The 113792-nt window shown below is 37.6% G+C and overlaps 2 long non-coding RNA genes across 3 annotated transcripts, besides 5 other annotated features; one reads left to right on the plus strand and one right to left on the minus strand.

Moving 5' to 3' along the window:
• Nucleotides 12112-13311: an enhancer, noted in NCBI's record as "CDK7 strongly-dependent group 2 enhancer chr18:28786090-28787289 (GRCh37/hg19 assembly coordinates)". NCBI's record gives its function as "activates an origin of replication core promoter dependent on BRD2, BRD4, P300/CBP, MED14 and CDK7 cofactors, with strong dependence on CDK7, by STARR-seq in HCT116 cells {active_cell/tissue: HCT116}" and the evidence as "EXISTENCE:reporter gene assay evidence [ECO:0000049][PMID:35650434]".
• Nucleotides 12785-12834: a silencer, noted in NCBI's record as "silent region_9382". NCBI's record gives its function as "represses an Ori minimal core promoter by ATAC-STARR-seq in GM12878 lymphoblastoid cells {active_cell/tissue: GM12878}" and the evidence as "EXISTENCE:reporter gene assay evidence [ECO:0000049][PMID:35858748]".
• Nucleotides 31459-32030: an enhancer, noted in NCBI's record as "OCT4-NANOG hESC enhancer chr18:28805437-28806008 (GRCh37/hg19 assembly coordinates)". NCBI's record gives its function as "activates a minimal SCP1, AML or CMV promoter by ChIP-STARR-seq in primed H9 embryonic stem cells {active_cell/tissue: H9 hESC(primed)}" and the evidence as "EXISTENCE:reporter gene assay evidence [ECO:0000049][PMID:30033119]".
• On the plus strand, nucleotides 34097-68282 carry LOC105372049 (uncharacterized). 2 transcript variants are annotated; one of them, XR_001753388.2, is made up of 4 exons: nucleotides 34097-34195; nucleotides 56309-56429; nucleotides 56984-57154; nucleotides 65412-68282. It is a non-coding gene; the product is annotated as an uncharacterized LOC105372049 (long non-coding RNA). The 2 variants fall into 2 exon arrangements; XR_935334.3 differs by lacking the exon at nucleotides 65412-68282 and having other exon boundaries at nucleotides 56984-60926.
• Nucleotides 74186-74305: an enhancer, noted in NCBI's record as "active region_13196". NCBI's record gives its function as "activates an Ori minimal core promoter by ATAC-STARR-seq in GM12878 lymphoblastoid cells {active_cell/tissue: GM12878}" and the evidence as "EXISTENCE:reporter gene assay evidence [ECO:0000049][PMID:35858748]".
• Nucleotides 84284-86647, minus strand: LOC124904346 (uncharacterized). Its single transcript, XR_007066446.1, has 2 exons — nucleotides 86560-86647; nucleotides 84284-86162 (listed from the first exon to the last, which is right to left on the minus strand). It is a non-coding gene; the product is annotated as an uncharacterized LOC124904346 (long non-coding RNA).
• Nucleotides 107329-107830: an enhancer, noted in NCBI's record as "NANOG hESC enhancer chr18:28881307-28881808 (GRCh37/hg19 assembly coordinates)". NCBI's record gives its function as "activates a minimal SCP1, AML or CMV promoter by ChIP-STARR-seq in primed H9 embryonic stem cells {active_cell/tissue: H9 hESC(primed)}" and the evidence as "EXISTENCE:reporter gene assay evidence [ECO:0000049][PMID:30033119]".

The following is a 113792-nucleotide window of genomic DNA, read 5'->3' on the forward strand; positions in this document are numbered from 1 at the left end:
CTAGAAATGCAGACATGTTCCTATAGATTTTCCCATGCCTATCATTAATACAAACTTGGCACTATAGTCAGCATCACCTGTGGCCATACAATGTATATTATTCATGTCGTCACATGATGCCAAAAACATGACATTCAGCAAACACTAAAATACATAGGTTCTCAGATTGTGACTCAAACTTTTGACTACAGAGACTAAAATTACAAAAGTCTACGTCAACTTGACTGGTATTAATAAAAACATAATATACTTAAAAATTACAGTAAATAGTGCAAATGAAGCCTGATCAACCACTAAAACATACAGATACATTAAAAACAACCATAATTGTTGTTCAGAACATAAGACATCCTGCGGTATTCTTGGTGTCTGAATGTTTGAAAATGTTTAACATGGTTAGATCAAATATAAACCAAAATTAAGACTATAGATAACATGGAATGAAAGTGACAGAATCTGGCAAGAAGATTGTTCATTTTAAATCAGCTGGAAGTACTTGTTAAAATACTGTAATTAACCATTATGATAAAAATCTTTTTAACTTGAAGAAAAACTTATCTAACATACTATTAGAACTTAGAAATATATGAATAGATTATTTAGGAAGCTTTTTCCAGAATTATTGGTATTTTGAACTTAAAATACAGTATTTAGTCTATAAGAAATTGAAGTATGCAAGTATCTATATTTGTACAAAACCACAAATGCAAAATATAGTAATAACTATTGAGATTTACTCTCTTCCCTGTTGCCCTTCTCTTGGCTTAATCCTACATTTTCTAAAAGGTATTTGTTGTTGTTGTCTTCACTTCTTATTTATCCAGAGAACAGCCCGATAAAATTGCTTCTGCCACCCTCCTCTTCTAACAAGTCCACTATGTAAGAAAGGCAAATAATGTGGATTTTCCATAAACAGTATGTGAAACCACAGCATCTTGAATCTTTGTTGATTTAAAACTTTTGGTTCCAAGTTACAGAAACTCAGTCTAAACTAACTGCAACCAAAAAGAAAAACTTACTGATTTACAGAAACAAAGAATTGCAGAGAGGGGACAGGAGGCTCAATGGACGCTGTGGTAAGGGACACCAACACTGCCAGGGACTTATCTGGCCCTCTTTCTGCCCCTCTATTCACCTCCACTATCTTCTACAGCAGATTAAGTTGTGCCTTCATCAGCAGAGAAGTGAAGCTTTTTTCTTTTTAACGGCCATCTTAATTAATCTCAAGAAAACTTTGTGCAGCCATTCTTGAGTCATGTGTTTACCCCTGTGGCTCGATGAGATTATTATGATTAAGATCTCCCTCTAAAAATATGAGGTTAAAAGGAAAGGAGGATGGATTCTTAGAGGAAGGTCTGTGCTGCCTCCAGGAGAACAGAAGAGCATTAAGGAGAGAACACTCTAGTTGTCCACTATGACTAATAAATGTCCTTGGGGACCAAGCTTTTGGGCTCTGGCCTAATAGGGATATAAAAAAGTAACATGATCAGAAATATCTTTTCTTGGTCTTTTAATTATGTTGCACAATGAAGTGGTGAGCAGGGACACAACTAGGAGGAGAAAGGAAAGAGTCTTGGGATACTGGTGTTCATAAAATCCTACGTGAAATGTACCCCCTATACATCAAACTTAGCCTGTGATTTTGTGTTATACCCATGAGGCAACAGTTGCCATTTGATCAATAACATGGCCCAGGAAAAGACGCTGTGGTCTCTGTCTTATTATGTTATTCATGGACACCAAGCAACTACAGAGATCTTCATCCTATTACTTTTAAAAAATGTAGCTTCCATTAATTCTTATTGGGCATGTATTCAGGCTTTAATCAAAACACGAAGTTCTTATTTTCAAATATTTCAACAGTTATTTTGGTCAAAGAGTCAGCTGTAAATTCCTACATGAAAAGTAAATGAGTGGCTGGGCGTGGTGGCTCACACCTAAACTTTCAGCATTTGGGAGGCTAAAGTGGGTGGATTGCTTGAGCTCAGGAGTTCAGGACCGGCCTGAGCAACATGGCGAAACCTCATCTCTACAAAAAAATAACAAAAATTAGCCACGTATGGTGGCACACTCCTGTGGTCCCAGCTACTCGGGAGGCTGAGGTGGGAAGATCACTTGAGCTGGAGAGGTGGAGGTTGCAGTGAGCCAAGATAGCGCCACTGCACTCCAGTCTGGGTGACAGAGTGAAACCCTGTCTCAAAAAGGAAGAAAAGGCTGGGCGCGGTGGCTCACGCCTGTAATCCCAGCACTTTAGGAGGCCGAGGTGGGCGGATCACGAGGTCAGGAGATCGAGACCACGGTGAAACCCCGTCTCTACTAAAAATACAAAAAATTAGCCAGGCGGGGTGGCGGGCACCTGTAGTCCCAGCTACTCGGGAGGCTGAGGCAGGAGAATGGCGTGAACCCAGGAGGCGGAGCTTGCAGTGAGCTGAGATTGCGCCACTGCACTCCAGCCTGGGCGACAGAGCGAGACTCCGTCTCAAAAAAAAAAAAAAAAAAAAAAGCAAATGAGCAGGCCTTTTCATATCAGAAATTCAGAGGCTCTCTTATATATGCCATAAATAAAATAGTGACAACAGAGAGCCTGTAGAGACACAGCTTGAATGGAAAATTATTGAAGTTTCTCCAAGCTAAAATTTATATTTGCATGCTTTGTGTAGCTACATACTTTAGCTAGACACTTTAGCCTACTTTCTATCCAGCCATCGTGGAAAGTAAACATGTGCCTGTTTAACACCCAGTGTTTCTCAAACATTGATCCATACTTACTATGTCAGAAATACCTGAAGAGTTATTTTGTTTTGTTTTGTTTTGTTTTGTTTTTGTTTTTTTTTTTTGAGATGGAGTTTTGCTCTCGTTGCCCAGGCTGGAGTGCAATGGTGCAATCTCAGCTCACTGCAACCCCCGCCTCCCGGGTTCAAGCAATTCTCCTGCCTTAGCCTCCCGAGTAGCTGGGATTACAAACGCCCACCACCACACCCAGCTGATTTTTGTATTTTTAGTAGAGACGGTGTTTCACCATGTTGGCCAGGCTGCCCTCGAACTCCTGATCTGAGATGATCCACCCAACTCGGCCCTCAAAATGTTGGGATTAGAGGCGTAAGCCACAGCGCCCAGCTGAGTTTTTTAAGTATATTAATTATTGGGTCCAACCTTAACAGATTCTGAGTCAGGTAAGTCTGTGTTGGATCCTTTAACTGTTGTATTTTGTTAATTTTTTTTTTTAATTTCCTAGGTGATTGAGATACACAGCCATGTTAGGAAACCGTGACTTTAAACCCAAATGTTTAATCTTTTTTGCAGATTTCATTAGCAATAATTCACAAAGCATATTCATCTTCTACAGCTCATGAAATAACTCTGTTCTTGAAAATCAGAGTACATGTAGAGGAGAAGGGGTTTTTGTTCTGACAATATAATACTGTCCAATGCTACGTGATTGGTAGATAAGGCCTCCAAATCCCTCATAAATTGTGGGATTTAGATGAGATAATTTTAAAGTTCACTGAAGCCATAAAGTTATTTAACCTATGTAATCTACAGAATTAGATGTGAAATAGAAATGTTGATTATGATTTTCATCAAAAGCATATGGGCTATATAAATTGCTAGGAAAACGTGAAACAAATTAAAAAGCCATAAATAAAAGAGCTTAATCCTTGAATTAAAACAAACAAACAAAAAAGCAACCACATTCATAGCTGAATCTACCTGAAAGGCCAGGATTAGTCATATAATGATTTAACCCCTGCTTTGGTCAGCATTTTTCTATAATTTCCTTGCCAACCCAGAATGAGAATGGTGACAGGTCTGGAAAGTAGTTTTCAGTGTGCTGAGCTTGAACAAAGAACAGTTTCCAGGGTGGGTGGGGTGAACCTTATTTTTCAGTGAGATGTCACTCCTGTCTGATTAGGACGCTGTGAATCACTGTATATTTGGCACACTGCCAACTGAAACGTACCTTTGCTTTTCTCCCTTTGGTCTCTCCCTCACTTATTATCATGGGAAAAGATAAAATTCACAAGCTCTAGATCAAGAGTTTACTTCTCAAAAGAAATATCTCATTTTAGAAGCACATTCTAACATCCCAGAATCACACGTCGATTAGATTGTCTTCAATCTAAACTATTATTTGTGATAAAAGCTCTAAATTACTGTATTCCTTTCTAATTTTATTATCCTTAAACTGTACCTTAACTATGTTCACTTTTTGTACAATTGGAAAATGGTTGTATATTAAGTATTCATCAGTCATTACTGAATTTCAGGGGGCAAAATTACAAATCATTTGTTAAACTTTCAAAATTATCTTTGTCTATAATCTCTCTTGTACCCTGAAAGACCACAGTAATACCATACTTTCTTTCCTCTCCTACTTAATGTTATTATACAGCTATTGAAACCACAATGGAGAATAAAAGAAGAGAAATAGCCATGTGTTTCATTTAAGATGAATAATTTCATCTAAGTAATTTCTACAAGACATTGCTTTGTTGTCTTTAAATTTCATTTACTTGAATGGGAATCAAAGGCATCTCCTTGTGAGTTATTCAGCACAAATCAGATTCCTTATTGGAAATTAAGCTTTGGACCTTGGCAATAGAACTACCTTCAATAAGACAGTAACATTGAAAATGTTTTTTCCCACCCACTGATTCTGCTTTACAGATCTAACATTTCCTCTCCCGATGTCGGAATAGCTCTGATATCACCCCCTCCTCCTTTCCTGTCTTGAGTCTTTGTTCTTCAAGTCCAGTGTCAATGATCATTTTATCAATGATCAGCTTCATTTCAAAGCTTGCAATGAGGTGACAATGCCAGGGCTTCCACGTCAGAGAAATAGGCCACCTTTGTCACCTGGCAAAAAACATTCTATTGGCACCTTCAAACCCATCTTTAGATATCAAGCTAGTAGTTTGGTGAAAATAAAAGTGCACCTTTACTAAATGTACCTCGAATGGCAAGGCCCTTCCAAAACCAAAACATTTAGACCAGGGGAGAGCTAAAATGTCTGACAGTTGTGTAAAGTGCAAGATTTAGGTGTGTGATGAATAATGATGTGAAAGGATGCATGTTGCATTTCTAGCCTGCAAACAATGACCATTTTTTGAAGAGTCAAGCAGCAAGCAGGGTGTCACCACAGCCTCCAGGTCTCTCCCAAGTGTCCTGCTGGTGATGGTTTCTGTGCGCCTGTCTGTAAAATTCTCCACCCTCGTACCCAAGCCCATAGCTCCTCCTTGTTGAGACTTGTCCCATTAGTCTTCTGAGGCTAGAACAAACCCAGGCGAAAGTCTTGATTGCTGGCTGAGATAATCAGGAATAAGTTGATTCTATTTAGCAACTTCTCAGCTGTGCGGTGGAGGTGGTTTCAACATTATAATCGAGGAAGTCCATAATGCCTTCCTAGAGATTGGTATCCAAATCAAAAACCTTCATGTTTACCTTGGTGCTACTAGCTTTGTCTTGAAAGTTTAAACCCTGCCAACTTAAGGAAATCTCTTATCATGTAAGTTTGACAGCTCTGTTTACTTTAGCCCTGACCTATAGTTTAATAGTGAAAAGTTTGGAGGAAACAAACCTCATAGGAGAATGCTTGACATTATTAAAATGCAAAGTACACAAAAGAGAAGCTACTGTGAAAGCTGTCTCCATTTGTGACTCACTCCTTGAAGAAATTTCTGGCCTTTATGCCATGTGTGCTCTGTGTGTTAGAAGTAAGCATCCTGTTAAAGGAGTACACAATAGATCCCTTCTTTTTTTTTAAGCTGAAGATGAAAATTTAAAAGAAAATGAAGTCTTTGTATCACTTCAACTTCAGTGAGTTTTGTTGTTGTTTTTTATTTTAAATTTGCAGAGTCGCTCTAGCTTATAAATATCATGGTAATTAATTTTACTTTACCTGAGCTGTCTTCATTCAGGTAGTTACTATAACATATTTTGAAAACTTAAATGAAGAAAGATTTGCAGCCCTGGGACAGGGGAAACAGAAAGCAATGGCTCAGCTTCTCCCGGGTGGAAAGGCAAAGTCAATGGAACCGGGAGTCAATACACATTCTCTTGTTTTTTTTTTTTTTCTTTTTGAAGACAATTGAGGAAATTTACTTATTTATTTTTAATTGATGAATAAAAATCGTATAGTGTACAACATGAGGTTTTGATATAGAAATACATAGTGGAATGACTAAATCAAGCTATTTAACTTCACATACTTATTTTTGTGATGACAGCAATTAAAATCTATTCTCTTAGCAATTTTCTTTTCTTTTTTTCTTTTTCTTTTTTCTTTTTTTTTTTTTTTTTTTTTTTGAGATGAATTCTCATTCTGTCACCCAGGCTGGAGTGCAGTGGTGCAATCTCAGCTCACCACAACCCCCGCCTCCCAGGTTTAAGCGATTCTCCTGCCTCAGCCTCCCAAGTAACTGAAATTACAGGCATCCGCCACCATGCTGGGCTAATTTTTGTATTTTTAGTAGAGATGGGGTTTCACCATGTTAACCAGGCTGGCCTTGAACTCCTGACCTCAGGCAATCCGCCCGCCTCAGCCTCTCAAAGTGCTGGGATTACAGGTGTGAGCCACTGCACTCGGCCGCAATTTTCAAGTATATACAATATATTGTTATTAACTGTAATCGCCATGATGCATAACAGGTCTCTTGAACTTGTTCCTTCTAACTGAAATTTTGTATCCTTGACTAAAATCTGTCCAATCTCTGCAGCTCCTGTAACCACCATTCTATTCTCTACTTCAATGAGTTCAACTTTTTTACACTCCACATATTAGTGAGATCAGTATTTGTCTTTCTATGCATGGCTTATTTCACTTAACTTAATGCCTGCCAGGTTCATCCACATTGTCATAAAAAACAAGACTTTTTTCTTTTTTAAGGCTGAATAGTATTTCATTGTGTATATATAGCACATTTTCTTTATTCATCCATCCACTCATGGATATTAGGCTAATTCCATATCTCGGCTATTGAACATGGGAGTACAGATGCTCTTCAACATATGGATTTCATTTCCTTTGGATATATACCCAATAGTAAGATTGCTTGATCAAATGGTAGTTCTATTTTTAATGGTTTGAAGAAACTTCATACTGTTTTCCATAATGGCTGTACTAATTTATCATTCCATCAACAGTCTGCAAGGTTTTTCTTTTCTCTACATCTTCACCAACACTTACCTTTTGTCTTTTTTATAATATCTATTCTAACATGTATGAGGTGATATCTCATTGTAGTTTTAATTTGCATTTCCCTAATGATTGGTGATGTTGAACATTTTCTTCACATACCTGTTGGCCATTTGTACATCTTCTTTTGAGGAATGTCTATTTTGCTCACTTTTAATTGGATTATTTATTTTTTTAACATTGGATTTTTTGAGTTTGGCTATTAATCCCTTATCAGATGTGTAGTTTTCAAATACATTCTCCAATTCCCAGGCTTTCTCTTCATTTTGTTGATTGTTTCCCAGGCTGTGTAGAAGCTTTTTAGTTTGATGTAATCCTATTTGTTTATTTTTGCTTTTGTTGCCTATGCTTTTAGGGTCATATCCAATAAAATATTTTTCTAAATCAATGTCGTGGAGCTCTTCCCCTACATTTTTTCCTAGTAGTTCTGCAGTTTCTGGTTTTACATTTAAGTCTTTAATTCATTTTAAGTTGATATTTGTATATGGTGCGAGATGAGGGTCTAATTTCATTCTTCTGCATACGAATATTCAGTTTCCCCGGCACAGTTAACTGAAGAGGCTGTTCTTTCTCATTGTGTGTTCTTGGCATATTTGTTGGAAGTCAATTGAGAGTAAATGCATGGATTTCTTTCTGGTATTTCTGTCTTGTTCCATTGGTCTAAGTGTCACTCATTCTTTTACTAGCATAAGATGCAAACCATTTTGGAATCTGAAAATGTGGTTTAGAAAGGCGTGGCATAATTTAGTTTGAAAATGAATAGCAAACTTGCCCAGTCTTTTCACCTTATTCACGGCAACACTAAACATTGAACTACAAAATATTACCTTCCTTAAAAATGGAATTAGACTACACTTATTTATAATTTTCAACTTTGCACATTCCAGAATAAACTGAGTTTTGTTGATGCCACAGGACAGAGGGGAAGTGTCGTCTTTGTGCTTGTGTGCCTTAATTATGTGTTCAAACATAAAACAAAATTTCTTTCAATAGATCTAACTAAACTCAAATGAGATTATATATAAAGTTCAGTTGAGAGGGATGGAAAGATAGGCGTACTGTTACCTTTAAATTCCCTAAAGAGCATCAAAACATAGCAAAAGATTCTTGATAGCCATGTAATCTTGAATTAATAGCTATACATCTTAGTCATAGAATTAAGATTGTCAGAGCATGAACAATTAAAAGAAAGGCCAGATAGTTTAAGTAAGGTTAGATAAAATTTATTTTTGCTTGATTTTAGTTTTTCAAAAAGTAATCAAAAGTGAAAGAAAACAAAAAGATAATACAAAATACTACAGTTGTACACATTGTATTAACCTTTCTACTCCAAGTGAAAATGTGCATAGAAACTATAAAGATAGCAAACATATTTACATATATTTTACAGATTCTAAAGTGCTGATAACCAGCTAATGATTCTGAATCATGGGCTCAGATGTTTTAGAGTTACATGTTATATAGTTTAGTTTATTGCACATGTAAATGTACATTATTTCTTTATTTCTTCAATAAAATATTGTTTTAATGCAATTATATTAAATCATTAATAATGGATAGATAAAATATTGATCAAGCTTTATATTAAAAATGTCTGATTTGGGGGGTGCATTTACTATGTGCTCAATACTCAGTTAAGAAATTTACATACATTATGATATTTCATCCTCAGAAGAATCCAATGAGTTAGTTAATACCTATTTAATATAATGAGGAACATGAAATAAAAAGGTTGGTGAAGAAACTGGCTCATGAGATCACGCCATTGCACTCCAGCCTGGGCAACAAGAGCAAAACAACTCTATCTCAAAAAAAAAAAAAAAAAAAAAAAGCTGGCTCAATTTACACAGTTAGTAGAACATGGAGCTAGAATTCAAACTCATATATTTTGCTCCCAGAAATACTCTGTTCTGATTAATGTTGCTTATATTGCTAAAAGTTATTTGAATGGGGCAGACATAGTCTGTTGTGTGGAATCGTCAGCTGAGGCTCAAGAGCCTGGGCTCAGTTGATACGAAGGCAATTTCTGTACCATATCCTCAGTGTGTTACAAAGAGCATGAGTGCTTAGGCCATTGGTGAAACGGTCTAGGGTCAATGAAGCAGTCTTATTGTCTGAGGTGTTATCTGAGCTCTTGGTCTCACAACCAAGGAAATTAAAAAGCAAGGACACCAAGGATGAGGTTGGAGCAAAAGTTTAATAAGCAACAGAAGAAAGCTCTCCACAGCAGAGAGGGGTCCCAAGAGGGTTTCCATTTTTACAGTTGAATGCAAAAGTTTGTATAAGAAACTTTCTTTATCTGTATAGCTGTGTAACTTCCCCTGTCTATATAGCTGCTTGTGTAACTGCCCTTTTCTGTGCAGCTGCGGGCGTGTCTTACGCAAGCACAGGGAGTAACACTTCTGTTGTCTGAGCAACTGTAGGCATGTTTTAGGCAAGCCCCCCGCCCCATGTAAGTTCCCAGGGAGCCCACCATGTACAGGTCCATGAAAGGAAAAGAAACTTTTTCCTAGGCGCCCGCTGATTACACAAAGAATAAAGGTGTTTCTATGTTGAGCTTTGCTCCCTTATCTGTGCAGCTGCAGCTTGATTTTCCAGGCTGTTTCTCTGTTTAAATCCTCTGCTGAGGACTTGCCTTAACTGTTTTTTTTTTTTCTTCCTTTCTCTTCTTTCATAAGGATGGCCTCAAACTCACTCGGTGGTCTTGAGCAAGCTGCTTACCTGCTCTGCATTTTGATGTTTTTTTCTATAACGCGGAAAATAAGCAGAGCACCCTGTGCGGGGTTGCTGAAAGGATAAAATGAGTATGCAAACACCTTGGACAGAATCACTCTATCGAACATGCTTATATTCCTCCTTTCTGATGCACTGAACACCTCTGGTTGCTGAGTTGTAAGACAGAAATGAGACTAAATACCTGCTTAACTTAACTAAATACCTGCTTAACTTAACTAAATACCTGCTTAACTTAACTAAATACCTGCTTAACTAAATACCTGCTTAACAAACCTCAGATATTGCAAGAACTTAATATTTCAGAAACATTCACTTAGAAATATGCTTTTATGAAGTAAAATTATTTACAAATAACTAAAATTATGAGTACCTTGGGGAAAAGTGTATTTCATAACCAGAAAAATCACTTCCCCTAAGTTTATCTGCCTCATATTTTACCAGTTTCATGATGTCGTAAAAATTATTTCTACATGTAAGCATACATAGATTAAATATGATATTCTATTTATTATATTTAGAAAATGATCGTATTCTCTTTCTCTTTGTTAAAGGCCAACTCATTCCCTTCACTTCCCACATTTTTTTTAAACAGAAGTTTCCAATCAAGCCATTTATTTCTAGAATGTTACCGGCATCACCTATAAACAGGAGCCATCTACTGTCATGTTTAATATTGCTTGTGTTTCATAAATTGCTTGTATTTCATTACTGCTTGTATTTCATAAATTGGTGCAAATACTCAGAACTTGCAAAAATAATTACCATTCAAAACCAAGAAATAAAGAAATAATGATATGCTTGTTTGTAGTATTATGACTAAATACAAATTTACTGGAAAGCTCTGCTCATAAACTCCATTTTCTTTCTGAGAAGCTGGCTTCACAAATTGGAAAATAATACTTTTATGCATATATTTTCTCATTCAACAAATATTTGTAGAAAGCCTGCCCTGCTGTGTGCCAGGCACTGTGTTAGGCCTGATACAATGATAAACAGGAGAGGGGATACAATAACGAATAGGAGAGTTGTGACCTCTGCCCTCAGGAACAGGGCACTTGTGGTGCAGACAGATAAGTAAACACACTGCCATGTGTGAGGAGCGCCAGGGCAGGGAAAGGGGAATGTGCCCTGGGAGCACACACCAGGAACCCCAGACCCACACTTCATGGTTGCAGGTAGGGAAGGTTCGCTGGTGGGAATGACCTTTAAGCTATTCTCTGAAGGATAAGGATTACCAAGTAAAGGGGGAGATTGGAGTGGCGGAAAGGATAGAGAGTGTTTCCAAAAGAGGAAACAGCATCCATGAAGGTATACAGGAGAGAGACAATGGTATATTTAAGAAACTGAGAGAAGGTTCATTTGGCATGAAGCCAGCATGGAGTTCAAGGTGGAGAGTACCAGGAGATAAGAATAAAGAACTAAAGAAGATCCAGCTTGTACAGAGTTATGCTAGTAGTACTTAAAAATTGGGCTTTTATCTAAGGACAATGAGTTCCAACAAGAATAGTAACATAACAGGTTAGGGAGGTTCATTTAGAAACCACTGACATCCACTAGAATATGCAGAGGCTTCCTAACACTGTCTGGCATTCTTCTCTGCTGGAACTCTTTGTTAGAATACATGGACATGGTCACTGCAGCCATGTAACAGGTTAAAATGAAAAGCACCTTTGTCGACGTCTCTTTTTCCAAACAAATATTGACTTCAGCAAAAGAGGTTTCATCACCTTCTGCCCACCTGTGTCTTCTCCCACTATTGCACATCTTTGGCCACATCTATTATCTACCTGTCTCCGGAGACACTCTCCTCTCTGCAAGGGAAACAGGGGAATTGTCCTGGAAGGTCAGTGCTATAGGGTTAAGAGGAACTATAAAACATGTCTCACCAGGTACAATGGCACGTGCCTGTAATCACAGCTGCTCAGAAGTCTGAGGCTGGAGAATGGCTCGAGCCCAGGAGTTCAAGACCAGCCTAGACAACATAGTGACACCCTATCTAAAAACAAACAAATAAATAAATATTAAAATACATTTAAAAAAATTACTCTAATATTCAAAAAAAGTTTCTCAAGCCAAAAGGAAAGCCTTCAATCCAGCCTCCATCACACCATTTCATAAAGGTAGAATACGTGGTGCTTTTTACACATTGCTTTATAAAACAAAGCAGTAGACTGAAGAAATGCTGAATGGTGGCCTTGATTACTACCTCATTGTGCCTTTGCACAAGTGGAAAGGCTGGGCTTGGAAGTCAAAAGACTTTAATGTTAGTTCTGCTAGCTATAAACTGTATGATCCCAGCAAATAACATAACCACTGTTGCCTCATTTCCTCTGTCTGTGAAACTGGAATTATACTTCCGCCTCTATGACTTTGAAAAGATATGGGAGGTAACTGCACAAGAGAAAGCACCTCACGTAAAACCTAAAAAGCAATAACAGCTCTCCTGTAGGAAGTATCTACTGTGTGCTGGCTATGTTACGTATTTCGTTTAATCCTTATAACACCCCCTTTGATAGGTATTACTTTTCACTTCCTACAGGTGAGGAAAATAAGGCCTAAATAGGTTAAGTAACTTCCCTGAAGCCCCACAGCTTTGCCACTTAGCCAAGATTTGAACCCAGTTCTAGCTCAGACCAACGCCATGCAAGCTTTTTGCTCTAATGCCTTTTCCCCCTTCCTTTCTCTTTTTGGCACACCAACTACAGACTGCAATAGGTTTTAATTTAAAATGCCTAATAAAAACATACTTTTATCAGAAAAAGCTACATACTTATATATGTATCATGCACATGATTACATGAGCAACACATATTCGCAATATAATTAATTCAAGTAATAATTCTGTCCCACCCTGATATTATGTATGTCCCATTTCCGATACCATCTTCTGTGTTCCAGAGATGAGCAACCTTGCTTGTGCTTGCTCAAGCGAAACACAGTCAACTGCTCCGGTGTCACTCGCTCCTCAAGTGGCCTGAAGCCGTCCAGCGGTCTCGGTGAGTAATGCAGTGACTAAAGCCCACACAAAAAGGAAGCAGTGCCCTTTTAATAGAGCCACAATATAAAGAAAACACTCAAGCCAGTTCCAGCTACTGTGAATGATTTATTGGGTGAGCCCTGCCCGACTAGGCCCAGCAATTTCCCATTTGTTGCGTCCCAATCCTGCCCCTCCCACATCTCCACCCTCCTGCTGCGGGCCCTTCCCAGGCACCTCCCTCTTTTTATGGTGACTGCAACTCTGCAGCTAACAGCTCACACACCACACCCTGACTCCTGCACTGGCTCAGGCTCCCTGGGATCTCTCTGCCCAACCCTCAATCCCCTCCTTCTACCTGCATGAAGCCTCTCATTAACGTGCCTTCCTTGACTCCTCTACAGACACCTCCCACTTAGATTCCTCAGCCTGTCTTCTTTCATCTCCTTTTTCATTTTATAAATTCTTTCCTAATTACCTCAAATCACAAGCATGTCAGATTAATTGAGTAAACCTCTTGAAAGTCTGTCCTCATAGACAGAGCACTCTGATGACAATCTTCCTCGAAGGGACAGCTAGACACTCGGTTAGGTCAGCTCCTTAGGTCTTGCGGCAATGCCTCATGTAAATGCTGCACGATATCCATTCGAGTGCAGACAATTGCCAATTACTGGTTAATAATTAGCATGGCACTCATTTCTTTATGGTAGTCATAATAATCGCAATAATAATAATAACTTCCATTTATTGGTCTAGAAATCACTGTGTGGCAGGTGCTTTTCATGCAGTAGCTTACTCAATCCCATAAGAACCCTTTGAAGGTAGGCATTTTTAGAGTAAACAGATGTACAGATTAAGGCAAAAAGAAATTCAGACGCTTTTTTGTTACATGGAATTAAGTACCAGAGACAGATTTCAAACTCAGTCTCTCTAAACACAAAGCCTGTCCATGCTTCCTGACAGCTCCAACCACATCCACTCTTCCCTCCATTGTTACTGACACTTCCATTCATGGTTTCTCCTTATTCATCACTCTCCTTAAAGAATTCTTTGCTAGAATTCTATAGATTCTGTTTATATAACACTTTTTCTGTCTATTTTCTTCCCTTCCCACTGCAACCACCCTGGTTAAGGTCTTCATTACCTTCCTCCTAAACCATCCAGCAACCATCTGACCAGTCATACTGTCTTGTTTCTCCCTCTAAATCCAGTCTTCACAGGGCTTCATATTTTCTCCTACTTAAAAAAAAAAAAAGTAATACGTTTCCACTGCCAATTAACTCAGGGAAACTTCTCATTCTAGCATTAAAATTTTTTAAAAAATTCTTTGTAAAATGAGATCAGTTTTTCTGTTGCCATATTTACTTTACTTTTAATGGCCATAGAATATTGCAGGAGAGACTGGGAAACAGAGATCAGTCACAGAAACAGATTTAGGCTCAGGCCTAAAAGATTTAGAAGAACTCTGACATCAGAAGAGGAGACACTGGGCAGGAAACTAAGGTGGGGCTTCATACAAAGAGTGAGTCCTTAGTCTTGAGAATACAAGCTTTGGTGCTGAGATGACCTGATACACTATGAAGACGAATTTAGCAAATATAAATTTTACCTTAATCATCTAAAAATTGTCTCATTTTTTAAAAATGCATGTTGATTCTAAAGATTAAATCCCAGATTCTGTATTAAAAAGAAAACTGTATTATGCTTCAAACAGTAAGAAATTCATTGGTATATTTAGAATCCCTTTTTGTAGTTTACTTCTATGATTTCCTTTGACTTTAAATAGTAGCTAGAGAGACCCTCTCAAGTTTACTGTTAATATTAATATATTATACATTGGGGGAATAAAAGGGATGACCTCACCTCCAGTTCTTGCTGTTTACCTTCTACACACCTTAAATTGAAATTATACGTTAATATCTCTACATTGGTGAACTTAAGTTAGTGACTAAGAGTATTTTAAGGTTATTAATCAATGACAGCAGGGTAATTCTATTTATAAGTAATGAATCCTAAAATGAATACTTGTTAAAAAAAAAAAAGTAGCTTCAACAGTGCTTACAATTCCCATAGTTTATTCATTCTTTTTGTGTATGTACATTATTTAAATAATTGAGGAAGTATATCAAAGCTTTAGAAATGCAAATAAAGCTGATTGTAATTGTAAATTGCCATCATTATTCTTTTGGATACCACAGCAATGTAAATTGAATAGCTAAGGCATGTAATTATGAAATTATTTAGTGGAAGGGGGTAGTCACTTCGAATCTACTTAGGTAAGGACCGCATGCCTCCAGCACACCTCGCCGTTCTTTAGCACACTCACCAGCATTCTTTAGTGGATGAACAATCTGATGCCTGATAAGATCATGGGGAGAGAGTGACAAAGGGTATTTGGGAGGAAGAAGAAAAGGATTAAGTTAACCAAAATGTTAAGTAGTTAAGAAACAAACAATTAACTCTTCAATTAGTAAATATTATAGTGCATGTTATTTTGAATCAGGCTGGGACACAGAACAGCAGAGGAGCTCATTCAAGTTCTAATTTAGTGTTCTCTGTAAGAGAGGACCATCTGAGAAAGTACAGTGTGCGATTTCACCCTGGAATCATTCAGACATTTGAAGGAGTAAAAACAAATTTGAACTGAATTGAATTTAAAATAGGTTTGCTAAATGTGCCCAGCTCTAAAAACTCTCCATTTCCAAACTCTGTGTACAACAACACATCTTTACTTAAATGTATTTTTAAACATATGCACGGTAAAATTTACTTTTTGTGGTGTTGAGTTCTAAGCATTGTGACAAACACATCAAGTCATATATCCATCATCAAAATTGTCATTGAGAACAGTTCCATCATCCCTCAAAATTTGCTTATGCTCCTCCTTTCTAGTAATCTTCTCCTTCCATTCCTAACCCCTGTCACCCACCCATGAGTTCTACAGCTCTATAGTTTTGCTTTTTTAGAATGTCATATAAATGAAATTCTATAATATGTAATTTGGGGATTTAGCTTCTTTCACTTAGCAAATCCTTTTGAGATTTAACAATGTCGCTTATACATATCAAGTCTGTTCCTTTTTATGGCTGAATAGTATTTCATTGTCTAGATGTACCATAGTTTATTTATTTACTATTCAAGTTTTTTTTTCCAGTTTTTAACAATTATGCACAAAGCTGTTAGAGATATTTACCTACAGGTTTTTTTGTGAGCATACATTTTTATTTCTCTTGAGTAATTACTCAGAGTGGCATCTGGATCATATAGTAAGTATATACTTAATCCTATAAAAAAGAACCAAACTGTTTCCCAAAATGATTGTAGCATTTTGCCTTCTCATTAACAATAAATAAGACACATAGTTCGGATATCTTTGTGCTGCAGTTGGGGTAATGTCTATTGACCTATGTTCAAGTTGACTAACCCTTTCTTCAGTTTGTGAAGTCTTCTAATGAGCCTTTGAATGTTCTTCTTCATCTCTGTTACTGTGCTTTTTATTTCTAACATTTTCATGCTATTCCATGTTATAGCGTTCCTCTCTCTGCTGAAATTGCCTTAGCTGTCTGTTTTTTGTATGTTGTCAGTTTTTTCTTTAGAAACATCAACATATTAGTTATAGTTGTTTTAAATTATCTTTCTGATAGTTCTGTCTTCTCTGTCATATCTGAATTTGGCTCTATTGATTGCTTTTCTCTTGGTAGTTTGTTGCTTTTTCTTGCTTCTTTGTATGCCTTATAATTTTTTGTTGAAAGTTGTATACCTATGTAGGAATAGAAACTGAGGCAAACAGTTTCTGCATTTGCACATGGGCATACCTGTCCTTACATTAGATCTTTATTTTGGGGAGGTGAACCAATCTAGGAAAGTGTTGAGTTGGGTTCGGTTCTTGTTGCTGTGCTGGCAATCAGTGTATACCATAGCATTCAGATTCTTCCAGAGATAACTTGTGTTTAGGGTGGAGACAGATTTGCAGTTTCTCTCACTATGTGCTTAATCTTTAGCTTGAGGTCTTCCCTTCCTGTTGTGCCTCAGAGAGGGTCTCTCTTTCTTTGTCTCTGAACTCTTGCAACTCTCCCAACATTATTGCACTGTTAGAAGTTACTCAGTGCTTGTAAGCCTGGTGAGAGGGAGGCAGCCTCTGTTATTCTGGTGAAGCCTTGGTCTTGTGTAGGTTCTATATCCCTGGATCTTTAGGAGTGGCCTTCTTAGTGCTCCTGACCCACCCACCAGCTATGGTTATGAGCTCCACACATGTTCCTGCCCTTCCTCGAAGGCTAGAGACTTTTCTTCTGTTCCCCACAGACAGGTAGAATGGTTTTTCCCAGTGTGATAAGTGCAGCAGTGCTTGTTGTCCCTCTGCCTGCATTTAAGACTTTTGTTACACAGGGGAGATAAGCCCATGCAGGCCTTCATGCCTTGCCTGCAGGGCTTACTATTCCTTTCCCTTAGGCCTGCCCTATTAAGTATGCTTTCTTGGATTCTCACTAATCATGTTTGTGTGTGTGTGTGTGTGTGTGTGTGTGTGTGTGTGTGTGTGTCTGTAAGCCTGTAATGTCCCTGGAAAAGAACCTGAAAGAGAATGTTACTCCCTTTATATCTATGACCCTAGAGACTCCACACTCTCATCAGCTCACACTTGGCTTCTGCCAACTCCTTAACTGAATTCCTTATCTAAATTCTTATTGGTACTTGATTGCATTTCCCCCAGGTAAACAAATGCTCACATCCCTCTCTCTCTGCAGGTATTTTTTTCTTCTTACATTTCAGATTGGTTAGTTGCCATGTGACCTCACCTTTCTGATGGGTTCAAAAAGTCATTAATTTGTAGTTTGTCTGGCTCTGTGTCACTGCTGTAAGGGTGAGAGTGATGTTCTTTCTGGCTCTTAGCAACCCAAAAGAAAACTGAAAGGCTTCCTACCTTTTTGGAGCCAATACAGGCTTTGTTTTTCAATATATTAGCTTTAAACAACAGATCGGCCTTAAACACTTGTTGTCTTTATTAAAATGTAGATAAAACTTCACTTGTATGTCCAAAAATTCCTCCCTACTACATCCAGTTTATCCCCGTGGAATCTCAAATACCCTTGTACATATCTAGGTTTCCTGGTTAAAACAGCCATACACTAAATTGGAAATCAGGAGAGTTGGTTTATCTAATCTCTTACTAACAGTATGACTTTGCAATTTGTTATACTGTCTTTTGATTTCAGCTTTCTCATCTTTAAATTAAGAAGTCAGTGTAAATTGCCTATATAATTCTTTCTGGTGTAATAATTTTTAGATAGTCTTATTTTTACTTTTTTGTTGTTGTTAAGAATGCAATTGTGTCACATGATTTTTAGTTATTACTTTGGAGTTTCCCCAGAGTATTGAGTCTATAGTACAATGGTTGAGCCAGCAAGCTTAGGAGGGAAACTGCCTAAGTTCAAATTCTTAGTTCAGCACTTTGGCGCTCTGTGTATCTTGGGCAAATTACTTTTCTAGGTCTCAGCCCCTATATTTAAACTTCAAATGATAAAATAATATATAATAGTTTTTTAAATAAAAATGTAAATTATCTAGTATAGTCTATAAAAGCTCAATAGACATAAAATTGTTTGAAAACATTGGCTGATAATCAAACCAAGGACAAGCACACGACTGCTCTCTAATTGAAGATAGCAGTAGAAGGTTGACTGGCATTTGTACAATGCCCAGTTTAACATCTGGGAGCTTAATATCTGGGAAGTTTTAAGAATTCACCTAATGTTAAAAAAAAAAAACAAACAAAAAAAACAAGACAACACCATGATACTAGAGTTTTGGAAAGGGACTGTCCTTACCAAGAAAAAGTGTATTGAACCTGGTATTCTTGGATCAGTAATTTAAAGTTGCTGGCTAAAGAAAATGGCCACAAGTCCTAAAAGACAGTTCATATTTTCCTCCTTTTTATATCTCAGTTTTTGTAACCTTTTCTGAATAGAACATTTATTTCTGCTTGATGAAGTGTGCTTTAGTCTGATTGTAAAGAGAATAATAGAAAGAATTGAGAAAAGGAAAAAGGAGTGACATTGATAAATTTTAGCCAACTTAAAAACTAGAAAGTATATGGTCACAGAGCAAAATAATACTGATGAATTTATAACTTTTAATAACATTGGAATAGCTACTCTCATTTTTGTGATAGCATTGTCTCTTTAGAGGAATCCATTAAAAATATAGATTTCAGGTTCCTATCATACCAGACATTCTTATTTATTTGATCAGCTATGCCCCAAAATTATGAATTTAACATACTCCCTAGGTTACTCTCGTGTGTTTTCAGGTTTAAAAACTACTGCTAGATTATGCGTGCAGGTCATAACCATATTTTAACTAATTGAAATGTAGTTTTGAAAATGCCCATAGTTAACCATTACAAAGTTGAGCCTCATAGGAATACAAAGTTCACAGAAGCCAGCAAATGCCCTCCCAAAGATCAGGATGATGAAGTGTGGATAAAACTATAGAATGAATCTTAATGTAGTCGCAGATCCCCTGTGTTAGATGAGGAATTATTTCTAGGCTCTTTTATCCTCCCTCACAGTTAAGAACTCATAAGACTCCTAACTCCTAGGCTTCTTCCAGTTCCCCAGGCAACTTTTAACCTAACACTGCAGGATTAATAACACTTCCTTCAGTAGCAATTCTGATTTTGATCCTAAACTGAGGTTCCGATAATAGCTCTTGCCCAGCCTCTCTAGAATTGATGACATGGTTTCATTCATGCCAGTTTCTACCCTTGCCTACTAAAACCTCAAAAATTCATACTAAATCCAGCCCAGTGATGGGCTCTAGCTTCCTAGATGCAGATTGCATTGACATTGGCAGTCAATTTGCCTGTATGCTCTCCATATTATCAACTGCTCCTGGATCCCATGACTGAGCTTTCCAGTCCAACAACTTGATTCAATTCCCAGTCTCCACATTTGCAAACTCATGATTCTGGCCAAGTTGTTTTTAACTCTATGAGCTCCAGGTTCCTCAACTGAAAAATATTAATAGCAATAATTTTATCACAAGCAATAAAAATTAAATAATGATTATATATTAACTGAAATGATAAGTCTGGTAGCAGGTGCTTAATGGCTACTTATTCATTCTCTAATAGAAAACATATATGGAAACACTGTGCTTCCTTAATACACTCCTCTATCTTCCTTTGGCTCTATTCTTCTCTGCTCAAAATTACTTTATTAAAATATGATTATTATAATCTTTTGCATCTGTGTTTCCTACTCTTTTTCATATCATGGCATATATCTAAAGTGATTGTATTTCAACAGAAAAATAGGACAAGTGAATGAAATTAAAATTGCTGAGTAAAAGATATAATCATCGCAGAATCTCCAGCCTTCTCAAGCCTATCCTGGAGGCCCTGAGTGCTACATTAATCATTTATCAACCTATCTGTAATTTATCACTTATCCCAGTTAAGCAACTTTGCTTCGATTGGCATGTTCTGCCAATAGACAAATGTATTAATCCATTTTCACGCTGCTGATAAAGACATACCCAAGACCATGAAGAAAAAGAGGTTTAATTGGACTTACATTTCCAATGGCTGGGGGGGCCTCAGAATCATGGTGGGAGGCAAAAGGTACTTTTTACATGGTGGCAGCAAGAGAAAAATGAAGAAGATGCAAAAGGAGAAACTCCTGATAAAACCATCAGATCTCATGAGACTTACTCACTACCATGAGAACAGTATGGAGGAAACCACCCCCATGAATCAAATTATCTCCCACTGGATCCCTCCCACAACACATGGGAATTATGGGAGCACAATTCAAGATGAGATTTGGGTGAGGACACAACCAAACCATATCATTTCATCCCTGGCCCCTCCAAATCTCATGTCCCCACATTTCAAAGCCAACCATGCCTTCCCAACAGTCCCCCAAAGTCTTAACTCATTTCAGCATTAACCCAAAAGTCCACAATTCAAAGTCTCATCTGAGACAAGGCAAGTCCCTTCCACCTATGAGCCTGTAAAATCAAAAGCAAGCTAGTTACTTTCTAGACACAATGGGGATACACATTTGGGTAAATACAGCCATTCCACATAGCACTGGAAGTCCTAGCCAAAGGAATTAGGCAAGAAAAAGAAAAAGCATCTAAATTAGTAAAGAAGGAGTAAAATTATCTGTTTACAAATGTTATGATCTTATATATAAAAAAACTCTCAGGACTCAAGAAATAGCTGTTAAAACTATATTGGCATATAAAAATTAGTGGTATTTCTATATACTAACAATGAACCATCCAAAAAATTTAAGAACACAACTCCATTTATGATAGCATCAAAGAGAATAAAATGCTTAGGAATAAACGTAACCAACAAGGCAAAAATCTTGTACACTGAAAACTATAAAACATTGGTGACAAGAATTAAAGAAGACACAAATGGAAAGATATTACATGTCCCTTAGTTGGAAGACTTAATATGTTAAAAATGTTCATACTACTGAAAGTGATCTACAGAGTCAATGCAAACTCTATCGAAACTTCAGTGGCATTTGTTATATAAATATTAAGAAATCTAAAATTTATATAGAACCACAAAGGATTCAAATAGCAAAAACAAACTTTTTTTTTTTTTTTTTTTTTTTTTTTTGAGACGGAGTCTCACTCTGTCACCCAGGCTGGAGTGCAGTGGCATGATCTCTGCTCACTGCAACCTCCACCTCCCGGGTTCAAGCAAATCTTCTGCCTCAGCCTCCCAAGTAGCTGGGACTACAGGTGCGTGCCACCAAGCCTGGCTAATTTTTATATTTTTAGTAGAAACAGGGTTTCACCATGCTGGCCAGGATGGCCTCAATCTCCTGACCTTGTGATCTGCCCACCTCAGCCTCCCAAAGTGCTGGGATTACAGGTGTGAGCCACTGCACCTGGCCAGCAAAAAGAATCTTGAGAAAGAAGAGCAGAGCTGGAGGCACCACTCTTCCTGAGTTCAAAATATATTACAAACTTATATAAACGAAAAGAGTATTGTGCTGGCATAAATACACAGACAATATAGATCAATGGAACAAAATAGTGAGGCTAGCAATAAACCCACTCAAGTATGGTTAAATAATCTCTGACAAGAGTGCAAAGAGTCACAATGGGGAAAGGATAGTCACCTCAACAAATGGCATTGAGAAAACTGAGTCACCACATGCAAAAGAATAAAAATGGACATTCATACCATACACAAAAATCAACTCAAAGTGTATGAAAGACTTAAACATAAGACTGGAAACTCAAAAACTCCTACAAAAAAACAGAGGGACTCTTCATTACGTAGATATTGGCAATGATTTCTTATATATGACCCCAAAAGCACAGGCAACAAAAGTAAATATAGATGAATAGAATGACATCAAACTACAAATCTTCTTCACAGCAAAGGAAACAATCAACAAAATAAAAAGGCAACCTACAGACTGAAAGAAAATATTTGCAAACCATATATCTGATAAGTCGTCAATATCCAGAACATATAAGGAACTCCACAACTCAAAAGCAAAAAAAAAAATCTGATTTTAAAATGGGCAAAGGACTTGAAAAGACAAATAATACATGTAAGTAGCCAATATGTACATTAAAAAGTGATTAACGTCATTAATCATCAGGGAAATGCAAGTCAAAAGTACAATGACAGGATGAAGAGAGAAAATGGTGGATAGGAGACAGGACTAATGTGCAGCTTCCACTTGGACATGCAGAACAACGTGTGAAAACTCACACCATGAACTTCTCCAGGAACCACAGCACAAACGTGCCAGGAAGACTGAAAGGGTTCACTGATCCTTTGGAAAAAGCAGCTCACTATGCAAACTCTGTGAGACAGCAGAAAAACTCTGAGTTTTCAAAGTGTGAGAGGGGGAATCTTGCCTTTGAACACACATCCCCACTGGGGAACCTATAGAAGAAGCAGTGGGAAGAGTCCTGTAGGCACTCCCAGTCCCCAGTTTGAGCCCAGGGAGGCCATCCCTTACTTTATCTCACAGAGAGGGTCCTTGGGCAAAACAGCCAGCCAAACTAGGCAGGGGGTCGCAGGGTGAAAGAAGCTTCCAACTGAACTTTGTAATTTCAACCAAGCATGAATTTTTGTGAGCAGCATATACGGGTGAACAGGAATTGCTGCAGGTACCAGCACAGGAGACATGGCTGATAGTGTGGGCAGGTGGGAAGGGGCAAGGCCTGAAAGCCGTGCTTACTTTCTCAGTGGAGAGGCTTTTAGCCTGGGGCGAGGTCTGAGTCCTGCATGCAGGATGCTGGATATAAACACTGTTGGTGAGGCACAGCAGGAAGAAGACTAGCCTCACTGGCTGTGTGGAAGCTGGGTGAGGCCTGTCACTGCCAGCTTTCCGCCACTTCCCTGATGACCTATATGATGCAGCAGAGGCAGCCGTAATCCCCCTGGGAACATAACTCCATTGGCCTGAGAACCACCTCCCCATCCCCCATCGTGGCTGCAGCAAGCCCCATCCAAGGAGATTCTGAGCTCAGACCCACCTAACCCTGCCCTCACCTGATGGTTTTTCTCTACCCACCCTGGTAGCCAAACACAAAAGACATAAACTCTTGGGAGCTTTATGGCCCCTCCCACTGCCTGAGAAACCCAAATACTTATTCTGGCCAACTTAAAGCAAGCTTATATCCCCCCTCTAATAATGCAGCTGGTGCTCTCTTGAAAGAACCGCCTCCTGGCTGGAAGCCAAACAAATCAAGCCATTGCAGCAACTTGTGACAAAATAACCCTGATCAAGGAAGTAGAAAACAGCAGCGAATTCCTCCGCCTGCAACATTCTGGCTAAGCAGAGGTCCTGAGTCTGTCCACGCGACAACTTCACTTCTAGCATAATCAGCATTCAAGAAAACCAGCACACTAAACGAAACTACAGCCAAGGACTTTCACAGTCTACTTCACTCTCCTGCCACCTCCACCAGAGCAGATGCTGGTATCCATGGCTGGGAGACCTGAAGACAGACCACATCACAGGACTCTTTGCAGACATTCTGCAGTACCAGCCCAGAGCCTGGTACCCCACTGGGTGGCTAGACCCAGAAGAGCAATAGCAATCACAGCAGTCCAGCTCTCCAGAAGCCCCCATTCCTAGGGGAAGGAGGAGAGCACCACATCAAGGGATCACCCTGTGAGACAAAAGGATCTGAACAGAAGTCCTTGAATTCCAGATCTTTCTACTGAAATAGTCTACCCAAACAAGAAGAAACAAAAAAAAAGTAATTCTAGTAATATGACAAAACAAGGTCCTATAACACCCCGAAAAGATCTCACTAGCTGCTCCCTAGCAATGGATCCAAACCAAGGAGAAATCTCTGAATTGCCAAATAAATAATTCAAAAGGTTGATTATTAAGCTACTCCAGGAGGTACCAGAGAAAAGTTAAACCCAACTTGAAGAAATTTAAAAAAAAAATGCAGGGTATGGATGAAAAACTTTCCAGAGAAATTGATATCATAAAGAAAAAAACAATCACAACTTTTAGAAATGGAAGACACACTTAGAGAAATACAAAATAGACGGCAAAGTTTCAACAATAGAACAAGTGGAAGAAAAAACTTCAGAGCATGAAGACAGGGCTTTCAAATTAACCCAATCTGACAAAGACAAAGAAAAAAGAATAAAAAAATAAACAAAGCCTCCAAGAAATTTGGGATTATGTTAAATGACCAAACCTAGAATAATTGGTGTTCATGAGGAAGAAGATAAATCTAAAAGTTTGGAAAACGTATTTGAAGGAATAATTGAGGAAAATTTCTCCAGCCCTGCTAGAGTTCTAGCATCCAAACACAAGAAACTTAGGCTACTCTGCCTATGGAGTAGCCATTCTGTATTCTTTTACTCTCTTAATAAACTTGCTTTCACTTAAAAAAGAAATGAAGAAGAGGAGGAGGAGGAAGAGGAGGAAAGAGGAGGAGGAGGAGGAAGAGGAAGAGGAGGAGGAAGAAGAGGAGGAGGAGGAGGGGAGGAGGAAGAGGAAGCTCAAAGAACACCTGGAAAATTCATCGCAAAAAGATTATCAACTAGGCTCATAGTCATCAGGTTATCTAAATTCAAGATGAAGGAAACAATCTTAAGAGCTGTGAGGCAAATGTATCAGGTAACCTATAATGAAAAACCTATCAGATTAATGACAGATTTCTCAGCAGAAACCTTACAAGCCTGAAGGGATTGGAGTCCTGTTTTTAGCCTCCTCAAACAAAATAACTATCAGCCAAAAATTCTGTATTCAGCAAAACTAAGCTTCATAAAGGAAGGATAATACAGTCTTTTTTTCAGACAAACAGATGCTGAGAGAATTTGCCACTACTAAGCCAGCACTACGAGAATAGCTAAAAGGAGCTATTCTAAATCTTAAAACAAAAACTTGAAATACATCAAAATAGAACCTATTTAAAGTGTAAGTCTCACGGACCCTATTAAAAAATAACACAATGAAAAAAAATAAGATATTTAGGCAATAACTAGAGGGATGAATAGAATAGTACGTCACATCTCAATATTAATAGTGAATGTAAATGACCTAAATGCCCACTTAAAAGATACAGAATGGCAGAATGGATAAAAAATCCGCCAACCAAGTACCTTCTGTCTTCAAGAGACTCACTTAGCACATAAGGACTCACAAGAACTTAAAGTGAAGGGGTAAAAAAAGACATTCTGTGAAAATGGAAACCAAAAGTCAGCAGGAGTAGCTATTCTTATATCAGACAAAACAGACTTTAAAGCAACAACAGTTTAAAAAAGACAAAGAGGAACATTACATAATGATAAAAGGATTAGGCCAACAGGAAAACATTACAATCCTAAATATAGGTGCACCTAACACAGGAGCTCCCAAATTTATGAAACAATTACTACTAGGCCTGAAAAATGAGATAGATGTCAACATAGTAATAGTGAGGGACTTCAATACCCCACTGACAGCACTAAACAGGTCATCAAGACAGAAGGTCAACAAAGAAACAATGGACTGAAACTATATCCTACAACAAATGGACTTAACAGATATTTATAGAACATTCTACCCAACAACTGCAGAATATACATTCTTTTCATCAGCACATGGAACATTCTTCAAGACAGACCATGTGATAGACCACAAAACAAGTCTCAATAAATTTAAGAAAATTGAAATAATATCAAGTATCCTCTCAGACCACAGTGAAATAAAATCAGAAATTAACTCCAAAAGGAACCCTCAAAACTATATGAATACATGGAAATTAAATAATCTGCTCCTGAATTATCTTTGGGTCAACAATAAAATCAAGATGAAAATGTAAAAATTCTTTGAACTGAAAGATAATAGTGACACGACCTATCAAAACCTCTGGGATATGGCAAAAGTGGTGCTAAGAGGAAAGTACGTAGCATTAAATGCCTACATCAAAAAGTTTGAAAGAGGCTGGACTCAGTGGCTCATGCCTGTAAACGCAGCACATTAGAAGGCTGAGGTGGGTAGATCACTTGAGGCCAGGAGTTTGAGACTAGCCTGGCCAACATGGTGAAACCCCATCTCTACTAAAAATACAAAAATTATCCAGGCATGGTGGTGCATGCCTGAAATCCCAGCTACTTAAGAGGCTGAGGCATGAGAATTGCTCGAACCCGGGAGGCAAAGGTTGCAATGAACCAAGATCATGCCACTACACTCCAGCTTGGTGACAAAGTGAGACTCTGTATCAAAACAAACAAACAAAAATCTGCAAGAGCACAATTAGACTATCTATGTTCACAATTAGACCTCAAGGAACTAGAGAAACAAGAACAAACCAAACCCAACTCCAGAAGAAGAAAAATAATAATAATAACAAAGATCAGTGCAGAACTAAATGAAACTGAAGCAAAAAAAATACAAAAGATAAATGAAACAAAAACTGTTTGTTTGAAAAGATTTTAAAAAATTGATAGACCATTAGCAAGATTAACCAAAAAAAGAAGAGAAGATCCAAATAAACTCAATTAGAAACAAAATGGGAGATATTACAACTGATACAAAAGAAATACAAAAGATCATTCAAGGCTATTATAAACACCTTTATGCACACAAACTAGAAAACCTACAGGAGATGGATAAATTCCTGGAAATATACGACCCTCCTAGATTAAACCAGGAAGAAATAGAAACTCTGAACTGACCAATAACAAGTGACAAGATTGAAACAGTAATTAAAAAATTGCCAACATAAAAATGTCCAGAACCGGATAGATTCACAGCTGAATTCTATCAGACATTCAAAGAATTGGTACCAATCCTACAGAAACTATTCCAAAAGATAGAGAAAGAGGGAATCTTCCCTAAATAATTCTCTGAAGCCAGTATCTTCTTGTTACCAAAACCAGGAAAGGACATACCACCAACAAAAAAAACTACAGACCAATATCTCTGATGAACCAAGATGCAATAATCTTCAACAAAATACTAGCTAGCCAAATCCAACAGCATATCAAAAAGATAATACATCATGATCAAGTGGGTTTCATACCAGGGATGCAGGGATACTTTAACACACACGAAGTCAATAAATGTGAGACATCACATAAACTGAATTAAATACAAAATTCTTATGATTATCCCAAGAGACACAGTAAAAGCATTTGAGAAAATCCAGCATCCCTTTATGATTAAAACACTCAACAAAATCAGCATAGAAGGCACATACCTCAGGGTAATAAAAGCCATCTATGACAAACCTACAGCCAACATTAAACTGAATGGAGAAAAATTGAAAACATTCCCCCTGAGAAATGGAACAAGACAAGGATACCCAGTTTCACCACTTCTATTCAACACAGTACTGGAAGTCCTAGCCAGAGCAATCAGACAAGAGAAAGAAATAAAGTGCATCCAAATGAGTAAATATGACGTCAAACTGTCACTGTTCACCAACAATATGATGGTATACTTAGAAAGTCCCAAAGACGGCCAGGCATGGTGGCTCACACCTGTAATCCCAGCACTTTAGGAGGCCAAGGTGGGTGGATCACCTGAGGTCAGGAGCTTGAGACCAGTCTGGCTGACATGGTGAAACCTCGTTTCTACCAAAAATACAAAATTAACTAGGCATGGCGGCACATGCCTGTAATCCCAGCTGCTAGGGAGGCTGAGGCAGGAGAATCACTCGAACCCAGAAGACAGAGGTTGCAGTGAGCCAAAATAGTGCCATTGCACTCCAGCTTGGGCAATAAGAGAGAAACTCCATCTCCAAAAAAAAAAAAAAAAAAAAAAAAAAAAAAAACTAAAAAACAAAAAACAAACAAAAAAACCCCAAAGACTCATCCAAGAAGCTCCTAGATCTGATAAATATGCAGTAAAGTTTCAAGATACAAATCAATGTACACAAATCCGTAGCACTGCTATACACCAATATTGACCAAGCTGGGAGTCAAATCAAGAACTCAACCCCTTTTACAATAGCTGCGAAGAATAAAAAATACTTAGGAATATGCCTTACCAAGGAAGGGAAAGATCTCCACAAGGAAAACTAAAAAACACTGCTGAAAGAAATCAGATGACACAAACAAATGGAAACATATCCCATGCTCATGGATGGCTAGAATCAATATTGTGAAAATGACCATACTGCCAAATGCAATCTATAAATTCAATGCTATTTCCATCAAAATACTATCACCATTCTTCACAGGGATAGAAAAAACAATCCTACAATTCATATGGAGCCAAACAAGAACCCACATAGCCAAAGCAAGAACAAATCTGGAGGCATCACATTCCCCAAATTCAAATATAGTACAAGGCTATAGTTACCCAAACAGCATGGTACTGGTATAAAAATAGGCATGTAGACCAATGGAAGATAATAGAGAACCCAGAAATAAAGCCAAATACTTAAAGCCAACTGATCTTTGACAAAGCAAATGAAAACATAAAGTGGGAAAAGGACACCCTATTCAACAAATGGTGCGGGAATAACTAGCAAGCCACATGTAGAAGAATGAAACTGGATCCTCATCTCTCACCTTACACAAAAATCAACTCAAGATGGATTAAATACTTAAATCTAAGACCTGAAACCATAAAAATTCTAGAAGATAACATCAGAAAAACTCTTCTAGACATTGGCTTAGGCAAAGAGTTCATGGTCAAGAACCCAAAAGCAAATGCAAAAAAAGCAAAAATAAATAGATGAGACTTAATTAAACTAAAAATCTTCTACACAGCAAAAGAAATAATCAGCAGAGTAAACAGACAATCCATAGAGTGGGAGAAAATATTTGCAAACTATGCATCTAACAAAGGACTAATATCCAGAATCTACAAGGAACTCAAACAAATCAGCAAGAAAAAAAGGAACAATTCTATCAAAGAGTGGACTAAGGACATGAATAGAGGGTTCTCAAAAGAAGATATACAAATGGCCAACGAACATATGAAAAATGTTCAGCATCACTAATTACCAGAGAAATGCAAATTAAAACCACAATGCTATACCACCTTACTCCTGCAAGAATGGCCATCATTTAAAAATAAAAAAAAATAGATTTTAGCATGGATGTGGTGAAAAGGAAACACTTTTACACTGCTGGTAGAAGCAGCAGTGTACAATTGTATACAAGTCCCAGTGCCTAGGCCACAGACCGGTACTGGTCTGTGGCCTGTTAAGAACTCGACCACACAGCAGGAGATAAGCAGCGGGCAAACAAGTGAAGCTTCATTTGTATTTACAGCCTTTCCCGTCACTCACATTACCACCTGAACTTGGCCTCCTGTCAGATCAGCAGCAACACTGGATTCTCATAGCAGCTCGAACCCTACTGTGAACTGTACATGTGAGGAATCTAGGTTGTGCGCTCCTTATGAGACTCTACTGCCTGATGATCTTTCACTGTCTCCCATCACCCCCAGATGGGACCGTCTAGTTGCAGGAAAACAAGCTCGGGGCTCCTACTGATTCTACATTATGGTAAGTTGTATAATTCTTTCATTATATATTAATATTACAATGTAACAATTAAAGAAATAAAGTGCACAATAAATGTAATGCACTTGAACCATCGCCAAACCATCCCCACCACCCACCACCCCATCCATGGAAAAACCATCTTCCACAAAACTGCTCCCTGGTGCCAAAAAGTTTGCGGACCCCTGATTTAAATCATAAATCATCCAGGTTGTTTCTTACCACAGCATAATGTCACCCATTCTGATGTGTACACATTCTCTAAAAGATATTACAAACACATTATTTAAACCTGTTTGCCAGCCGGCCTGGTGGCTCACGCCTGTAATCTCAGCACTTTGGGCGGCCGAGGTAGGTGGATCACTTGAGATCAGGAGTTCGAGACCAGCCTGGCCAATATGGTGAAACCCTGTCTCTATCAAAATACAAAAGTTAGTTGGGCGTGGTGGTGGGTGCCTGTAATCGCAGCTACTTGGGAGGCTGAGGCATGAGAAGTGCTTGAACCTGGAAGGCAAAGGTTGCGGTGAGCCAAGACAGTGCCACTGCACTCCAGCCTGGGTGATAGAGAGAGACTCAGTCTCAAAAAACAAAAACAAAAACAAAAAGCTTCTTTGCCTGTATTTGCTTATTCCTATAGAGTATTTATGTATACAAGTTTATTCCTTTTTAATGCTCAGTAGTATTCACTTATATATGATTGAATACAATTGAATACTACTGAGCATCAAAAAGGAATAAACTTGTATATAATTGAATATGTGTGTATGTGTGTGTATACAGCATATTTTGCTTAGTCACTTACTAGTTGATGGATAATTAAATTGCTTCCAGTTTTTTGAATATTTCAAAAAATGCATTTAGAGACATTTTCATATTTTTCTTTTTTTTTTTTTTTTCTTTTTGAGACAAGGTATTGCTCTGTTGCTCAGGTTGGAGTGCAGTGGTTTGATCTCAGCTCAATGCAACCTCGGTCTCCAGGCTCAAGCAATTCCCCCATCTCAGCATCCCTAGTAGCTGAGTAGCTGGGACTACAGGTGCATGCCACCACACTGGGCCAATTTTAGTATGTTTTGTAGAGACAGAGTTTGTCATGTTGCCCAGGGCTGGTCTCGAACTCCTGGACCCAAGCAATCCGCCTGCCTTAGCCTCCCACAGTGCTGGGATAACAGGTGTGAGCCACCGCACCCAGCCAATATTTACATATTTTTCAACTCTAGAATTTCCACTTTGTTTTTTCTAGTAGATTCTTTTTCTTTATTAATAGTTCCCACTTTTTAGCAATTGCCACCACATTTCCTTTAGTTCTTTGAACATGTGTATACTGACCTCTTAAGTTCTTCAAAGATATTTATCATATCTAATTAGAAATTTTTGTCTGCTAAATGCAACATTTAGACCCACTCAGAGACAGTTTTCACTGGCTGTTTTTATGCTAAGTATAATTTACATTTTCCTATTTGTGTTCTTGCATGCTTTATAAACTTTTGTAGAAAACTAGACAATTCGGATAATATATTGTAGCAACTCTGGATTATCACTTTCTTTTTCTCTGAGGGTTTTTTGTTGGGCGTGTGTGTGTGTGGATTTTGTTGTTGTTTGCCTACCTGTTGTTTTTAAGTAACATATCTGAATTAAATCTGAGGAGTTTAGAAGCCCCATGATGTGCAGCTGTTGATGCCTCTGCTTAACTTTTTTATTGTTTTTATTTTTTAAGCTGGTGTCTTAGAAGTGACCCCTGGTTTTGCATAATTAAATGGTCCGTCAATGATTGAACAAAAGTTGTGTTCAAAAACGGTGGGCTATAAGGCTTTCACCCTCTGCTTGTGGATCTGTGTTTAGTTTGGGCAGTTTTCAAGTCTGCGTGGCCTTTTGTTGTTATTGTTGGCCCTCACGTCTCCACCATTCATGCACACAGGCTCCCAGGCAGCCAGGCATGTGTGGAATGTTTATCAAGTGCCTCAATTGCTATCTCCCTGCTAAATATCTTGCTGGTCTTACATTCTGTTACTTGCCCCAACCAGGACCATAACCTCATGCTGCAGGCTTTTCGTGTTCACTGCTGGGTGAGATTTTTCCATCCTCCACTCCAAACAAAATCAGCGGCCTCCAGCAGTGAAGGTGCTAGTTTTCATGGCCATTTGGCCCTGGTAGAACTACTGCATCATCTGAGCTGAGGCAGGGGCAGTGGACAACTTCAGGCAAGAATGCCACAGACTTCCACTGTTTTCCCTAAAATTCAGTAGATTTTTGTGAATATATGTCTCTTACGTTGTTGTTTGCCTTTTGTAGATTTCCAGAGCTTGCTTTTTTTTTTTTAACTATTTTTGTCAGTTTCATAGTTGTTTTTTGGAGAGATGGTTTGTGAATCTCTTCAGTCTTATATAGCTGGCAGTCCTGCCTATTTTCCCTTTTTTATATCAATGAATTCCACCTTTCACAACACTTAGATGCATATATATATTCAAACCCTTCAGGGTACTCAGCAGAGTAAAGGGTGAATAGAGGGCACTTTATTTAACAGGACCCAACTTTTATAAAAGGTAGTTGGGGACTGGGAACCATGGCTCACACCTGTAATCCCAGTACTTTGGGAGGCTAAGGCGGGTGAATCTCTTGAGCTCAGAAGTTTGAGACCAGCCTGGCAACATAGCAAAACCCTGTTTCTAATATGTGTGTGTGTGTGTGTGTGTGTGTGTGTGTGTGTGAGAGAGAGAGAGAGAGAGAGAGAGAGAGAGAGAGAGAGAGACAGAGAGACAGAGAGAGAGAGAGAGCCCGGAAGGTCGAGGCTACAGTGAAAGCTATGTTCACACCACTGCACTCCAGCCTGGGTGACAGAGCAAAATCCTGTCTCAAAAAAAAAAAAATGGCAATTAAAATTTAAAAATAGTATCATTTTTTTCTTTTCTAATAACAATTGCCCTATAAGCATTTCTGGTATAGAAAAGCCAAGTAGACTTGGCTATATGAGACATATTTTTTCCTTTTTATTTATAAATAATGAAAGAACCACAACACATACAACAGCTCAGATGCAGAGCAGCATTTCTTCAAGTCCTTCATTACCTCCGTCCAGAAACACTTTCTTTACTTAACTTCCTCTTCTGTGACTTCACTATTCTTTCTCTCCTCCTGGCCTCTGAATTTTGTGCACACTGCCAGTAAGTACTGGACTCTCTTCTATTTATTTTCTACACACGGACATATTTGGTGGTCACGCCTCATCTCTCAGGTTTAAACACCATCTTTAAACTGAGGCCCAGTTATGCAACCACTTCCTTGACACCTCTACTTGGATCTCCAATAGACAAAATTTAAAATATCTAAAACAAAACTCGTGGTTTAAGACCACACCACAGATTTGCTCCTCTCTCAATCTTCCCATTCATCCAATTTTTCTGGCCAAAAACCTAGAATTCACCTGAGTTGACTCTGCTCCCTTTCACTCTACAGTCAATTCATGAGCATGTCCTAAGGGGCTCATAATTCAAAATGTATCCAGAATGTGAGCTGATCATGTCCCTCACTGCCACCATTCTAGACTAAGCCACCTTCATCACTCACCTGGGCTCTTGCAATTGCCTCTGAAGTCTTCTTTCTGCTCCAACATAGTCAAGTCTCTTTTTGAAAATATAAATGAAATCTTATCGTTACTTGGCTCAATTGTTTCTTGCAGAGTAAGATTCAAGCTTTGCACTATGTACTGGTCTGGCCTGTGCTCTCTGGCTTATTTCACTCCAGTCATCCTGTTTCTTTTGCATCCCAACCTCAGGCCCTTTGGCTTTTACTTATCTTTAAAACAAGTGAGGCAGAAATGGTAACCAGCCATTTGACTCACATTGCATTGGCAAGAATGCCATCACATCACATTATCATCTGCAAAGGACTCAGAGAAATGTAATCTCTGCCAAGGAAGTCATATGATCAACTTAAATTCTATTACTACAACACAGGAGATAATGGAATTTGGTGGACAGTTAGCAGTTTCTGACACAATATTTGGCTCTAGCCACCCCACTGTTTAGATGTAAATTTCCTTCCACAAATGGAACATACTTGTTCCCTTTCCAAAGTAGGTAAGCTGAAGTCTAATTCAGTTATTTCATCCAGCTCAAAGTTCAGGATCACTAGTTGAAACACAGTCCTCTCCACCAGATCAATATGTTACCTCCCTCCAATTCCCACCCCACAAATAAACAGTAGCAGAGCAGGAATAGGATAAATGCAATATAAGCCACAATTTGGAAAAGGAAAGCATGAGAAGCACACTACAGAGACTGATCTAGAGAAGTTATCACTGTGCTGGGTGGGAGTCATTCATCTGTCTGCTCTGGGAGGTGAGTGGGTTCTTGGTTGACCCGTCTGGCTGTCCCTGGTTCTACTCTCTGAGAGGAACTCCTTTGCCTGTGGTCGTTGTGGCCTCTGACCTTGCCTTCTGGGCACTTATTTTGTGTCTTTTACATGAATATCAGAAGACTACTTCATGCCTCACAATTTTGCTTTTCCAAATTATGCTGATGGCTAATTTGGTAACGCAATCCATTGAAAACATAGTAACTGCAGGGTTTTTTTCCTTATAATTGATTGCATGTTTCAATAACCATACCTCATTTTTTTAAAATTTAGTTTTAAGTGTATCTGCTTTCTGACTTTTATACTGTAACTATCTGTGTTAGGCTGTTCTTGTGTTGCTATAAAGAAATGCCTGGCCAGGCGCAGTGGCTCACACCTGTAATCCCAACACTTTGGGAGGCCAAGGTGGGTGGATCACTTAGGTCAGAAATTCAAGACCAGCCTGGCCAACATTGTGAAACTCTGTCTCTACAAGAATACAATAATTAGCCAGGTGTGGTGGTGCATGTCTGCAGTGCCAGCTACTTGGAAGCTGAGGCAGGAGAATCACTTGAACCCGGGAGGTGGAGGTTGCGTGAGCCAAGATCATGCCACTGCACTCCAGCCTGGGTGACAGAATGAGACTCTGTCAAAAAAAAAAAAAAAAAAAAAAAAAGAAGGAGGAAGGAAGGAAGGAGAAAAAGAAATACCTGAAACTGAGTAATTTATAAAGAAAAGAGATTTAATTTGCTTATGGTTCTGCAGGCTATATAGGAAGTGTGGTGCTGGGCATCTGAGGCTTCAGGGATCTTTTACTCATGGTGAAAAGCAAATTGGAAGCAGCGGTGAGAGTTGGTGGGGGGGCAGTGCCACACAATTTTAAACAACTAGACCTCACGAGAACTCATTCACTATCATGAAGACAGTACCAAGCCATGGCCATGAGGGATCCACCTCCATAACCCAAACACCCCCTACCAGACCCCACCTTCAACATTGGGGATTACATTTCAACCTGAGACTTAGAGGGAACAACATCCAAACTGTATCGCCATCTTCTCACACTATCTTTCTGGAAATTTCTAACCACTTCACCTAGAGGAACAAGCTCAGTGGGAAATGTGCTTGTCTTGCAAATCATCACATGTCATATTCTTACCAAATGTTTTCAACACATGACTGAAGGTAACCGTAGTTCCCATCTACTATATTTTGTCCTTTCTGTGTGTTACTTGATTTTCAAGCCAAAATCACATCTTTTCTGTTTTTGTGATGTCTATCTGCATCCCACTTTCAATACCAGTCTCTTCAACATTATGTCAAAAAGCTAAGCTACAGTAATAAAGAGATCCCAAAATATAGTCACTTCTCAAAATAAACATTGATTTGTTTCATATATAACCTAATAGTCCCCAAATGAGCAGTTCAGGGTTCCAAGGTGACTCTGCTCTACATAGCCATCCAGGAATCCAGATCTCTTCCTTTTTTTTTTCTTTTCAGCATCTCAGACTTTCTTTTTAACTTTATGGTCAAAGTTGGCTAGTGAGCATATTTGTGTTCAGCTTGAAGAATAGGAAAATCAAGGCCAGCAATTTTCCTTTAAATTGTGGCAGAAATTTTACGTATCACTGCTGCTCATACTCTACTGGTGAGAACTTCATCACATGGCCATAACCAGGCAGTCTCTAACTTCGTGTGTGCAAAACATTATTCCTAGCATGTAAGTGGACTGGGATAACATTTTATTTGTGATAAGTGATTACAACAATACCACAAGGTAGATTATGTTGCATTTGAGGTATACTAATAAAGGTATCACGTGTCAATTATCTATTACAGGTCAAGAGTGAGTGGCTAGTTTCCTTTTGACTTAGTTGTGTCTTACAGGTTTTTTTGTTTTCTTTACAATAGAGTCTAACTATTTGCCTGTTTGGACAGTAACATATGAGAACTTTTATGCTCATAAAGAATCCTCCTTTTAAGAATTTCCTGGAATAAGATAAAAAATATTATGGTATCTCTATAGGCCAAAGAGAAAATGAAACTTGGAAATGTATAAAAAATGATAATAACAAAGAGGCGTGGAAAAGAATTCTAACTCAAGTTCCTTAACTGAAATCCACAGTTTGACTGTGAGATAAAGCTACCTCCAAGTGTGAATTCACTTCCCCAACATTACAAGACACCATACTGCTTTTAAGCTTGTGAGAATTAAGACACTCTTACAGTGGAGTCCACAATAAATAACAATTCATTGTATGAAATATGAAATATTATGTACCTTTTTGATCATTGTGAAGTTGTTATCAATTTTGCTTTATTTTTAATTTCTTTTAGATTTTTGGTTATACAATGACCCCATGCTGTAATTCTCAAGTATGACTCAGTCATGAGTCCGTAGTAAAAAAGAAAAAATAGCAGGATAATCATCCAGGTAGCCTCCTGTTTCAACCAAGTAGAATTAACAATGCTTTGTTTAAACAAGTCTCATTTTCAGTAGTGAAAGACGGTCTTTTCTGTTCAGTGAGTCATACCCAACCAAAGACATGCCAGAATGATGCAGTGACTACATAGAAATAATACAGGCTCTGTCTTACCTCTCTGAGAAGGAAAAACGCAACCTATGTTGGTTAAATAAGTTTTTGATTAAGTGAGACATTCAATTGCCAAATGAATATAAATTTCTTCAAAATATGTTTAATAGTTTATTTTCTGATTACATGTGTGGCCTTAATTCTGTTGAGTTCAACTTGATAGAATGTCAAATTCAGAGAGATTCATAAGTTTATAGTTCTTATGAAATGTCAGATTACGAGTAGGGTTGTTTTAAAACTCAAGGGAAGTAACACATTTTTAAAAAGAATTGAGCCTACTGATCTCTTAAGAGATTCGATTTTTTAGAACTTTCGTATATCAGAATCTCAGCCAGGCATGGTGGCTCATGCATATAATCCCAGCACTTGGGGAGGCAGAGGCGGGCGAATCACCTGAGGTCAGGAGTTCGAGACCAGCCTGGCCAACATGGCGAAACCCGATCTCTACTAAAAACACAAAAAAATTAACCGGACATGGTAGTATGTGCCTGTAGTCCCAGCTACTCGGGAGGCTGAGGCACCACTTGAACCTGGGAGGTGGAGGTTGCAGTGAACTGAAATCATGCCACTGCACTCCAGCCTGGGTGACAGAGCAAGACTCTGTCTCAAAACAAAACAAAACAAAGCAAACAAAAAAACTTCACTTAACAAGAGTTGGCAAAAAGATCAATAATGAAGTAAAAGGTATCTGACCTGTTAAGTCACTGTCATGAGATCAATGAAGTTAAAGCTCATGCAATTCATGCTTCGAATTTTATATCTTCCTTCAGAAACTGTTTACTTTCAGTTTTCACACTTTTAAGTGTTTTATTAAATCACTTTCAAATCCAGTGATGATTAGAAACAGCCAAATAGGAAAGAGAGTTAAGCACACTGCATATAAATAAAACAATGACTATTCATAATGTTGATCCTGAATTATTAACAAAAGGAGAAATTATATTAAGAGAATGCAATATACCTTTTCAAGATTTTCATCTAATATTTTTTATTTTAATTTTTGATTTCTATCTGAAAATTGAGCCTGACTGAAACCTGTTCTTTTCATATACCGTATCCCTGTATGTTAAAATTCTCTCTTGCAAATAATCAAATTGTCAAAAAATGTAACTAAAAAAAAATTCTTTTCCATTATATTCATGCAATAAATTTAAAAACTGCAACCTAGAATATTAGCCTGTGAACCTAAGCTTGTATATTAAACTATTACCATATGGAATAAAAACGTATAATTGGGTGTTTAACAATGGGTGTTAAGGCCGTATTATTAGCACCAATCATAGTCTTTCTATTTCACTGTTATTTCCACAATATTCTGTTAGCCAATTTAATCTTTATTCCTACTAGAACAAAAGAAAACACATTGGAGATTAAAAGAGAGAACAAAGGTCGTCTGCAAACTGCCTGCTCTCTAGCCCCTATCTTTTATGCCAGGTTATGAGGGCAAGGAAGCGGGTAGTGGGAACAATCCACATAGATTAGGTCTCTGTCTTTGGCTTGCATCAAAATCATCTGGAGAATTTATTAAAATACACCACTGAGCCACAACTCGAGAGTTTCTGGGTCCCAGACCTGAGAAATCTGTATCCTAAGCAGAGATGCTCCCCACACACCATGGCACTGGATGGTTGGGTAGCAGAGGTCTCCTGAGCCTGTGTACAGTGCACGAGGATCACATATGCCCCAGATGATGTGTAGCCAGGATGCACGAGCCAGCCAACCCAGTCTTCTCCAGCTGATGGCCATCTTATTGCTCAGTGCCTGTGTCAAATGGGTTGCTAAATATTTTTTATATCACCCCTGTGCTTACTCTGAATGCTTCAGTAAGAAAACTCTTAAAATTTGCAACATCCAGGGAAACAAATAAAAATTAGCTACTAGATGGAGGATAGCAGCCTTATAGGTTTTTTTTTTCATAGAGAGGGGTAGAATTTATAGCAGATAGGTTAATAAAAATTCAACATGAATAAAACATCTGCTTATCATGTAAAGTAGTTTCAAGCCACCTCAAAATATATATGCTTTTAAGTGGAAGTAATATCCTTGCTGTAATCCACATCCCCTAGGTCTGTTTCCCTATCAGATTGCTATTCTAGCCCTTCCTGTGTAGATGCTCTGTCACTGTCCTTGTAGAGAGCAGTCAGGCCTGGGTCTCTGACAGGAAGAGTTGTCTTAATGGAAGTCAGTGTGTACAGACCCTGCACCCAGTGGCTCACGCCTATAATCCCAGCACTTTGGGAAGCTGAGACAGGTGGATCATTTGAGCCCAGGAGTTCCAAACCAGCCTGGGCAACATGGCAAAACCTCATGTCTACAAAAAGTACCAAAAAAAAAAATTAGCCAGGTGTGGTGGTGCATGCCTGTAGTCCCCGCTGAATGCGAAGATCATCTGAGCCTGAGAGTTCAAGGTTGCAGTGAGCTGTGATTACGCCACTGCACTCCATCATGGGTAACATAGTAAGACTCTGTCACACACACACACACACACACACACGCACACACACACACACACCAAGTAAATGAATGAGTTATGGATTACACCAATAAAAGCAGTTTAATTTGTGGAAGCAACGAACAAGTAAACAGCAAACTAGAATTACAAATGCTGCATGTTTTATTTTCATTTTGTTATTGGCCATGATTTAGTTCATCTAGAAACAATTTTAAAATCAAGCAGAGATTTCAGCACTTATTCATATTCTTCATGTATTGCTATGAGAACATCTTTTTTCTCCTTAATAATCTTCCCCTTAATAATATTCTATCTACTTTCAGAGAGAATATAAACTTGAGACTGCAATTACCAGAAAACACTGCTATATTTTTCAGGGCTACTTTGTGCCCCATGTAGGTTATACTTACTGCTTATTCTGAATATGGCAAAAAAAATGACATAATGAGCAGATTTTTTTCAGGGCAAGTCCAACAACATTTTCCAGCATGGGCCAGATTGGACAAGGACTGTGGTAATAAGTAACCTGTGAAATAACAGAGGGAAGTCATGGAGATTGGAGGTTGGAATTTGGCATGGGAATAAAGAGGAAAAGCTTCACATAAGGGGAGCACTTGGCAAGGCTTGGAAACACAGCAGAGAAGAAAGAAGAGATCAAGATGATTTCAAGTTTCATGCATGCACAGCTGGAAGAGCTGTGAAGTCACTGAGATGGCTGTCTGCGGCCAGCCCACCTGAACGTGCTAGGTGCTGTCTGTGACCAGAGGAGTTAGGAGGTGCGAGTGCAGTTTTCTCTTCTGAGTGTGGTTGACCTTGTATTGGGACAGAGTGTGCTGGGGTGACAATATCACCACCAACAGAAAGGTGCAAACACAAGAATAGTAGCAAGATAAGAGGGCATGATAGAAAATGTTTTTGTGAATCTTTGGCACAGAAGTGAAAGTTGACACCACAAGCTTGAATGACAGTCCCAGAAGTGAAGGAAAAGGTGAACAAGAGAGCAGGGACTGAGCCAGTGGGACTGACTATCAACATGACAAATCTCATTTGGCTTTGTTTTAAATTGCTCTCCAGTTCCATATGGATTTTTTAAAGGAAGGATGAGTTGCTTTTGACCAAAGTCATACAGTACAATTTGTAAATATGGGCTTATTATAGATAGAAAGGTAAATTGGGTTAGAACTAACACTTTTTTGGTTTTCAGTATTTTCATCTTATTACCAAATATTCAACAGTCATTAAAACAATTTAAAAGAAAGCTTTGGACAAAAGTTTAGGCATTAAATTCCCTAAGTATGAGTATCTTCTAGTTCACATAAATATTTGCAAAAGAATTTTTGTCATTTTCTTGGTCCTTACTAAGCACCTCTTGTTTTAAAATATCCAGAATGAACACTTCTATCTCAATATACTTTAAAGAAGGTAATTTGTTAAAAAAAATTAGGAATGATTATTAGGGAGAAAATAAATATTCTCAATAGCAATACAAGAAGAATATGAATGAAAGCTAAAATCTCTGCTTGATTTTAAAATTGTTTCTAGATGAACTAAATTGTGGTCAATAACACAATGAAAATATAATATGCAGCATTCGTAATTCTAGTTTGCTCTTTATTTGTTCATTGCTTCCACAAGCATAACTGTTTTTACTTGTGCAATTGGTAACTCATCCATTTACTAGCACATTCAACATTATTAAGGGCCTAAAATGTGTACCAGACACTTTAATCCCTGCTTCAGGGAGCCTACATTGTTAGGAACATAAGTGTGAGCAAACTCATTAGGTAAATCCAGATGATTTAAGTAGATTGGTCAAACTATGAAAATATCTACATGACAGAACAAAGTACAAGTATCTGTTCCTTTTTAAAAATATTTTCTTATACTAATTAACATACCTTAGAATTTACATTGGGCACTTCTATCTGTCCTTTATTAATTTCAGCATCATGTGTTATTGATAGTGAATACATTTGAGAACTGCACTCAAACACTTGTGTCTATCAAACTTCTGAAACTACTGCAAAAATATGTGCTTCATCTCGCTGTCATCAAAATAAAAAAAGGAATAGCCCTTCTCTGAAAGAAGTTTAATGACCTAATAATTTGTTCCACCTCCAGTGTTTCCCACTGTGCTTACCTCAGAAAACCTCATTTTGATCACATCTTTTTCAGTGTCTATGAAGTTCATTATTTGTTGGTTTGTGTGTTCCTCAGGATTTTAAAAAATCATTTTGAATGATCAGTCTTTTTGTTCCTCCATATTATTCTATATCCTGAAGTCGTTTTGTAGTTATAGCACTTCAACCATCTTTAGCAAGAGAACTCTTGGGGAGGGAGTTAATGAATAGCTAAAATTATGTATGTTTTTTCCTGAAAAGAGTATTCAATAGTTGATGAATGATAAAAAACTACTTTGCCATCTAATATACCTTTGTTTGTAAGAAAAATAGAATGTGATAATATTTGATAATGATTTAACTCAGAATAGTCACATTATTTTTAAGGAGCATGAAATATCTATTCAGACACACATACATTACACATACACACTCTACCCTACTCCCTTGAAAATACCAGTCAACATTTTTTCATTTTTGTTTACCAATCTGTGGTGAGAGAACATAAACTAATATAGTGCTGGCGTAAATAAACTTGATTTAGGATGTAAAATCTGCCATAATGTTGTGCACCGATGTCATCTAGTAATGACTTTTGTGTTCACCACCTTCTTACTTCCAGTGGTGGAAATAGTGATGTGTTGGCGTACATGGCAGGAAAATCATCATTACTTGGGTGCCTAAGCAATGAAACAGCATGAATAGCATACTTGACAATTAGAGAGACAGCAAAAATAAATGAAGCATTAAATTAAACTAGCAGCGGCACTTGAAACAATATACCTGGCATGGTAAGACAAAATTATTCTACTGAAACATTTTAACTGTTGTTCAAGACCTATAAATATCACATTTAAATGGGATAGGTAGGTAGAGCATCCGGCCCATTTAGTGTTTCCAAGGATTGGGAAGCATGCCTAACAGATTTGAATGAAGATTACAAAATCTTCAGCTGAGCGCCAGGATGTTCCCATGGCTCCCTCTTCTTTTTGAGTCTTTTCACTCCAGGCCAGGGACCTGTCTGGCATACTTAGATGAAGAAATATGTGAGAGATATTTTTGTATTTTCCATGTGTTCAAAAATTCATATTTGTTTTACTATTGGGAGCCTATATTAAGGTCAACTGCAATTATCTCTGGGCACTAATTCCCTGGAGTGTAATTTACCTTTCATTAGAATTTCCCAATTAGACTGGGCGCAGTAGCTCACACCTGTAATCCCAGCTCTTTGAGAGGCCGAGGCAGCAGATCACCTGAAGTCAGGAGTTTGAGACCAGCCTGGCCAACATGGTGAAACCCTGGCTCTAATAAAAATACAAAAATTAGCCAGGCATGGTTGGTGGGCACCTGTAATCCCAGTTACTAGGGAGGCTGAAGTAAGAGAATCGCTTGAACTGGAAGGCAGAGGTTGCAGTGAGCCCAGATCATGCCACTGCACTCCAGCCTCAGTGGCTGGAGTGGAAAAAAAAAAAAAAAGAAAAAAGAAAAACAAGAACTTACCAATCAGCATCCACTTGGGATGGGTATATTTAAGCTTAACTGTTTAGACAAAGTTTGTTCTATTTTCTCTCTGTTTCTGAAGAACCGTAGAGCAACCAAGTAAACTACCAGTTACTATGTGTGGAAGAAGCCTTCCACAGAAGAAGGTTGAAAAGTGATTCCAATTTCATCAACTTCCTAATTACTTCCAAAATTAACTCTTCATGTTTGCCACCATATTTGTGTTAGGAGTTTGTATATGTTTCACGTCAAACTCTGGATTTTAGGAGAAGTAGGAATATAGAAAGACTAACCTAGAAGAATTAAACAGACTGTGAAATAAAGATTAGTTGGAACCTCAAAATTCATTTCTTGGGAAAAAAAATTTAACTGAGCACTTGCTACATGCTGGGCACTACACTAAGCATACTATATAGATCATCTTATTTTATTTTATTTTATTTTATTTTATTTTATATTTTATTTTATTTTATTTTATTTTATTTTATTTTATTTTATTTTATTTTATTTTATTTTATTTTGAGACAGGGGTCTCACTCTGTTGCTCAGACTGGAGTGCAGTAGCCCCATCACCAGTTGCTGCAGCCTCAACCTCTTGGGTTCAAGTGATCTTCCCGCTTCAGCCTCCCAAGAAGCTGGGACTATAGGTGCAAGCCATCACACTCGGCTCATTTTAAAAAAGAATTTTTGGGGGCTGGGTGCAGTGGCTTACGCCTGTAATTCCAGCACTTTGGGAGCCCGAGGCGGGTGGATCATGAGCTCAGGAGTTCGAGACCAGCGTAGCCAACATGGTGAAACCCCGTCCCTACTAAAAATACAAAAATTAGCTGGGTGTGGAGGTGCACACCTGTAATCCCAGCTACTCGGGAGGCTGAGACAGGAGAATAGCTTGAACCCGGGAGGTGGAAGTTGCAGTGAGCCAAGATCGTGCCACTGCACTCCAGCCTGGGCGACAGGGTGAGACTCCATCTCAAAAAAAAAAAAATTTTTTTAGAGATGAGGTCTCGCTATGTTGTCCAGGCTGGTCACAAACTCCTGGGCTCAAGTGATCCTCCTGCCTCAGCCTTACAAAGTGCTGGGATTATAGGTGTGAGCCATCGTGCCCAGCCAGGCTCAAGGAGGACCAAAGAGGACTTTGGTCTTCACAACAATCTTATGAGTTAGATAAAATTATTACTTCACATTTCAGATGAGGTACTTGAGACTTGGCTACACTGAGTAGCTTTCTTGAAGTCATACAACCAGTAAGTGGTAGAGGCTTATTTGAACCCAGGCAGGCTCTCTTTCCAGAGTTGGTGTTCTTAACCATTGATAGGCTGCCTTCAAGGACGTCCATTATTGAGACCTATGCAACACTTTGGAATCCTTAGCGAAAGACAGACTAATAGTCATAGGAAAGGAGTGGAATTTGTTAACATTAGGCATCTATATTTAGTTACTATATTATGAATTGTTCTTCAGAAGCAAAGCACTTACTGGGTAATGGTAGGCATTTACAACTGCTTTTTCATAAAGAGATGAGCATGAAAGGAACCAAAGCATTATGTTATACCCCATGAGCCTGCTGAAAGAGTAGGTGAGCCTGCCTTTCTCATTCCCAGAACCCAAGTTACTGGTGTTGAAGAAGTGGGGCTGTATTTGTCTTTGTAGAGAAAATTCTAGTCCTCTGTCCCAAGCTTGACATTTTTTCCATTCATACTCTTCTTAATCATCATTTATATTCTCATGGAAACATGAAAAATCAGATAAAATGAATTTTAAATAAGCAAAGATATAGTTGCTTAAGTTAACCAATATAAACTAGAAATAATTTCCCAAATAAGGATGCATTCAGTATCACTTCATAACTTAAAGGTGTACTGCTCCATTTTACATTATTTTTATTTTTATTTTACTTTAAGTTCTGGGATACATGTGCAGAACATGCAGGTTTGTTACATAGGTACACATGTGCCATGGTGGTTTGCTGCACCTATTAACCCGTCATCTAGGTTTTAAGTCCCGCATGCATTAAGTATTTGTCTTAATGCTCTCCCGCCCCTCAACCCCCAATCCAACAGGCCCCCCAGTAGGCCCCAGTGTGCGATGTTCCCCTCCCTATGTCCATGTGTTCTCATTGTTCAGCTCCCACTTACGAGTGACAACATGTGGTGTTTGGTTTTCTGTTCCTGTGTTAGTTTGCTGAGAATGATGGTTTCCAGCTTCATCCATGTCCCTGCAAAGGACATGAACTCATTCTTTTTTATGGCTACATAGCATTCCATGGTGTATATGTGCCACAGTTTCTTTATCCAGTCTGTCATTGATGGGCATTTGGGCTGGTTCCGAGTCTTTGCTATTGTAAATAGTGCCGCAGTAAACACACGTGTACATGTGTCTTTATAGTAGAATGATTCACAATCCTTTGGGTACATACCCAGTAATGGGATTGCTGGGTCAAATGGTATTTCTAGTTCTAGATGCTTGATGAATCGCCACACTGTCTTCCACAATGGTTAAACTAATTTACACTCCCACCAACAGTGTAGAAGCATTCCTATTTCTCCACAGCCTTGCCAGCATCTGTTTTTTTCCTGACTTTTTAATAATCGCCATTCTGACTGGCATGAGATGGTATCTCATCGTGGTTTTGATTTGCATTTCTCTAATGACCAGTGATTACTAAAACCAAATATATCCAAATTCTAAGAAAAAGCCTTTACCATCCTTTTTTCCCTCGTGTTTTCTTTCTTTCTCACAAGATGCCCCGCTTAACTTCAACATAACATAAATGCATTCAGCACCTTGAAACCTCATGCTGTGTTTGCAAAGCATCATTATGGTGGCCCAGATTTCTACTCTTACCTTCTTCTTTAAAATTGTCCACTCTTTTTTCTTTTCTTCAAAACTCCCTTTTCTCAGGGAGATTGATACATCATACAGTCTCTGACTTAGAATGTTTTGACTTAGGTTTTTTCAGTGTTAAGATGACAGAAAGCAATATGCATTCTGTAGAAACTGTACTTCAAGTATCCATACAAAAATTTTGTTTTTCACTTTCAGTACAATATTCATTAATCACATAAGATTTTCAACACTCTATTATAAAATAGGCTTTGTGTTAGGTGATTTTTGCCCAACTGTAGGCCAATTAAGTGTTCTGAGCATGTTTAAGGTAGATGAGGTTAAGATATGATGTTCAGCAGGCCAGTTATAGTCAATGCATTTTCAACTTAGGATGGGTTTATTGGAACATAACCCCACTGCAAACTGAGGAGCATCTGTATCCAGCAGAAAATAGGTCTCAATAAAATAATTCATACTAAGGTGTGAATGAAATAATTCACACTAAGATATGAATAACTAAAAATGCTACTAGCTATATGTAAAGTGCACTGCCTTTAAAGTCAGACAGACTCAAATTTGAATCCCGTCTTTTCTCCCATTTACTAACTAGGAGGTTTCTCTAAGTCTCAGTTTCTTCATCTCTGTAGAATGGTAGGAATGACACCTCGGAGGTTTGTTGCAACAATTAAATATGACCATATTTATGCAAAGTATAGTGCCTGGACACTCTGGATTACAAATACATGCCATTTATCTTTTAACTTGAGTCTACGACAATATTTAAACATACTAAAGAAGGAATTTGCTTGCACACCTCAATCTCAAATTGGTAGTGCTTAGGGGTTTTGTGTTTGTTTTTTTGGTTGTGGTTGTTGTTTTGAGACAGGATCTCACTCCATCGCCCCAGCTGTAATGCAGTGGTGCCATCATGGCTCACTGCAGCCTAGACCTCCTGGGCTCAAGTCATCCTCCTGCCTCAGCCTCCTGAGTAGCTAGGACAATAGGTGTGCCCCACCATGCTTGGCTAATTTTTTTATTTTTTGTAGGGACAGGGTCTCACCATTGCCCAGGCTGGTCTTAAACTGAACTCAAGCGATCCGCTCACCTCAGCCTCCCAAAGTGCTGGAATTACAGACAAGAGCCATGACACTTGGCTCAAATGGTAGTGTTTTAGTGTCAAGTGTTGACGTCATTATTAGATCACCCAGATTATTCTACTTCACTCTACCATAGGCTTTACAGCTATTATTTGGTAGTATGGATATTCATAAAACACATGCTATAAAGAAAATAGCTTTAGAGGTAGTTAGCAATCCATGCAACAAACCATTGGCTGGATCACTTCCTGCTTCAGGCACCATGCTGTGGCCCTTGTTACAGATAAAGGCACCACAAGCTGTGGAAACAAGTAAAGTAAGCATCCAATCCAATCCTGTTGGAGAGGGGCTAAGCCAAGAGCCTTTAAAAATCATGTCAAAATTTTAATTTACTTGTTTTCTGTTTTCTTTACTTATTTTTATTTGTAAAAGACATGGTCTTACTATGTTGCTCAGGCTGGAGTGCAGTGGCATGATCCTAGCTCACTGCAGCCTCAAATCCTCGAGCTCAAGTGATCTTCCCACCTCAGCCTCCCGAATAGCTGGGTGTATTTTTTCAATTACACCTCTCCTTTTAAGATTTAGGTAAAAGATACATGAAGGCACAGAATTCCTGCCAAATGAAAGTTCCCAGAAAACCATGTGAAATGATGGTTGTAAAAGGATTTACTTCTTAGCTCTTTTTTTGTCTAAGCAAATTATATTCAAGTAAGAATAATACTTAAGAAATCAAGCATGCATATGCTTTGGTTTTTACAGTATAAGGAAGGTTGTTGATGGTGTGCATGTGCCCACACCTGTGTGTACAGTCTCCAAACAGGGCTTTATTGAGTAATATTTTGTCATGATTTTCCCACAGTAACAAATGGCATATTTCCAACTTATCTGCATTTATTCAGAGTTTAATAGCACCACATACAGAGAAACTTTAAATCTACCTTTTGAATGGGATGTTTGAGGAAAAGTTATATCATGTTCTTCAGTTCATTTTTAAATATAGTTTTTAAGGATGAAAATTAAAAGAAATCCCATTTACTTTATCAGAATATAAATTGTCTTTTCGCCGTCCTCTGTATGTATAATTTTTATGTAAAGTAAAATTCTGTCTTCAAATGTGGCAATATCTCTTTAAAAGTCTTCACCAAACAGCCAGCAAACCAGCTTAGCAACTTTCCTGGGTGGATTCTTAGGTGAATCATTAGCCTTGAGCAATGAAACTGTCCAGCAACACCTCCTTTTGAAAGCTTTGATCTGTCTGAGACTGCAGGAGTCACAAAAGAGGTGTTTGTTTCATGCAGCTTCAGAATATTGACAGGGAAAAAGAATCTCCTTTGTTTCAATGCACCAGCCTTAGGCACCCTGGCGGTGGTCTCTGCAATTGCACTGGATGGAGGTGGAGATGCGGGATTCTCCATTCCCAGGGGGCTGTTGCTGTCTCACTATCTGCCAGTCAGGAAATCTTTTCTAGTTTCTCAGACCCCACCTTCAAAAGCTGAAATTACATGACTCATATTTATTTTGATACCATCAAAGTTTTGCTGACAACATGAAATTTTTGCCTGCCCTGTATTAACAAGTATATTCCTGAAGTCATTAGAAAGATTCAGGCCTTGGGTAAGCACTTAGAAATAAAAACTTAATTTATTGTTTGCACTAGTTCCCCTCTTTTCCCCTCCTCAAGGTGGCTATTTGGGGATTAGCAAATTCTGTGACAAAAGATGGTCAAGTGTAGATACCTAGAAGAAGTCACATCCAGCAATTCCATCAAAAGAGCTCTCTAACCATGTTCCCATAGTGACATGTACCAATATCTTGGGTAAAGGGCACACAGGTGAATTAATTTGGTAGTGGATTTTTATAGACTGTACAATACACTTGACTCTTTGCCAAAATATGAGTGCCTAATTGCTGTGTCTTTGGTGAACATGCCAAAGATTCAGTGATTTTATTCACGTAGGAGGAGGAATGATTTGGGGGAGTAGTTTCAGTGGACAGGTTTTATTGTACTTACTAGATAATAAATTCTTTGAGGCAAGAAGAGTGTTATTGTACTTTTTGTATTTATCACAACACCTAATGAGGTGCCTGACTTATTGGCAATCAATTAATACTATCTAGACAAATGGACTTGAGCAGGTGACCACCTGAAACTAACTAGCACACAATAACAAACACTTGAGCTGCACAGAGACCCAGGTTCTTATCCTGATTCATTCATTTATTGTGGTTTTGGAAAATTTGTAAATCACTTAAATGTACAGGGATTTATGTCTTTTAAGGTATGAAAGCTATGCTGGATAGAGGTGCTTTCTGAAGTCTTTTTTTTTTTTTCATTCAACAAACTTTAGCGCAAAGTAAAAGAGACAATGTTTCTGCTTTCATGGAGTGTATACAATGGGTGAGGGGGTGGGAAGGAACAAGTAAAAAGCAAGGTGATTTCAGAAAGTATTAACTGCTGTGCAGACCATACAACAGGGGAAAGAGATAAAGAGTTAAATCCCCTAAGACGGTCCTGGCTGTTTGTTGGCTTTATTTTTAATTTCTCCTTTTTCTCTAAATAGAAATCAACAGACTTTCTTGAAAAGAGGACTTGATTATCAGAATCAACTGTGGAGTGTTTTACAAATAACAGGTTTTCAATGCTCTACAGATTTTACAGGGATGTAAACCAGAACCCTGAAAGCTCTAGTGTCTTCACAACAGTTCCCTTGAAAACACTGGTACTGCTAGGGGAATGAACAATTTACATATAAATAATTTATATTTTAGTTGTCTCTAAGTGTGAGACTGTAAGAAATTCATTTTGAAAACCACTCAAAGGTTTCCTGATTTTCATACTGTCCTTAGCCGATAAGCTCTTAGACTGATTTGACTTCTAAAATACCTTCTAACTTGAATTCATTTGAAAAGCCCGAAGTGTTAAAACTCATGGATTGAGATAAATAACCTTCCAATGGAGTCTAGCAAATTGGAAACTGGACTTGGTCTTTGATCTCAGGGAGGTACGCGTACTACAGACGGGTCATTGTGCTTGCCCAGACAGGACACGAGGTAAGACTTCCTTACTTAAACTTGACACATACAGCATGGTCAGAAACAGCAGATGGGGTCATTTGTTATCTTTAACACTGTACGCCGGCCCAAGTAGGGCAGGACAGTGGGAATCCCATAAAACAGAGCCAGCTTTCATGCTAGGAGCAGTACTGTAGTCACCCAATCATACGGCAGAAATAGTAAAGGTCATGCTTCCTCCACAGTGGTGAGGTGCAGCAGCTTCCTTGGCAAATGACTTCTGCGTACTCTCCCCACATGGAGGAGATTGGTCATGCAAAGTAGGTGTTTTCAGGGTACAGGAAAGCTTTCCAAGATTGCTTCTAGAAGCTATGGCAAATGTATTTTCAATTTAAATGTATCTTCCTATTATCAGCACTTTAAATTTGCCATTTATCAGAAAGGGCCTTTTTCCTCTTTTCCTTCCTGCATTTGTTTTCTGTGTAGGTTTGCTTTTTGTCTGTTTGTTTTGGCCTTTGAGGAATGTGACTTCCTAAGGTCACCCTGGAAAACAAAGAAGCAAAACAAAACAAAAAAAGAACTCCGTTTTCACTAAAATGGAGTCCGAAGATGTGGGTTCAGTGCTTTATCTGGCTGTCTCTGTAACCTGGGGATCACATTCGTCTCACAGGGAAAGTTTTGTGAAGATCAAATAAGAAATAATTTGGATATTGAAATGCTCCCCAAGGTTCAAAGACCTGCACATTTAGAATGCTTGGCAGCCCCTGGTCTTTTTGTGTGTGCTGCACTTGGGACATTTATCAGAATCTGAACACATCAGAAACTGACCCAATGATAGAAAAGAACTGGAACTAGGGGTGATCAGAATAACCTCCTGAGAAGGCCGTCCCAATGGAGAAAGGAGTTAGTGTCCTGAGCTTTGTGGTCCTGCACCAGCTCTTGGCTAGTCTGCTGCTGAAGTATTCTGTCAGACCTGAAGAAAAATAGAGGGCAATAAGAATCGGTACTGACAAACAGGCCCAGGCACCACACTCCCGAAGACCAACACCATAAACAATCTGCCTGGCAGGGTTAGAGTCTGTAGAGGCTGGGGAGGCAGTAGTACCCAGAGAAAAACAACTCGAAAGTGGAACCTTTTGAATAACAGCCCATCTCACAGTAGAGTCCTTTACACCAACAAAAACGAGTCTTGGTCAGTGTCTCTAACATACGTTTAATTTCCTAGACAAATCTTGCATCTCTTCATGATTTAGCTTCTTGTTTACAATGCAGCTTTCTTAAATGGAAAGGAAACTGCTGAATCTCAAATTGCTGTGTAGTTTGTCAGACAATGACATCCTTCACTGCCAGCGTTGAGCACACTCCCTTTTTAATCCATTTTGCCTGATGAAGCATAGCATTTTCTGCAGCCTTCTGAGCTGTTAAGAGAATATTTCAACTGCAAACACAAAGAAGAAATGTTTGAAGTGAAATGAACTATGGGCTAATCGGGAAGGGCTTGAATGAATGTCAAAATAAGAGCTCACCTACTGCACATTTTTAAAAAGAAGTCTATGTTAATGGAGTCAAAACACTGGCTTCAGTGTTTTATCTTTATTGATGAAATTACCACATTTGAAAAGTAAACACTATTTTATTTTATGTCTGATAGAAAATATATATACGCTATGGAAGAAATTTTGAAAATACAGAAAAGCAAAAACAAAATGATGAAATAAAATAATCTTTAACTTCCCACATTCAGATGTGAAGCACTGCTTATATTTTGTTTTTATGATACAAAAAGAAGTCTGTAATGCAAGCTGTCCTTCCCTTAGCAGTCTGACAAATGTATTGCATTGGTGTAAAAGTAATTGCGGTCTTTGTCTTTACTTTTAATGGCAAAAAACACAATTACTTTTTCATCAACCTAATATATTTGGCTCGAGTTAAAAATATTTTTTAAATGATTAAAAGTAAACACTAATCTAGCATATAGGACTTACAGCTTAAAAATATTAAATACACAAATTTTCTGTCCTCAGTAAGCTAACATCTCAGGTTTTATATGACTTATATGAATGAAATGACAATGTGTTATTTTTGAAAGCTTATTCAAATAGTAGGAGAGGACATACGAAAACAAAATATGAGGTTTGGGGGCTTGACTCCTCCCTGAGAAAACGCAAGAAGCTCTTTCTCAGAGGAGTCATACCTAAATAGCCTGTGTGGGTGTGGTTAGTGTTTTTATTTAAGTGGGCGGGGAATGGAAGCTTCTTTTGGTCTTGCTGAACATTTAGCTTGGATTTGTTTTATTTATATGGCTACCTAGTTTTTGCTCTGATGGTATAAACCCTGGCTTTTATTTCAAAGTGTTTTTATTTCCATTTTTTAATTTAAAATAATCCCATAACTTCTTTAGTCTCAAGAGCCTATCCATGTCAACCTTATTAGTTCCTACTTGTTAATACTTTTAGAAGTTTGAATTTAGTTGGTACTTTGGATTAATGTCCTAACATAAAATATTCTATTTTATACCATGCTTGGAATCCGAAACTCTTATTCCAAAATGAAATCTGACATCTCACCAGCAAACCTTGTGCCTTGTATTTATATTGTAGAATATCTTAGAAACCAGTCCACTGGTACTGCTCAGTAATTATCTCAGGACAAGTAGGTGCTATTGATTTGTTAGCCACCGTTGTCTTAAATTAAACTTGGATAGTGATATATGGGTACCAGGTTAAATGTTCAGAGGAATGATGCTTAGAAGACAGAATGAACAGAATGGAAGTTGGAGGATCTATTAGAAATGGGTCTAGATAGGACACAGAAAACAGGAAGTGGAGACCAGATGCCCTCCCACCCTCCCCGACAACCCCAGAAAAAGATGGCTCAGATAGAGTGAGTCTGGCTGATAGCTTTGGTCATTCAGCTGCCACAGTTTGGTGTATGTTTCCAGAAAACAGGAAGTAAAGCAGTCCTGACAACAGCCATAGACAAAAGCTCTCAAGAATTAGAAGAAAAGAGGTGCTTATTAGCCTAGGAGCTTAGCTGAGCAGATTTTCCTCTAAGACTCACATATGCAGAAAAGCTGGAAGACTGCTTGCAGGAATGAGCCTTGCCTGAAAGCCCTGGAAAGAAAGAAGGAGCCAGAATTCTTGTGTGAAAGAAATAGGCTTTTTTGGCCAGGCGTGGTGGCTCACGCCTTAATCCCAGCACTTTGGGAGGCCGAGGTGGGAGGATCATTTGAGCTCAGGAGTTTGAGACCAGCCTGGACAACATGGTGAAACCTCAACTCTACAATAAATACAAAAATTAGCCGGGTATGGTGGCATGCACCTGTAGTCCCAGATACTCGGGAGGCTGAGGTGGGAGGATCACTTTAGCCCAGGAGGCAGAGGTTGCAGTGAGCTGTGGTCGTGCCACTGCACTCCAGCCTTGGCAACAGAGTGAGACCCTGTCTTAAAAAAGAAAAAAAGAAAGAAAAAAAGAAACAAGCTTTTTCAATTAAATTCCACAGAAATGATAAATCTTTGCAGTTGTAACAATATATAAAATGTGCAGTTCATTAAGATTTTAAATATTTGTATGCCTTAAGCAGTGGTGAAAAACGAGAATTAAGCCATTTAGAAATACTCCACAAGACTAATTCCATAAAAAAATTTATGGACTACAGAATAGAGAAAATGCTTTAATAATGGACAATATAGTTTATTGTCCCTCTCTTGGGAGAGAGGTAGCTTTATTCTCTAATAATTAATTTAGCTACCTTTAAGACAAGTCAACTGAAGAACACGTCTTAGTTTTTCTTTCTTGCTCATGATAGAAAAAGTTTCTAAGAAATAAGCCTCTGTACTAAATACTAGTCAAATTCTGAAAGGCCCAGTCACTGGTAAAACTAGCACCACAAGTCAGAGCTGCTAACTACCGCTTAGGTACTAGAACCACCTCCCTTGTGAAGTGTTAATGGCCTCAGCCCAGCTCCTAGCAGACATCTGTCTACATCACACACAAAATAAATTTAAATTGGCAGTGTCTGCAGAGAAAATGACATTTCATGGATGTGGAAATAAACCAACCCTTCAGATAAGAAATGACCTCACATTCTAGAGATAGTCTCTTCAGGGTGAGCTCTGAGAAGCCAAACTTTTTCAATTCCTTTCTCACTATTTCCTGACCCATAAAGAACAGACAAAACAAACGATGCCCTCAGACCTTTTGCAATAAGAAACACATCAAACTCTATGAGCAATTAGAGCTATTGTGTAATAGTGGTGATGCACGTTTCTAAACGTATTTCCACTTCTGTTTTACCTCAGTTAAACACTCATATATTCTCCTAATGGTATGGGATAAGGGGAACCGTGCAGGTGTCAACTATAATTATTGTTTTCCCTGTTTTTAGTCAGAGATATTTGTCCCTCACCTCTGTTGAAGAAAACATACATAACCAGAATGGCAAATAAACTGGTTAGCACTTTGACATACTCTAAATATTCTCTATCAACATGACCAATGCATTACAAATGAGCAGCTACATTTTAAAAATATTGATGGAAACCTCCAACAGTATCTTTGCTTCCATTTCGATTCATGCCACCTAAGATATAAGCACTATAGGTAATATTGATGAGAATAAACAATACCAAAGCATCTTTTGCACATTATCCCATTTCAGCTTTCTCTTGGATGTTATCGAGTAGTAGTGTAGATTATTCACATTACCAATATGGGTGATAACTCACCAAAGTTTTTTGTTTGTTTGTTTGTTTGTTTTTGTTTTTGTTTCTGTTTTTTGAGTCAGAGTCTTGCTGTGTTGCCCAGGGTGGAGTGCAGTGACACGATCTTGGCTCACTGGAACCTCTGTCTCCCAGGTTCAAGAGATTCTCCTGCCTCAGCCTCCTGAGTAGCTGGGATTACAGGCACCTGCCACCACGCCTGGTTAATTTTATTTATTTTTATTTTTTATTTTTTGTATTTTTAATAGAGACAGGGTTTCACCGTATTGGCTAGACTGGTCTTGAACTCCAGACCTCAGGTGATTCGTCTGCCTCGGCCTCCCAAAATGCTGGTATTACAGGCGTGAGCCACTGCACTTGGCCTCATAAAAGTTTTTTAAGCAAAACTAATGGACCACAGAGTTATTCATTCTTGACTCTAAGCATCAAACTTATACACATACTTGAGGTTTGTATATGAACATGCATGAGCCTGCAGGGGAAGGCTATGGTGTTAGAAATAAAAGTCATTCTTGTTTGCCAGAAATGTATATCTGAAACTAAGTCACTTAAATTAGTCAAGAAGTCTCCAGAGAAACAAAACCAAAAAGAGATTTAATATAAGGAATTAGCCCCCCTCCATAATTGTGGGCAAGTCCCAAGCTCTCTGCAGGGTGAGTTGATGAGCTGGAGACCCAAAGAGCAGATGATATAATTCCAGTCTCAGCGCCAGCAGACTTGAGACCAAGGAAGAGCCAATGTTTCTGTTTGAGTCCAAGGCAGAAAAAAACCTGATGACCAAATTCAAAGGCAGTCAGACAAAAGGAGTTCCCTCTTACTCATAGACAGTCTGCCTTTTTCAGGCCTTTGACTGCTTGAATAAGGCCCACTCACATTAGGGTGAGCAATCTGCTTTACTCAGTCAACCAATTCAAATGTCAATCCCATTTGAAAACACCCTCACAGAAACACCGAGAATGATGTTTCACCACATATCTGGGTGTTCCATAGCCCAGTGAGGTGGACACAAAATTAATCATTATACCAACACTAGTATCAATACTGTTAGGATGATTCCTTTTCATCAGTAATGAGCCCAGAAATATGTTAAGATACGGATCAAATAGAAGATCATCATTCATCATATTGAATAATCTATTGATGGAGTAAAAATTGTTTCCTCTTCCACTGATTGTATTATAGGTGGTGTTTGGTGAGCTATACCTGTCATTTAATGCAAAAAAGAATTCAGATGATGCTGGGAAATTTTAATCACGAGTGTTCTTTACATAATAGGTATCATGATGGCAGTGAGGTTTGGAGTGAAATGTGTGGAGTGGGACTGAGGGAATGGTTCCAGGAAGAAAGAAAGCAAAAATAATGATAATAATAAAATAATCAGGTTGTTTTCTCATGGGAGCAAAGCAGGCATCCGTTTTTTTCTGCCTGAGCACAAGACAAACACCAAATAAACAGCAAAAGTTACTTAAAAGCCATTTCTTCAATTTCTCCCAAATAAGGCCAGAATTAGTTATAATTGAAACAGAAAAAATGTACAGACAGAGTTCCAGATATAAGATCAGGATATTTAAAAACAATGGAATCCAGTCAATGTGTGAAAAATTTTTCAAAAGCTTAGGTGTCAACTGGTCAAAATTAGAATTCTGCATTGATAGGAAATTCTTCAGTTTATAAATCTTAACAAAAAATGGTTCCCTTGTTTTTACCAGCTAGAAGGAAATCTAAGAAGTTTGACTTTAATTCCTTCAAAAATACAGAAAAATCATAATCTTCTCTATTCCTGTTTGTTACATAAGTTACAGATTCACATGAAGTCCCAGGATAGCTTCTGTCGGCTTTGGTGGCCTGTTGCAGCAGCCAGCAGCAGGAAACTTGAGGAGCTATCATCTCAGGAATGAACGGGGCCACATCAATAAGGTAAAACTAAGGTCACTCAAGTCCTAGACCCTCATTTTGCCTTATTTTTCTCCCAAGGGATTTTTAAAATACCATAAAAATTGAACCATCAAAAAATCACGAAATAAACATGTTTGTAGTAATCATTAATACCATTCCCTAGACACTAAATAAAATCCCACATACATTAATCAAAGAAAATACTTTTTTCATTAGAATTCTAAGACGACACTTTCATCAACTTTCCTAAAATCTAAAATTTAATCATCCTTATTATTGACTTTTCACTAACTTGTTTCCTACACTGATTTATAATTATTTATTCCATATTCTATTATGCTCACTAGATGCAGACATTCACTGCATCCTATTAATTCCGACATTGAATCTATCTTTAAAGGTATTGTTACTCTTATTATTGGAATGGTCGAAAAAAAGCAAAAAAAAAAACAAGAAATATTTACAGTTACATTATTTTGGTTTTTCTTCCTGTTGCGATATATAGTATTTTACTGTTTATTTTAGAAAAAAACAGTTTCTAGAATATAAATCAAAGAAACTATACTACATTTCAGGAGACCTGTAATGATGTGGCTCTAAATGTCAGCTTTAAAAGCCTGGGAATTGATAGAGGAAGAGAGAAGAAAGGGTGTCCCAGTTTTCCACATGCCGAATGATTCAGCAAAATAATGTGAGCAAGTCAAGACTCTGGAAAATATTTTTAGATGCCAAACAAAAACCTGGAGGTAAATCTCTGCTACACTGTCAGTTAGGTTCTTAGCATCCAGTTTGATTTGTTGTACTTTAAAATGAATGGAAGAAATTATAAGGAGCACAGATAACTACAAATAATTCAAGGTTTGGGAAAATGAAATTGAATATAAAACTATGAAATGTTATAGTAGCTATAAAATCCTAGTTTTTCAGTGTAGAAGAGTAAAGGTTAAAGAATGACAGAAACTGTCTTGAAATAGACAAAAGGATATAAATATCACAATTATATCACTAGAGTAAACTTTAGATTTCTTTTCCCAACCCATATCCTGACTGTCTACCACCAACCACCATTTGACAGCAGAAGACACTGAGGCCAGGCAGGTGAAGCTGTTTGTTCAAGAACCAGAGTTGTTTCATGGGAGATCTAGAGATTAGAGCCCAAGCATCCTGACTTGTAGTTCTCTTTCCATTTCTTAAGATACAACCATTAGGTAATTTTATGGATTTTTTTCCCACAAATATACCAGGATCTACGATTGATATGAGCATTCGCATCATTGTAACTGCTTCAGAAAGCTGGAATAATAGAACATTTTAAAGTACTTCTTTTGGAACTATTTGTAGACCCAATTTAAAAGCCAGAAAAAGAACCTCACTGCTCTATAATTTTTATTCTGAAATATTTGCTTATGATCTATAATGCATTACCCAGCTTAAATAATAGATGAATCCAGCAACTTGTTTCTGAGTGACTTTTTGTCGTTGTTAAAAGTCAAATCCATCTTAGAGGACAGAGATTTTTCCCCAGAAACTCTGATGAAGGAAGGCTTTGAAAGTAATTCCAGGAAAGTCTTGAAATATTTTGAGATATGGCAACAATGTTGCCATAATGTGAATATTTTTCTTTTGAATATTTCTTTTAGTAATGCTATGGTATTAACAGTTTTTAAAATAAATCCTTTTCTTTTACAGCCCATTCCATTTGACTTGAGATATTAAAATCTTATGACAATCTATAAGCCAGACCAGTAGAAATGTGACAACCTCTTTATAGTCTTTAACTCTGCAACAGCTTTACAATTATAGAGATTAGAGAACCATTAGAATTGTGATACAAGTAATATAAGTATAGGTTTTAACACTGTCATCTGTCACTGCCATGTTCCTAACATATATAGATAAAGTATAGTTTTAAAAAAGGAATATAAAATACATTATTAATATGCTTTTTAAAGTAAATAAATACAGTTGTGGCCAGAAATGGGAACATTGTTTATGGATAGCTAAGGTATAGTAAAGTCATTGCTTTATTTTGGAGAAAGACAGAAAAATACAAGATAACTCTAGACTTCCTTACAAAAAAAGATATATATACACACACACATTAAAATTCAAAGATAAACACTAAAATAATAGATAAGTAACTCTTGCTTCTAGAAGTGTCCCCCATGTGGTAGAGTACTACAGCCTAGCTAATTGCTTAAAGCTGCAATTAGGGACGCTGAAGTGGAAACACCCACCACCTTTGAAATGAGGTTTAAAAAGCTTAAAATAATTCTTGCTTATGGTGAAGGCTTATGCAAAGTCACTAGGGAAGCTAGAGAGAGCAGACACACTTTGCAGTCAGGAACTGACTCTACACCTAGCTTAGTAACTGGGTCAGCATGTTGACCATAACAGCAGAGATGCTGTAAACCATGAATATAAGGCTTATAAATTAAAATTCCAAAAAGATGGCAGGAAGAAAGAAAACCAACAAAATCAACAATCAGAAAGTAAATTGTTCCAGATAAAATGAGCATGTAAGAGCAATCTGAAAATGATTTGAAAATAAACATGATTAGGATACTCAAAGAAATAAAGAAGGAAATTTCTGATAGAGAAAGAAATTATGAAACCAGACAAGACAGAAATGATACAAAAACAAAAGCATTTGAAAAAGAACACATTAGAAATCTTAAAAATCAAAATGTACTCATTGATGAAATTTTTAAAAAATCAACAGATGAGATATTCTCTAGACTGGACAGAAGGAGAGAGTTTAATAAATTGAAAGATAGTATTGTACACTTCCACCCAAATGCAACACAGAAAGATAAAAGGATTTTAAAGACACATGACGGAACAGTTAAGAATTAAGGAGGGGAGCCTGAGAGGAACCACCATTCAGTGGGGCTCCCAGTGAAGAAAGAGCTGAGAATCTTTCAGAACTGAAAAAAGATGTAAATCCTCAGATCACTGGTGCTGACGGAATAAATGAAAATAAATCCACGTATTTATTCTTGATTCCTAACTTGTTTTTAGGAAACGACTTTGAAGAAATAGATCATGGGGGTTAAATAGTAGAAGCAAGGAGATCAGTAGAACACAATTTTAATTTTTGGCTTCCCACCATCCTTTTAAAATGCATTCACTGGCTGTAATGTCACCCTGCCTCTAGATAAAATTGGGCTTTTGGCTTATTCTTAGATGAATAGAACTTTAAGGCATAAAATCAGAAAATGCAATTCAAATTTAGAAATCAAAATGTCCAGAAATAATATAATAAATGTGTAAATGTATTGAGAGAGAGAGAGAGGGTGCAAATAGGAGAATCAACTCTTCAATATTTATTCAATGCAAAGTTTTCTCCCCTTTTCCAATTAATGACTCTATAATTCCAGTTTTGCCTCTGAGAATAAGAGTGCTATTGGCTTCCTTTCTCTTTTTACTTTGTTTCGATATTTTACATTTTTTAAATACAAATTATATATATTTAAGGTGTACAATGTGATGTTTTGACATACATATACTACATAAACCTACTGAACTGATTACTACAGTCAAGGTAATTTACATATCCTTGTAAATCAAGGTAATTTACATTTTTTAACATAGTTACCTTTTTGTGGTGAAACTACTTAAGATATACTCTCAGTAAATTTCAAGTATACAACACAGTATTACTAACTATAGTCACTATGCTGTACATTAGATCTCTAGAATTTATTCATTTTATATAACTGAAACTTTGTAGCCTTTGACTGACATCTTCCCATTTTTCCCACCCACCCTTAACCCTGGCAACTACCGTTCTCACTCTGTGCTGCTATGACTATTTTAGATTCCACATATATGTGAGGTCAGACAGTATCTTTCTTTCTGTGCCAGGCTCATTTCGCTTAGCATAATGTATTTTAGTTTCACCCATGTTGTAAATGGCAGAATTTCCTTCTTTTTTAAGGTTGAATGATATCTTATTGTATGTAGTTGTGTATATACATTTCTTCAGCCATGCATCCGTTGACAGACATTTAGCTTATTTCTATAATTTTGCTATTGTGAATAATGCAGCAACGGGTATTAGGAGCACAGTGTCGTTGAGATATTGATTTTATTTCCTTCGGATATATATCCACTGTGGGACTTCTGAAATATATGGTAGTTCTAGGTTTAAGTTTTTGAGGAACCTCCATATTGTTTTTTAAAGCGGCTGTGCCAATTTATATTCTCACCAACAATGTATGAAAGCTCCCGCTTTTCCACATCCTCATCACTTTATCTTTTGTTTTTTAAATCATAACCATCCTAACAGACATGAAGTGATCTCTTATTATGGTTTTGATTTGCATTTTCCTGATGATTAACGATGTTGATCACCTTTTCATGCCCCTATTGGCCATCTGTATGTCTTCTTTGAAAAAAATGTCTTTTCAAATCCTTTGTACATTTTTTTTAAATCAGGCAACTTACCACTATTGAGTTGGAAAAATTCCTTATATATTTTTGATATTATCCTCTTATCAGATATATGGTTTGCAAATATTTTCTCCCAATCTTTAGGCTGCATTTTCATTTTCTTGATAGTTTATTTGGCATGAGGAGCTTTTTAGTTTGATGTAACTCCAGTTGTTTATTTTTGCTTTTATTGCCTGTACTTTTGGTGTCATATCCAAAAAATCATTGCCAAGATCAATGCCAAGGAGTTTTTCCCCTGTATTTCCTTCTAGTCTTACAGTTTCAAGTCATGTCTTATATTTGTCTTTAATCCATTTTTAGTTGCTTTTTGAATGTGTTGTAAGATAAGGGTCCAATTTCACTCTTTTGCATGCGGATATCCAGTTTTCCCAACACCATTTATTGAAGAGGATATCCTCTCTCCATTGTATGTTCTTAGTGACCTTGTCAAACATTAGCTGGGTGTGTATATGCATGGGTCTGGCTTTTGCTCTGAGGTTCCTCATTTCTAAGGGATGTTTGCACCCCTATCAGGGATAAAAGCAGAGGAAGGAAGGTGAGGTGAGAACTTGTACTTGATTGGGTGGCTTTACACATTCTTGTCCTGGCCATACTTCTCTAAGGGTTTTTGAGGGATGTACAGGAGCTCCCGCAGGCCCATTTCACAACAATGCTCAGGGTACGTGCAAAGGCCTAGCTTCACTGGTAGTTGTCTCTGCCCAGGAACACATGGTCAGAGTCCCTTCCCTCTTCCAGGACTCCATTCCAGCTCCCTGTCTGTATGGTCCACACATGTCCACAGGAAACACACATGTATCCTCCAGCTGAATACACTTGAGCTGCTCCAGCACAGCCACCCTTACTCTCCCACCAAGGAGTAAGTCATTAGCTTTCCCCCATGCTCCCCAGGAGCGGCATCAAAATAACAAAACAGAAACATCATTTAAGATGTATAAATCACCCTTATTAATCTGTCCAAAGGCTTTTCACTATTATTAGCAATCCAGAATAGTAAATATTTGTATGTAAATGAGGACATATGTGTGTAAAATAGTTTGGAATTTTTCAATAATCTTTGCTTCTTTCTGTCTCTCTCTTCTCTCTCTGTCTCTCTCTCTCTCTGTCTCTTTCAATTCTTGAGAATATATACATTCATCCAGACTGAGAATTTGTTGTATTTCAGAGCACAGCCTCACTCATCATAGTTTATTTGAATCAGAGAGTTGGACTATATAGTTAAGGCTCACAGAGACGGCAGGTTAGATCTTGCCTTCAGCCTAAGGGCAATGACATCCCTTGTTTTGCCAGTACTGCTGATTGAAAGTGGAACTTGCAGAACACACCCTTGGCTCTTAAAAACATTAGAATGAGCAATGGAGTATTATTTCATCAGTATCAGTCTGTGCTGTCTTAAATTTTGATTTTGGTTTCTTTTTTGCTCTTTATGATTGTTACTTAAATGTTTTTTAGCCAAAAGCCCAGTGGAAATGTTTACCCAATAGAAATATATAACTAACTTACTATGGAACAGTGATAGACAGAGGAGTGAGAATGGCAACACCAACACCGCCATGCCCACCTCCCCTTCATAGTCACTATTTCACAGATATCTTCTCCAGAGCTTGTCAACACTTGCTAATTACACTTTCAGGGGATGACCCATTTCTTTGAGCATTCACTTATTTTCATATTGTTTTAAGAAAAATCAGTCAAATCCTAGCGTTATTCATATTCATATTCAAAAATTATTTGCCTTTTTCCTCAAATTTTGTAAACAATGAATATCTCCAAATATAGAGAAGAAAGAGAAGAAGTAGGGTATGCATCATGAAAAGAACTCCATGAGGCTTATGAATTGGTATTGGCCCTGAGGTATACTCATCTCCTTTTAACCATATTAGTGATCATGTTTATTTGGATTTGCTCACTGAGGTGTGAGAGAACACACTACACACTACACACCTTCGGAGCTTGCAGCTCAGAATCTGAGGTCCACCATGGAGGAGAGAAGAATTTATCACTCACCCTGAACTCCATTGGAAAAAAAAAATGACTTTTCTTTAATTGTATGAAATCCCCAAGTGTCGCAAAACATTTTCATTAAAAATTTTAAGAGAAACCTCATCTTTGATTTCATTCATTTATTCATTCAACCAATGCGTGTTTTTGGAATACCTATACCTGCTACCTATAACTATAGACACTTGAAGAGAGGTTGAAGATACAATAGTGAACAAGACAGTCTCTGCTGTCATGAAGCTCACCGCCCATTGGGTTCATTTAATCCACAGTCTTTACTAAGCACTTACCATATGCCAGATGTTTCAAGGTCTGGGACACAGAAAAGAGACAGACAAGACATAAACAAGTTTTTTAAGTGTCATTTTAAAAACTAACATGTCCTATGAAGAAAATGAAACAGAGAAAAAATTTTAAAAGTGATAGCCGGTGCTATTTTTAATAAATTAAGCAAAGAAGTGATGCTTGAGCAAAGACCTGAATGATTAAGACAGTAAGTCAACCAAACATCTTGGGGAAGAGCATTTCAGGCAGAGAGAGCACAAAACAAGTCCTTGAATGAAGGAGGACAGTGGATTGCTTCCCTAAAATCTTGACAACACTTTTAAGCTCATATGAATAATTCCCAATTTTGCAATATTCAATTTTAAACCAATTTGCCATTAGATATATTATACACAACCAACTCTAACACATGCTTTTAACGTATGCTGAGTTTGAAGTTTGTGCAGCTTGACACTGCATGATTTTCTCTGCTCGCTTATTTATTTGTTTTCTTAGATTTGTATATACTATCACCCCTGAAATTTCCAGAAGAAATGTACATTATTCAAATATCTCAGTAGCCTATTATTTTTTCTTGGGGACAAATTTCCTATAGTCCTCTGTCCGCTGATCTGAATGGTTGTTCTCTAAGCTGGTTGTCATCCTTGATCTTCCTTTAAGCAGCATCTTGATTATTTTCTTCTCTTGTGTTGGAACTCCTGATTTTTGATCCCATGTCATCCTCTTTTTAAAGATTATTTCTCATTTTGATGCATGACATCTTCTGCTAGCTTCCTACAAAAGGACACATGAGAGAAAAAATTGAGGACACGGAATATCTGAAGATGTCTGTATTCTATCCTTTATCATCCATACTAAACTGACAGTTTGTCTAGGAATAGTATTTCGAGTTGGTAGTCATTTTCTCTAAGTATTTCAAAGACATTTATCTTTTGTTTCTATTGTTCAGAGTTGCTAAGAAGTTTGATGCCATTCATATTTAAGAATGAAGCAATGAAAAAGCTGAATAGAAGTGCACTGTGCATGAACAGGGAATGTCAATTTGTGGACTTTGTTACTGGGCAATCTAGCTAGGATATTACATTTGAGTACCCCAGATTCTTTTCTACAAAAGAATCTTTCATTTCTCTGCCTTGGAGAAATAATGCTGGCAGTCAACATCTTTGAGCTAATGAAGCAAAGTAGTCAGGATCTTAGCATTCAAAATACCTATATTTATTTAACCCATTTCACCATGGAGGTAATTGCAAGCTCAGAGTCTTTCTGAGATTTACTCAGTTACTCTCCAGAGAGTAACATTCTAATCTTCTTGGGTAAAGCAGGGACATCCATCAGCTGTGCAGAATTTGGAAGTTAGGGTACTAATTATTGCAATAATTAACTCTCAACCTTATTCTCGTCTCCCTCTGTATCTGTCTCCAATCCATGAGGCCTTTTAGGTTTTCAGATGTGAATGCATCTACTTTGGTTTCAACTCTCAGTCATCTACTGCTTCAACTTCCACTTGTCCATTTGATTTCTAACTTCCAAAACGTCATTACAATTGTCTGCTTTCTCTCTATCTTTACCCTTGTACACTAACAATTGTTTTAATCTCATTACCATCATTTAGGTTTGATTTCAGGTATATTCAACCTGTGGTATGTCTGTTGTTTTCCTCCCACAGTCAAATTCCTTTTCACAAAGAATTCCTATAAATGTAATTTTTTCTGTCTCATCTCAAGTAATTTCATCACTGTTTAAAGCTAACTGAAAGAAGCTTAGTTTCATATATGTACTATATTTGAGATACAGATAGAAATTACTAGGCTTGCCAAAAGCTGTGTATCTTTAGGTTCATTCTGATGCTTAGGGGATTTCAATCAGTTGCATATGTGAACAATTATAAGGTACACGAATGAGCTTAAAGGATGTGTTTTAAATGCTGAAAATGTATTATTGAAAGTTATGTTTCATACGTGGAGTATAATTAAGGATTTTACAATAGAACTTTTTCTACAACGAATAAGTTTATCACTAGTCTTTCAGAAATTTTAGTTTCAGAAAGTTTCAATAACGTATGTTCAGAACTAAAGAACTTCTCATATAATTTTAGGCCATCATCTTGAAATTAAGAAGTGTAAAAACTAAGTAACTGCTCAAATAGAACAGCATAAAGTATTTTGGTAATTCAGAGTTCTCTGTATATTTTCTGGAACTCTCTTGACTCATTAACTTTCTTTTTCAGTTGTGCAATAATGCTCCAATATCAAAATTTGTTTTTAGGCCAGACACGGTGGCCCACGCCTGTAATCCCAGCACTTTGGGAGGCCGAGGCAGGTGGATCACCTGAGGTCAGAAGTTCAAGACCAGCCTGGCAAGACAGCGAAACCCCATCTCTACTAAAAATTCAAAAATTAGTTCAGCATGGTGGCACACGCCTGTAATCCCAGCTATTTGGGAGGCTGAGGCAGGGGAATCGCTTGAACCCAAGAGACGGAAGTTGCAATGAGCTGATATTGCACCACTGTACTCCAACCTGGGCAACAAAGTGAGACTCCATCTCAAAAAAAAATTGTTTTTAAATAACAAAATTATTATTCATGTTAATAATAATGTGCTTCATGCCCACTGAAGCACAAATCAGTGTGTTACGTCTTGGCCTTAACAAGCAATCAAGCATACTTGAGCAGGTACAAAGCACTCGAGGGAACAAGAAATCAATGTAGTATAACTAAAAAGGTTAAATATTGGAGTTTGAACACAAGTATTTATTCTTCTTGACAAAATGCCACTAAATGACACAATTTTCTTTTTTAATATATTTATTTAATATTTTTAAGACTGAAGAAGGAAATCTTTTTTTTTTTAACTTTTATTTCAATAGTTTTGGTGGAACAGGTGGTGTTTGGTTGCGTGAATATGTTCTTTAGTGGTGAGTTCTGTGATTGCGATGCACCCACAATCACCTCAGCAGTGTACACTGTTCCCAATGTATGGTCTTTTATCCTTCACCCCCACCCGCCCTTTCCCCAGAAACCCCAAAGTCCATTATATCATTCCTGTGCCTTTGCATCCTCACAGCTTAGCTCCCACTGATAAGTGAGAACACACAATATTTGATTTTCCATTCCTGAGTTACTTCAGTTAGAATAATGGTAAATAACACAGTCTTAGAAGTTAAAAGATAATGGGGCCATATATTTAAAATTCTGAGGGGAATTCATTTCTAGCTTAGACTTTGATATCTATCATACAATCAACGAAGTGTGAGAGTAAATAAAATCATTATAATGTATGTCAAGTCTCAAAATGATTACTTGCAATGCACCTCTTCTTGGAAGCTGCTCTCTCACAAGGAAATAAGTCAAGAAAACAGAAATCATGGGACCTGAGAAGCAAGAGATCCAACAAAGGGGAGAGCAGCAGAAAAATCTACGTATGAAAGCTGGGGATGGTGGCTCAGGCTTGTAATCCCAGCACATTGGGAGGCTGAGGCAAGTGGATCATTTGAGGTTAGGAGTTCAAAACAGCCTAGCCATCATGGTGAAACCCCATCTCCATTAAAACACCAAAAAAAAAACAATTAGCAGAGTTGGTGGCGTGTAGTTGAGGCAGGAAAATCGCTTGAACCTGGGAGGCGGAGGCTGCAGTGAGCCGAGATCGCACCACTGCACTCCAGCCTGGATGACAGAGTGAGACTCTGTCTCAAAAAAAAAAAAAAAAAAAAAAAAAAGTCTAAGGATGAGAATGAAGGGAAGTCCTAAGATGAATCTGATAAGGAGAGCAAGCAGCCCAAACTGCAGCCCAGGTAGAATACTCCAGGAGGGAAACTTAAAAAACAAATCAAGCAAACTAACAATTAAACAAATTTTTAAAACTGAGTGAATGATTACCTAAGCTTTCAGAGTTCTGCAAATGTTGAGGATGACTTAATGAAAAATACATAGAAATGTAAGCATCAATTGTTAACGAATTCCAAGAGAAATGAAAAATTACACAAAAAGGATATTACCTGATTCAGCTGTAAATAATGCATATGAAGTCACAATAATATAAGCACTGAATTTTCATCTTAGTAAAAATTATGGAATAACCAAATTGGGAGGATGAGTTGAAAGATAAATATCTGCGTGAAACGAATTTTTCCACTTGTTGGTTTTAAAGAGAGCTAAATGATGGTCTCATTTTCTGTAGAAGGAATTTAATAGATTATATCTCAAATTTTGAACCGAAGAGAAGTCAACATAAGTACATTTAACAATGGGAAAGAAATCCCAGAAGATCAGAATTCAAAGAGGTTGCCTCTGGTGGGTAGGAATCAGGGATATGTAGGGATTGGACATTAAGACTGCTACTTTTTCTCATACTCTTGTCATTTCGACATTTTAAAACATATTTTTTATAATTGTGGACCAGCAGTTGGCAGATCCCGATTTAAGTCCAGTCTGGTTATTCAGGAGTCCAAGCAGGTTTACTGGGTCCCTTGAACTGTATTCCCCAAATTCCAGAGCAGTTTCTAGAACAAAATAAGGAATCTCCAAATATTTGCTCCAAAACACCTTCAGGCATGTTTTGAGCATATTTTCTGAACCCAGAAGCCCCAAATTCTTGACAAAGTGTAGCATAACCATATCCTGTTCCCAAACCACGGATTGTAAAGATTTGTGCTCAGCCAGACTCCTGCCCTCTGCAGCCCCCTGTTAAATGGATTCAGCAGACTGAGAAACAGTAAGGCTCAAAGTGGCCCATCACTTTTAAGAGATTTATCTGACAAGGTGGGGAATTTCCAAGGCATCTGAGGATTTCCTAAACTTTCAGAGACCCTGCAGGCTCAGGTTTCAACATGAGTCCTTGAGACAGTTCTGAATAACCAATAGAAGGGATGGTTCCACATGCCCAGAGCCAGGAGGGCAGGACGGGAGGGCACGCTCCCTTATGGCATGGAGTGTCTATTGGGGTAAAGAAAGAGCAAGGTCATTCGTTCTTAACTCAAATATATATCCATGTACCCAACAAATGTTTTCACAATAACTTTTAAAATCTTGTCTATCACACTTTAAAAGACTGAATATTCGTGTCCATTTAATTATTTTTAAAACTGGTGTTTTTGGAAATTTGAATATAAATAAAATAAAAAGGGAAGATGGAAGAAAATGGTGTCTGGCATTGTGTCTTATAGCACGCATCTCTGTTTTTCTGTGTCTCATGATGGTTGCTATTTACAAAGCAAACCACACCTCCTTAACATTTCTCCCTCAACTACAGATCCACATTCTTCCCTTATCAGGGTCTGGTTCCTCCTAATCAACCTAATGTTTAACTAAAGTAACTCATGCTTGTTTTACTTATTTGGCATGCTTTGCCTCCTCTGAGAAAATAATTTACACATTGAGCTGTTTTGAGTACACATTTTATTCAACTGTATATAGATATTTTATATTTATAAATGTACATCATTTTATAATGTTTCAGCCTATTTAACTTAATTACAAACAGATATAGCAACTGTCTGCAAGTCGTATTACAGTTGTAAAGTAAGGATGCATTGGAAGAGCTTCCTATTAATATAAATTACTTTTAAAAAGCTGTTTTATATCAATACAAAAAGTCTTAAATTTTGAAAGCATTAATTGTATCTTTTATTCACAACACCCTGATATTGGGCAAGATTTCAAATCAAAAGAATCCAAACCCAATTATTCCAGTAGAGATGATCATTTCCCATTCTTTGGCTAGTGACTGGATTTTTAATAACCTAAAACCTCGTTGTAAATCTTTGACTATAGCAGCCTTCAGGGAGCTTTGTGGTTTGGATTTTCGGCTGCTATCCCTAGTTGCTATCAGTTAAGGATAGAGCCCTGAACCAACTAGAACCATGTGGAGGACTCTGACGCCATGTTTACTATTCCATTACCTCCCCATATCAAAATAATGAACAAGCAAGAAAAAAATGGTATAAATTACCTAGAGGAGAATGCACAAATCTTAGTTGCACAGCTCAATGAATTTTGACATAAGTATATCCCCATATGTATATCCCCAAATTTGACATATGTATATCCCCAGGTGACAAATATCCAGATCAAGAACACATTGATCACCCAAGAGAACTCCTCCAGGCCTCTTAGTGGCCCTCCCCTGTCCCAGATGTAAGTTCTTTTCTGATATCTATCACCATGAGTTAGTTTTGCATGATTTTCAAACGAAGTTAATACAAGCGAAATTATAGTCTATACTCTTCTGTGCCTGTTTTCTTTTGAAATTAATATAACATTTTTGAGATAAACATAAGACCTAAGTATGGAAAAAACAAAGTAAAATGACCTTGCTTCTAAGACACCTTGATTATGTATTTAAAAGTCCAAAAGCATTTGGAATAAAACGCCTATAAATAGTGAGATATTTAGCAAGGTCAAGAGATACAACGTCACTATACAGTAATCAATTATATCTCACTATATGTTTTGAATAACTTTATGGTTGATCCAATAATAAATTATTTGCTGAAATGAAAGTGTTCTTAAATATACACCCAGTGACACATAGAAACATAACTCTAAAACAAACATGATTAATGAGGTGAAAAAAGACCTAACATATCCCTAATACCTAGTAGACAATTAAGGTTTGTTTTTCTTGTTTTTGAGACGAAGTCTCACTCTGTCGCCCAGGCTGAAGTGCGGTGGTGCAATCTAGGCTCACTGCAACCTCTGCCTCCTGGGTTCAAGCAATTCTCATGCCTCAGCCCCTCAAGTAGCAGAGACGACGGGCACGCACCACCACGCCTTGCTTATTTTTGTATTTGTAGTAGAGACCATTTCACCATGTTGCCCAGGCTGTTCTGGAACTCCTGGAATCAAGCAATCCACCCACCTGGGCCTCCCGCAGTTTGAGGATTACAGGAATGAGCCCCCGCGCCTGGCCAAGATTTTTTTTTTTTTAAATAAAGTACTAGGCAATGCACATAAGAAAATATTAGCTCTTATATTTATCATTTTGTCCTTCCTTTGAGGAACTTTTTAAATATTATATATAATATATGTCATATTATATATATCATATAATATATAGTGTATCATATATGTAATATATTATATATTATATATTTATAATACAATTTAAAATGCTATATTATATATAATATTTTAAAATTACATTCACATAGAAATAAGGATATATGTATATATCTCTTTATCACAAAGTATTTCATAGAGTATGAACCACTGGAAATGGGACTTTGTGTTTCTATTCTGTGCTTTTAAAAAAAGATCATCTTATGAGTAAGGAATAAAATGGAAAACATTTAGATTATCTTAAAAACTGAACTACCTCTATACACTCAGGGTGCATCTGTGTGGATGTGCATGTGCACATGTTCTTTTTTTAGAAATTATTAACACTCAGAAAAATAAATGGCCAAATGAAACAGGGGGAAGTCTTAAATAGATGTAATCAAGTGAAGTAAAATGTAGGGCTGGCCGAAGACTTCGTAAAAAGCAAGGTTACCAGACAACTTATTTTCTATAACTAGATAAATGAATATAGGTGGCCATAAACACCTATCTTTTGAGTTTTCTATGTGCTAGACAGTATGCTAAAGATTTCACATTCCTCATCTCATTTAGCCTCAATAAAAACTAAAGCAGGTATTATTTCCTTATTTTATATACAAGAAACCAAGGTTTTGAGAGTTGAGGGGTTACTTCCCCAAGATTACACAATAAGTAAGTTAAAGAGACCAAGATTCAAATCAAGAGCTCACTTCTGGCTGGGTGCGGTGGCTCACGCCTGTAATCCCAGTACTTTGGGAGGCCGAGGTGGGTGGATCACCTGAGGTCAGGAGTTTAAGACCAGCCTGGCCAACATAGTGAAACCCCATCTCTACTTAAATAAAAAAAAATAGTGGGGCGTGGTGGTACGCACCTGTAATCCCAGCTACTTGGGAGGTTGAGGCAGGAGAATCGCTTGAACCCAGGAAGCAGAGGTTGCAGTGAGCCGAGATCGCGCCATTGCACTCCAGCCTCGGGGACAAGAGTGAGACTTCGTCTGAAAAAAAAAAAAAAGAGCTCACTTCCAGGCCTGGACACCATCTTCTTTGCTGCCTTCCTAAATATAAGTGAATATTCTCCATTTCCTTTTTGATCATCCTCTAAGTGCAGGGGTAAATTGTTATTTATAAGAAAATGTTCTTAAGTGTCTCAACTGCAATGAAATAGATCCTCAAAACGTGTAAGAGCAATGTGATGGAGAGACTAGATTCTAATAAATGAGGTCATAAAAACTGATGTAAAAAACTGTTATATGTTTGTTTAGCAAGCATTGACCTATAACAGTCACTTTCATGTGTGATTTTCGTGTAAACATCATAGCAACGACATAGAAAAGTAATTCCACAATTTCACAGAGGTGCACACTTGGGCTCAGAGAAGGAAATGATTTTTACTCAAAATCACAACCACTGTTTATAACTGGACAGTCACAGAGCTCCCACAAATTGAGGCACTCACTGAAAGGAAAATGCAAATGGTCAATAAAATATTTTTAAAGCCTCAACGTCATTAAAATCGGAGAAATTAACATTTCAACCACAAATCATACAAAGCTTTAACCATCAAACTGACAAATGTAAAGAGTTCAAACTTTTCCATTGATGAAAGGATGTTCAGAGAAAGTCACTGCACAAAAAGATGTTTAAAAGAGGTGTGAGGGGGATTTAGAGGTGGAGTACAAAGAAATAATTAACTTTGTGTAATTATTATGAAATTGCAGTGGTTAAAATAAAACATGTTCCTTTTGTGAAAGAAAAAAAGACTCTAATAAGCTAATGTTTTTTGTATAGGTATATGTGTTTTGGAAGAATGTTAATTCAATGGAAACATAAAAATGTGACTATACATAGCAAGATATGTAAAGAAACACTTTTTAATTATTATTTTTCTATAATATTAGTCTTCAGGTCATGATGAGAATTGAGGAAACTGAGGAGTTTATTGTCAATTCCAAAACTCTTTTTAAATCCTTAGTTTTGGGCAAATTTACATTTGTGATGAGCTATGACTTTGAACAGTACTATTTCAACGCAGTATTAAGTGAAAATTATTTTTGAAATAAAAGCATGATTTATTTGATCACATCTTATGGAATTAATTAAGCATAACTATATTAATTGCTACATAACTGAGAGCAAATTAATTGTAAGTAAATTACTTTATCACTGAATCCCTTTTAAGCAGTAGTATTATTTAATTATTGATCACTTGTAGTGGTTAATATATTTTGCAAATTCAGGGATGATACTTAAAAGTATATAAAATTTGCATCATGTCTTCTTTAATGAAAAATGTTTTTTTCTCAATGGAATAACAAAGCACATTTCAAATGTGTTCCAAAATAGAATTTGTAAATATTAACAGTACTTTTCAATTCTCTCTTATTAGGTAAAAAAAAAATTATAATTTGAGCACAGAGAATTTTCAATGCCCCTTAAACAGAAATGTCTTCCTTAATATCATAAATACAAAATTATCATAAGGTAAAATTTCCTGAAGGTGGCAGCATCCTAAGCAAATCTGTCTCCAACCTTTGCAGCAGGCAGTTTTTATGTATGGAGTAATATTACATTTCCTAATAAAAGGGATTAACAACAATACCACTCATTAATAATTATGAAAACAATGTAATAGTACTCATCATGACATGATTTCTTGAAGATTTATACAGTATAGTCTCTACTGAGGAATACATAAGTTGAACTCAATATAAATATTTTTTCAAGGTTTTTCTGAAATCTGTGAAGATTTCTGTTGATTCTCTGATTACACTAATTTTTTTTCTTGCTGAAACGTTATCTAAGTGAGAAAGTGACAGGCATACATTTTAACGTTCTAACTTTCATTTTGAGTCATACTTTAGACAAAAATAATAGGCCGGGTGCGGTGGCTCACGCCTGTAATCCCTGCATTTTGGGAGGCCGAGGCGGGCGGATCATGAGGTCAGGAGATTGAGACCATCCTGGCTAACACGGTGAAACCCCGTCTCTACTAAAAATACAAAAAGTTAGCCGGACGTGGTGGCGGGCACCTGTAGTCCCAGCTACTCGGGAGGCTGAGGCAGGAGAATGGTGTGAACCCGGGAGGCGGAGCTTGCAGTGAGCTGAGATCGTGCCACTGCACTCCAGCCTGGGCGACGAGCGAGACTCCGTCTCAAAAAATAATAATAATAATAATAATAATATTAATGCCAATTCCTTCTACATATTTCTTGAAATGTGAGGAAAATAATGATAACAAATGCTATGACTATGATTTTTGAAACTAAGAGTGGGCCCATAAATTGGGAAATAAATCTTAATTTAAACATTGGGTTTTAAAGTACTTACTCAATTCACTTCACAGTTACTTTGAAATAAAACCCCACAAACTTTTCTTATCTGACAATAAAATATAGTTTGATGATTTACTTTTGAAACTGTAATGCACTACACAGGTGGTTGTGGCTGTTATCATTATTTTTAAAAGCCAAGTTTCCACATCTGTACTTTGTGATCAGGGACTCTAATAGCAAGAAATAGTTGTATCATTGGTCAACAGAGTTATTTTGAACCTAGGTATTTTCCTTCAAAATGAGATGTGCTTTCCCCCGTCATAATAATTTTGATTCCATCACTTCTTTGTTATTCCATCTCTAAAAATGAAGATAAACATCTAAATTCTACAGTGTTTGGTCAATAACCTCCCTATTTAGATTTTAGTGCCCATTCATCATTATGCATATACCAAATTAGATTGCTGTAGAAGCAAATGTTTCTCAGAAAAATAATGAAACCCTTTATTTCATAGGTTCAGAGACATGTTGCTTCTTTGTAAATGGTAACTTGCCAGCCAGCTAACCCACGGTTAAGCAAAGATAAACTCCCTGGAAGGCAACAGATGTAATCTCAGCATTATTTTTTCTTCAGAGTTTTCCCAACCAGAATTTTTGTCTCTATTCCTGTTGCATTTTCATGTTTTCTTTCTTTCCATTTCTTTCTTTCTCTTTCCCATACTCTTCTGCATATGATTATTTTCTTCCTTTTTTTTTTCTTTCTTTTTTTCACCTCTGTCCTTCTCTCTGCAGTTTCTGATGCTGTGAACCTAGTGAATATTAAGGGACTTTCCTGGGGTATTTCCCAGAGGTTGAAGAAAAGCACCAGGACTGTGAAGTCACAGAAGCAGCCACAACACAGACTCTGGGAGGATGGGAAATGGCTAAAGTCATGATTTAGCCAGATGTTACAGAGTACAGGAAAAATAGAAAGTGAAGACCGGAAAAGTTCTATGCACTTTACTGAAATTGAAAACCCAAAATTCTCAACATGTTCATCCAATAAATTTTTTATATATATTTGGGATAAGTAAATTAAAATTGTATAAAAGATTTGTCTTAAATTCCTCAGCTAATATAGACAAAGTAGTACGACTGCACAAGCATTATCATAGATTCAGATGCGGGTATGGAGAGAGAAGAACTGGTCTGCTTTATTATATATTTTGCCAAATAGAGCTTATGGAAGAGAAGATATAAGAAAAATAATGAGGAACCTGTTTTAAACTGGATATGGGATAACTTCAGCATAAGTGATAGAATAGAAGAGAGAAAAGTAAAAAAAGGAGAAAACAGGCATGACTGACTAGTATGGGAATGTGAAAGAAATAAGAAAGAAATAAAAGTAGAAATGCAAAAAGCAATGGAAGGGTTCATATAAGTGATCAATAATTGCATCAGAATAAAATTAAGGGATATGGCCAATGGGGAAAAAGGATAATCAGGAGATTATCTGATTATAAAAGATAATGTTTGGAATAAGAGAGAGAGAGCAAAGGAAAGAGAGACAGAGAGAGAGAGATGATCAAGAGACCTGGGGAAAAAAATCTTGTTGACTGAAGTAGTAAGGTGGAAATAAATTTGGAAAGTAACATGGAGGAAGAAGCAGTAAAATGTTGTCATGAATAAAAGGAGAGCTGGTCTGAGATCATCTGCCAAGTGGAGGAGATGTGGACACCTGAGACAAAGGAAATATCAGTGACTACTGAGCGAGGAGTTGGAGCTTTGCCATAAACCAAGTAAAGTGAAAACACTAGTTCTTGCCAGCAAGCTGACTTTCACATGAAAGGGCAACAAACACATAATTTAATTATCATTGAAAGCAAAAATGACACCAACTGTGTTTTAAACTCTTCCTCATCTCATGGGATGTGATAATAAGTGAATCATGACAGCATCAAGCTCATTTCTGGTGCTTCACTAAAGTAACACAGTAAAAACATTAGCAGTCAAGAATTTGTGTAATTATTCAGTATCATCTTCCTGGAAAATTTTAGATACTTTGCAATTGAGATGCATTTACATGTTTCCTGATTCCTTCTTCAAAATAAAGGTCCATATGCAGTTTTTTGCCAAAACGAACAGAGAACGGAGAGGCAAAGCAGAACTACCCCAAGCTAACCTCCTTTGCCCATGGGTAGAACAGGCTTGTCACACCGAAAGTGAAAAACTCCCCATTAGAATATTGACTCTCCTCTGTAAACATCCAGTACAAGGAAATAAGAATACATGGATGCAAAGTAAACTCTTAGTTTCTACAATTGGTAGATAAAAGCTGGTGTTAATTTTTCTTTAAGCAGCCCAGGGTGCTTGACCTCCTTGAATCTACCTATGGTGTCGGAGGAATTCGTTGACATAAAGGTCCCCCAGCTCAGCAAGAGATAAGCCAGGGAAACATTGGAGTTTATGGCCGGGTTCTCCTGATACTGTTAGAACACTAAACCTTAGGGAAAGGACTATTTTTTTTTCTTCAAACTTCAGGGAGGCAGGCTTAGAATTAATTGCCCTTCCAGACAGAGAAGAGAGAATGTGATGCCTCTGGACACAGCAGTGTCTTGAACTTAAGACAAGGACATTGCAGTGTATTTTTCTGGCCGCCTTCTTTTAGTCAGTTCTAAAGGGATTCAAAAAGCTCTTTATAAAAGCAAATTTAGAAGAAGCTCTGTCCAAACTCATAGAGTAAGTTTAATTACTTCTAAAATTAACATAAAATGTGGAAAAGTGCACCTGTTATAGGCATATGCCTCAATAAATTTTTACCAGGTAACTAGACCCATGTAACCAGCTCCTTAATCATGATCTAGAACATTACTAGAAGGCCAGCCATCACTAACTCTCCAAATGTCACCACTGGCATGAATACTGATAACAAAGTTTTGCCTGTTTTTGTTTTTTGGTTTTTGTTTGTTTACATTAAATAAATGAAATAATGCTATATGTTCTCCTTTGTGACATATAGCTTCTTCCACTCAATAGTATGTTAGTCTGATTCATCCACATATTTTGGGATTGTTCTGAGTTGGTTATTCTCATTGCTCTATAGTATTCCATTATATGAATGTGCTGTAATGTATTATTCAACCTATTATTGATGATGTTAAAAGAAAAACTTCGGCCAAATTAAATTTAAAGTAGTTTTATTGAACAATGAACAATTTGTGAGTCAAGCAGCCCTCAGAATCACTGCAAATTCAGGGAGACTCCAGGGATGCCTCAAGGTCAGAACAAATTCATAGACAAAAAAAAGGGAAGTGATGTACAGAAATCCAAAGTGAGGTACAGAAACAGCTGAATTGGTTACAGGTTGGCCTTTGCCTTATTTGAACACAGTTTGAACACTTGGCAGCGTTTGAGTGGTTGAAGTAAGGCTGCTGGGATTGGCCAAGACTCAGCGATTGTTACAGGCCCATACTCCTAAATTAGGTTTTCAATCTTGTCTACCTATTAAGTTAGATTACTGTTCATCCACGATGACTCAAATATAGAAGTATGGAGCCATTCTCAGGACATATTTAGTTTGCTTTAACGATGGACGTTTGAATAGTTTCTAGTTTGGGGACATTATTAATAGTCCTGCTATGGATATGCTTATATGTGTCTTTCAGTGTGTATATTATTCACTTCTGAAAGGGATAGGTGGAATTGCTAAGCCATAGGTTATGTATATGTTCCTGTGTTTTACTAGATAGTGCCAAATAATTTTCCAAAGTATTTCTATCAATTTATATTTTAATTGTAATGTACGAGAGCTCCAACTGCTCTACATTTTTAATAACTCTTGACATTTTCCATCTTTTTATTTTAGTTTTCTAATGGGTGACCATATGGCTTTAGAGCTGTACTGTAGGAATAGTTGAAGAGTCTCAGACCAAATCCTGAAAATTCCAGTTGTAAATGATATATTTGGGTCTCACATCCTACTCGGGTATGTGATTTTGGTGATTGAAAATAAATTGATTTCTAAAAAAACCTACCTAGCAAACAACTTTACTCATCAACAAAAACTGTGAAAAGCAGTTGTGGGGCCAATTCTTCAATTCATTACATCCAACAAACCTCCAGTTTCAAGGATTATATTTTTTCTAGTAATTTCATTTTTCTTCCGAATAGTTTTACTTTTAACCAGTCTAGTTATCTACTCTTTTATAGGTTTATCCAAAATGCTTTAGTTTTTTCAAAGCCATAAAGGAATCTTTAGAAAACTTGTTATACATGAAAATGTTGTTCATTAAGTTATTACTATATGCTATTAATCATGATAATTATCAGGGATCCAAAGATGAATAAAATAGAGTCCATTTTTCAGTGATTTACAAACTAAGGAGTAGATAATAATAGCTAACATTCTTTAAGTGTTTACTATGTATATTTTACATGTATTATCTCATTTAATACTTACAACAAATATACTAGTAGGTTCTACTATTGTCCCCTATTATAGATGAGGAAACTGAGGCACAGAGATGTAAAGAAACTTATCCAAGGTAGCAATGATGTTGAAATATGATTCAAATCTGGGAAGTCTGATTTCAGAGTACACTTTAAACCATTACGCCACCTTATGACTACAACAAAAGGTACACTAGAATATGTGCTTTAAAATACGGCTAAAAACAAAGTTATTGAGAAGATATTAAGTGGGAGAGCTGAGTTCAGACTGTGAGAGTTGGGAACTTTATGGAAATGGCCAGGTATTTAAAATTAGGTAGTACTTTCAAAGAAAAAATGAAGAGAAATGGAATTCACATAGTGGTAATAACACAGATTCTAAGCTCCTTGGGGGAAGGAAGTGTGCTTTTTGTTACTGTAAACTGATCGACTAGAAAAAGGTCTGTGAGTGAGCTGATGTTGAATGAACATAGAGATTTGGGGCGTGTCAAGCATCATAGGCATCCTGTGGCCATATGCTACAGTTTAATGTCACTGAAAGAACATGCATGAACATGTGAGTGGGTGAAGATTGATGTTCAGAGCATATTTGGGAAAGCAGTACTTGTGGGTCAACATAATCAAAGAATAGGAGCTTAGCATAAGGTGTAAAATGTCTCATTCTGTACAATTTACTTTATACTGTCAAGTTGGAATCCCTGATTGAAATGATTTCTTCCAAAATTCTATGAGTGGTTTTTCCAAAGAAGCATTAAATTTATTTGCATATAAACTAGGCCAAATTTTAAACTGTTCTCAATAATGTTATTTTCATATAATAGCTTTTATATCTTAAGTACCTTAAAGAAATTATTGACCCCAAATATTACTTCAGTGTTAAAGAGGAAAAATGAATATAAAATATGCTTCAAATAACAAATATTGAGCAGATATAAATAAGATGAATAAATAAACCAACAATGGCCAAGTAAAGATATTTTAAAATTAGGAACCTAATAGTAGTTGAAAAATATTTATCTTTGCCTATAATTTTTAAAATGTAAAATGTAGATTATAACAACCTTGAGATAATATGTTACACCTGTAAGAGTGACAGAAATATTTTCAATGATAATGCTGGCTATGTTGTGATCAAATTGGCCAAACAAAACATTGTTAGTAACTTTATAAATTATAGAATCCTTTTGGAAACAATATGTTTCAACAATCATGAAAAAATTCATATCATAGTTATATCGTTTTTGGAAAGTTGCTCATTTATTTACTTAACAGATTTTTATTGAGCACCTATGCTGGTGGCCTAGAACATAAATATCGGCGATATGTATCACCTTCCTTCAAAAAGCTAATATACTAATTGAAGGCTTGAAACAAATCATAAAATACTTTTAGTTGAGTAATAGCTTTAATAAGGTATAATATGCATGGGAAAAAAAGAAAACCAAGAATAAATTATCCTTAGGAAACCGTTTTATTTAAACAGCAAAAGGCGGATTCATGAAGATGTCTGCAATAACAAAACATAATAAAGGGATACAAAACTCCCCAAACCTAAAATATATTGACTTGATAAGATAGTTTAAAGCATTCAGATAAGACAGGGTAGAATATGACAATACTTTTATAATTGCAGAACCATAGTAAATAAAAAGATAATAAAATGGCATTTAATGTTATGTTTTTTGTCCAGTAAATGGTAAACTTTATTTATTTGATGGTTCTTGGAAAGTTGAAGAAAAATCTCTTTGAATTATAAAATTATAGAGATTATACCTGAATAAAATTGAAAACTCTGCTATGTTAAGTTGTGGAATGTTAAGGCAAATTAGTATTACATTTGCACCATATATTCCAAGAAATTCAAAATTGCTCTAAATTATAAACACAGTATTTCTTTCAAATAAGTGGGTATTGTTTGGTGGCTATCTCAATATTTTTCATGCAAGAAAAATGAAGCCGAGATTATTTAAATGACGTGTCACTTGTTTGATACAACAGGAGAGGCTCTTTAACTCAACTTAACAATGATTTCCAATGGGTTCAGCAGCATCTAATCAGAAACTTTCAAAGCAACCTTTTCTTTATCTGCCAGACTTTGAATATGGAACACAGTGTGTTTTTTTTCACCAGGTATTATATTATAGCACTATAAAGTCATTCTGGATGTCTAACTATGACACTTCTTTGTACAAAGTTCACAGATATAAAATTTTGAAAAAATTTTGAGCCAGTAAAATTTCTTCCAGAAGGCAAAATTCCATGAGGTTTTGTTTTTAATATCTGCATACACACAGTTTTCATCATCAAAGCAAGTTAATAGTATTGCAAGAAAAATAACTCTCAGGATTATACTATAATCACATAGACTTTTCAGCATTGACCCCTGCTGTTATTAGGTGGAATACTACTTTAAGTATGGCTGCAAACACTTGTACCTAATTGCACTTGTGAAGTAAATAACAATGCTTGGATTGTGCCCTTTCCTGCTCCAAAGCTGTTTGCAGTTGTACCAACAAGTTGATAGGTACGATTTGACCTCTGGCTCACAAGTTTGAAAACAAATGGCCCGTGCACATTTCAGACAATTATTTCTTTAGAACAATTTATGTTGGTCCCAGCTTTTACGTAAGTATTCTATAAAAGAAAGGTGTTACGTAGTATAATGTTTCTACAGAAATCTTTAACTCTTTAAAAGTTGGAAAGAAAAGTTATGTCTTCAAATAAGTTATTTTTAATTTTTCAAAGAAAATGCTTCGTGATTATTTATTTGACTTTGCACAGTCTAAATTGAAAACTGAAACAAGTCTTTTTACTTAGAAAAAAAGAATTATCAATTCTTTGAATAGATCTAATAATACTGAATAGACCTAATGTTTTAGAACTATATCTATCTGTGCTTTCACAGAGCCAAGTTTGTGAGATAGACACAACACTAATTAATATTTCTCTTATTCTTTTAAAATGGGAAAAGTAATAAAGATATTAGCCAATTATGTTTCTTATTGCTCTCCTTATGTTCTCAGACATTTAGCTGTCCCTAATTTAGCCTTCTCTCCTGCCTGCTTGCTTACAAACTCCCAAGTTCATATTTTAAGCAATTTCAATCAGGACAGATTAATAAATCCCAGCCTATTCATGGGAATTAACTAATTCAGAATGAATCTTTCCTAATTGTTTTGTGTTCACATGGGTGTTTGCTTTGGCCCCTCTCCAAGCCTCCAGCCAAGGGAGAACATTGTCTCACCACACCCAACTAAAAACAGAGTCAAGGAATGATTCCTTTGGTGAAAGCGTCACTGAATAAGCAGTTTTAGCTTGGTGCGTGTGTGTGTGTTTTTTAAAAGGAGATCTGTTTGTAGATTGTCAACAAAGCAGTTTCCACATAGAAGAATACCAATTCCTATTGTTGCTTTTTTTCCTAGCAATAACATTCTGAAATTTGCAATCTTTAGCACCAAGTTTTTAAAATCCTAAATGACATGTTGTTTTTTCCTGTATGAAAGTTTTCTTAAAAAGCAAATTGTAATTATTTTCTCAATCGTTTTCTTTTTGTTTTTCACCTCTACCCTTCCAAAATAACATAATTTCTGATAGTGTCATCTTTTAAATTTTAAAAGCGCATTCCTGAGTTAGCTCTTTCTTTTCAGAAGGCAAACATTGGTGCTCCAGTATAAAAACTAAAAGGTGCTGACACTATTATGGCACAGAACTTTTTACATAGTTTCTTGCCCTTCTGCATATGAAAGTCCAGAATTAGTTATTACATGGTTGGATCTGGGGACTGTGTCTGAGCCCACCAGAGAAGCCTGGTCCAAGCTTCCCATATCAGGGATCTCTTAATTTTTGAAGAATAATGCAGATTGGGTGCTTATAAAAAAAAAAAAAAAAAGAGAAATATGCCCATGAGCTGAATTGATATTCTAGAGAAAAATGGAGAGGCTTTCATAGAGAAATGAGGAAGTGCTAGTGAGGTTTTAGAGCCTCTGGTTCCTCTCCAAATCTACATCCAGGAAGTATCACCACCACTTTCCAAGGTGATGAATCAGACAATCCACTCCTCTCAGGAGCGGTTTCTGCAGTGGTGGCTGGCAAAGCACTTAGCTTGAGGGTTCATAAACACTTTTTGAAAATGGTAGTGATGACAGGCTCGGTGGTCTTTTGCCATAAGGCTTATGGGAGAAGGATTTTAGTCGTAGGGTTTTAAATAAATGCCACTGATAAGAGCTCAATGAGATAAAAAATATGTGTAGATGTAAGAACACAAACAGAAATTTGAAAACATCTTTGTCTTCCACAAGGTCATAAGAATCATAAGAATTTACTTTTGACCCAGAAAGTGAATGACTGACTTCCTTTCATGGTATGTTAATGCTGACCTAAGATAAAATATATAAACATCAAATAAGTATGTCATGTGTATGCTTTCAGAGTGTGGAGGAGGTGTCTGATCCTGCAACATAAATGTTCTGGTGGTATTTACCAAGTAACCTCTCATTTGGAAAAATAAAAACTTATCTGTCTCTTATTTTCTAAAAATTCTCCCCATTTTATAATGTTCTCCAGTTAAGAAAACTAGGTCTCTTTAACTCCTTTAGGGGACACCAAAAGCCAAATCAAACTAGGTAAGTTTCTGCTTTATTTTTCACAGCACAAATTTAAATATTGCCAAGTCTCATAAACCACGCCCTGTTTGTGAATGAATCTCAGGGAACATTTCAAAAACAACAGAGCAGACCTTTTGATTTTCCTTATCCACATTCTTTATTCTTCTCTTATTTCATATCCCTTTTTTGTACTTTCTTGATTAAAAAGAGAAACATAAACATTCTGTTCTAACACCTCCAATCCAATCTATATAAATGATGCTACCTGACTGCACTTCGCAATACTTAGTAAACTGTGCTCCCACGTTGCTCTGTATTTGTTTTTTATGTTTTTATATTTATTTTTTATATTGCTGTATTTATTTTTTATATTGCTTTTCACTATTCGGGAAACAATCCACAAGCATTTACTAAGCACATTCCACCTATTTAGTCTCTAGTATTAATTTCCTCCTTCTTGGAAAACTTAAGTTACACTGTGAAGGGCTCTGTGAAAGATGAGAAGGTTCTAACCCCTTTCTCCTGGAAGCTAACGTGTGCATGCGTGCACGTGTGTATAAAAGAGCAGGGTGAGTACATGAGGGATATATGTATAAACAATCAACTGCACTTCAAGTCAGAATGAGGAAAGTGATCACAGTATTTTAGATGTGTCTCTTCTGATTGTAAGACACATACCCACAAGGTCTGTGAAGCAGGCAGCTTGAGAGGAAGAAGATGGGCAGAGAATGAGGAGGAGGAGGCATTCTCTCCTGAGGCAGGGGAGTGATGGGCAAGTGCCCTGCGTGAGGGAGCTGAGCTGCCTGCGTAGGTGATTTAGTGCATGCCTATTTGCCTTAATCTCTAGGACATCGAATGTGTCCATGAGATGGCCTCTGATATGGCTTGGATGTTTGCCCTTGCCGAATCTCATGTTCAGTTGTAATCCTCAATGTTGAAGGTGGGGCCTGGTGGGAGGTAACTGGATCACGGGGCTGGTTTCTCATGGTTTAACACCATCCCCTTTTGGTGCTGCCATCGAGATAGTGAGTTCTCATGAGATCTAATTGTTTAAAAGCGTGTGGCACCTCCTCCCTCTCTCTCTTGCTTGTACTCCTTCCATGTGATGGGTGTGCTCCCCCTTTGCCTTCTGTCATGGTTGTAAGTTTCCTGAGGCCTCCCCAGAAGCTGAGCAGATGCCAGCATTATGCTTGCTGTACAGCCTGTGGAACCATGAGCCAATTAAACCTCTTTATTTTCATATATAAATTACCCAGTCTCAGGTATTTCTTTATAGCGATGCAAGAAGGAGCTAATACAACCTTGATGACCACACAGGATGCTCAAGTTAATACATTGTAATATACACATCGTCCTGAATGAGTGGGTTTTCTTTCATCTCTGTCAGAATGTAGCGTCTCATTCAAACACTATTTTCTTTGTAGTCAAAAGTGTCCCATTGAGTTTAGACCTTAGGGAGATAATGTTTTGAACCTGGTTTGAGCCTTAAATTTCATGTGCTTTTAGGTCTTCAGTTTTTTAAACAAAAAACCTTAAAGCTAAAAATACTCAACAATAAATTCAGAAAACGTAAGATGATTTCCTAGGATTCTTTTTTGGGAGGCTGAGGGGGACGTGAAAGAGAGTTCCTTGAACTTCCTTTGTGGACTTACAACATCACTTTCTCCTGATTCTCTGATCACTTTTTTTCTTAAAGGATTAAAAGTCATTTGTTATTTCACCAATGTGTTCATTTACTCAGCATTTATGATAGCATATTGCAGTCCAAGCATTGTGAGAACTCAAGGAGCTCAAAGAGTATTTTTGGTTTGTCATTTTTTCCTTTTATTTTGGTTTTTAGGCTGAAACTAAAAAAATAAAATGAGATAAATGCTCTGCCAGGAGAAGCCCAGAGCACCCAGGGAGCCTGGAGGAAGAATCTTTTCTTCCTATCCAGAGAAGTCAGGAAGAACTCCAGAGCTTAGTCCAAGCTGAGCCTTTGAAGATTAAGAAGTGGCCAAGCACAGGGCACAGAATGTGAAAGTATATAAAGGCAAGAGGGAATATGAAAAGTGGTGGGAAACTGAGGAGGATAGAAAGGGCCAACCAAAAAACAGCAAAAAAATGCAGTGGGAGTGGCTGCTGATGCCACTCAACTGGGGGAAAGATGGCAAGTTAGAGGAAAGCAGGCTGAGTTTGTGCTGCCTGGGGCCACCCCTGTTTACTCTTGTTTTACTCCCTGGACTCCCTATTTGAATACTGTCAGAGATGACTGCAATTCCACAGAAGGCATTCAAGGCCCTGCTATCCTATCTCCAGTGACAACTTTCCAGCCTGACCTTCACACTACTGATCTCCCTGCTCTCAAGCACACCCTGCAAGCTCAAACTCTGAGCCTTTGCTTATCTAGGCTCGGCTGAGCTTTATGCTACTTGGTGAAGTCTGACTCATTCTGCAGGGTCCATTTAAATGTACCTTCTGTGTAAAGCACTCTGGGACTCCTTATAAGCCCTAAATCAAAATGAATAACTGTCTCCTGTATGCTGCCATGATACTGTACTTTAATCTTCTTCCATTAAATGAGCACTTATAACATTGGACTCAGAATAGCTAGTAAGTAGCTGTAGATACTATGTGCTATGTATAAGTTATTTCTTTAACTATGCTAGCTCATTTAATATTCATAACTGATCTATGAGGATCATACTATTACCTTATTTTACAAATATGCAAACTGGGGCAGAGAAAATTGAAGTAACCTACCCAAGACCACACAGCTAACAAATAAGAAAGCCAGGATTCAACCCAGCCAGCCTGCCTTTAGGGTCCATACTCCTATGGTGAACTCTCCTATAATGAACTCCGGAAAACTAAGACTGGGTTTCACTCACCCTTGTATGCCCACTAGCTCTAGGGCTGGAAACACTCCATGACCATCTGTTACATTATTATTTATGTTAAGACTTTTAAAACTCGGATGATAACTTTTAATAACTTCCTGTGATAATATCTTCTGGTCTCACTGCTGTATGATCAGGAAGCTGTTTATAATATTTATCTTTAATCTTCCTTACTATTGTCAAAATACATCCTCTCTGGTTCAATAATCACTGGACCACCAAAAAACTCTTGTCTTCAATTCAAAATTCAATTCTGTCTTCAATTTTAGAAAAAGCCTTCTGTCTCTACTGGATCCTCCCCATCAATGTACAAATGTACTTCTGTTTTTTCTCATCTTAAAAATTTTGTTAAAAAATACCAAAATCTGTTACTCCCACTTTTCTTCCCTGCTACATCTCCATTTTTCTTACCCTTTAGAGCAAAACTCTCAGCAAGATTTGCACATACCCACTTTCACATTTCCTCTCCTCTCATTCTCCCTTAAACCCATTCCAATCAGGCTTTCATCCCCACTATTTCTCAGAAACTGGACGCAACTAATGGTCATTTTCCTATCAGTCCTATGGTGTGACCTATCTGCATTATTCAGTCGAATTGATCATCTTTCTTTAAAATTGTTTCTTCATTTAAGCCACAGTGTTCCACAGGTTTCTCTCTTCTTACTCTTCACCACTTTGTCGATTCATTTCCTGTGTCTGCTTCTTTTTCCTGAGTACTCACATTTAAAATTCCACAAGATTTAGCCCTTGGTTCTCCTTTCTTGCCACACTCCATTGATTGTATCCTCTGGTCTCAAGGCCTGAAAAAACATGTGGACACCAATGACTATCAAACTTACATCTCCAGCCCAGACCTCTTTCCTGAACTCCGTCTGTATTTATCCAACAGCTTATTCAATATCTGCTCTTAGATGTCTGACAGACATCTCAAACTTAACATGTCCCAACTGAATTCATCTTCAGCACCCTCATTCTGTCCCCAAATCATGACCTTCATTGTTTTCCCCATCACAATAAATTGTAACTCTATCCTTTCCATCATTCAGACCAAAAATCTTAGTAACATCTTTGCCTCCCCTCTTTCTTTCATACCCCATATCCAACCTGTCTGTGAAGCCAACTTCCAAACTTTATTCAGGACCACTTCCTCCCACCTCCATTACTACAATGTTAATGTTAGCAACCAAGATTACTCACCTGGATTACCGTGAAAACCTCTTAGCTACATGACTGCCACTCTTCCACATCTCTTTTCTGTTTTCCACATTGCAGTGAGAGGCATCCTCTGAAAATAGAAGTCAAATCACATCATGTCTCTGTTCAAAATCCAGCAACACTTTACCATATCCAGAGCAAAAGTCAAATTCCTAATGATGTCTTTACAAAGGCCCCATATCATCTGTTCCGCTCTTCCCTTCAGTTTTCTGACCTACTCTCCTTCTCCTCTATTTTGTTTTAGGTATTTCTGCTTTAAGATATTTGCTTTGGATGTTTCCTCTACCTGAGAGGTTCATCCTTCAGATATCTGCATGGAAAATTCCCTTGACTGTTCGAAGTTATGTGCTCAAAAATCATGTGTTCAGTACAGCTCATCCTGATCATCCTGTTTAACAGTGGCTGGTCCCCGCTCTTTTAAATTCCCCTTCCTCTGCTCTAACCTTCCCATGACACTCAATACTTTCCTACATGCTATGTAATTTACTTATTATTTTATTGTTCTTGTCTGTCTCCTTCCACCAGACTGAAAGCCTCAATAACTCAGGGATTTTAACTATTTTATTTACTTCTGTATCCTAAATACTTAGAATACTTACTAGCACATGGTGAGAACTAATAAATGTTTGCTAAATGAATAGATAGGAAAATAACTATCCTCCCTCAGGCTTTAACTTCCTAGACTGAATAAACAGAGTTCATTAACTTTTAAGTCTAACTTCCAACATGAATACTTTTTTTTATGATTCTCTTCTGGCTTGTCTCCCCATTTTAGTATTTATTACATGTTATGAATTCAAAATTGAATTCAGAATTTCAATAAAGCTTGTATAGTCTGAGAGTAGAAGAATATTGACACTGAAATTCTCTAACTATTGATCCATATTTATCATGGAACTGCTACTTGATTTCTGACATCATTCCAGAAACTAAAAACAAACTTCTCCTAGAGGAAGCAACAGTAAACTTGAATTCCTTCTTCAATGGTAAATATGCCTGACCTTTGATAACCACATGGTTTGAATGGGCAGATTACTTGTTCACTAGCATAACAATTTCCTGACCCCCTGTAGATACCTTACACTAGGAAGCCATACATTTTAACATTATAAAACCTTCAATTACTATCTACTGGTTTCATGTACCATTCCACATGCTTAGAATCTGTGGTTCCAAAAGATAAGTGGGTTTCTCCTTTTACCTTCTCTTATAGCCAGCAACACTTAAATTACTCTGGAATATTTATGAGAATCTTATTTTGTTATTTGAAAATAATTATTATGCAATTGTCAAAGAAACTAAATGTGACCAAATTTTAGAGCTAACAAAATTTAATCTTGAGTCTAGCATGATTTTTACCTTGGTGCCTCATTGACACAATTATCTATCAAAGTTTTTAAAAACATGCTTTTTTACTTGATGGGCAGGTGGGTGGAGGGGTCGGTAGGGTGGCAGAAATGCACAGTTTGAGGGGTGTTTGTTTTTATTTTTTCATGCATTTTCATAAAGCATGATGTTTTGGCAGCAGAACTTGATGATAATTTTGTCTGGTTAAAGGTACATACTAGTTTTCCTTGTTGAGATTTTACAAGAGATGTTCTCAGAGAGAGCAACTAAGGCATAATTTCTTCTGCCTTGTAGTCAGCTCTGTTCACATCAGAGCCCGAGAGAAAATAGGGCATCTTGGAATCAACAAGGACTTTATAATCACTCACATTGTGATTTGAATACAATTTGCACTACTTCATTCAATAAATATTTATTGATATCTATTTTATGCCAATTCTGGTTTGAATGCTGGAGATAAAGTAGTTCACAAGAAACACGAGTTTCCTATTTTCATGAAGCTTAAACCCTGCACTTAAAAATCTCTTTGGTTAAACCTGACAGTGTAATTGAGAGTTTGAGATAACTTAGGTAAGGTACTGAGATAAAACTTACGTCAAGTGCCTAGACAGTATTTCAGTTTCTGGGGTGAATTTCAGTTTCAGCATCCCTATCCCTACCATAACAATGCCTAACCATGGTTACACAAAGCATTTCCAATTTAGTGTTCACAGTGTTAATTTGTTATTAATGAATTGATTTAAGCATTTTTTAAAACAATTTAGTTTACTAGCCACACACCATTTCTTGGGAGTAATTTTTTTCTGAACTGTTCTATTGGGTAATGGATAGAACACTAGAAAGAGAGTAAGGCTTATGCTACCTCAAGCTTTTGTGAAAAGATGAGTCCGTCTTTTTACCTCTCTAGGTCTGCGTCATACGGAGAATAAAAAAGTAGAACTTGATCTAATGACATCAAAGTTCCTTTGCAGTTGCAAGCTTTTGTGATTCTACTTCCTTTTATTATCCAAAACTTGCCCTTTTAAGTATCAAAGGATATTCTATATTTGTTACACTATGTTCATTCATATTCAATGTTCACTCATACATTTTATAATTATATAAATTTAGAATATATTTTTAAAGTTTAACACTTTTATTTTTATTTTTTTCTTCAACTTTTATTTTCAGTTCCGGGGTACGTGTCCAGGATGTGCAGGTTGTTACATAGGTAATTATGTGCCATGGTGGTTTGCTGCACCAATCATACCATCACCTAGGTATTAAGCCCAGCATCCATTAGCTATTCTTCCTGATGCTCTCCCTCCCCCAACTTCCCCTCTCCCACAGGCCCTAGTGTGTGTTGTTCCCCAACACATGTCCATGTGTTCTCATCATTCAGCTCCCACTTACAAGTGAGAACATGTGGTTTTGCTTTTCTGTTCCTGCCTTATTTTGGTGAGGATAATGGCTTCCAACTTTATCCATATCCCTGCAAATGACATGATCTTTTTCCTTTTTATGGCTGCATAGCATCCCATGGTGCACATGTACCACATTTTCTTTACCTAGTCTACCGTTGATGGGTGTTTAAGTTGATTCCATGTCTTTGCTATTGTGAATAGTGCTGCAATGAACACATGTGTGCATGTATCTTTATAATAGAATGATTTATATTCCTCTGGGTATATACACAGCAATGGGATTGCTGGGTCAAATGGTAATTCTGCCTCTAGGTCCTTGAGGAATTGCTACCTACACTGTCTTCTACAATGGCGGAATTAATTTACGCTCCCACCAGCAATGTAAAAGCATTCCTTTTTATCCACAACTTCACCAGCATCTGTTGATTTTTTACTTTTTAATAATAGCCATTCTGACTGGCGTGAGATGGTATTTCATTGTTGATTTGATTTGCATTTCTCTTATGATCAGTGATGTTGAGCTTTTGTTCATATGTTTCTTGGCCACATGTATGTCTTCTTTTGAGAAGTGTCTGTTCATGTCTTTTGCCCAATTTGTAATGGAGTCATTTTTTTTTCTTGTAAATTTGTTTAAGTTCCTTGTACATTCTAGATATTAGACCTTTGTCAGATAAATAGATTGCAAAAAAAATTCTCATATTCTGTAGGTTGTCTGTCAATCTGATAGTTTCTTTTGCTATACAGAAGCTCTTTAGTTTAACTAGATCCCATTTGTCAATTTTTGCTCTAGTTGCAATTGGTTTTGATGTTTTTGTCATGAAACATTTGTCTGTGTCTGTGTCCGAAATGATATTTTTCACTCGTGTCCGTGTAAAGAGACCACCAAGCAGGATTTGTGTGAGCAACTAGGCTGTTTATTTCACCTGGGTGCAGGTGGGCTGAGTCCAAAAAGAGAGTCAGCAAAGGGAGATAGGGGTGGGGCCGTTTTATAGGATTTGGGTAGGTAGTGGAAAATTACAGTCAAAGGGGGTTGTTCTCTGGGTGGCAGGGGTGGGGGTCACAAGGTGCTCAGTGGGGGACCTTTTGAGCCAGGATGAGCCAGGAGAAGGAATTTCACAAGGTAATGTCATCAGTTAAGGCAGGAACAGGCCATTTGCACTTCTTTTGTGATTCTTCAGTTACTTCAGGCCATCTGGATGTATATGATGTGCAGGTCACAGGGGATATGATGGCTTAGCTTGGTCTCAGAGGCCTGACATTCCTGTCTTCTTATATTAATAAGAAAAATAATATAAAATAGTACTGAAGTGTTGGGGCAGTAAAAATTTGGGGGGTGGTATGGAGAGATAATGGGCGATATTTCTCAGGGCCGCTTCGAGCAGGATTAGGGGCAGCGTGGGAACCTAGAGTGGGAGAGATTAAGCTGAAGGAAGATTTTGTGGTAAGGGGTGATATTGTGGGGTTGTTAGAAGGAGCATTTGTTGTATAGAATGATTGGTGATGGTCTGGATATGGTTTTGGATGAATTGAGAAACTAAACGGAAGACACAAGATCCAAATAAGAGAAGGAGAAAAACAGATATTAAAGGACTAAGAATTGGAAGGACCCAGGACATCTAATTAGAGAGTGTCCAAGGGGGTCCAAGGGGGTTTAGCCTAATTACTTGCTTGGTAGGCAAGTTTTTAGGCTCCATATTTGAGGGTTTTTTTTAATGTTGTCATATACCAGGCCAGATTGATTTAGGTAAAAAGAGCACTCTTCATTTAAAAATATAGAGTCCCCCCAACCTTTTTTTTTTTAAGCAATGAGTAAGTCAAGGCCTCGGCGATTTTGGGGGAAAGAGAAATGCAAAGCCAGCAATTGTTTGTTAAAGAAGGATTAGAAACAACTAGGAGAGAGTGACTGAGATGGATAGTGTGGCGGACATAGCTGGGGAGAGGTAGAGGGTGGCATAAGAATGGGAACGAGAATAAGAGTAAGTATAAAAGTAAAGAATAGGACTTCATCAGGGTGAAAGTATTGGAGTGTACTTTGTCACTGAAGATCTATCCACTTAAAGAGAGACTTAAGGGTGGCAGTTTGAGGTAAAACCAGGTGCCAGTGAATACCAAGAGCCTGAGAAATTGTTTGGGTGATTTGACTAATAAAGGCCAGTTCATTATTAGACTGTATAGAGGTGGGAAGGCCAAACTGAGGAATTATGTCTTACAGAAGGGAAAAAATGACTGTGGTGGCCTTTTCAAACCCTATGGGAAAGGCCTCTACCCATCCAGTGAAAGTGTCTACCCAGACCAAGAGGTATTTTAGTTTCCTGACTTGAGGCATGTGAGTAAAGTCAATTAGCCAGTCCTGGGCAGGGGGGAATCCCTGAGCTTGATGTGTAGGGAAGGGAGGGGGCCTAAACAACCCCTGAGGAGTAGTAGAATAGCAGATGGAACACTGAGAAGTGATTTCCTTAAGGATAGAGTTCCACGATGGAAAGGAAATGAGAGGTTCTAAGAGGCAGGCTAGCAGCTTGTAACCTACATGGAAGAGGTTATGAAATGACAATAGAATAGAATGGGTCTGTGAGGCTGGAAGGAGATATTTTCCTTGGTCCAAGAGCCATTTGCCTTGTGTGGGAAGAGATTGATAGGTGGAAGTTTCAGTGGGAGAGTAGGTGGGAGTGACCGATGAGAAGGAGAAAAACTGGCCATGGGGGATAGAAGTTGGAATGCTAGCTGATTCTTTAGCTACCTTATCAGCATTAGCATTGCCCTGAGCGATGGGACCTAATGCCTTTTGATGGCCCTTGCCATCAAAAGTGAATGACTCCAGCTTCCTTTGGAAGTAAAGCGGCCTTGAAAAGGGTTTTTATTAAGGAGGCATTAATGATGGAGGACCCTTATGTAGTGAGGGAACCTCTTTCTGCCCATATAACAGCATGGTGGTTCAGGATATGGAAAGGATATTTAGAGTCAGTATAAATATTGACGCATAGTCCTTTTGCAAGAGTGAGAGCTCGAGTTAAGGAAATGAGTTCAGCTTGCTGAGAGGTAGTGGAGGGGGGCAGAGCAGTAGCCTCAATGATAGATGTGGTAGATACTATAGCATAGCCTGCCTTTGCTGGTGAGTGGCGATGAGGCCTGGTGGAACTGCCATCAATAAACAAAGTGTGTTCAGGGTGAGGAACAGGAAAGAAGGAAATATGGGGAAATGGCATGAATGTCAGGTGGATCAGAGAGATACAGTCCTGGGGGTCAGGTGTGGTACCCAGAATAATGTGGGAGGCCAGGTTGAAGTCTGGGCCAGGAACAATGGTAATTGTGGGAGACTCAACAAAAAGCGAGTATAGCTGAAGGATCCGGGGAGCAGAAAGTATATGCGTCAGGTGGGAGGGAGAAAATAGATTTTGGAAGTTATGAGAACTGTAGAGTGAGTTGAGCATAGTGTGTGATTTTTAGCCATGGGGTGCATAAGCAAGACAATTTGGTTGATAAGGTGCAGATCCTGAACTAACCTGTAAGGCTTGTCTGGTTTTTGCACAGGTAAAATGGAGGAATTGTAAGGAGAGTTTATAGGTTTTAAAAGGCCATGCTGTAACAGGCAAGTGATAACAGGCTTTAATCCTTTTAAAGAGTGCTGTGGGATGGGATATTGGTGTTGAGTGGGGTAAGGGTGATTAGGTTATAATGGGATGGTAAGGGGTGCATAATTGGTTGCCAAGGAGGGAGTAGAGGTGTCCTATAGTTGTGGATTAAGGTGGAGAGATACAAGGGGAGGATGTGAAGGAGGCTTTGAACTGTGGAAAAGGGTGGCAATGAGGTGCGGCTGTAGCCTAGGAATAGTCAGGGAAGCAGATAATTTAGTTAAAATATCTCAGCCTAATAAGGGAACTGGGCAGGTGTGGATAACTAAAAAGGAGAGCATAAAAGAATATTATCCAAGTTGGCACCAGAGTTGGGGAGTTTTAAGAGGTTTAGAAGCCTGGCCATCAATACCCATAACAGTTATGGAGGCAAAGCAAACAGGCCTTTGAAAAGAAGGTAATGTGGAGTTGATAGCCTCTGTATTGATTAAGAAGGGGACAGACTTACCCTCTACTATAAGAGTTACAGAAAGCATCTGTGATGGTCCGGGAAGCTTCTGAGGCAATTAGGCAGTGTCAGTCTTCAGCCACTAAGCCAAGAAGATCTGGGAAGGAGTCAGTCAGAGAGCCTTGGGCCAGAGTTCCAGGGGCTCTGGGAGTGGCTGCCCGGTGAGTTGGACAGTCTGATTTTCAGTGGGGTCCTGCACAGATGGGACACAGCTTAGGAGGAATCCTGGGCTGCAGGCATTCCTTGGCCCAGTGGCCAGATTTCTGGCACTTGAAGGAAGATCCCAATGGAGAAGGTCCTGTAGGAATGCTTGACTGCTGTGGCTTAAGCATGTACAGCTTAGGCATTTTGAAGTTCTTGTGTGCTGGAGGTGTGGTTGGGTTTTGTCTCACAGTAGAGGCAAGTAATTGTAACTTTTGTCTATTTTTGTACACCTTGAAGTCGAGGTTAATTAAGTCCTGTTGTGGGGTTTGAAGGCCAGAATTTAATATTTTGAGCTTTATTTAATGTTGGGAGTGGACTGGGTAATAAAATACAATGCCTATTGAGAGTAAGATGGCCTTCTGACCTTTCAGGGTCTAGGGCTGTAAAGCATCTCAGGGTTGCTGCCGAACAAGCCATGAACTGGGCCGGGTTTTTATATTTGATGAAAAAGAGCCTAAACACCAACTGATTTGGGAGAGGTCGGATAAAGAAAAAGGAGCATTAACCTTGACTATGCCTTTAACTCCAGCCACCTTTTTAAGAGGAAATTGCTGGTCAGGTGGGGGAGGGCTAGTCACGGAACAAAACTGTAAGCCGGGCCAGGTGTGAGGAGGGGAGGTAATAAAAGGATTATAGGGTGGGGGAGTGGAGGCTGAGGGAGAATTTGGACCTGGCTTGGCCTGTTGAGGAGCAGCCTGGGGAGGAGGAGAGAGGTCAGATGGGTCTGTAAAAAAGGAAGATTGGAAAGACTCAGCAACACTTGGGGTTGGGACTGAGGGGACAGGCGGGAGGGAAAGAAGGAAGATTTGGGATGAGTTGCATTGGGAGCAGACTAGGGAGGGACCGATGTGTAAAAGAATGCCTGGACGTCAGTCACCTCAGACCATTTTCCCATTTTATGACAAGAATTATCTAGATCTTGTAGGACGGAAAAATCGAAAGTGTCGTTTTCTGGCTATTTGGAACCATTATCAAGTTTGTGTTGGGGTTAAGCGGCATTGCAGAAGAAAATAAGGTGGTTAGGTTTTAGGTCATGTGTGAGTTGAAGAGGTTTTAAGTTCTTGAGAACACAGGCTAAGGTAGAAGAAGGAGGAATGGAGGGTGGAAGGTTGCCTATAGTGAAGGAGGCAAGCCCAGAGAAATGTGCTAATCCACATTGCAGCCCAGGGCTGCTCTGCACCCCTTCTCTCCGTGTCTCTACCCTCTCTTTTATCTCCACTTTCCTGGGGGTCAAGAACCCTCCAGGTAGAGACATGGAGAGAAGGCATTGGGAGCAGCCCTGGGCTGCATGGAGACATGGAGAGAAGGGGTGGGGGGTGCTTACCCCCCAGGAAAGTGGAGAGAAAAGAGAGGGTAGGGACATGGAGAGAAGGAGTGGGGAGCAGCCCTGGGCTGCAATGTGGGTGAGCAGCCAGAGCAGGCATCCCCGCAATTGACTTGCCACCAAGGGAATGTGGGTGAATGACCAAAGCAGGCATCCCCGCACTGATCAGACACCAATGGAGTGTGGGTGAATAATCAGGCAGGTGTCCCCACAGTGATTAAACACCAAGGGAAGACTGTCTTCCCGAGTCCATGACGAGTGCCGGAGTTTTGGGTTCACAGATAAAACACGTCTCCTCTGTCTCTACCAGAAAAGGAAAGGAATTGAAATTCAGAGAAGGGAGATTGAAGTGTGACACCAAGATTGAAAAGAGAAAGAAGTTGAGGGATAGTGAGAGAAGTTGGAGAAGACAGTAAAGAGAGGCCACTTACCCGATTTAAAATTGGTGAGATGTTCCTTGGGCTGGTTGTTCTGAGGACCAGAGGTCGTAGGTGTATCTTTCTCATGGAGCAAAGAGCAGGAGGACAGGGGATTGATCTCCCAAGGGAGGTCCCCCAGTCCGAGTCACCACACCAAATTTCACAAGCGTCCATGTGAAGAGACCACAAACAGGCTTTGTGTGAGCAACAAGGCTATTTATTTCACTTGGGTTCAGGTGGGCTGAGTCCAAAAAGAGAGTTAGCAAAGAGAGAAAGGGGTGGGGCCGTTTCATAGGATTTGGGTAGGTAGTGGAAAATTACAGTCAAAGGGGGATGTTCTCTGGCTGGAAGGGGTGGGGGTCACAAGGTACTCAGTGGGGGACCTTTTGAGCCAGGATGAGCCAGGAGAAGGAATTTCACAAGGTAATGTCATCAGTTAAGGCAGGAACAGGCCATTTTCACTTCTTTTGTGATTCTTCAGTTACTTCAGGCCATCTGGATGTATATGATGTGCAGGTCACAGGGGATATGATGGCTTAGCTTGGGCTCAGAGGCCTGACAATTACCCTGCCAGAAACTCCAATACTGTGTTGAATAGGATTGGTAAGAGAGGGCATTCTTGTCCTGTGCCAGTTTTCAAGGGGAATGCTTCCAGCTTTTGCCCATTCAGTTTGATATTGGCTGTGGGTTTGCCATATATGGCTCTTATTATTTTGAAGTGTATTCCTTCAATACCTAGTTTATTGAGAGTTTTTAACATGAAGGGATGTCGAATCTTATCAAAGACCTTTCTCCATCAATTGAAATTATTATGTGGTGTTTGTCTTTAGTGCAGCTTATGTGATGAATCACATTTGTTCATTTGCATATGTTGAGCCAACCTTACATCCTGGGGGTGAAGCCAACTTGATCATGGTGGATAAGCTTTCTGATGCTCTGCCGGATTCAGTTTGTCAATATTTTACTGAGAATTTCTACACTTATGTTCATCAGGGATATTGGCCTGAAGCTTTCTTTTTTTGTTGTATCTCCGCCAGGTTTTGGTATCAGATAATGCTGGCCTCATAGAATGAGTTGAGAAGGAGTCCCTCCTTTTCAATGTTTTTGAATAGTTTCAGTAGAAATGATACCAGCTCTTTTTTGTACTTCTGGTAGAATTCAGCTGTGAATCTGTCTGGTCCTGGCTATTTTTTTTTTTTTTTTTTTTGGTTAGTTGGGTATTTATTACTGCCTTAATTTCAAAATTCATTATGGGTATATTTGAGGATTCAATTTCTTCCTGCTTCAATCTTTGGAGGGTGTATGTGTCCAGGAATTTATCCATTTCTTCTAGATTTTCTAGTTTATGTGCATAGAGGTGTTTATAGTATTTCCTAATGGTTACTTGTATTTCTGTGGGGTCAGTGGTGATTTCCCCCTTATCAAGTCTGATTGTATTTATTTGATTCTTTCTTTTCTTCTTTATTAGTTTAGCTAGTGGTCTATTTTATCAATTTTTTCAAAAAAAAATCTTCTGGATTTGTTGACATTTTGAAGGGTGTTTTTTTTTTTTTGTCTTTATCTTCTTCAGTTTAGCCCTGATCTTGGTTATTTCTTGTCTTCTGTTAGCTTTGGGATTGTTTGCTCTTGGTTATCTAGTTCTTTTAGTTGTGATGTTAGGTTGTTAACTTGAGATCTTTCTAGCTTTTTGATGTGGGCATTTAGTGCTATAGATTTCCCTCTTAACACTGCTTTAGCTGCATCCCAGAGATCTTTGGTACATTGTCTCTTTGTTTTCATTAGTTTCAAAGAACTTCTTGATTTCTGCCTCAGTTTCATTATTTATCCAGGAGTCATTCAGGAGCAGGTTGTTTAACTTCCATGTAGTTGTGTGGTTTTGACTGAATTTCTTAATCTTGAGTTCTAATTTGATGGTGCTGTGGTCTGAGAGACTGTTTGTTATGATTTTGGTTATTTTGCATTTCCTGAGAAGTGTTTCACTTCCAATTATATAACCAATTTTAGAGTAAATGCCATGTGACGATGAGAATAATGTATATTCTGTTGTTTTGGGGTGGAGAGTTTTGTAGATATCTATCAGGTCCACTTGGTCTAGAGCTGAGATCAGGTCCTGAATATCTTTACTAATTTTCTGTCTCAGTGATCTGTCAAATATTGTCAGTGGGGTGTTAAAGTCTCCCACTATTATTTTGTGAGAATCTAAGTCTCTTTGAAGGTCTCTAAGAACTGTTTTATAAATCTGGTTGCTCTTGTATTTGGTGCATATATATTCAGGATAGTTAGATCTTGTTGAATTGAACCTTTTGCCATTATGTAACACCCTTCTTTGTCTTTTTTGATCTTTGTTGGTTTAAAATCTATTTTGTCAGAAAGTGGGATTCTGACCCCTACTTTTTCTGTTTTCAATTTGCTTGGCAAATTTTCCTCCATTTCTTTATTTTAGGCCTATGTGTGTCTTCACATGTGAAATTGGTCTCTTGAAGACAGCATGCTGATGGGTCTTGGCTCTTTATCCAGCTTGTCATTCTGTGTCTTTTAATTGAGGCATATAGCCCATGGACATTTAAGATTAGTATTGTTACTTGTGAATTTGATCCTGTTGGATCAAATAATGCTAGTTGGTTATTTTGTAGACTTTTTTATGCAGTTGCTTCATAGTGTCACTGGTCTGTGTATTTCAGTGTGTTTTTGTAGTGGCCAGTAATGGTTTTTCCTTTCCAAATTTAATGCTTCCTTCAGGAGCTCTTAAAAAGCAGGTCTGGTAGTGACAAATTCCCTCAGTATTTGCTTGTCTGGAAAGGATCTTATGTCATTTCAGTCTTACGTTCAGCACCTCAGCATACATTGAGGTCAAGAGATAAATGTGTATTATGGACAACATGGTATATTCATGGTTGTTTTTTCCTCTAGGGCAACCAATCTTTTGTTTCCTGGACCAAACTTGTCTACCTGACTCTTTTCCCCTATGAGATATATAAGATTGTCTTCTGGGTAGCTCATCATTCTCTCATGCATACCTGAATTGCTGGTGGCTCATCCCATACCTACTGAACCTGGAGGCATAAATCTGGGTCAAAGAAAGGGAGACTTCACTACATTTAGATTCATACTTCCTGCAAGTTACTAGATCTTGCATTTTAAGAGAAGCTACAAAAGGAAAGAATACAATTTATGTAGTTACATATTTATTCATTGAAATTACTAAATGCTAAAAGAGATATCCTTGAAAAAGAAATGCTTTAGAAGTTCTAAAATGAAAGAATTGATATCATTTTATTTATTTCCCTCTAGTAACCTTTGAAATATTTTATTTTTGCAATCACGTGAAGTCATTTTTTTTTTTTTGAGATGGAGTCTTGCTCTGTCACCCAGGCTGGAGTGCAGTGGCATGATATTGGCTCACTGCAACCTCCACTTCCTGGGTTCAAGAGATTCTCCTGCCTCAGCCTCCTGAGTAGCTGGGATTACAGGCACCCCACCCCCACCACACCCAGATAATTTTTGTATTTTTAGTAGAGACACGGTTTCACCATGATGACCAGGCTGGTCTCAAACTCCTGACCTCAGGTGATCCACCTGCCTCGGTCTCCCAAAGTGCTGGGATTATAGGCATGAGCCACCATGTCTGGCCATGAAGTCATTTTTAAAAGGTTACATTGATAATTGATATTTGGTTGCAAAGAAAGGCAGATACTTCATCCTAAGGAAAGAGACAAGCAGGCAAAGCTCAACCCAGAAACAAAGCCTTGGTCTGGGAAAACCATATAGTGTGTGCCACTCTGAGCTCTTCCTGGCCCACCCATGTCTGAGATTCAGGGAGACAGTGGTACAAAACTCTTTAGCTTTGAAAGATATTATAATGCATCATTAATTTGATATTCCCCCATAAGAAAAGAGGGCAACATTTTATTTTCTTCACCCCGTATGGCTGCATCCCAGGATCTAGCTCTCCCGAGTGGGACAGTGGGTGTTGTCTGGGGAAGAGCAGTGGTGCTTAAGCATCTGACCAGATCTGCTCATAAACACTTGAATGAATTCCACAAGAAATCACAGAAATGCTTGGTGGTTGAAAGGATGGTCTTTTTAGTGATCCAGGGGTGAGTTTTAGCAGATGGGACCTGTATCGGTTAAAAGATCAGTTACAATTAAAAGGACCAGAAGTACTTTTACTTTTTCTCACAGACTGCCTTTTTGTGCTTCTCTACAATTTGTTTATCAGATTTAATGGATAACTACAACCTTTGGCTAGTTTCCTGGATGGTTCAATATCTCCTTAGAAAAGTCTCCAAACATATCACACTGAAAATCACATCAATACCCTTTGTGCTTTTTTAATTCCTTATGAAGACTACAATTAGATAAAGGCTCATCATTAGCTCCAGAAATGAAACTTCGGACTTTACTCATGCAGCAACAACTTTTTGTTCGTAAACACTGCAAACAGTACAACCTGTGAACCACACCATTGCATTGATTTGCCATTGTTCAATTTAGGTCTTATTGGCCTAATTATTAGGTTCAATTTAGCTTAAGGAGCACTAGCACATCATTTCAGTCATAAGGAGTCTAGTGTGTACAGACTCTTTTCCCTTTTTTTATGTTTTTGAGATAGGGTCTCATTCTGCACAGTCTGGAGTGCAATGGAATAATCATAGCTCATTGCAGCTTCCAACTCCTGGGCTCAAGGAATCCTCCCACTTCAGCCTCCTGAGGAGCTGGAATTAACAGATGTATGTCACTTTGCCTGACTGATTTTTTTTTTTCTGTAGAGACAGGGTCTTACTACATCACCCGGGCTGGTCTCAAACTCCTGGCTTCAAGTGATCCTCCTGCCATGGCCTCCCAAAGTACTGGGATTACAGGCAAGAGACACTACACCTGGCCCAAATCTTATTCAATTGATTCCAACTTTCATTTTTATCACTTCTCCCCAACACCCCTCACCATTTGCCCCTGCCCTATCTATTCCTCTCTTTTCCTTCCCAAGTTTCAACAGTGCTATCCTCCTTAGAACTGCATTACATGCCCTAAAACACTTTCACACTTTCTCTCCTTTCTCTCAACCTGCACTCAATCTGTTCAAGGACCAAACATGCCTAATCGCAGAGAAGCCTCCCCACCCATCAGTCCAGCCCAGCCCAGAGTCTGAGCACAGGTTACTGCTTGCTCTGGGACTTCTCCACCCATTTCTACCTCCCCACCTGCCGCCTCTGCTCCTCGCCCAGTGGACACCCTGAGGCGATCGCCTGCTCTCCCAAGCTAGTTATACCATTATCTTCACTCTCCATCCCTGGAGCCAGTTTTACTGCTCATTGTTCACTAGAGAAAGCAAAAAAAAAAAAACTAAGGCTTTAATTTTCAGAAGGCACTTAACTAGGGAGGAATTTGGATGCTATGGGACAGTCATGTTTAATCCCTTTTGTTTTTTTACCATAACCCATCACAAGAAATACCTTTTACACTCTTACCAAGTGTATATACCTATACACTGAAGAAAACATAAATTAATATAACACACCAGAGGAAGGAACCAAATACACCAAATATATCATATGCAAAATTAATTCCTGTGAATTCAACCACACATTTGAAAAACAATGGGAATTTAGATAGGATGCATGTACTTTAATATATTATGTATATTTCAGTGTTGTAATTATAATAGCCAACACTTATTCAGCACTTGCTCTGTGCCTGGCACATATATTAAATCACTTAATTCTCCTAACACTATGTGGTAGGTGCTGGTATTAGTCCTATTTTATCAATAAGGAAGCTGAGGTACAGAAAGGTTAAATAACTTTCCCGGGGTCACATAGATGGAAGTGATTGGACCAGGGTTTAAACCCAGGCTGACACACTCCACGACTACTACCCTACCTCCTCCATCAGACATGTGTAACTTTATACCACTACGTAAGTTTATGTTCACAAAGTATATTGTTGTTTGTCGGTAATTTAGAGGTTTTTCTAGGTTTTTATGATCAGAGTGATATTCTGGTTTCATCCATTACCTTATAATCTTACTCTCTGCAAGATGAAATTCACAGGAAACATTCATATTCGACAGACTTTTTTAAATTTTGAAGATGGCATGGGCTCTCTTAGTGCAATAAATTGATGTTAATAATTAGCGTATTCTTTCTAATTAAATATAAAACACTGGAATTATATATTACAATAAGAACCAACTGTGGCAGGGTGCGGTGGCTCACACCTGTAATCTCAGAACTTTGGGAGGCTGAGGCAAGTGGATCACTTGAGGTCAAGAGGACGAGACCAACCTGGCCAATGTAGTAAAACCCCGTCTCACGTAAAAATACAAAAAATTAGCCGGGCATGATGGTGGGCGCCTGTCCCAGCTACTACTACAGTAGGATTACAGTAGCTGTAATCCCAGCTACTCAGGAGGCTGAGGCAGGAGGATCGCTTGAGCCTGGGAGGTGGAGGTTGCAGTGAGCTGAGATCGTGCCACTGCACTCCAGCCTGTGCGACAGAGTGAGACTCTGTCTCAAAAAGAAAAAAAACACACACACACACACAACCAACTATGCAGCAGCTACTCTTAATGCAATTTTAAAATTTCCTTTCTCATAAGAAAATGTACTTATTACAAAAATATTTACTTCCTAGAATCACAACCTGTTAGAACTAAAAGCAGCCACACTTCAACCAACCTACCATTTTTCCTTTGTGAAAAAGAACCCTGAGACCAAAAGACATGACAATTCTTCTCAAGGAACAATTTAATTAAAAATGAACAAAAGATGTTATAAAAATTAACCATAACTTTCTGGAATACTACCAAGAAAAGCTGATTTATAATGTCACAAATGATGTGAAACTTTTAAAAATTAGTTCTTTTCTTAAAGCTTCTGTGTTTGAAATATTAAGAATGCATTGTCTTCAAAAATTAACCATAACTTTCTGGAATACTACCAAGAAAAGCTGATTTATAATGTCACAAATGATGTGAAACTTTTAAAAATTAGTTCTTTTCTTAAAGCTTCTGTGTTTGAAATATTAAGAATGCATTGTCTTCAAAGCTAAGTTCTTTTTTTTTTTTTTTTTTTTTTTTTTTGAGACGGAGTCTCGCTCTGTCGCCCGGGCTGGAGTGCAGTGGCGGGATCTCGGCTCACTGCAAGCTCCGCCTCCCGGGTTCACGCCATTCTCCTGCCTCAGCCTCCCAAGTAGCTGGGACTACAGGCGCCCGCCACTACGCCTGGCTAATTTTTTTTTTGTATTTTTAGTAGAGACGGGGTTTCACCGTTTTAGCCGGGATGGTCTCGATCTCCTGACCTCGTGATCCGCCCGCCTCGGCCTCCCAACAAAGCTAAGTTCTATGTGAATAACTTAAGTTGGTCCAAAGAAATAACAAGTCTGAGTATGAATTTATGCTAATTGGGCACACCTACTCAGAAACAAACAAGTTTAACAAGTTCTCACTGAGAATATACATTTAGCAGACCTATTAATTTACCAAAATAATAGTAATATTGACATAAAGCAACTATACCAGCTCACAGGATAATAAGATAGCAGTGGACATAGGACAATGGTCAAATGCTTCCTGAGTTTCATAAGTTTTATTCTAATTCAACTTAGACATGCCTCATAAGCTGAGTGTGAGGTAGCATTTATGGTTATGGCATTATCTGGGAGGTATATCTAAAGGAACAAATATTTGGTTCGGCAGTAAAAGAAAGACCATTTAGCTTTTAGTAATGTCTCAAATTTCAAAATCATTTTGCGGAATCTAGCCAGGTAATGATTTTCCTGAACATTGGACCGTCAATGAATTTGTGAAGGTGATGCATGCAAGAGTTTCCAAAATCATTTTGAAATTAAGGGCTTACTGTTTAAATCAAATATTTACCCCCAAGTTAGAGAATTTGGTGAATAATATACATATAAATACAAATAAATCATCACTTTGACCCGATACTGCTTTCAGGTAGGGGTCTAGTGAACTTTTGTATGCATCGTTCTCACAAATTCAACAGCTGTCCAATGTTCAAGAAAGCCATCACCTGGCTAGATTCTGCAAATACCATCCTGATGTGTAATAGCCCCTAGTAAGCAACAGGCCCTTAGGTATATAAGCAGTTAGATTGAGAAGATGGATAAGACTGTCACAATCTACTCATTTGCTCAATGCTATCAAGTATTGGCTAGTCCTACACATGACCCAAAATACTAGAGCATCAACTTATGTTTTAGCAAATTTAGATAATCTTCAGTTTTAAATGCCACAACTTTCTGAAATTCAAAGACAATTAAATAAACTAAACTGTATACTCCGTCCTTAAAAATAAGGATGTTTCAAAAGATGGTGATTGATTCATTTCCTAAGAATGCAAAAGAAGTGAACATTTCATGTAAAATATACTTTAAAGTTAGGAGTTAAGGAGGTGTTCAACTACGTTCATTAAATTTGAAAATCTTTTTGTCTGCTATCTCTACTGCAGTAAAATGCATATGGTAGATAATCACACTAACAGAATTTCTGATTTTTTATTACATTTTCACTTTCAGTGCTTATATCCCTTTACTTATTTAAATATAAACAACACTATTTAGGTTTACTGCAATACATTTATTCATTTATGAGCTTTGAAAAGTTTAACAAATTCTTCACAATTTCCCATCAAACATATGATATAAGGGGGTAATTTAAATATGAGATCATGGCATTTATGTGGCCAAAAAACACATGAAAAAAAGCTCAACATCACTGGTCATTAGAGAAATGCAAATCAAAGCCACAGTGAGATACCATCTCATGCTAGTCAGAATGGTGACTATTAAAAAGTCAAGAAACAATAGATGCTGGTGAGGCTGTAGAGAAAGCGAAATGATTTTACACTGTTGGTGGGAATGTAAGTAAGTTCGATCATTGTGCAAGACAGTGTGGCAATTCCTCAAGGATCTAGAACTAGAAATACCATTTGACCCAGCAATCCCATTACTGGGTATATACCCAAAGGAATATAAATCATTCTACTGTAAAGACACATGCACATGTATGTTAACTGCAGCACTATTTACAATAACAAAGACTTGGAACCAACCCAAATGTTCATCAATGATAGACTGGATAAAGAAAATACAGCACATATATACCATGGAATACTATGCAGCCATAAAAAAGAATGAGATCATATCCCCTTGCAGGGACATGGATGAAGCTGGAAGCCATCATCCTCAACAAACTAACACAGGAACAGAAAACCAAACACTGCATGTTCTCACTCAGAAGTGGGAGTTGAGCAATGAGAACCCATGGACACAGGGAGGGGAACAACACACACTGGGGCCAGTCATGGGGTTGGGGGCAAGGGGAGGGAGAGCATTAGGACAAATGGCTTATTTATGCAGGGCTTATAACCTAAATGACAGGTTGATAGGTGCAGCAAACCACCATTGCACATGTATACGTATGTAACAAACCTACGCATTCTGCACTTGTATTCCAGAACTTAAAATAGAATAAAAAATAAAAAAATAGGACAGGGCACAGTGGCCCACGCCTATAATCCCAGCACTTTGGGAGGCCGAGGCGGGCAGATCACTAGGTCAAAAGATAGAGATCTTCCAGGCCAACATGGTAAACCGGGTCTCTACTAAACATACAGGCGGCATGCACTTGTAGTCCTAGCTACTCGGGAGGCTGAGTCAGGAGAATCGCTTAAACCCAGGAGGCGGGGGTTGCAGTGAGCAGAGATTGCGCCTGGTGACAGAGCAAGACTCTGTCTCCAAAAATAAATAAATAAATAAAAATATAAAAAATAAACAAATAAACTCATAATAAGGAGTCTAGGCAGAAACAGACACAAAGGGAAAGTTCCAGACTCTGTGTATCTGGTCATTTTACACCCATTTTTCTTTATGGGCAGGGTTACTTTTTCATATTTGTAATCTCTGCTATTCCCTTAGTAGAGACCCTGCTAACAATAAAGGTTGTATTTGTGAAAAAACAAATAAATAAATAAATATCAGGTCATGGAGCAGATTAGAGGATATCTAAGTTTTTTCCAGTTTTTGTAATAAAAAAGACATTGTGCTGCATTCATTTTTTGCCTGCATTTTTACCTGAAGACAGTATTATTTAGCAAGGTCAATTACATTTTATCTGAAACATTAACATCTTATGTACAAATTAATGAGAAAAATAGAGTCATTACAGAAAAATTAACTTATTCATATATCTTGTTTTTAAATAGTTAATCTCAAAAATACATATCAAGTTTTTATACAATATTCTGTGCCAGATGCAACATATAGTTGTTGTAGGCACTCAGTAAACACCAGTGGAATAAATCAAAGACTATAACATTAAATATTACAAACTAAAAATTCTTTGTGGTTGAAAAAACAATAGTAATAAATTACTCATTATTTGTTTTAAAAACTATGTCTTGGCTCACTTATGTTAGCAGTTTAAATGGTCAGTGGTTCTCCAAGGGTTTGTATTTTTAGAATATGAGAGTCTCCTTTTAAATATTGATTTAGCTTGTGTTTAGATAAAAACCTTTTTACTATATTGTAATATTACTGTTAATATCTACCAAAAAATGACTAAAGCTACAACTAATTTAATTTACATTTTATTAATTTTATTGGATTTTATAAATGAGATGATTTTTATAAATATTTGAAAATTTGAATAGCTACTTGGACATATTTACTATTCATTTACTTTAAATAATGAATGGAAAATATATAAATTTGTATCTATCAATTAATAAGTCTATAAAATTTGATGAGTAAATGTAAGATTTCAGAGGTTCCTTGCAATTATTTCAGCCCTCTAAGCTCCTAGCTTACAGGCTGGGCTCCTCTGACCTGAGGAAAATAAATAATATACCTATAAATACAAAACAGTGCTTGCATTTTCTCCATGAGGGCATCATGCTCTCTGGACTGTGACCTCCTTATGAGTATCTTCACTCCTCAACACCCAGCATAGCATCTGAAACATAATAAGAACTCAATCCATGTTTATTGCATGAATAAATAAATTGTTGAATTTTACTAGTTGGCAGGCCTCTGTAAATTTATTATCCATCACTTTCTCAAGTTATTTTACTACCAGGATCTTTTCTCTGTTATAAGAATTGATGGGTATTCTTTCACCAAGTGAGTGTATGTTGGCTGTGAGTGTGGGTGGAGGCAAGGGTGTTCCGAGGAGCAGGTGGAATTCCTGCTGACACTCAGACCATACTGTAGTGCAGGATTGTGACCTTATTTGTACCACCTCCCTCACAACAAAGAAGGTCTCTGGGAAATGCCCTCTTTAAAGAGGAAGTAACTCTTGAAGTCTAAACTGCATCTTACCAAGGATCCTGGCATGAGGGAACCCTGGCTTAAGCAGAACCTTATTGGATAAGGCCCCATTCAATGTCAAAAAGCCCCTGTGTTTAGAATTAGGCAGAAAGACATGGAGATTTCACAATGGGATATCTAGTCCCATGGAACATTTCCAGATCCAAAAATCTTGTCAATAAAAAGGGCAATCAGAAAAGGAGAATCTTTGGTATGCTGTGAGGAGTTTGCAGCAACACACACAAAACAACAAGCACATATGCACCAACACACACATACAAGGCAACACACACACACAGGCCAAGAACATCCTCTGAGAAGAAGATACATAATAGATAAGCAACAATAATAGGTTGTTAAGCAAATATTTAGAGAGGAATACCTAGCATTTAAGAACATTATTTTAGATTCTGGTTGTATACATAGATGGCTAGGAAACTTTCCCATCAGGGCCCTCATTCTCAACTTGTGCTGAGGAGGAAAAGCTTATCACAGAGCATCCGAAGATGCCTTGCAGGTGAGTAACGTAAACCAACTGTTGAAGGAGCACTGGGAAAGCAGCACTCGGCCTTCAGAAAATAATTCTTTTGTGGGCTGATGTGAGCAGGCCAGTGATGATTGCAAAGCCACCTGCTAGGGTGTGTCCTGGTGAGGAAATGCTGGAGGGAAGAGAATGATAACCCACATGACATACCATTCCTGTGAGGGCCTTTGCAGCCTACTCCACAGCTGGAGAAGGAAGTTCTCCTGTGTCTCCCACTGGAATAAAATAAGGCTGGGCTAATTACAACAAAGCTAACCCCAAGAACAGTCAGCTGCCAAGTCCTGTCTCTTTCAGCTCTCCAGGCTTTGGCTTGCTGAGGATTTGGAAAACTCTGTTTCCTCTAGGATTATGCATTCTCCGCATTCCTCATCTGCAACATCCTCCACATTTCATTAAGACCCATTTCAAATGTTAGTTCCTCTCCAAAGACTTCTCTCACTCTTTAGAACAAATAAGTGTTTTCTCCTACAGAATTTTGTACAAATCTCTATTACAGAAATTGTCACATAACATCTTAATTTACATATATTCCTCCAATAGACTTTGTTTGTTAACCCACATGCCTCACTTGTATTCATATTCTCAGATCCTAGCATGGTGAGTGCTCAATGAACAATGCATTCTGCTTCCATGTTTGTGTGTGTGTTTCTGACTACTTGGCAACTTACACTGAAAGTGTCCAAATTGTCTCTGGCAACCCTTTTTGCAGCAGAGGGATTAGCACTACGTTTTTCGACTTCCATGTTCCCAAAGCAATGTCCCTGTCATCTGCTTCAGGATCTTTAGATAGTGAGAGGCTGAGATTATTTAAGGAGAGAGCAGAAAAGATATCTAAGGATATTAGAGATATCCATAGATACCTCTAATAAAATAAAGACCATCAGGCAACAATCTGGGATTTGGAAAATTAATATCATCAGGCTCAAGTGGCTTCCAGTGGCTATAAGACCATTCATAACCATATATCTGGTTTTATCTCTCACCACTTCCCTTCATACACGTCATTTCATCTCAATTGCACTATCTGAAGTTATACAAACTCACCAAGATTTCTCCTTCCCCTTATTTAGTTTCTATAAACTCTTGCTTGCCTTTTCAACATAGTATCTCCATTTTTCAAATGGGAATACATAAGACTTATGAACATTAATTGATTTGGCCAAGGTCACTCGAGATCAAATCAAGTGGCCAGGATTTGATCTCAGCTTTGTCTGACTCCAAAGCTTGCTTTCTGTCCTGCTATGCCAAGCAATTCCTCTGATTAACAGCAACATTCAAATTGTTTCCCATTGCTGAGATGTCATTAACTGGCAATAAGAGTTTAAATAATGGAATACTCTCAGAATCACTGTAGTCTGTACTTATTTATAACGGTTGTGATAAATGCATGAGAACATCTTTAGAAATAAAATTTTATTAACCAAGTATCTATATAAAAGGTTCTCAAATTTTAAAGTATATCCAGTCCACTTTGGGTGCTTACTAAAACTATAGTTTTCTGGGCCTCACTCTCTAGAAATGTGGATTTAATCCAACATAAAATAAGGCCTAAGAATTCACAGTTTAAGTACACTTTGGAAAACAGTTTTCTGTATACTCTATTATGCAAAACATCTTAAGTGTATTTTGGAAACAATTTTCTATACTCTATTATGTAAGACATTTATTGCCATCACATTTAATACTTCTGGATGGAAGCAAATATTTTCAATGGTAAAATATTTTGTTAAGATTCCGTAGTTTCTGCTTAATATGATTAATATGGGTTAGAGTTGATATAACATTGACACAAGATTCCTGATAGAAATAGGTGTTACCTCTCAATCAATATATCTGAATGTATGCAGATTTACCTGGGTGTTCTTCCCACTAACTCTAAGTCCAAAGTTCTGTGACTCACAATATACAAGTTTGACTGCTTGCATGTGCATTTCCAGAGGTTAGTCATCAGCATTTCCTACCACCTAGCTGATTATATCATGGAATTTTGATGATGTTTGCAGTTGCTCTAGTTGAAAAACCCTCCCAAGAACCAGAGCATGTTTTTAAAACCTGTTTCTTGTTGTAACTCTTGCCATAATTGCCAAAAATGATTTGCTGCTTACTGGCTGCAACTGCAATGTAATTCTTGAAGTCCCTAGCAGTAGAAAAAAATGCTATACATATATATATATATATATATATATATATATATATATATATATATATATATATATATATAACTGCTTGGGATGAAGGGATGAGGAAATAGATGGCTTTAAAAATACTAATTATTCATTCAAGAAGTTGTAATGAAGTAGAGTTTATACGGCAGTAACTGTGAGATACGGTCTAGAGAGATGCTCTAAGAACTAAAGTGGCAGAGTTTCTGAAAAAACAGTGCTTTGATTCAATTTAATTCAAAATATTTATTATGTTTACACTGGATCCCAGGCAATGGTTAGGAAGCAGAGGGAGGGACCCATGCTCCCCCACTTTAAGGCCCTTTTTACTTCTCAGGGAGCATGTACACAGGCTCTAAAGTACAGTTCCTACCATCATCAACACCGGTTCTCATGGCCACACCCTAAGCCTTAGGAAATCATTTTACTTCTATACATCTAAACTCAAATATGAAAGTTTTAGGACCACAATCTACTATCCTTCTGAAAATCTCATTCCTTTGCTTGTATTAAAAATACATATGTCTTTTGACCTCACAGACTCCGAAGTCATACTCTGCATTTCTTCAGAATTAGTCACATAAGGGATCTATTCTTTGCTTCCTTCCCTTTCCAGAACATACCCCATAGTCTGTTTGGATATTCTTGCCAATGCTCACCTCCACATAATTCTAAGTGTTTCTGGAATTCTCCAACAATCATCTATTTCCAAATTTCTTGGCTTCTTTAGGATTTAATTCCATCTTCTTAGATCTCTGAACGAAGATTGAAACATACACTTTCTTCTTGAAACTCCACTTTGCTTTCATTCATTTATCCATTAATTCAAAAATATTTATTGAGCAATATTATATGCTAGGTTCCAAGAACACAGTTTTGATTAAAACGTTTTTCTTGTTCTCATGGATATAACAATCTAGTAGTGAGGACAGAGAGTAATAATCACACAAATACCTGTAAACTTGGCAACTATGACAGATGTGAAAGAGGAGATGGACAAGGGTCCCAAGAACTCCTTCTGGACTGAATGTGGTAAAAGGTGAGACTGGAGAGTGGGCAAGTGTTAGACAATGCAGGACCTTGCAGCCCAGACGAAGGACTCTTTTTCCCCTTTATTCTAAAAGTTACCAAGAGGTGTCTTTTTTTAAAAAACAGATTGATATGCTTAGGTTTGCTCTTTGAAATTATTTTTCCACCTTTAGTGTAGTAAACAGATTGGCAGCTGGCCAGCATAGATGCAGGCCTGTCAGAAAGTTACAACAATCCTGCTGAAGGACAATAATCACCTGGCTAACATAGTGATAGTCAACATGGAAAAAAGTGAATGAACTTGACAGATATTTTGGATGTAAAAAATCAATAGACCTTGGTGATGGGTTAAAATAGAAGGGTAGGAAAAAAAGAATGTTGATAATATCTCTTGGGCTTCTCTCTTGCACAACTAGATAGATGGGGGTATTATTTTCTGGGAAGTGATCACTGGTGAAGGTGAGAATGAATTTCCAACACATTGAGTTTGAATTGTATTTGAAACTTCCAAGATAAATGTCAAGTAGGCAATTGGATGTATAGGTTTGGAGTTCAGGAGAAAAGACCTGGACCGGATAGATCTATCTATAAGTTGTTATTTGCATGAGATCACTTTTGGGAGGGACAACAAACAGGAAAGAGGGACACAGACCCAAGCTTCATGTGACGATACATTGAATGGGTGGTTAGAGAAGAATGTACTGGCGAAGAAACAGAAAAGTAACATTCAGAAAGTTGGAAAGAACGTCAGGGGAATTTCAGTGCTCTTCCTATTCTCCTCTCTTCAGGAGTCATATGGAAACTTTTTACCTTGAAGCATTGCCTTTGATTTAAATTACATTGGACTGAGCTAGTTCTATGACTTCTTTGAAGCACCTTTCTGTCTCCTTTGCTGACTCTTCTTCTTTCTAAGCAAATGTGGACAAGCCAGTTTGCTCTTCAGATATTTTCATGTCTTTCTCTTCAGCTCTCCCTAAATGATTTCCTCCACTTACGCGATTTCATTAATACCTTTAAACTGACGACTTTTATATATGCATTTTTAATCCTCATCTCTATCTTCAGATGGACAAAACATCATCTCATTGAGTTGCTGCACCAATACTATGTATGTACACTACTCCAGAAAGTCAATTATGAAGCTTAAAATATTTTTACTTTTTGTTATAAAACAAAGGCCTATTAACAGTGAACTGTAGAAATGTATCAGAAGAATAGAAAATTAAGCATACAATTATTTCTTCAGTTAACAGATTTTAGTGAATAATTCCAAAAAACTTCTATGCATATATAAAATACATCCACACAACATATTTTTATTTTTATACACAAGTGTTCACATTGGGCCCATTATTCTACATACTTGATTTTACACTTACTGTAAGTTGGACATCATTCATTATCAATATATAAAGATCTGTCATTTTTTTTATTATGCCGTACAAATGTACCCAAATTTTCTGACTAAATTCTATTCTAATAGACATTGTGGTTGCAAGAATTTTTCATTATTACAACAATAATGAAATGAACATCCTTGTAGGTAATTTTTAATCAGTTGTGCCAGTGCATCTTGAGCTAAATTCAGGGAATAGAAACTGTTGCATGAAAGTGTATATATTTTTTAACTTTGTTAGCTGTTGTCAAATTGCTGTCCCAAAACATTATATCAACTTACACTTTCACTTCAGTCAAGTAAATGATTTTCTACTTCTGCCTCAGCAATAGATACCTAACATTTACAACAAAAATCTAGTACTTTTATTATAAAGTGCCAATCTGATGGGTGAAATTTTTTTCACTTCTTTGGTTGTTGTTGTTGTTGTTTTTGCTATTTATATGTCTGATTTTGACTGAAGGTGAACATCTTTACCTCTGCATATTAACCATTTTTATATTTTTCTAAATGCAACAACTATTTGTGTTCATGTAAGTGAAAGACCTCTTTATTTCTTTTGCCTATTTTTCTTTTGAGTCATCGATTTTTTCTTATAGTTTTACAAGAGTTAAGTATATATTTTGGAAACTAGACCTTTGTTTGTTATATATGTAAAAAAGCTTTTTTTCTACCTTGCCACTTTTTTTGTTTTGCTTATGCTTACTTATCATATAGACATTTTAATTTTTATGTTGCTAAATGTGTCAATCCTTTATTGGTCCTGGATTTAGATAGGGATTCCCCACTTCAAGGTACTTCCATTTCAAGGTACTTCTATTTTTTTTTTTTTTTTTTTTTTTTTTTGAGACGGAGTCTCTCTCTGTCACCCAGGCTGGAGTGCAGTGGCGCGATCTCGGCTCACTGCAAGCTCCGCCTCCTGTGTTCACGCCATTCTCCTGCCTCAGCCTCCCGAGTAGCTGGGACTACAGGTGCCGCCACGCCCTGCTAATTTTTTTGTATTTTTAGTAGAGACGAGGTTTCACTGTGTTAGTCAGGATGGTCTCGATCTCTTGACCTCGTGATCCACCCGCCTCGGCCTCCCAAAGTGCTGGGATTACAGGCGTGAGCCACCGCGCCCGGCCGGTACTTCCATTTTTACTCAGTTATTTTTTCCCTACTATTAGTTTCTTTTACATTTCAATCTTTTTTCCATCTGGAATTTTTTCTGGCATAAGAAGTAGGTTGATTTTGTTCTAAGTGGTTAGCCACATGCTCAACACCATCTTTTGAGTTATGTACATTTTGCTCAGTGATTTGAAAAGCCATCTTTATTTCAGACTAGAGATCATTTGTTAACTCCTCTATTAAGTTTATTTCTGGATCTCTAATTTCCTTAATATTTTATTCATTTCCCAGTTCCAAATTACATGAATAACTATAATATTACAATGTTTAGTAACTTGTCAGACTTGACTTTACTAATTACTATTCTTTTCCAGAATGTTCATTTCTATTCTTGATTATTTGTTGTTCCATATGAAATATGAAATCATTTTGACAAATTTCACACACACAAAAGACTGGGAGGTCTTTTTATGATATTGCCTCTTTCTGTACAAAAACAAGAGCACATATTGATTCATGACTTCTTCATGTCTCTTGCGAAAGTTTGAGGTTTTTGTCAGGCAGGTGCTACACATTTCTTCTCAGCTTCGTTATAAGATAGTTTATACTTACAGTTGCCACTTGAAATGGGACATATTTATTTCATTATATTGTGTAACAGATAATTAGATTATTGAATTTTATTAATTATATACTCAACATTCTTAATTAAATTTTCATGTGTCTTACAAGTTATAATTGATTCTCTTGGAATTCCTATGTAGACAAATTTATGGTCTATTAATAATAATAATATTTACTCCTCTCCAATATTTTCCTTTGGCTATTACATCTAGAAAACATTAAGAATGTAATAATGAGATTATTTTTCCCCTGAT

This window comes from Homo sapiens, chromosome 18 (genome assembly GCF_000001405.40).
Source record: "Homo sapiens chromosome 18, GRCh38.p14 Primary Assembly".
NCBI classification, from domain to species: Eukaryota; Metazoa; Chordata; class Mammalia; order Primates; family Hominidae; genus Homo; species Homo sapiens.